This window comes from Sciurus vulgaris (genome assembly GCF_902686455.1).
Source record: "Sciurus vulgaris genome assembly, chromosome: 16".
In the NCBI taxonomy this organism is placed as follows: domain Eukaryota; kingdom Metazoa; phylum Chordata; class Mammalia; order Rodentia; family Sciuridae; genus Sciurus; species Sciurus vulgaris.
In genome coordinates, this window is record NC_136477.1 from 20,188,662 (window position 1) to 20,323,892 (window position 135,231).

A 135,231-nucleotide genomic window follows, 5' to 3' on the forward strand; every position below is an offset into this window, starting at 1 on the left:
AATGTAATCAGAAGTATCAGAGGTATTTCAGAACACCATTCAACCTAGTGCGAGAAGGCATGATCTGTGGCTATCATGACGTGCGACGTAGTCCTTGCTGGGTCAGTATATGGCCTCTTCCTGCCTATGTGTATGAGTGTCCCCTGAAAGGTTTCTCATTCTCTGGATAAAGGCCCAGGTTATTCGCCCCTAGTTACATTAAGGAGGTTCGCAGGGAGTGACCCCTAGATCCCTTTAGATGGTCTGGCCTGTTCCTTCAAAAGGGAGCAGCCCTGGCTGCCTGGGCACTGCTTGGGTGCCGAAGGTGGGCTGGGTGATGTTCCATTGTGTTTCACCAGTTGAGCTCTCCTGTGTGGCACTCACCCTGCCAGTGTGAGCGCCAACCCATATGATCCCAGGTAACCCACATCACAACCCAGCAACACGGACACGTATGTACAGCTATACACATGGAGAAGGGGAGATCCAAGGACATTACTTCAAGGTCATCCTGGGAGCACCTCTCTGACTCCCAGGCCCATGTTCTTCCCTCTCCACCAAGCTGTATTCCTGAGGAGGGGGCATTTGGGTCTAATCTTAGCAGATGTGTGTTTCCATTTCTTGGTTGAAATGAACAAAGAAGCAGTTCTAAGAACCCTGAATATTTTGATTCTCACCTGTGCACAGAGAGGGCCAAAGTCCTTCCCTCTACTGGATGGTTTCTCCCATCCATCATCAGCTCTGCTACCTTCAAGACTCCAAAACATTCCAAGCAAAACTCAGCCTGTGTTTTTCTAAGCCTGTTCCACTGTCCCCGCTACCAGTCACTTCTTGAGAGGCCCTGCGTCTTCATGTAGGGAGAGGGCAGAGCAAGTGCAGTGGCCCAGCAGTCTGGGGGCAGATCTTAAGTCTAAGGATAATTTGCACATCTGGAGCAATGAGATAGCAGATGTGTCTAGAGAGGTGAGTGGGTGTGTGGACGTGTGCCGCCTGGGTGCAGGGCCAGGTTCTAGGCTGGCTCAGGCGGGAGTGTGAGGGGGCCTGGGTGAGGGCGATCAGATTTGCCTTTGAGATCAGTGACTTTCTTGGTTGTGTGGTGCCTTACTGAAGTCTTAGAGCTGGTTTTACATCTAGGGAATGCCATTGGATCCTGAACAGGGTGTGGGGCAGCAAGGAATCATAGGAGGTGTGTTTGAGGTGGAGAGGTGAAGATCATGGGGCTCTGGGGTTGAGGGGGAGGCTGAGGAAGACCCTGGGTTTCTCCTGGAAGTGACTGGCAGTGGGGCCAGCGGAGTGGGTTTGGGAAAGTACATGCCTAGTGTCAGGAAGAGGAGGGTCTGCATGTTTCCCGGTCTGGAAGGCAGTGGAGCTGATGAATGGATGGGGTTAAATAGGTGAGTTTGCAGTAGGGAAAAATTTGGGGTAGAGGTGAGAATGTTGGTCCTTTCTATGCAGACGTGATCCTCAAAATATTGAAGGTTCTTTTAAGGACTGACTGACTGGCATGGATGTTGGCCTGAAGCTGCAGTGGGCTCTGCTGGCTGCCTCTGCTGTCAGGGGTTCTCCTATAGCTGCAGGCTCATGGGTGATTTGGAGAAGGTCATGAGGAAGGGGTCAGCAGCGGTGGAAGAGTAGGGGCCCTCAAAGTGAGTGAGTCTGGGGGGGAAGCCCCACACATGCCTGTCTCCCTGGAACCTCATGCCACACACAGCCAGGTCTGAGGAGGACCCTCTTCTATCCCTGCTATTTGTTTGTTTTTCTTTCTCCAGGGAGATTCTGGGGGCCCTCTTGCCTGTGAAGTAAACAACACGTGGATCCAGATGGGTGTCGTGAGCTGGGGCTACTTTTGCGGTGTCCTTCCTTCTGTTTACACAGATGTCATCCAGTATAAGAAGTGGATCCATGATATTTTAAATCAGGCTTCTCATATATATTCTATGGGAGTCAGTATGCTGCTTATATGTCTTATGCTGCCTGAGGCCATTCTGGTGACTGTATAATCACCTGGGCCCACTCCCCTCCTGTTTGTGAGTCTCCCACTAGACCTCACCTCCAGCCTCCCTTTCCTTCTCAATGTCCTTTCTTCTAATTCTGGTGGGACTCTTTGACCCTAGGGTGACCCACAGTGGAACATGCCTGGGCCATGCCCTCCCTGTTGTAACGGAAGGTGAACTTAGTCCAGCTTGAGTGCCTGCCATGGGCAGCATGATGACTCAGGGACTCTTTGGAGAACATCTGCCAAAGGAGAGAAGTCATCATGGTGAAACCCTGGTTTCAAGGTCTCCTTGAGACTGTGTTGCACCAGTGATGTCAGGAGGAAGAGATAAGGCTGGGGGGATAGGAAGATGGGCCCCTGGGTAACTTCCTGGGTAGTAGAGCACAAAGAGCAACTTGCAGATATTTGCTAACAAACTTACAAAAAAGCTATTTTAAAATCAGGACCTACATGACTGGGGTCCATGCCCTTCCAAAGAAGGAAAAATTCCTGATTGCTATTTTGATTGGACTAAAGGCTGCTAAATACCTCATGGACACTGAATGTCTTACCCAGGATTGGCTGGGGGATTGTCTTCCTTAAACCTATGGATCTATACAAACCCCTAGACAATAGCCACTCTTTGGTATCCCTCTCTTGGACTCCCTCCCTCTTTGGGAACTCTGCTTTTTTTTCTATTACTCTAATAAATTCTGTTACTTTGCTCTCACCCTTATGTCCATGGATTTTATTCTTCAAATTCATGAGACAAAGAACCCAACTCCATGGTCCTTGCTATACCAGCTAGAGGCGTAATTGTTAGGTGGAATGCAGGAGATGTTGCCTGGTTCCTGAAGAAGTGTGAGGCCTGGGACTTACACATCTGGTTCAGTTGCCTGTGGCTGGCAGATTCCCCTACACCCCAGTGCGGATCCATCTATGACAGGGTAGCCTGTGGAACTGATGTCTCATTGGGTACCCTAGTATGGCACCCTTTCCTCTATGCCCTGGTGGCTGCATTAGGGACACCCTGAATTGTGTTGAGACAGTTTTGAGTGTAGAGATTTTAAATGTGAACTGAATAAATGTATGGATAGTGTCCTGTGTATTGTGAAGCTCTGCTCACTTGGGTTGTTTGGTTAGATATAACCTCCTCTGTGGAGAACTGTGTCCCATGTAGCTAAGGAAGTTCTTATGGTTCTTTTTAAACCATAGAAGATGATGCGAGGCAGTACTTGCTCAGATGTGCCTCCTATGGGTGATTTTTAAAAGTAGATCCTGGTCCCTTATGCCTGGTGTCATTACCAGCATCTCTGTAGTACACTCTGGAATTGAGTCCCACAGCTTCTGCTGGGGGCAGGTGATCAGGAGAGAATGGCACTGGTAGCCAGAGTGAAGTTGGAGCATAAGAAATGTTCCTCCCTTTTCAGTTCTTCTCCTTGCTGCTCGTCCAACTTTGTTTCCAGAGAAATGATTCCCCGCATCAAGTAGGGTAAGAGATTCACAACATTATACACAGGTTGGTTCACTTCATATAAGGTCTGGTGTCTCCCATTCTCTCTGTTGGTCTGCTGACCAGTTCTGCCCTGATCTCCTGCCTTTTGCCCTTCCAGGGTTCCATGTTTCCACCCCAGATTTCAATGGGCAGTCTGTGACAGTTTCAATTGTTGCTTGAGGAAGGTTGGGACTGAGAGATCAGGCCTAAACATCAAACACTGTCTCTTAATGAATATAGCACCAACTCCTTTATGAAACCACTGGATATTCATGGATTGGCAAAATAAATCTAACTTTTTTTTTTTTTTTTTTTACTAGAACAATCCAGTTTTCTTAGTCAGTAGGCAACTTTACTTCATTGTATGGTCTCATTGTTAGTATTATGGCTCATTTTTCATCTGTGTGAATTTTAACAAACCCTGAATGCTTGTTAAAAACTGATTTCTGGTTCCAGATATTTTCAATTTTGTAGGTGAAGCCCACATCTGAGAATGTACACTTGGAACAAGTTCCTCAGGTGGCAGGTGCTACAGCTCTGGAGACCTCTCTTTGAGAATCAATGCTCCAGAATAACAAGAGTGAGAAAAGGCAACTTTCTCTTGGTTGTTGGCATGGAAGTAGTATATACCACCTTCACCCTGTGTGAACCCACTTAGATGGGTTATGGGGTCCCCTGCACCAGACAAAGGAAAGGACAGTCTTGGTGGTCATCTCCCGATCCCTGCCATACCCAGCAGATCCAGGGATCATACTTCTGCAGGAAGCCCTATTAAAGCCTAAGGCCTGGCAAAACCACCACCCCTTTCAGTGACACTGATTTTATTGTCCTGTGTGGAAGAGGAAAAATGCCTTTCTTTTCTCAGGTTTCTCCCAGGACTCCTTGCTTTTAGGTCCAGTTTAAGTATCACTTTCTCAAAGGGATGGTCCCTGATTCCCAAGTCGTACTACTTTTCTCCCGTTTTGTACTTGTAACATCTTTCCAGATGGTCACATCACTAGTGACCGCCGAGCTCTCTAGTGTAGGCAGAGGTGCCAGGGATCTGGTTGGGGCCTTCACCTGTCAGGGTCTGTGGGACTGTCACACCCCCAGCCACTTGGGGTGCTTGCATGGAGCCGGCCATCCTGGGAGCAGACAGACTCTGGGATCTGCGGTTGTCCTCCAGGAGCAGGCAAGGGTGGAGGCGTGGGAGCTGTAGTGCGCGCATGTGCTCAAGTGCCACCGCGAGTCAGAGGCGCTTCGCATGCGTAGAGTTAGAGACGCACGTGCCAGAGACGCCGTCCCGCGCCAGTCCGGTCGCGCCAACCACGCAGCCGCCCGGTGTCACCAGGACTCATGGCCGCCACACCGAGCTGCGCCGGTTACGGGCACGGAACCTGGAGGCCCTGGGTCCTGAGTTGCCACGTGCTGCTGCTACTACTGCTGCCCCCTCCAAACTCCAGTAAAGCGACACCTTCTGGGCCATCCTCCCCTCCTCCACCCCTCTTCTCTGTCCTGCCAGGGTGGCTGCCTATTCTGGCATCTGGGACTCGCTGTCCCCATACCTGCCCAGTGGTCACCTCTGCTCTGTTACCCCTCCCAGAATCTCTGCAGGGGCTCCCAGTGATCTCAAACTCTCTCCCGTCCTCTCTGGCTTCCTCTCTTTGACCGCACCTCCTCTCTAGCCTTCGGGTTACCTCCAGTGCAGAGCACCCCTGCCTTGTCTCCTCCACATCCTGCCACTTTACCCCGCCAGTCTGGACCCTGTGACTAATGTCCTGACCTCCCCTGTCCCTTTTCCCCAGCACCCTCGAAGCCCTCACACTCTCCTCCTGCTTTCCAGCCTCTGCTCTTCCCAAGTAGCTAGTCCCACTGAAGACTCCGCTGATTCTACTGGTTTGGCTCAGGTGTGATCCTGAACTGTTCAAAGGAATATTCTAAAATCCACCTTCTTCCCAGATCTTGGGTTCTAACCCAGTGTGCCTTACCAGCAGCTGCTTCATTTTCTTGGAAAGGAACTGTTAGGCTCTCTCTTTGCCTTGGGCTCCCTCCATCTGCCTCCTGTCCCCCATCCTCCTCTCCCCTTTCTTTGCTGTGTTTCTCCATCCCCACCTCCCTCCTCACTGTTAGGCTTCTCAAAAGAATCATTCTGGCTTCTTGCTTCCACCCACCCCTTCTTCCTTTCCCATCTAACCCTTAGCCCATTCCTCGCATGTCTTTGTCGGCCTGACCTTTTTAATGCTCTCTTCGTTTTTTTTTTTCTTTATTTATTTTGGCTTCCTGATTCTCCTCTACCTCAGGGCCAATGCTCTGTCTCCTAGTGTTTGCCCCAGGCCCCCTCACGCTCTGCTTTCCCCTGACATGTGTCTTCCCTAAGGCTCTCTCTGGTTCCCTGCTCCTTTCCTCTTTACTGCTCATTGGGTGAACTAACTCGCTCTGGGCACTAAGCTGACATTTTATGTGATGGTGCTTCATAAAATGATGTGCCACCTGCTGAAGTCTCCACCCAAATGACCTAGAAACATTTGGACTCTGGGGTTCAAAACAGACCCTCACCTTCCAAACTGGCTTCTCTTACTCTGTAGTCCCAAATCTCACATCCAGCTCCCATGTCCATTGCTCACAGCACCTTCTTTGTCCAGGGCTCCTCATTTCTTGGCTGGGTTCTGCAGTATCTCCAGTGGGATCCCACAGCCTGCAGTCCATTGCCTTCCTGTTTGCTCCGTTGCCTTCACATTGCAAGCCTGACACTGCCACACCTTTCTTGGCCTCCCGGAGGGTTTTAACTGCTTCTTGGCCAGGCACTCAAGGACCTCCATGGTTGGCTCCTGTGCTCCTTCCCTGGCATGGTCTGTCTCTTGCCATCACAGGTCTTGTTTTTTGTCCTCTGGCATCTCTAGCCTACACAACAATGTTTCTTCTGCAAGGAGTATCATCTCTTTTCATTCCTGCTGTGCCTTGTCATCTTTAAGACCTGGCTCAGTAACCTCTCCCCTCAGAAGTCTCTTTTGTCCACCACTCTTCAGGGCTCGCCTGACATGTGGGGCTCTGTCACACTGATCTCACATGAGTGAGTGTGTACCTAGGTCTGCCTCCTCTGCTGGGCATTGCTTCCTGGAGGGCAGGCTCTGTGTGATACACGGGTTCCCCACCCTCTACCTCCAAGCTGGGCTCATGTGGGAGATGAGGGAATATTTGGAGAATAAATGAGTGAACTAATTAATGAGAAACTGTCCTCATGTTACCAGCTTCTGCTTCATCTCTGTCCTTATTTTCTCCTTCAGGTTTCACAGATGACAGAACCAGACCAGGTGAGTTCGTGGGCCCTGCTGTAGGAAAAGCTTCAGGTCTTTAGAGGAAGTGTTCTGAATTGGTAGGAAGCAGGAATGTTTTAACAGGACTACTTTCCAAAGAACAATCTGTGGCTTAAAAATCCAGAGGAAAAATCTACTGGGGAATGCAGACCCTCTTTGAATTCAGACCAGTCTGCATCTCTCAGGGGACATGTCCAGGAAGCTGACCTTTTCACATACTTTTCTGGGTTCTAAACTGTTCAGTTGCAGCTGGAGCCTCTTGGGCCCTGGAGCCCTGGGGCATTGTCTACAGAGCCTGGCTCTTGGGTTTCCTGTCTTTTCCCCAATTTATCAGGGGCAAAGGGTTGGGTTTCTCCTGTCCTTGGATACATGCGCCTCCCTTGTCTCAGGTCCTGCCAGGTCTCTACTCTGATTCATTATTGATTGTTTGGTTGATTGATTAAATTAGTTGTTCTTGCTTCTGTTCGTGGCTCCACTCCTTTCCCTTTCTCCCCACCCTCTCCAGCTTTTTTTTTTTTTGTATGTTTGGCGTGTTCATTGTGCGTTCTTGTAACAATACATATTACTGTTATGTGTATTTTTCATTTACATGAATAGCTTGTACTCTAGATCTTTCTGTTTTCTCCTGTTTTCATTTAGTCTCAATTAAAAATGTCTTCATTTGGACATAAGCTTATAAAACATTGCAAAAATACAATTAGTACAAGGAATACATGTGATTTTGTTCAGAATCAGGTAAGGGTAACATGCATCCTGGTTCTTCATTGCTGAATACTTTGGTGTGTATATTCTGAGAATTTCTCTGACATAACCACAGTATTTTTTTAAATTTATTTTTATTGTAAACAAATGGGATACATGTTGTTTCTGTTTGTACATGGAGTAACAGCATACCATTTGCATATTCATTTACATAGAGTAATGATGTTTGATTCATTCCATTATTTTTTCCTTCCCCCCCCACCCCTCCCACCTCTCTTTTCCCTCTGTACAGTCCCTCCTTCCTCCATTCTTGTCCCCCTCCCACCCCCCATTATGTGTCATCATCCGCTTATCAGTGAGATCATTCGCCTTTTGGATTTTTGAGATTGGCTTATCTCACTTAACATGATATTCTCCAATTTCATCCATTTGCCTGCAAATGCCATAATTTTATTATTCTTTATAGCTGAGTAATATTCCATTGTATACATATACCACAGTTTCTTTATCCATTCATCAGTCGAAGGGCATCTAGGTTGGTTCCACAGTCTGGCTATTGTGAATTGAGCAGCTATGAACATTAATGTGGCTGTATCTCTGTAGTATGCTGATTTTAAGTCCTTTGGATAACCACAGTATATTTATCAACTTCAGAAGTTCACACTGGGCCAGTTGCAGTGATGCACGCTTATAATCCCAGTGACTTAGAAGGTTGAGGCAGGAGGAAGTCAAGTTTGAGGTCAGCCTCTGCAACTTAGCAAGGCCCTAAGCAACTCAGCAAGACCTTGTCTCAAAAAATAAAAAGGCCTGGGGATGTGGCTTAGTGGTTAAGTGCCCTGGTTTAAATCCCCAGTTTAAACTGATACTGTGCTTTTATCTATGATCTATATTCTAATTTGGTCAGCCCTATGAACTCCTGCCAGCAGTATATGAAGTTGTACATATTGTCCTAGACCTACCACTCTTTTTAAAAAAAATATTTTTGTAGTTATAGTTGGACAGCATGCCTTTTTAAATTTATTTTTATGTCATGCTAAAGATCGAACCCAGTGCCTCACATATACTGGGCAAGTACTCTGCCACTAACCTACAGTTCCAGCCCCCAGAACTGCTACTCTTGATCTAGCTTTTGCTTTTTTTTTTTTTTTTTTTTTTTTGGCCAATTAATTATGTAAAACGTGACTTCTTAATGTAATTTGCATTTACTGAGTTTGAGCACATCTCACTATGTTCTTGACCTCTTGAGTTTCCTCTTCTGATAAATTGCCTGTCCCTATCCTTTGCATGTTATCTATTTTTTTTCTCATTGATTTCCTAGAACTCCTTATATATTCCTATTAAAGTGTTATATTGATTTTTAGCTGGATATGGTGGCACACACCTGTAATTTCAGCAGCGGATTTTAGATATGGCAAATACTGCTATCCAATCTGTCTCTGTCTATACACTTTGTTCCTATGTTCAAATGGCTTTGTTCCTATGGCTTTATTTTGCTGTAATCAAGTTAGTTCTATGCTTTATTGTTTGTGGAGTGTGTAGGGGTGGGGTGCTCTACTACTGAGCTACATCCCCGGCCCTTTTTATTTTTATTTTGAAACAGAGTCTTGCTAAGTTGCCCAGGTTGGCCTTGAACTTGTCATTCTCCTGCCTCAGCCTCCCAGATAGCTGGGAGTACAGAGGTGCACCACCAACCCAGCTTGGTTTGTGTTTTGAGGCTTTAAGGACTCTTTTCCCACGCCATGTCACACAGTCTGTTAACTGCACAGCTTTATCTTTCACCTTTAGGTCTTCAAGCACTATTAAGGAGGAATCTTTTCTTAGTTGGTTCATAGTGAGGTAGTTTTCACACCACCCTCTCCTCAATGGTTCTTCCTTTATGCATTGATTATGGTGACCTGTTCATTTACATCAACTTCTTAAATTACATGGAACAGGGTCAACTTTCATCCTTTTCTGTTGGTCTACCTGTCTGTCCACATGTCAGCCCTACACCATTCCTGATGTTGTGACTTTCACGTGGGTCTTAATATCTGCCGCACAGAGGCCCTTCTTATTGGGATTTTTCCAAGACGGAATTCTTTCTGGACCTTTGTTTTTCTATGTCAATTTTAGAACATGTTTATCAAGTCTCTTACCAATTCTAACTTGGAAAATGAGTTATAGATTAATTCTGAGAAAATTATACCTAAAATATTTAGTCATTCTATTTCACAGCAAGGACTGTCTCTCCATTTCTGTTGATTATTTTTCTGGGTCCTTTGTTAGAGTTTTACATTTATCACTGCACAAGTCTTATGTGGTATTAATTTCTATGTACCTGTAATTTTTTTTGCTACTGAAAATGTGTTTCGAGTGTATTTTCTTAGTGGTGGTGCTGGGGGTAAAGAAATATTAGTGATTTTAAAAGTAAATGATTTCATGGAAGTATTATATGCATACAGTAAAGGGCACAAACTGTGACTGGATCCAGGAATTGTCACCATGATCACACTGGTGTCCTCACCAGCCAGGTTAAAAGTAGAACAGGATAATGCCCAGCAGCCCCCTTAGACTCTCAAAATTACTTCCTCTGCCACCTCCCACAGAGTACCCTTATCCTGGCTTCGGACAGTGTAGGTTTTTTTTTTTTTTTTTTTTTTTGTCTGCTCTTCAACATTGTATGATGTTTCCTGTAGGTTTTCTGACATATACCACTCACAGTTACACATTTCCTTTCTTTTTCTGCTTTATTTTTTAAAAAGTCTTAAGTACCTGTTGATGTTTGAAACACCCTTTTTTTCTGTCTCTTGAGAGAAGCACACCATCTCTTTCCCTCTAGATCATTATAATTGTTCACGTGAGAAAGCCCTGGAGCTCCCCCAGGGTGGGATCACCCTTGCACTCCTGGGACAGCCCCTGTGTGATCAAGGAATGTTGTCTTTCAGAATATGATGTTGGCTAATATTTTATTTAGAATTTCCGCATCTGTGTTCCTTTATGCATTCATTCAGTCACATAGCCTGGCTGACAGAGCTAGCGTGTGAGCTGCGAGTGGGGACCTCAGTGGGCTCCGGGCTGCTTGGTGTGGAGTGTGCAGCCAGCATCATTGCTCTTCAGGAGTGAGGCCCAGGGGCTGGGGAGATAGCTCAATTGGTAGGGTGCTTGCATTGCAAGCACAAGGCCCTGGGTTCAATCCCCAGCACCACTGCCTCTCACCCTCAGTCTCCCTCTGTGAAATGGGAAGAAGCCCCTGACTTTATAGCATTATGAAAATTGGCCCTGGAGGGCTTTTTGGTTTTGATCATTCTTATCTTCCTCTGTGTGGTCACTTTGTCTCTCTGATTTGCTTGTTCCTAAAGTTTGTGGTGAGCCCTGGTGGAAAGAGGATTTGGACCGGGCCCACCATTGGCCCTGGGAGGTGAGCCTCCGGATAGACAATAAACATGTGTGTGGAGGGGCCCTCATTGACGCCAAATGGGTGGTGACTGCTGCCCATTGCATCAGAAGGTGAGTGTCACCCATGTGTTCAGAGCCTGGAGACTCAGAGCTACCATAGACCCAACCCAGTTTCCTTATTTCTTCTGGAAAACAATGTGGAAGGAGGGGTTGGGGAAGACTGGGGGAAGTGGTGGCCAGCACAGGAGTTTGTCATACTCAGGATCTCAGAAGCAGCCAGGGACTGACGGGGGCAGGAATCCCAAGCAACAAAGATTGTGTTCTAAGCTGGGCAGTAGGAAAACTGGAACCCAGCCCCCAACAGGAATACATTTATGTGTACCAACACCCACAAACCTGCAGCACAACACAGAGACCAGGCCACCTTGAGTCAACTTGAACAAAGAAGGAGGAGGCAGGCAGATCCCTCATCCTGAAGCCTGCAGGGTAGATTGGTCAAAGTGGAGTGAGTACAGCAAATCAGGCAGGACTTTTGATAAGGGAGAGGGTCCTTGGAAGAAGTAGGTGCACACTATCATGGGAAACTGATATCTGCCAGGTGGGGCTCTGTATCTCCTGCAGCACCAAAAACTACACAGTGATACTTGGCACTTCCAAGCTGCAGCCAATGGGATACACAGAGGTCTTCTGGATCCCTGTGAGGGACATCATTATGCACCCCAGGTTCTGGGGCCGAACCTTCATTGTGGGTGATATCGCCCTTCTCCGTCTTCTCACTCCTGTTATCTTCAACAAGTACGTGCAGCCCATCTGCCTCCCAGAACCCACCTTTAACCTGAAGATCGGGACACAGTGCTGGGTGACTGGCTGGGGCCAAGTCAGACAGCACCTTTCAGGTGAGTGGGACAGAGCAGGGTGGGGGCATGAGGTCAAAGTGACTGTCACCTCTGGTCCTTAGTTCTTTGAATGTGTTAGGACCACATCTCACGAGGTGACCATTGACATGTTTTACACAGGTACCTCATTCAGGTTAGCAATATCAAAGCTGGGCATGATCATCTGCCTCTTACAGAAACTCAGGGTCAGGGGTTCATAAGTTTACTCTCTCCCTCATTTTCTCACTTGGCACACTTTGGGCATCTGAGGCACAGCCAGCCCCTGCCATTAGAAATGCATGCCCTGCCTGGAAGGAAGTCACAGCAGTATGTGGTGTGTGTGGCAGGTGGTGGGGGAGAGCAGGCTGACAAAAAGTTGGGGAGATCTGGGCTGAGCTCTGGGCAGAGGGACTGCTTGGGATGTCTGAAGGAGGAGTAAGTGTTAGGGGACAGAGGGAGTAGCCAGTGCAAACCAAAGTCAGTCTGGAGAGGAGCAGCACATGGTTGGGGGTCTCAACTTTAAGTGACCACACTGGGACTCGATGATGGCTGGTTTGACTCAGCAATTAAAGCTTCCCAGAGAAGGGGATCCCTAACCAAGGCCTTAGAAGGTCAGGGGTCTACACTGCAAGGGAAAGCACCGAGAGAAGGAGGGGATGGAAATGTGGCAGGGCATGGCTTGACTGAAGCTCAAGGCTAGAGGTGAAAGCACTGGCGGAGGTCCAGGCTGAGTAGCGCGAGGGATTGTTGCTCACCGCACTGAGCTCCTCCACAGCCAACTCCACGCTGACTCCGGAGCTGCAGGAGGCCCAGGTGTTTATCATGGACAACAAGAGGTGTAACCAGATTTATCGCCATCTTTCCATCCTCCCCCGAATTACCCGCCTTGTCCAGGGAGATCTGGTCTGTGCCACCAATTATGGAGAAAACTTGTGCTATGTGAGTTTGGCAGATGAAGGTTCTAGCAGCTCTACCTGCTAGTAACTCCTGGGTGGGGGTCTGTTCCCTGGGGCAGGGTTTACTTATCTTCCCTCTCTGTTACTCTCAGCATCTACTCTCATCTTCCTTCACCTGTGACTTTGACATTGACCACTATTCTGGGTTGGGGACCAAGGAGGCCCCAACTAGCAAGATCCTTGAAGAGTAACTCTTTCAAACAGAACTCAGAGGGTGGGTGTTCTGGCCCCAGGAGCCTCCATCACTCCTCTCTTTTCCAGGGAGATTCTGGGGGTCCACTGGCTTGCGATGTCCAGGGCAGATGGGTGCTGGCTGGTGTGTTGTCCTGGGAGAAGGCCTGCTCCCAAGCACGGAATCCAGGCGTGTATACCCGCATAACTAAATATAGCCAATGGATCAAGAAGCAACTGAGCCGTGGGACTCTGTCTGTTCCTTGCAGCTCCTCCTGGCTTCTATTCCTGTCTTGGCTGCTGTGGCCCCTGATGGGCCCCTGACTTCACTCCTTCCTTTGCCTGCTTTGCCTCTGCTGAATGGCAACAGATGGCGGTTGGACCAAGGTCACATGTCCATATTCAAGGGTGGGGAAAGAGTTGCCCCTGGGAAACTGGCTCCTGCTTTGGCATCCCTACAGGGAAGGTTGTGTGGATGACTAAGCCCTGGGAGAGGAGGAGTGTAATCCAGAGGGTTCTGGAATCTGGGACAAGGGTAGCAGGGGTTTAAATTTAATGTGAAGTGACCTGGTTCTTTTTCCTGTTCTCTGGAGTGTTCCTGGGAGTTGGAGGCAGGTGGTAGGTCAGGACCTCCTGGAATTAATTCTGTCAGGGGGCTTCCAAATGGGGAGGTCTATCTCCAGTGCTGGGGCATAGGAAAAGGACTTGGGCCTACAGCCTCCTTTCCTTCATCTGTACAGTGGGTATATTACGCTAGAGAAGTCAAAACATGCCTTATAGGCTGACAGTAGGAACGATCCACAGAAAGAACACTGAACACAGCTTCCTTTTTTCTTTTCTTTAAACTAATTGTAAAAGAATTATATATTCACTATAGAAAGCTAGGAAATGGTAAAGCCCAGAGAAAGGAAACCTCCCCAAGTCCCACCACACAGCGATACACACTCTTCTCATTTTGATGTATTTCCTTCTATGTTCTTTTCCTATTAAAAAATTTTCAAGCAATATATAAATACATTCTGGTTGTGACTTATTTAAAAAATTCAGAGATACATATAAAGATTTCTCATCTGTCCCCCACCAGTCCTGTTTCCTGCCCCCAGAAGTAATCATTATTAACATCCCTTAAAAAATTTTATGATTTTTTAATAATAAACAGAATTTTATATATGTATAATTAATAACATATTTAAAAAGCATATGGCTTGAAAGCCTTTCTTTGTCAGTACCTAGAGATACTCATAATTTTGCCTTACTGTATGCGTTCAGTGCGGATGTAGTGTACAGGATTTAGCAGCACCAGGTGTCAGGTAGCTTCTGACTTGCCACCTTGTTTGCTCAAGAACACACTTCTGCACGAGCCATTCTGCAGCACCTCTGCAACTGCCTGCCCAGGAGTGGGACTGAGCAGGTGGAGGAGCAAAGCAAACACAGATTTTATAATTTTGGGCAAATGCTATCAAATTCAGCCTCAGTCCCCTAAAGCTGAAATGGTTTACAGTTATGCTTACAGAACAAAAGAATGAATGTTTCTCCTTTTGCTAAAAGTGGTATTATTGATCTTTTACATTTTTTGTCTGTATGTTGGCAGGAAATGATCTCACTGCTGTTTTATATTTACACATTCCTGGAAAAATGTTTCTGTATTAAAAAGTTGTACTTTCTAGTAAATCCTCTGCTCATATACTTTACGTATTTTTTATTGGGTTGCTTATTTTTTCCTTATGTAAGGTCTTTATCTTTTTTTAAAAAAAATATGTTTTAGAGCTGTAGATAGACAGCATGCCTTTATTTTGTTTAGTTTTATGTGGTGCTAAGGATCGAACCCAGTGCTTCACACGTACTAGGCAAGTGCTCTGCCACTGAGCTACAGGCCCAACCATTTATCTTCTCTATTAAGGTTTTGCCAATTATTTTTCAATCACTTTCTCCAGTGAGTCACTTGTCTTTTAAAAGTACATTAAATGGTAAGTAATATTATCATAAAGACTTTTGTGTGGTACTGGGGATTGAACCCAGGGGTGCTCTACCACTGAGCAACATTTCCAGCCCTTTTTTATTTTGTATTTTGAGACAGGGTCTCACTAGGTAGCACAGGGAAGCCTGAAACTTGCAATCCTTTTGCCTTAGCCTCCTGAGTCACTGGGATTATAGGTGTGGGGCACCACACCTGGTACCATAAAGATAATTTATTGTGGAGTCAAACCAGTTAGCCTTTATTTTCTTAATGGATTTTGTGCCTTTCTTAGAATGACTTTTTCCATCTCCGGATTGTAAACGCTATCTTTCCATATTTATTTATTTTTTTATTCTTAAAACTTGTTCTAATTAGTTATACATGATGGTAGAATGCATTTTGACACATTGTACACAAATGGAGCACAACTTCTCATTCCTCTGGCTGTACATGTTAGAGAGTCACACTGGTCATGTAATCATGCATGTATATAAGGTAATAATGTCCATCCATATTTCTTTTAATACTTGGGTAAGTTTATTTTTTAGCTCTGCAATCCATTTGGAATTTCTTTTTACATATGGTGTGAGATAGGGATCTAACTCCATTTCCAACCAGAGAACTGATTTTGTTGACACCATTTTTTTGTGTAGTCCATCCTTTTCTTGCTGATTTGAATTTCCACACTTATAATAATGAACTCCCAATATATTTAAGCATTTGTTTTCAAACTCTATTATTTTCCCACTGATCTGTATGTCCCTGGACTAATACTGTACTGTTTTGATCAGCTTTGATGTGTTTTATTAAATGACATTATCTATTTTTTCCATATAAACTTTAGAATCAGCTTGTCAAAATCCATTAAAAATATTAATGGCTGGGAAAGTTGATTATCTATATGTAGACTAGTGAAACTAGACCCTTATCTCTCACCCTGCACACACAAAAAAATCAATTCAAAATGGATCAAAGACCTAGGAATTAGACCACAAACTATGCAACTCCTAGTAGAAAATGTAGTCAACACTCCAGCATGTAGGCATGGGCAACAACTTTCTCAATAGAACCTCTAAAACTCGGGAAATAATGCCAAGAGTTAATAAATGGGATGGCATCAAATTAAAAAGCTTCTGCACAGCAATGGTAACAATTGAGAATGTGAAGAAAGAACCTACAGAATGGGAGAAGATCTTCACTAGCTACTCTTCTGGCAGAAGATTAATATCTAGATTATATAAGAAACTCAAAAAACTACTCAAAAAATCAAATAACCCAATTAATAAATGAACAAATGAATTAAACAGATATATCTTAAAAGAAGAAATATGAGTGGTCAACAAAAATATGAAAAAGTGTTCAACATTGTTAGCAATTAGGGAAATGCAAATAAAAATTACACTGAGATCTCATTTCATCTCAAACTAGTCAGAATGGCAGTCAACAAGAATACAGATAATAAATGCCAGAGACGATGTGGAGAAAAGGGTACACTTTTACATTGTTGGTAGGATTATAAAAATTAGTACAACTGCTATGGAAATCAGTATGAAGTCTCCTCAAAAGAGTAGGCATTGAAACAGCATATGACCCAATTATACCACTCTTCAGTATTTATCCTAAAGAAATAAAGTCATCATACTACAGTGATACATGCATACCCATGTTCATAGCTGCACAATTCACAAACTGTGAGACTATGAAACTATGGAACCGGCCTGGGTGTTCATCAACAGATAAATGGATAAAGAAAATGTGTATATAAACACAATGAAGTTTATTCAGCCATAAAAATGAAATTATGTCATTTGCAGGAAAATGGATGGAACTAGAGACTATTATGTTAAGCAAAATAACTGAAATTCAGAAGGCCAAGGTTCATGTTTTCTCTCATGCATAAACTAGAGAGGAAAAAGGAAAAGAAAGTTAGGGGGGATTCATGAAAATCAAAGGGAGATCAGTAAAGGAAAGGGGCCAAGGTGTGGGAGGTGGGGAAGGAGCAGAGGAAGTTCTGGGGAATAATATTGGCCAAATTATATATATATATTTTTTTTTTCAAATTATATTGTTATAGCATGTGCGTGTATGAATATGTAACAACAAATCCTATTACTATGTACAACTATAATGTGCCAATTAAAAAAATATGGAAAAGGCTGGATATAGCTCAGTTGGTAGAGTGCTTGCCTGACATGTACACATGTACAAGGCCCTGGGTTCAATTCCCAGCACTACAAAACAAACAAAAACAAACAAACAAAAAAAAACCTCACAAAACCATGGGAAAAAGGAAATTGCAGAACACTTCTCAAAAATATAGTATTGGTATTTTTTTGGAATTAAATATACATAGTATTTTGGGGAGAACTATCATTTCTACAATATGGAGGTTTTAACCAGGGATATACTTCTCCATTAGTTCAGCTCTTCTTTATATTTTCAGTAGTTTTACAGTTTTATTCATGGATGTCTGGGTATTAAGTTTACTTCTTAGTATCTTGCAATTTTTGGTTGTCTTGTGAACGATATCTGTTCTCATGACATTTTGCCCAATTCTACATGTTAGGTATCATAAAGCCATTGATGAATTTATAGATGGATTGCAGAACTGTCTTATTTCTTTACTAATTTATCTTCTTTTTTTTTTTTTATAAATCTATAGTTTTATTAAGACAAAAACTGACAGTGTGTATGAAGTTTACATTTAAACAAAAATTTCACAGAAACCTAAGACATGCCTAAAAAGATTTTACAATGTAGCTCTAGATGCAGGTCTAGATGATATATTCAAGAACTTTTGGATTTCATGATTCAAGACAGCATTTTGGGTATCAGTTATTTCATAAGATTTTTTTCCTTAACAAAAATTTTAGTATCTTTAAAGTGAACCACTGCCCCAATATGAAAGCTAATCTCCTGAGACCAGGGCTTTTGAAACCACTCAACCTTTTGAATTGACTTAATGAAACTTTTGTGCTGTCAGTGACTGAACCCTGCCACTAAAGGTTTCAGAGTTCAAAGTTAAAAAAGCAGAGGCTCCAACAGTTTCCATTCAGAGAGCATGGGCCCTCTCCTCTTTCCACTCTTCCATCTCCAATACCACCTTTGGCCCCTCCCCTAGTACTTCAGCCAGTGGCTTAGCTGGACAAGCTGATTTTATTTATAAATTTATAATTGGAAAAGAAAGGGTCTTTTTGTCTAATTGCAAGAATTAGCACCTCTAAGACAGAATGATCTGCCTGTGTATACTCTTCAATAAAAGACTTTCCCATCTCAGTCAGTATCTATCTCCAGAATGGCAGCTTTGGTAACTTATCAACTGGCTTAGTCCTTTGCGGGGAACAACATTAACTCAGGCAGGGAACACCTTGGCTTATAGATTTCAGGCATTCACAGCTTTTAAACAGTCTCTCACAGTCCTCATGGTGCCAATGACATTTTTTTGAAAAAGGTAAAATATTCTGGACATAGAACCAAATCATTAGTTACTTGCTCTTTTCATTGTTTCACTGTTTTCCCAATCAGGCCCCAAATTTTAACGAAAATGATCCTACTCATCTCCCTTCTTCCCCACCCTATCCCTCCCACCCCAATAATACACCAGTAATAGCCAAAACTACACACATGCTACGCTGTAAAAATGCAGAATTAACACTATTGGGAAGAAGGCTGTGGGTTGTGGAGATGCTCTTTGAAGATCAACAGTATTTTTTTGCCTTCCCACACCCGATTCTGCAAATGTCGTCCTTCATAGAAGGCTCCTTGCTTTTCTCAATGAAGTGCAGAATGGGTCGCCTTGAAACACTTACCCTTTTCCCCTCTACTGGGATGGGTGTGCAAACTAGACAGCTTGGAACGGCTTTAAAGCACTTGGGCTGCTGCAGGGCACAGAAACTAGACTGGCTCTTCAAAGGACATCTTCTCAAGCCACCTTTATGGTGTCAAGACAAGTAGAACTCCTTCCCTCCCCACTTAAACCCATAATCAGAGGTGACAGGGGCTGGTACTCAGGAGAGTTAATTCTTGTCATCTTTTTTGTCATCATCCTCCGAGGGGTAGGAATGCCACGTCAGCCTCTCCTCATAGAAGGATATGACAACCTGTGGGCACTTGACATTGGCTTCCTTGGCAGGTACCAGGTCAGCCTCATCAGAGTTTTTCCATTTCATGAGGAACATGAGCTCTCCACTGGAGTCTGTAGCTCCAATAATCCGCTCCGGCTCCAAACCCCGGGCAAAGCCCCGTGGCTTTTCAGACTCCTCTTTTTTCTTCTTTGGTTTGCTCTCTTCTCCCTTATCTTCAGAATCAGAATCAGCTTTACGCTTGCCTCCCTCTGATTTATCTGTCTCGTGTGCTGTTTTCTGTGACTGTAGAAACTCAGCAATGAGGTCAGGACAATCCAGGTTCTCTTCTGGCTCCCACGTGTTGTCCTCATCTGAGAAACCCTTCCACTTTAGGAGGTACTCCACTTTGCCCTTTACGACCCGACGATCGAGAACTTTTTCCACCACATATTCCTCTTCTTCTTCTTCTAGTACCTCCTCTACTTTCTTCTTGTTCTGTTTTTTCCCCATGGTGCCTGCCAGCTTTCTGGTGTAAAGGGTGACGCTGCTCAGAGCAGCGCCCAAGAGTCCAGGAGGAATCGGTGTCGCGCCACTAGCGCGTCGCATTGGGCCAGCCGGGGTAGTGGCGCCCAGGAAAGCAACAAGCCGGGTGGCCAGTCGAAGCCCTAGCTGAAGCGGCGTCTAATTTATCTTCTTTGTTGTGCCGGTTAATGGTCTCACACATGCTTGCTCTGCATCTGCTCTACCACTGAGCTATGTCCCCAATCCCTGAAACTATCTTTTAATTCAGGAGTTTTTTTAAGTTGGTTCTCTTCACTTATTTCTGGGTAACAAAATCACCTCAGATGGTAACAACTTTGATTTGTCCTTTCTGAAAGTCAGACCATTTATTTCTTTTTATTATTATTATTTTTTATTTTTACAGACTGCATTTTGATTCATTGTACACAAATGGGGTACAACTTTTTGTTTCTGTGGTTGTGCATGATGTAGATTCACACCATTCATGTAATCATACAGGTACATAGGCTAATGATGTCTGTCTCATTCCACCTTCTTTCCCTTGCCCCTTCCTCCCTCTCATTTCCCTCTATGTAATCTAAAGTTCCTCCATTCTTCTCTCACCACCCCCCACTTATTTCTTTTTGTTCTGTTATTGCCTGAAACTCCAGCACAACACTAAACCGTAGTGATGATGGTGGGAGTATCTATGCTGGCCTTTACTTCACTTGTTCATCCATCCCATGGATATTCATTCAATAGAATCTTCTCTATGCCAGAGACTTTATTTGGGGTTCTGCCAATGCGACTGTGGACTACTAACATGATTTCACGGTTCTTATTTATTCACATACTGCATTACACAACTAGGCCAATAGGAACCCTCAGTAAATTCTGTAAGACACTGTGTGTTCAATTTGTTGACTTTTTGCTTTGCTTCACTACAGAAGCTGTCCTATAGATTTCCTTTTTGTTCTATCCTTTGTTCAAGTTTGGTACTGTTGCTATGCTAGCCTCTTAAAACATATTGAGAAACTTTCTGGCATTTCCCTACTCCCTAGAGCGGTTTATGTAACACCAGCTTTATGTGTTCCTTAAGCTTGGTGCATTGTGCCCATAAAACTTCCTGGGCCTGATAGCTTTTATAGGTGACAAATCTTTGACTATTTCAAAATTTTCTTTTATTTATTTATTTACTTTTTGTGTGTGTGGTGCTGGGGATCGAACCCAGGGCCTTAGTGCTTGCAAAGCAAGCACTCTACCAACTGAGCTATCTCCCCAGCCCTCTTTTATTTTTTATTGATCTAGTCTGGTTTTCCACTCCTCTTTAGATTACATCCAGTAAATCATGATTTTGTAGTACATTAAAAAAAAGAGCTATTTTTTCCAACGTTATAGTAGAATGTAAAGAAAGTTTTAAAAAATCCTAGGAAACCCACCATTGCCAGTAACTACAGGTCCTATCTTTTGACATATGTCCCTTGTAACATTCTTCTTATCTATGCACCCATTTTTGCACAAAAAGTGCATTTCAAAGAGTTCACTCTGTGAGCAGGATTGTAGGAAAGAAGGTCAGTGAGGACAGTTTGGAGGTCCACCAGGGGCTGAAGGGGAAGCTACTGGGAGTAATGGTCAGAGAGTTAGCAGGGTCATGCTAAAGGACAATGGAGAGGCCAGCAGGGTCTTCAGCTTGGGCCCCATTGCAGAGCACTTTCCCAGGTATCATCAAGGTCGAGGCCAGGCAGCAGGGTCATGCTGAGAGTTGTGGCAGGGGCGCTGTCCAGGCTCAGTGTTGGGCACCAGCAGCACCGTTCTAGGAAGGTTCCTGAAGGACATGAGCGACATCACCTCATGGCACAGATAGGGCCTTGCCATGACCATTCAGTCTCCTTCTCAGAGTCCTGCTGCTACCATAGCTGGATAAGCCCCAACCTTGGGGCAGAGACCCATGCTCTGCTGTCCTGAATAAACCATGAATTCTAGAACCCTCACACAATGGAGATGCCCCGCCTATCTTGCCCCCACTTCCCCTTAAAAGAAATAGGGCCAAGCATCTGCCTGCCATGGCATGTGGGCCGGGGAATCTTCGGGGCCATGTCAGACCTGCACTTTCCTCTGCCAGACTTGAGAATCTGCCCTATATGGAAGGTAGGGCTTCAGGGTGTAGACGGAGGCAGGAGGGGTCTCCCTGCCTGGGCACTTACATCAGCTGTCCTCATACCTGAAGGGGCTCGCTAGGTCCATCCTCAGCGCACTAAGGGGATAGGTGTGGGCTGTGACCTCAAGGGGACCTGCACCAGCCATGTGATTCGATGTTGGGCCAGTTCCTATTTTCAGGGTGACGATGAGCACATGAGGGAAAAAAATGGGGGAGGACACTAACATCCATGGAACAGATGAGCTTGTTTGGAAGGATCAGGACCTGTTATGATGGCAGTGTGCCAAGTAAGTGCCCACTCACTCTACATGGGCACTGGTGAGATGGCTCATCTTGCAGCACCCATGTCCTGGGGACACCATTCCACAGAAGGGAACAGAGACCTTTACAGCTCAAGAGTCGTGGAGCCAGGATTCAATACCAGGTTTCAGGTGACACCAGGATTGAACAGACTCTTTGGGAGTGAAACATTTGACCACAAGTGACAGAGGACCTCTGGGCTCTTATCCTCAGAGACTACCACTTTAGTCTGCTTGCTGACTTTATGGAGATGGAGGTCACAAGGTCAATACATGTCTTCTGTTGACCAGTGTGAGTGTGAAAAACCACATAGAGTCCTGTTTAAAAGTGTCTGTGCTCTGACTCTGGACCTCCAAGATGGGATGGAAGACAAGGTTTGTAATGGGATCTGTTTGAGCAATTGTCTGCTGGGTATGGACTGGCAGTGTTGTGCCTGGGACAAGCTTGATTTATGACATCTTACACCCCCAAGTAATCCATCATGGCTACCCCCAGATTTGTCTCCTGTAGCTGGTGTTGGTATCCATCTCGAGGACAAATCCTGTAAATTCTGCGTGAGGATTTGGGGACAGAGGTTGAGGTCATCTTAGTCCTGGACAGGAGTTCTAAGGAGTGCTGTTCTTTGAGACCTAAGAGCCTGCTGAGCGCAGGGAGCACTGAGGCAAAGGCCAGCCCTGCCACCTAGAGCTGTCACTGTGTTAGTGATGAAGTTCTTCCTGCAGAACTCTGGCTCTGTGGACTCTTTATGAGAAAGGAAAGGGCAAGTTTCTGGAAGATCTCTCCTTCCTCCCGATGTGAAACAGTCTTGATTGGGGCAGGCTGTAATTGGAGACAAAAAGCTATAGTTGTAAACCACCACAGTGTAGGATAAGGACCAGAAACGTGGCTCCTCCTATAGGAGACAGAAAATAGGACAGTCAGTGGAAAAGGGACATGGACAAAAATGGAGCAGCGAGCAGGTAAGATAAGACAGTACTCTGTGGAGTGGTCTTGGGGGCTCACGGAGTGCCTGTAGATCCCTATGGAAGGTTAAGGGTAAAAGCATTCAGTCATGGAAGTCAGTGGCAAGGGAACTGTCCATTTACCTTGGTAGCAGGAGCCTGGTGTACACAGTATGAAGGACCAAACATCAATGGTCTATGTATTAGTTGGCTTTGAGTTACTATAAGGAAATACCTGAGACAACCTACTTAAGTGAAGAGGTTTATTTAGCTTGCAGTTTAAGAAGTCACACTTCCAGATTGTAGTCCAGGTCAAGGTGAGCTGGAGTTTTCAATACAACATTACCGTCTGCTTCTTTTTGGCTACAACTGACAGGCAACCCTGCCCACTGGCGCCCCATCATGTGCCCGCTGGCTGACAGCAGACCTCTCTGATGAGTCTTTTTCCCCTTCACTTCCCGAGTCATTTGTTCACATGAGCTATGTGCAAGTGTGAGTCCTGGGGTGATGACTCAAAAGAAGCCCTGGAAGGGTTGTCTAGTCCCCATTGTTTGGGGGTTTTCTTTATAATGTGGAACACCTGCTGCCTTTTGGCCTTTGGTTGCCAGTTTTGAGGTGATGGGAAAGGCCCCTCCCCACACGTGCATATGGCAGTGGCTGCTTTTTTCACAGCCTTCTGCATCCAGGGGTGTGAGGGCTGCCCTTTGCTGCCCCCTCTCCACCTCTTTCCTTAGGGCTCTGGTTCCAGACCTGCGGTCAAACCAACATTTCCTGCAGGGTGGAGAAAGGAAAGCTGGTGGAGGTGGGCAAGTGGCCATGGCAAGTGAGCATCCTGTTCCTGGGAGTGTACATCTGCAGTGGCTCCCTCATCCACCAACAGTGGATCCTCACAGCTGCACACTGCCTGCAGAGGTCAGTTGTGGGCGCCACCCGGGTCCAGGATTTGGCCTTCTGTTCTGGGGAACCCTGGTGAATTTGGGGATCTGGGATTAGGGGGTCTGGCTGAGTGGCCTCAGGCTTAGCTTCTGTCTCTCCAACTATGCATGGTCTTGCTGTAGCCATCTGCCTCCTAACCTGGCCCTACAGATCTGAGGACCCCACACAGTACTCTGTGAAGGTAGGAGTCCAGCACCGCCCAGACAACACCACCCGGTTACTGATCTCTCGCATCGTGATCCATGAAAATTACAGCAATCTCTTGTCCCAGGACATCGCCCTCCTGAAGCTCAAAGATGCTATCTTCTGGTCCCCCCTCGTCCAGCCCATCTGCCTACCTACTGTCCATTCTAAGCTGATCCTCGGCTCCCTGTGCTGGACCATTGGGTGGGGACGCCTACGGAATACAGGTGAGTGCAGGTGAGAGAGGTCCCTAGACACACAAACCCCATCATGGGCTCATCTGTTCATTTCTTTATTTACTCAGTCACTGTCTGCTAACATTTCCTGAGCACCTACTATGTCATGTACTATCCTGACTCCTTGATACAAAGACATACACAGTATTCTAGTAAAAAAAAAAGACAAGTGGCCTGCATGAACCTCGGTCCAAATCCAATGTCATTTCCTTACCCAGCAGCATTGCAGGAAGTTAATTCTTGGCTGCAAATGGGGTTCTGTGTCTGCAGGTCTCTGGATCCTTGATCTCAAGAGGTCCTGAGTTCTTGAGGAGGCCTTTTTAGTTATAGGTGCCCTGGTTATCTTGAGATACCCATAATTCCCAGAGGTCTGACCCCACCTTGGTGCTATCTGAAGTTGAGCATCTGGGAGCCTTCATTGGGTCCTGCCTTTCAGGAGCATCTCACCTGAGCTTGTCAGGTGGCCATAAGACCAGAGTTCACCCTCACAGAAACTGAATTGTTGAGGAAGTCTCTCAGTGCCTGGTTGTCATTCCAAGCCCCTAGAGAATCTTTTGCTTAATTTTCTTTATGAGTTAGGACCTTTTCAATGGTCAGGTTTGGAGTTGAGGCCTTTGTAGATTGCCAACCCAGGAAATGGCCTGCTTCTTACAGTAGTGAACACTGACAGTTCTGAGCTATAAACATACCAAAAAGTTGAGGTGATGACAAGGCAAGGTCTCTCTCTCTTCTCAGTGACCCCAAAGTCCCCCTATAGTCTTCAGGAGGTGGCTGTCAGGATCATACACAATAATATCTGCAATCAACAGTACCGGTTCATCCTTTCCAAGGACCAGAAGCAGTTCGTTGGGGATGACATGCTGTGTGCCGGCTCAGAATTGGGCTCAGACACTTGCCAGGTGTGCAATGTGTGGATGGGGCAGGGAGGCGGCTTTCTGGGGTCATGCCTTCCTTACCACTTGGCCCTGGGAGACTTAATAAAAACCTCCTTCCACTGAGCTTCAGTTTCCCAGTTCATAAATTGAGGCGCCCTGCCCACAATGACAGCAACTATGGTAGTACTTCTCGGGTCATTTTAATGCTTCTCAATATCAGCCACGTGCCCAGATCTGGGCAAGTGCTTACAGAGCTTGATTTGCATAAATGGCTTCATTTTGTAATCATGCTTCTGCGACTGGCATCTTCTAGTCACTAGTGTTTCGAGATGTAGGCATCTTGTTCTATGTAGCCCTAAATCATTAATTAACAGCTTGACAATAGTCTGAACCTATTCATTTTATTTTTAAAGAGATTGGGGGAGTTTCCAGTGCTTTCATATCACAAACTCTCCCCATTTACAAGTCCAGAATTTCCCAAAAAGATGCATCTTGCTATCTTGCATGGAAGGTGAGGGATCATAGATTGAATTAACTTTCATGTTAATTCCGATTACCAAATTATTTTCCAAAGTGATTCTTTGGAAAGAATAGGACATATAGTCTTTCAGCAGTGTTTGAGTTCCCTTGCTCCATATCTTTGCCAGCTTTGAGTATCATCAGACTCTAAAGTGTTTTCCTTTATGATGGATGAGAAATGGTACCCGTTGTGAATGTCCACAATTCCCAGTGCAATTGTGCACCTTTTCTGCGTATTCACTCTTCAGGATTCCTCTTCTAATAATTGCTTACCCATATACTTTGTACACGTTTCTTCTTGTCTTTTTAGCTTTTATATTGTGGATGCAATTCTATATCCATGATGTATACAGCAAATACCTTCGGCCAGCTTTCTATTTATCTTTTCACTTTTAATGCTGTCCTTTGCTGAAAAGTCATTTAGATTCTGTTTTAGTAAAATACATCATATTTTCCTTTCTGGTTTATGCTTTTTGTGTCTTATTTAAGAAATCTTCCTTTTCCTGAGGTTCACTCTATATTTTGTTCCTAAAAGTTTGGAAATTTTGGTTTCCACATTTTGAATGCATGTGGCATTCATTTATGTGAATGGTGGAAGGTAGGGATCTATTTTCATTTATTTCCTCATGTGGACTATCAATTATCCAAGAGGTAATCATTGAAAAAAAAAACAAAACTTTTTCCTGCACTGACTGTAACCTCTCTCATATATCAATCTTTTACAGATCAGGGGCTAACTTTGTGAGTTTATCTACATAATTTACTTTTGGTCTTTTTGTCTTTCTTTCTAATACTAGTGTCTTAGGTTATAAATTTACCTCTAAGTATTGCTTTAGCTTTGTGCTATGAATCTTGATATCTAGCCCTTTTTTGATTTCCATAATTTCCCAGTAGTCATAAAATTAGTTCTACCATAGTGTCAGTTTTGTGGAACACACTGAAACTTCTTGGCTTATATTTTTTATGTTTATTTCATTATTTTCCATTTCTATTAACTTTTCTGCTTCCTTTGGGTGTTATTTAGTTTTCTTTGTATATCTTCTTGAACAGAATGGTTCTTTTGCTCTGGTTTTGTATTTGATGTAACTATGATCACAAAATTGCCCTTAATTTGAACTTTGAGTTCATCTCTTAATTTTTGTACTGTGGTGATTCCATCATCTCTACTTTATTTTAAAATATATTTTATGATTTGGAAAGAAAGGCATACATTTTGTTTTTTAAAAAAAGAAATACTGGGCTGGGGTTGTGGCTCAATGGTAAAGCACGTGCCTAGCATGTGTCAGGCACTGAGTTTGATTCTCAGCAACACATATAAATAAAGGTTCATCAACAACTAAAAAAATATATATATATATAAAGTTTTAAAAAAAGAAATACCTAACTGTAAATTAGATTTTCCTGTAATCAAACTACCTTGAAAATTCCACTTAAAATTGCTAATTTTGTATCCCTAACACTACTCTCTGTACATAAATATCCTAAATAAGTCTTTTTTCTGGTTTTGACTTTTAACAAAACGTAAGTGTGTAGTTTTATTCCCCTACTTTTAAATTTTCACTTAAAATATATCTTGGATTTCTTTCCATGTCAATGTGTTTAAATATATTCCAGTCTCCTTAATTACTGAACAATAATTCTTATTATTGGCTACATCATAATCTACTTAACCATTCTCCTGTTGATAGACATTTGAGCTCATTTCAATTTTTTTCTTAACTGTAGAGTAAATATCTTCATTCAGGTATCTTTTCACATTTGTTAGCAGAAATTTTTAGATTTATTAGTAGATCTTGACAAATAAGCTTCCCCAAAGATTTAATTCATTTGTATTAACACCAGCAGCAGATGAACGATAGTTCCCCACATCATCACTAGCACTCAGCATTGTCTTTAGCTTTTTTCTGTTCAAGATCAAATCCAGCACCTCATTTATGCTGTTTTAGTCAACTTCTGTGTCCTTGTGGCCGAAATACCTGACAAGAACAACTTAGAGGAGGGAGATTTTATTTGGGGCTCATGGTTTCAGAGGTCTCAATCCATAGCTAGCCCACCTGATTGCTTTGGGACCACGATGAGGCAGCACGTCATGGGGGAAGGGCCTGTGGAGGAAAGTTGCTCAGCCTGTGGTGGAGTCAGGAAGGAGAGGGAGAGAGAGGGAGAGGAAGGAAAGGACTACAGGAAGAGTAATCCTCTTGGGGCATGGCCCCCAGTGACCTACCTCCTCCAATCATGCCCCACCTGTTTATAGTTGTCCCTTAGTTCATTCAAACAAGGACGCACTGAGGCTGGGGATGTGACTCAGTGGTAGAGTACTTGCCCAGCAGGCTGTGGGTTCAATCCCTAGTACCACAAAAAAATCAAACAAGCTAGGATGAACTAAGGAGGTTATAGTTTTTATAATCCAATCATTTTGCCTCTGGATAGTTCTGCATTAACAGAAGCTTTTGGGGGACACCTTATATCCAAACCATAACACATGCTAAGCAAGAGCTACACCTCAGTCCTATTTCATCTTCTGTTCTTTGGGTGGAGTAAAATTTTTATTTCATTTTGGCATTAATTTTACGAAATTGAATCTGCTCTAGGCATGCATAGGAGCATGCGTGGACATGAAGGGTTGGATTCGGCTTTCGACAGGTCTTTCTCTGCTTACTCTCCTGTGGCTTTAACCTTGGTAGTTTCAGAAGACAAGGTTAGCAGGACTGGATTGGAGGAGGGGAGCTGAAGTGGGGAAAGGAGAGCATGGTGCTTTCTTCTCCCTCCCTAAGCTTCTTTCGGGCCAGAGCCCCAGATGGCAGTGGGCAAAAGTTTTACTTTACATCAAACCCAACATTGTGATTATTACATGGAAGTGGAGGTTCTGATTTCTGAATTGAGATATCACAGCTCTTATGATCACATTAATCCTAATGAGCAAACATTTCTGGTTCTGCCCACCCAGGATCAAGGAAAGAACTCTCCTTCTAAATAAAATTTAAAGGGATAAAGGGAGTTCAAATAAAATAATCACTTTGTCCAATATACCATTTCACATTTCCTTGCCCTTTTCCCCTATTCTCATATTGAACTCCTTTTGTTTCTACTGGGTTATAAAAACTCTGGATATTGGGGCTGGGGAGATAGCTCAGTCAGTAGAGTGCTTGCCTTGCAAGCACAAGGCCCTGGGTTCAATCCCCAGCACTGCAAGAAAAAAAAAAAAAAAAAAAAAACTCTGGATATTATATTTTATGATAATTAATGGCAAAGGAGCAATGTTTTTCAACTTAATTTCAAGTGCTTCATAAACATTTATATTTTTGTGAATATGTATATGTACATACGGATAGAGACTATAAAACAAATATGGTGAAATATTGGCAATTAGTGAACCAGGGTAGAAATAGTATATTTGTGACTTTTCTGTAAATCTCAAATTATTTCAAATTTAAAAGTTACCAAAAAACTTTGGGTTATGGAAATTTCAACCTTTGTAAAATGCTCTACAATATTTTACCCTTTCTGTTCTATGTGAGTTTTTCCCCATGCAATTATGTAAATTTTTATTTTATATTTATCATTTCCTTTGATGAGTTTATTTTGTTCTGTGTTTAGAAATATCTTTTGTACCCGAGTATAAAATTATTTTCTCATTATGTTTTAATTCATTTCTTTAAATACTTTAATTTTTATTTATCTGGAAGGTTGAGAGAAAGAATCCAGCTTTATTTTTCTTCAAATGGGTAGCCAGTTATTAAAACATCTTTCATTGAATATTAGTGTTTTTTAGGCAATGATTTAGAAATGTTCCCTTTATTATATTCTGAATTCACATCTCATTTTGGTTTATTTTTTTCCCTTATAGCCTCATCCCTACGCCACCACCAATTTTAAAAAATATTGTAGTAACTTTATAATTATTTTTGTTTGTGGTATGGCAGAGACTCCTTAATTATTCTTCATTTAAAGAATTTGTCTGGGTCTGGACACCCTGATGCATGCCTGTAATCCCAGCGGCTTGGGAGGCTGAGACAGGAGGATCTCGAGTTCAAAGGCAGCCTCAGCAACTTAGGCTGTAAACAAGTCAGTGAGACCTTGTCTCTAAATAGAATACAAAAAAAGGGTTGAGGATGTGGCTTAGTGGTTGAGCATCCATCCCCGTTTCCAATCCCTGGTACTAAAAAAAGAAAAAAAAAAAAAGGAATTTTTTCCTGTTTGTTCTAATTAAACAATCTTAGAATAACATCAAAAAGAAAATTACCTGGGAACTTTTTGTGGAATTTAATAGATTAATTGGGGGCAAACTGACTATTTATTTTCCCCATGTGTCCCTAGAGCAAGAGTGTGTAGCTTTTTTCATATTCTTACTGCATGCTGCTTATTTCTAGTTATTATATAGTATGCCCTTATTATGAGCAGTGTGTTTTCTTTCATTGCATTTTGTTTACATTAATTTTTTTGTGTGTATTTACTTAGTAATAAACAACCTTCCTGGATCTAGTTGATTTTCCTTAATTTTGTAGGCCCAGAGACATATCTGCAAATGATGCTGAATTTGCCTCCTTTTTTTCAATGTGTATGCCTCTTCATTCTTTTTCTTGCCTAATCGCAATATCCAGAACTCTATTCCAGAACCATTGTCTTCCAGGAGTCATTGTGTCATTTAATTTTAGGTAGGTCTCTTGCAAACCTACCTAAAGCATAAAGGTGGATGCTATTTTTTCAAAACACCTGAGGACTGTCCTTGTTTTATGGTTTTGTCCTCACCTTGAATTTGGAGTTGATTTTTTTCCCTCTTCAATCCACTTCTCTCCTTTAGTGGTTTAGAAGTTACACACGTATATTTCATTCTGCCACTGGTCACCTGCTGCGGTTTGGATATATAGTCTGTGTTCCCCAAAAGTTCGTCATGTTGGTAACTTGGTTCTCAGGGTGAAACTACTGGGAGACAGTGAAAACTTTGGGAGGTGGGACCTGATGGCAGGATCTTAGGTCACTGAACACATTCTCTTGGAAGGTGGTTCTCATGCAACCACTTGAGTTCTTTAAGAGGTTGTTAGAAGAGGAGCAAACCCGCCCTGGTTTGAGAGGTGATCACTTGCCTGACATAAACTTCCACCATTGCCATCTGCCGTGGACCCTGGGACCCTCACCAGAACTAAGTCAATGTAGGCACCATGCTTTTGAACCTCTAGAACTGTAAGTTAAAAAAAAAAAAAAAAAAAAAAAAGCACATTTTCTTCACACTTAATCTGTGTCAACTATTTCATTGTAGTAACAAAAAGCTGACTAATACATCATTCTATATTTTTACACATACATATTTAAAATTGAATTAACATCAATGCCCATAGCCTGTTCTTAGTGGGGCCAGAAACTTCCTGACTGAACTCTTATCACATTTGAGTTTTCAGTGGACACTCTAGAGCTTTCCTGGCCTGCAATTCAGTAGTGATTCATGTTTCTGTGGTTTTTACTTTCTTATTTTCTTTTTTCTTTCTTTGAGTACCTCTCCCCCAAACCTCCTGCAACCACGGTCTTGCTCTTGATTGTCACTGACCTTCACAGAAGTGTTCTCACACCTTACCAAAAAGCATTTTGATAAATTGTCCTCTGTTGAGGACAGGACTGTTCCTTTCTGCTGCACTATGGCGCTTTACTTCAGGAGTAAATCTTCTACTCTGTCAATGCGTTTTCTGCAGCCTTCAAGATGGCAGCATGCTCTAACCCCAGGGACTGGGCGTGTTCCTCATGCCCGTTCAACTTGTGTTCCAGGATCACCCCTTCTTGGTCATGATGTGCTTTTGTTTTCATTCATCTGTCGAATTTAGATTTGTAATGTCATTTTTAGAACATGTTTGAAGAATTATACTTTTTGGCTTTGAAGTCCTTATTAATCTGAATATAAAAGACAGAAGTCATCTAGGATATAATACTGTTCTTTACGTAGAAATATATTTTTTTAACAAGTGAAAAAAGATGTCTCTTGGAATAAAGCTTTTTTTTTTTTTTTTTGGTACTGGGTATTTAAATCAGGGGTGCTAAACCACTGAGCTATATACCCAGCACTTTTTATTTTGAGACAAGTTCTCACTAAGTTGTTTAGGACCTCTATAAGTTGTTGAGTTTGGCCTCAAAGTTGCAATCCTCCTGCCTCAACCTCCTGAGTTGCTGGAATTACAGTCTTGTGCTACCACACCTGGCTGGAATAAAGGTTTATATGCTAAGATATGCTATAAAAATAGGGTTTTAATAGTTGACAAAATGTCTGCATAAAGAAACAAATACATAAACACATTCTTGTTATATGAAGGCAATATTAAAGGTATTCTCAGAAGTCTCAGTGAAACAACAGTATAGGTTTCTAGCTTTAACTTAGCTAGTATTGCACTTGATAAGACCATCTTAGGTTTCCTGACACACTAGAAAGCCTAATAGCTGGGTTTAATTTACTATATCCAATAGACACTGTGTGCTGGACCCTGGGATAATGTCAGGTCTAGGAAAAGTACTGGCCTCAGCAAACACGCAGCCCTGGGTAGCACAATCCACCAATCCATGCCAAATGATCTACATAACCTTTTTTTTCTTCCTCCAGTGAGACTAGCTCCACTTTGAGGTGGGTAAAGGAAATAATTATTCCCTTTTTTGAGTTAAAGAATCAGGGCTACATGTGCTTCACTTAAAAATTTTTGCCCATTTCTGAAACAATTGAAATAAAATAAATTATCTCCTTGGACAGTGGATAGAAGTTGCTTGTGAAACTTCATAGACCCAGCACCTTGGGAGGCTGAGGCAGGAGGGTCTCAAGTTCAATGCCAACCTGGACAACTTAGCAACACTGTGTAATGAAAAGGAATAGAGGTAGAGCTCAGTAGTACAGCATTTGCCTCGCATGTACAAAGCCCTGGGTGCGGCAACAATTGAAAAGAAAACAGACACACAGATATGTTTTCCTTTGAGGAGTAGTTCTTGGGCGATATTTTAAGTTGTTTTGCATGTAGTTATTGAGTTAGTCAGATTATTGCTTTAAATTAGCTTATATGAAATTATTCATTTCATCCTGAATTTAAATTCACAAAGAGGAAGTTGTGAACTAGAGATTCTGAGCAAGTGTATTTCCCCTAGCTGTGTTTCTAGTCTATTCTACTCAAACCACAAAGCATTCTCATTTCCTTCTCATTGTTCTCTTTCCTTGTTTTGTTAAGATGTACATGGCACATGTTGTTTTAAGAATAAACCATTGACTTCATTTCCCAAGTCAATGATTTTTCTAGACTTTTTGTGGTCTCTAATCCACTTAATTGCTTCCTTTTCAAATATCTTGAGCTGAATGTGCAGTGATAAATACTTGTTGATAATAACAGTTTTTTAATTATCTCTTATCTGACATTAAAAAATATTTTAGGGGAGCCAGGAGCCATTGGTGCACGCCTGTAATCCCAGTGGTTTGGGAGTCGGAGGCAGGAGGATTGAGAGTTCAAAGCCAGCCTCAGCAAAAGTGGGGCACTAATCAATTCAGTGAGACTCTGTCTCCAAATAAAATACAAAATAGGACTGGGGATGTGGCTCAGTGGAGGGCCTCTGAGTTCAATCCTCATTACCCACCAAAAAAATTTTTATGAGAGAGAGGAAGAGAGAGGAAAGAGGAAGGGAATGAGGACTGAAATAAAATTCCAGCCAAAAGAAACCCAAATACTATGCATAAATACAATATGCTAATTAAAAAATATATATTTTAGACAAGAACTAAACTTTGTCCACTTGAGGTCCATATCCCATGGGCTTTGCAATATGCAGTGTTCTTACATATCAACATTCTAATTATAGATTTTAATTCTGTTTGTAATTTAACATTTTGAAACTTATTTTCCTCTGATGGAGATGTTCATATTTTGTAACTGAGTTCCGGTTTTATTTCGCTGTGGTAAGAGGTTGTCCAAATATGATGCCTGCCTGTCAGTCTGTCTCTCTTCTATTCTCTCTGTGCTTTACTTTTTTTGGGGGGCCCCTAGGATCCCGGGGATCATATCATCAGACCAAGGGCCCCCATACTGTAGTTGTTGGGCTTGATGATTACAGGCTTGATTTTCTCCTTCAACTTCTCTCAGAAGTCCTCTCTCTACCCAGATCTATTTAACACGTGTCCTTATAGGCATCTGCAGCTTTGAACAATATTGTTGCTAAATACCATTGCATAAATGATATCGTGCTACATATCACCTCTATAATTTATTGAGGAATCTTAAGTTGTTAGGATATTTACATTTAAATAGTTTCTTTTTTTTTTTTTTTGCAGGGCTGGGAATTGAACCCAGGGCCTCATGCTTTCGAGGCAAGCACTCTACAAACTGAGCTATAATCCCAGCCCTTAAATGGTTTTATTCTTTGAAATCATCACCCTGCCCCCCACCACATGCCTGATGTCAGTCAAATCTTCCTTCCTCACCCAAACATCATTTTGAGCAGAGTTCATAATTTTTAGTCACTCTCAGCTACTAAAAACCTGTCCTATTAAAAGTCCTAATTGATTAAAGAATTGATTTTTTGAAACCTCACTTATGCACCCCCATCTGCTTCCTCTGATGTGGACCCTGCTTCACCCAGAGGCCAGGGAGATGTATTTCCTGGCCTCTCTCTCCTGTGACTCTCTTTTCTGCTTGACATTTTCACCAGTTCCTCAGTATGCTAAAAACTGACCTCTTATTGGTGGAGAGTAAACACCCCATCTATCTTCTATGGTATTTGGTGTCCTTCACCAAAGATAGCTTTTTTTTTTTTTCTTTATATCTTTATTTTGCTTACTTATTTTAAAATTACGTGGTGCTGAGGATCAAACCCAGGGCCTCACACATGCTGGGCAAGCTCTCTAACCACTGAGCCACAACTTCAGCCCAAAAGCTTTCATTCTGACATAATTGAGCAGAACAATTTCCCCCTCTTTAGGTTTGTGGGTTTTAAAACTTATTTTTTAACAAAAAATATGTATCTATCTACATTTATGTACATATACATATTTGTGCCTTTCTTGCACCCAATATATGTAATGTGATTCACCTCAATACAAGGCCCATATGGTTTTTCTTTGTTGTTGGATACTGGGATTGAAGCCAGGAGCACTTTACCACTGAGCCACATCACCAGCCCTTTTATTTTTTATCTTGGGACAGGCTAGGCTGCTGAGGGCCTGTATAGTTACCAAGGCCAGCCTCAAATTTTCGATCTTCCTGCCGCAGTCCTCCTGAATCCTCTGGGAGGATAGGCTGCACCACTGTGCCTGGTTTCATGTTTAGTCAGGTGTATCTATTTTATTTTTCACATTAGAGTTTTGATTCCTCTGGGGTATGTTTTGTAGGATCCAGCTTTTGTTTTTCTGCTCCATCCGGTGAGCCATTTCTCCACCATCTACTGCAGAGTCCTCCTTTCCCAGTAGACCTGATACCTTCTGTAACCGCCGTGTCCGGTCCCCCTCATTGCATCCACAATCGGGGCATGGGCTCTCCGTTGTCCCATAGGTCTATTTTTATGTTTACATGTTTCTATAATTATAAACTTTGAACTATAGCTGTCTGGTTGATGAAAGCTTCCCCCAACCTGACTCCCCAATTTTCTCCTCTTTCTCAAAACTGTCATATAATTTATGGACTATTATACTTCAATATCATTTCAGAATCAGATTGTCAAGTTCCTGAAAAATTCCTGCTCTTATTTCAATTGAAATTGCTTAATTTTTAGAGATGAAATAAGAATCGACACATCATTTTTAATTGGTGTTACTCTATATTGAATATAAACAAAATAATATTTCTAAAATATATGTGAAGAATAAAGAATAAAACAACCAGCATCCATTCATCTACCAAGCCTAAGATATGCAGTATTTGAAGGAGCCAGGATGTTCTTTAGGTTGTTACTTGAGAGATGGCTTGAAGAGTAGGTTCCTTGAGACAGAATCTCGACAGAATCTGCCAGGTACCTGGGGGAATGACCAACCTAGAACTACTTTTGGTGACATCCACTCTCAGCTAGGTTTTTTGAATCATCCAGATAGTGTGAACTCTGGTGCTACGTTCACCCAAGGGGCGCATTTCCAGTTCATCCTTCCTCTGAGGCTATGGTCCTTTGTGGAGCATGGTTTTTTGCAAGCCCTCTTCTCCCATGTACCCCTCCTGGGGCAGGCTCTCTTTTATGCCTTTCCTGCACCCAAGGACAAGGCTATAAAACTGCAGCCTCACTGAGTTTGGGGGCAAAAGCCGGCCTCTGGGCTCTACTGACCCCTCTGGGCTCCAGCCCTCACTTAGGTTTTGGGCTCTGAAGAGTCTTCACTTTCTTGTCACTTCATTTTTGTATTACAAATGATAATTTAAAAAAATCTCACTGTTTTAGTTTACAATCCAGCAAGAAAGTTCATTAAGTATCTTGCCCTCCATACTACAGAGAGCCAGATTCTGAGTGGACAATTTTTTACATCATTTGTCTCATCTGTGAAGAGTGGCATATCGTGCACTAATGCACGTCTTCTTTTGTGGTCTTAGGCATATCTGTACTATATTTTCCTTAAGTGTCTCATGTAGTCTTTTTAGACTATGTCCAGTAAATCTTGGTTTGCATTACATTTAAAAATGAGCTGTTTTTCCCCCACATTATAGTAGAATGCAAAGAAAGTTTTAAAAAATCCTAGGAAACCCACCATTACCAGTAATTACAGGTCTTACCTTTTGACATATGTACTTGTAACATTCTTCTTACCTATGCACCCATTTTTGCACAAAAAGTGGGGAGCTGGTTTGCATTTCAAAGAGCTCACTCTGTGAGCAGGATTGTTGGGAAGAAGGTCAATGAGGACACTTTGGAGATCCACCAGGGTTAAAGGGGAAGCTACTGGGACTAATAGAGAGTTAGCAGGGTCATGCTAAAGGACAATGGAGAGGCCAGTGTAGAACTCCTGTGTCCTAGAGCAGGTTCATAGCCAAGTTTCATCTTGGGGGGGACAGCACAAGCCTACTCCAATTCATGCTGCTCAGGGGGCCTCCTGCTGCCATCTCAGGCCTCTTTTCCTTTGCTCTGCAGGAGAACTCTGGCGGCTCCCTTGCCTGCCAAGTAAACAACACCTGGATCCAGATGGGGGTGGTGAGCTGGAGCTATCGATGTGGTGGGCGCCAACGCTACCCGGGCATCGACACAGCAACCCTCCCACTTCACCCGCTGGATCAAGAAGCAGATCGCTGACATGAGGGTCAGCAACAGGGGTGGCACGACCCCCCTGAGCTGGCCCTTCCTCACTGGCTGCATTCTGCTGGTCTCCTTGGGCTCCCTGTGGCTCCTGTGAGTTGTGTTTCCAGGACAATGACTCCTGAAGCTGCTCTCCCTCCTCTCTACTCTGCCCTCCGGAAGAGGTGGAGACCAAAAGTTGCACAAGACATCATAGTTGAGTGACTTTGGGGGAGAGACGTAGACCCACTATTTCTTTAAAGCTTTTCAATGAAGATGTTCTTGAAGTTCGAGTCACTGAGTCAGCCTCTTCTTGCCTTTGACTAGAGTCCTCCAGAAACTGCCTCACCTGTAGCAGGCCTGGTTTTCCTCCATCAAGCTGTGCCTTTCCCGATAGCCGCACCCCATGTCTGTCTTGGGCTGGCTGCGTGACTTTGGCAGGTTGTTCCCTTCTTTGGGCTGCAGCTTCCTCCTCTGTCAAATAGGGGCCGCAGCCCCTGCTTAGTCTCCCCGGCACTCCAGCACCCCCATCCTCAGGCCCTCCTCTGGGTCAATGAGAAGCATTTTCCCTTGGGCCTTCCTGTGAGGGCTGGCTTCTTCCCCAGAAACAGTGGCCAGATCACAGACCTGTGCTTGTGGACCCTGCTCATGGACACGGGGCCCCTCCCAACCCCATATATACCCCTACAGGTCGGCAGGACCTGACCAGGGCCTCCCTCCCTGGCAGGGTGGGTAATGTGGGGACAGAAGAGTGCCTGGTAGGATGAATGTGTAAGGTGACGGTATGGGCTCCTGACCTGCTTCAGCAACCTCCATCAGACTCTAGAGAGCAGAAACTGGCTCAAACTAGCCAGCAGAAGAGGAAAGAGCCCTGTGCCCTGTGAGGTAGCAAGGGGCCCTCAAACCTTGCCAGCTTCACATGCAGAACAGCCAGCCACCAGCCACCTTTCTCCTCAGGGAACCAGAGGGCATTTGCTGTCTTTTCAGAATGAAATGTCACCAGATGGAGTCCAAGGAGGACTCCAGAAGGGAAGAGGGGACCTCAACTCAGCCCTGACAGGTTCTTGACTTACACCATAGAAAGGAATTTCAGGACATGTTAATAGAGGTGCAACCAAAGATGTATTTAGTAAAGCAAGCCAGATAGAGCAGGATACGCACTCAGAGGTTGAGTGTGGGTGCTCAAGAGGGAGATGTGCCTTTGGGTTCTTTTACAGGAAACGGCAAATAGCATGAGAGGCACATGGGGTGGGATGTACCTAGTAAGCTTGATTCTGGGTCATGGTTATCTGGTTCTCAGAATCTTAAGATTCATGTTGTCTAGTTAATAGTGCTTGGACTGTACCCATATCTTGGACCTTTAACATTTTCTCTCTCTAGGCTTGTTTTAATTGGTCTAAAAACACATTTCTGTAAACTAACAGGACTTACAGCACTCTAAGATTTATTGAACTTTTTAAGAATTCAAGCCCGGAGGAAAACTGGCCTGGGAAGTGAGGGTGGGTGTAGCTTTTAGATTTAAAGCTACAGTCTCTCTTTCCTTCCCTTTCTACCTATCCTCAGGTCTTTTGCCCTACTCAGGAGCACTGCATGGCCTGCTCAAGTGCCTCCCATGTCTGCAGGCCCTGACAAACCTTCGAAAGTCCTGGCTTGATTCAGCTTTCACCTTGTCTTCTGTTAGCCTGGAATTTCCCAATGGCTTTGAATCAAAGCTTCTCTAGGACCCCCCAGAACTATGTAAATGTATTACCCATCCAACACTGAACCACCAAACCTTGACCAGATTCTAACAAAGTGACGGCTGCCACAGTGGTCTGATGATCAACTTGGCTCTTTTTCTGTGGAAGGACACATCACTTGGGACACTTTCCTCCACAGGTGAATCTGTGAAGTAGGAACCCTCCAGAAGAGGTAAGAGTTGCTAAAAATGATGCACTTTAAAAATTACTATTTAAAACATGTTGATCTGCTCAATCATGGTGCCCTAGGGCAAAGACCCCCTGCAGTTACCAGGTTGGAGGGAAGGTGGGCGTTTGGCTCCTGGATGTCACCCCGAGGATGTGCGTTCCATCTCAATTGGCACTAAGGTCAGGTGGAGCGACTCTGTAGGCCACCGACTGGCCTCGCGCTGCGAGGGAGGCAGGCGAGGGTCCCAGGAGCGCGGAGGTGAAGCCTGGGAGCCAGGCCGGGGATCCCTGGGGGGCGCCGCGGGCCGGGCTGGTGTCTGCCGAGCCGACTGGGGGCGCCGTCGCCGGAGGAGCCGGTGGAGCGTCGCTGCCGTCCGGGATGCAGCCCTGGTGTTGGACGCCAGCCGGCTGGCAGGAACCCCGGGACCTCCGCGCGCTGCTCCTGCTCCTGCTGCTTGCAGCTGCTGTCGCCGCAGCGGGCGGGTGAGGGAGCCGCGACCTTCCCTGGCTCGCCGGCCGCCCCACCGCCCCGCCACCCCGCCACCTCTCATCCGTTCTTTCCCCGCAGGCTGCTCACTTGCAGACGAGCCACCAGGGGCGCCACTCCCCACTGCCTCGGCCCACCAAGGCCCCACCAATGCCCCCAGCACCCCCAAGCCCACGGACGGGACTCACCTTTCATCGCAGGGCCCGACCACCCGGTCGGCGACCGCTTCCAGCACCACACCCCAGGTGCTGCCGCCAAGTGAGTAGTGTGCGCTCCCGCTGGGCAAGGAGGGTGTCTGAGAAACCTTAGCACCTTTGACCCACAGAAGGGCAGAAGGGCAGAAGGGACAGGGGAGGAAGAGACCGGGAGGAGGGGGGCAGAAGAGACCTCCTGCAAGGGTTTGTTGAGCAAGTACTGTGGCCACGCCTTTGGTCCTGTCCTCACAGGTCCCCCACGCTGGTGCTGTGGGACAAGACAGGCAGTCCAGGCTTCATGCCCCAGTTGGCTGTGGGCAGGTGCCTACCCTTGCTCTAAGCCCTGTCTCAGCCTGCCTTTGACTTGATCTCCCAGCTTGGACCTCAGAGGCCTCCAGCGCAGCTTGGGGTGGGGGACTGTGAGCCTTCCTGTGCAGTCCCAGGACACATGTGTCAATGTTGCTCTTAGCCGTGGCCTTTAGCTGAGAACAATGTGTGAAATACTTACACTGGGACTCAGGGCATTCCCTTCAATCACTTAGAAAGTCTCCCCAAAGGACACAGTACTCTACACAGTGCATGCCCACAGTCACTTTCCTCTGTTTTCCTTTGGGAATGTTGCTCAGGAATGTAGCTCAGCAGAGCAGCCTTGACTAGCATGGGCAAAGCCCTGGGTTCCATCCCCAGCCCTGAAAATAAATTGTAAATAAATAAAAATGCTGCTCATGGCATTGATTTCACAATTCACTGATCTATTTGGAAAACGCCTAGGAGCGGGGCTCCTGAGATGTTGGGTATGTTCGTTTCAATCTAAAACAAAACGACTTTTCCAAAGTGCCTGCAGCAGTTGGCTCTCCCACCAGCAGTGGGGGAGCATTCTGGGGAAATCACCCTCAGGGACACTTAGCATCACAAGACGTCTATTTTTTCACCAGGCGCATGTGCAGAGCAGAGCCTCGTTGTGCCTTAAGTCTGCATTTCCCTGGGCTCAAGAGGCCACCCGTGTGGCTTCTGCGATCATTTACCGCTGGGCTGTCCTCCTCAGGGTGTGCCTGTTCATGCACACTGCCCATTTTTCTCTTGGGTCACCCACCTTTTTTTCATTGAACCACAGCAGGAGGTCCTCAGAGAAGGGAGGGAACTCACCTTGTCCAAAGTGAGGGACAAAGTAGAGGGACAGTGACGGCGGAGTCAGATAGAGACACAGACAAGTTTGTGAAGGGTTTGCCTGGGGCTGAGGGGGACAACAGGCTGTTTGGCTGGGGTACTCCAAGGCCCTGGCTACGGGACTAGGAAGAGGGGTAACTGGGCAGTGCTGAGGCTGGAGACCCAGTCCCTCATGGCCAGCATTATTCTGTGGTGAAAAGTGAAAAGGGGAACAGCCAGTCGGTGCCTGGGGAGATAGCCGGGAGGGCCGGTGCACGGGCTGTGGCTGGGAAGGCCATTCCTCATCAAGCTCTCTCCTTCTCCTCAGTCTGTGGCTTCTCCTATGAACAGGACCCCACTCTCAGGGACCCAGAAACCATGACTCAGCGGTGGCCATGGATGGTCAGTGTGCGGGCCGATGGCATACATGTCTGTGCGGGCACCCTCATTGCCTCCCGATGGGTCCTGGCTGTGGCCCACTGCTTAACTCAGTGAGTTGGGGCCCAGGCGGGTGGGTGGAGAGGCACTGAGTGCTGGGGACCTGGTCACCTGCCTAGCTGGTTTCTTAGTGGGAGCAGTGTTCTCTGTGGAACCCACAGTTCCAGCCTCAGCCTCACTCACCCTGGCTCCAATCAAGTGAGATCTGAGTCCTGTAGATTCTTTTCTGGGGGCCAGTCTTTGGAGTGCCCCCTCACCTGGGCCCTTATTCCTGTGCACTCATTCCACAGGAAATGGAGGCTCAGGAGCCATTTTTCTGGCTTCCCACTCCCCTCCACAGGAAGAAGATCCTAGGTTTTCACTCCCCCTCACTCTTAATTCCCACTTGTTCATTCCTCCCTTCCTTCAATCAGTGGTTTTGGACCCTCCTTTGAGCCAGGTCTGGCCTGGGCACTGGAGGCAGAGAGGGGATGACTCATTCCCCCTGGTTAGTGGGGAGATGGGCAAGAAGATAGATGCTCCCAGGGGAGTATGGTTGGAATGGAGACAAAAGAGTGGGTATGCCAGGGTCCTGGGGCCAGGGCAGCAGCCTGGGGGGAACATCTGTGCTGACTGTGAGGACTGACCAATACACGTGCTCCAGGCCTCAGGGCCACCATAGGGACTCCAAGGGGTGTGCCAGAGAAGGCAACCTGGAGCAGGCCATGTCAATTACACAGGGTCTCTGTCGCCTGCCAGAGTACAGTGTAGGGTATTGTAAAGAATCCAGAGTTTGGAAACAGAGAAAACTGAGTTCACATGCCAGCTCTACCACTTCCAGACTGGGCAGCCGTGATCAGGTCACTGGGCTTCTCTGAGCCTGTTTTCCCTTCCATGAAATGTTCCCAGGGCCCTGCTCACATCAGTTGTGAGGAGTGGTCTCAGGGGGCTCAAAGCAAGGGTGCAGCCTGCCTGGACTTGCTCAGAAGGCAAGCGTGGGAGAGAAGGTGGGGCTGGAGGCTGGGACTGGCACCTGGAGCTGATGGCAGGCTCCGTCATGGCTCTTGTAGGCATGTTAACTATACCGTGATGGTGGGGAGTCCATGGATTGACCGGGTGACACCCAGTAGCTCCAACATCCTGGTGCTCCAGGTCATCCTGAACAGAAGGTTCCGGCCCCAGCGGTACTGGTCCTGGACTGGCCGGGCCAACAACATAGGCCTCCTCAAGCTCCAGAAGAGGCTCAAGTACAACAAGTATGTCAGGCCCATCTGCCTGCCTGGCCTGGACTACGTGCTGGAGGACAATTCCATCTGCACTGTGACGGGTTGGGGCTATCCCAAGGTTAACGGTGAGTCAGCTCCCAGGACCATGGTGGGGTGTGAGAGAGGACTTAGGTGTAGACCATAGATGAATATTTCTGGCGTACCTTCTCTGAGGAGCCCACTGCCCCAGGGACTTTCCTTTGGGTTCTCATTTCTGATGTCCCCTTCCCCTTTGAGAGTCCAGGCAGTGAATGTGTCACCACCACTTGGGCCTCTGTGGACCCTGATTGCCTTTGAGCCCCCAGGTTCAGTCCTTTTCTAAGAAAGTAAACAGAACTTTCTTGGTGGACTTGGTGGGCTGGACTCTGCTGGAAGCAAGGCCAGATTATGGGGGCAGCCTGCTCCAGGGTCTCTGTCTAGTTACTTGTGGGAAGTGCTAGTTAGAGGGGCAGCTGGGCTGTGCCCAGAGAAATCTCAGTGTCTGCTGTGTGGCACACAGGAGAGACTGGGGGCAGGGAAGGGAAGAGGCAAAGAGGATGGAGACAGAGCCGGTTGTAGTGGGCAGCTGCAAAGCAACCCAGCCTGAAAGGGGCCCGTCCCGCAGGTGTGTGGCCCCAGTTCCAGACAATTCAGGAGAAGGAAGTTGTCATCCTGAACAGCAAGAAGTGTGATGACTTCTACCACAGGTTCTCCGGAATCACCTCTCTGGTTCAAATCATCAACTCCCAGATGATCTGTGTCAAGGATGGTGGCAGAGAGCAGTTCTGCTATGTGAGCACCTCTGTACCCTCCCCAGGGGCACTGGCAGGAGGCTTGGGGTGGGGGTGGGACCTGAGAGGAGAGGGGAGGGGAAGGGTGAGCAGGGGCAAGGGAAGGAGCATGGGAAGATGGTAGGGGGAGGGGGATGGAGGACAAGGTGGGGGATGGGGATGGAGGACCTGTTTGAGTGGGGGTGGAGATGAGAGAAGGGTGGGGTAGTGGGGAGGAGGGGAGCAGGTGTTTAAGAGGTGAGGGTTGAAGCCCTTTGAGGAGGGTCTCCTGAGTCTGGAGCATCTCTCAACTGTTTTGGCCCTGGGGGGCTGAGGGAAGGACCTGGGGTGAGGGACCCTGAGCTGGGTCATATCTCCCTGACTCTTTTTTGCTTCCCCCTTCCACACCTCCCTGCAGGAGGAAACTGGTGAACCCTTGGTCTGCTCTTTGGAGGGCACGTGGTACCTGGTGGGAATGATGAGCTGGGGGGCAGGCTGCAAGAAGAGCGAGGCCCCACCCATCTTCCTGAAAGTCTCCGCCTACCAGACCTGGATTTGGGACAACCTCATTGGGAAGTCCCTGGCCCTGCCTGCCCCATCCAGAGCCCTGCTGCTGGCTCTGCCGCTGCCCCTCAGCCTCCTTGCCACTCTGTGACACTGTGTGCCTCCCCTGGGTGCACCCCCTGCCCAGGCCCTTTTCTCCCCCGCAAGTCCAGAATGTTCTGCTGTGGGTGCCGCTCTCAGTCCCCAAGGCAGAGCAGAGACAGGTGCTCTATTAAACTCTTTTCCACGTCTCCATCTTTCCTGGCCTCCAAGGCCCTTACCTTGCGTCTGTTCTAGTGGAAGACAGGTGTACCTGATGGGCGTGGGGTTGAAGACTCTGCGCAATTTATACTGACAAGTGCAGAGCCCCCAGGGAGATCGGCCTTCAAAGGTTTGGGGTGGTCCCTGAAGAAAGTGGACAGGAGCAGTAATATTGGGGTTAAACAAAGGAAGGCCTACAAATGCATTGCCCAGGCTGAAACCAGGCTTCAGGAACCCCCTCAGGAGTGAGGGTGCATCTCTGTCTGGGCTGGAGGTGAAGGTGTTTGTTCCATGAGATGGCAGTGGGAGTCAGCCTCTCCTGGGCTTTGGCTGTTTTCTGGTCAGTGGCTAGAACACACCCTTATATTGCTCTAAAGAGCCATAGGGCACTGACCCTCCAGTCCTGTCCCTTGCTTGGAGACTGGGACTAGTGTCCATGGATCAGCATGGTATGCCTGTTTATAAAGAGTTAGCAGAAGGCCCAGGTCAGAGGTAGGGCTAATGCATGACCCCCAGGCTTTACCAGCTGCTGCTCTATGTGACTTTGATGCCTGACCTCTGGATTTCCATTGCCTTGCCACACAGGGTGGCATATGAGGAGAATGACCCTTGCCAGCCCTACGTATGAGAAGCCCATAGGCTGAATGAACCCTGAAGGCAGAGGCCCAGCTAAATGCAGCCATCTGGTGGCAGAGTGCTCAGCTTCCCTGGGAGCCTTCTGCCATCTCTGTGCTCCCTTACTGCTCCTGAGACTCCATGCACCTTACTTGTGTTGGCCTAGATTGCTCTCCTCCTTGTAAGATGATGACCTGGGTCCAGGCCAGTAGCTAGGTAAGGCTCTGTGTTTCCAGCACCAAGCTCAGACCATCAGAGGCCTATGAAAGCCCTGGAGATACAGTGGGGTAGCTCTGAGGCATCCTTGTCAACCCAGCACCCGAGGAAGCAAACATCTCCCGTCCCCAGTCCCGAGGGGGTGGGGGTGGGTAGCTGCAGCTGCCCCTCAGCCTCTGGGCCACCTTTGTCTCACCTTAATTCAGTCTGGGAGAAGAGTCAGGGAGGGAACATGGGCCTGACCTGAGCTATCTACTATTTCCGATCGCTGCACCCGCCCCTGCATACACGGAGGGGGCATCCTGAGGGGGCGTCACAGGAGGCAGTTTGGGGTGCCTGCATCTGAGAAGGTGCTCAGCTTTATTTACAGATCTCTGCTGTCTGCTTTTTCAGCAGGCTTCCCCAGCTCAGAAACTTCCTCTGGTGTCTCCTTGGTCTCCAGGCTCAGCTCTGAGAGTCTCAGTCTGATGTTTGCTGCCATCTGTGTGCCCCCTTCCCAAGGAATCAGTCCCCAAGTGGTGTTTGGGTCCTTGTCTTCTGGTCAGAGATGCTCCCTCTAGTGGTGAAATGTGGTCCAAGAGGAGGCTGGATGCTGCTCTATTCAGCAGGTGGAAGGCTGGTTGTGTCCCTATTGTGATTGCCTGGGGCCCTGAAACCTCCTACCACTGATGGGCAAAGAAGGGGTCCCACAACAGCTTAGCATCCTCCTTGACTTCTCACATGTTCCCTGATTTCCTAGGCCAAAGTCCTGACTTTCTCCTCTGCTCTCTGGTCCACCCCCTGAACCTCTGTCCCACCCTGCAGTCCCCAGCCTGGAGCCTTGAACCCCTCCCTGGGCTTCATGTAGCCTCTCAGCAGCCTCAGCTCCATCACGTGGGAAACAGTGGATTCCATTGTCCTGAGCTTGGTATCTGCTGGGCTGGGCTTCTTCTGCTTCTGGCCACCTAAGTGCCCAAGGATAGAACACTTCCAGGCTTAGGGCAGTTTGCTTGCCATGGGGGTGGGGGGTGCTGCCTGGTTCTGCACCTCCCCATGAAGCCCTCTCTCTCTGCCTTCAGCCAAGCAAACCCCAACCCATTCAGTTCAGCTATCCCCTCCCAGAAGAAAACCTCATGTCCCTTTACTTCATCATAGCCACCACTGCCCCTGGCAGAAAGGGTGGGACAGAGGCCAGTCTGGGTGGAGAGAGCAGAGTGAGGCCACTCTGCATCTGCAGGACAGTGGCCCACTGAAAGTGCCTGCAGGGATGGGGGGAAGAAGTGGACTCCAGGATGGGAGTCCCAACACCTGTGCAGTCTTGTCCCTGCCCCTGTTAGGCCATGAAAATGTGGCTCTGACCTCAGCTTCCCCATCTGATCACAGACTCTGTGGTCCATGCCTGAGCTCCAAGTTTAAGATGCCTGGGTCCTGACCTGGGCATGAGCTCCAGGGCCTGCCAGCCCTGGTGGCCTCCTCCAGGACACCCTCCTCATTTCTCTCCTTTCTTCTTCTTGGCCTCTTTCTTCTCATCCTCTTCTACCTTGATGGCCACTGTGTCCACACTGTCCTTCTTCTTCTTCTTCTTCTCCTCTGTGGATAGGAAGAGTCAGGCAGCAATGGGAGGCCAGGCCCTGGGTGCTTGGAGAAGGGCCCCAGAGCCTCCTACCCCCACTCTCTCCTTTCTTCTTCCTTTGGAACCTCTTCTGCTATGGAATGGTCTCCTTGTTTTATTTGTCTCAATTTGAACAATTTCTGTGCCCTGGGAGAGTGTGGGCTCCTCCCACCTGAACCTACTGTGGGTGGAGGGACGTTAGGGTGACTCCAGGCAGTAGGACTCAGAAGAGGGGGTAGCAGCTGGGCCTGGGCTGGGGCCTACTCACCTCCGGGGATTTCTGTGAGCTCATTGAGGGGCGGCACGGTCTCCAGCTTGTCTGTGTACATCTTGGCTGCCTTTCGCTGCAGGTACCGGGCTTCAATCTCCTTCCGGGTCCGTGGTACACGGCAATTGAAGACACAGCACAGGGTGATAACTGAGGGGAGAGAACAGGCCTGGTGGGGGCCAGGCTTCAGACTTCCCAGGAGTGGCACCCAAACTTCTGGCCTGCCTCCACCCACCTCTGCGTGTCTCACCCAGGAGCCTCCAGCAAGAGGCTCAGCATCCTGACAAAGGCTCAGTGGAGCTTGGGGTTCCCAGGTGGCCTCCTGAGCAGAGCCACGCAGTTACACAGGGCCCCACGCTTAGAAATGCCCATGCTTGGCTTACTGCTCTATTGGCAAATTCTTAACTTTTGAACAAGGAGCCTTGGATACTGGTCCCATAAATTACATACCTGGTCTGTTCTGAGGGTCTTTCTGGCTAGATGGGGTACTGAAGAGTAGGCAGGGCTACATTGAGACTCAAGCCATGGCTCATCCTGCCTCTGCATCCCAGGTGTCTGGGCTGCCTCCAGTGCTTCCTAGGTTTTCCTCCCTAGGCCTCTGAGAACAGAGCCAGAGCTCTCTCAGACACTGAGGGCATGGCTGCGTCCTCTTCAGCCTCCCTGAGGGCAAGCTGGGCCCTTGCTGGCTGGGAAGGGAACTGGTAAGAGGGCCCAGACCCTGCCCAGGGCGTTCACCTTAGACCAAGTTATTCCAGGAGTGGTTTTCCGGCTGAGGGCAGCTGCACCCACGCCAGTTGGGTCAGGGCATGAAGCTGGCCCGTCTAGTGATGGGCAGGGCAGGCGAGAGCTGCCAGGACCTAGCTGGACTGAGTTTATTTTTGTAAGGTCCCCACAGTCTGACCACCTTGGCCCCAGCCCCAGGGGAGGGGATGGAGCTGGTTCCTATTATAAATCAGATGACCAGACAGAACTTCCTGGCAGACTCCTGGGGGGGGGGGGGGGGAGGGCAGAAGGGCCCAGGCAGCCCAAGCCAGGCCCATTTTGGGGAAATGGATCAGACCTAGGTAACCTGGGCTGGAGCACCCTCTGGGTATTCTTGTGCAACCAAGGGCAGTGTCCCTTCAGCTAAATATTGTGGTCCCACTGGTCTCACCCAGACTCACAGAATGAGAGAAAAGACAATGAATGAACAAATGGGATAGTCCCAAAGTCTGGACAGGACTGGGCTCCTGAATGGATGGATTGGGGGCTCAGTAATATCCGGGCACACACTGGAGGTAAGGGACTGCTGCACCAGGCCTCTGCAGTGCATCTGGTGGTACACAGCTGAGCAGAGAGCAGAACTTTTTTACCCAAAGAACCATGCTCTGATCTTCTCCAGGCCCCTTTGGGCATACCCTGTTGGTTCCCCACCTCAACCCCTGGCTTGGGCCACCTTTGCCAGCCTCCCCACTAGGAATCCCTCGGGACCAACCCACTCCAGCTCCATGCAGGCTGGTCTGAGGCTCTGGGAGCTGGGGCTTCAGACGGAGCTTGGCAGGCTGCTGCCGGCAGTGGCAGACAAGTGGGTCTCATACCCTGCTCTTCTCTGCAGGCCTGCCCCACCCAGCCTGGTCTGCTGCTTCTCTTCAAAGAAGAGGAGAACAGAGTAGTTTGGGTTGAGTTCCAGGGCTACAGCAGGGATTTGGGATACAAGTTCAGGGGCTGAGGACATTCCCCCGCCTCTGGGGCTCTAGAGGTCGTGTTCCATTAACAGTCGCCTAGACCCAAGGAGACTGGAAAGCAGGGAGAGGTCTCCTCCCCACTTCTAAGAGCCATGCAATGGAGGGTAACGTGTTTATCTGCTGCTCAGGGGCCTTTGGGACTCCCCCCCCTTCTAGGACATGGGCTTAGGGGAAGGGGATATCTGTGGTTGAGGGCCTAGTGCCTCTTTGGGTGTGATGCTGTGCAACTTTCTGATGTGGCCCCAGGCGCCTCCATGAGGCTCCACGGTTCCCTCATCCTGCCTTCTGGGGCATCCCAAAGCTGCTCCTTCTGCCTGCACCTGCTGCTCCTGGGCCACCTCAAGGCAGATGCCTCTTGGTGCCAAGCTTGGTCTCCCTCTCTGGATACCTGGGCTCAGCTGCAAGCACACCTATTGATCTTTAGGGTCTCTACTAAGCTGCCTGACTGATCCTCAGCCCAGCTGGGAGCAACATGCAGCCGCTTACTCAGATCAGGGAGGAGGGAATATTTGCTCTCTGAAGGGTACTTTTGGTGCCAGGAGAAGCACCAAATGCAAATCAGATGTCACATCTTCTGTGGAGTCCCTCACATCTGGATGGGCCCTCCATAGGCTACCCTGCCCTCCCAAGATCTCCTCTGGGGAGAACTCTGGCTAGAACTTGAATGCAGCTTTAGCCTCCCCACCCAGGGTGCAGTCAGTAGATGTCTCTTGGGGATTAGCTGAACCCTGGCATGGGGCTGGGCTTCCTCCAAGCCTCTGCTCATACCATCTCCTCTGTATGGAATGTCTTTTCAGTTGTTCCACCTGGCAAACGCCCACAAGGCCTCCCTCCGGTCCACAGCTCAGAGGACCCTCCCGTATGAGTCTTTACAGGGGGAATGGGTTTCCTCTCCCTTTACTACTTTGCAGATACCCGCTATCCCATGCATTTGCCCTGTGGGAAACTTTCTCAGATTCAGCTTTGTGCCCTGGCACACCTGGCCTGCATGTCATGCAATTTGCTGCCCACCCTCCCAAGTTCCAGGCCCTCATTCCAGGAGGAGGGCTGAGGGGAGCATGCCAAGTCTGCCTGGCTGTGACTTTGCATCAAGAAGTGCCCAGACCCCAGGAGAGGAAAGGGCCTCCTGCTTTGACTAGAGACAGGCGGGTGTGAGTCATTCTGGGAAACGGTATTTGACCAAGCAGGGTTTGAAGCTTGGGATCCACATCTGCTAGGCGTCTGGAGAACTCTGGTAGAGATTGGCCTTGCTGGGGCCCCTGGGTGTGGGCCCTTTAAGCTGGCCAAACTGCAGGAAAAGCATCAGGAGGCCAGCCATAGGGGAAAATGACACGTCCTTGATTCACTGGAGCTCCCTGTAATTATCATAATTGCTGTGTGGCTGCCTCCCTGGGTCCAGCAGAAATCTTTGGGTCACCACTGGCCCGTCAGCCCTCCATGGGGACTTTGTGTGGATCAGGAGGTGCCAGAAACCACAGTGGGCCTCCTGTGGGTGCCTGGCTTGCTTGCACTGCCTGGAATTGCTGCTCTAAGCCTGTGGGGTGGTACTGGAGGGGCTAGGGGTGCTGGGGCGGGGGAAGCTGTGCTCCTACTTTGGTGTGATGGAGAGGGCAGGGAGCAACTACTCACTGATGCACAGTACGAAGAGTGAAAAGATGCCCACTACGTGCCACAGGCGCATGTCCCAGAACACCACCGTCTCCTTGGTCAGTGGAGGTGGCTTGGGCTTGGGTGGGGCTGTGCTGGGCTGCAGGTCGGGAGAGAGAGGAGTGAGCCAGGCAGAGGTCAGTAGGCTGGATGGGGCCAAGAGAGGCCCAGGTCTCAGCCCAAGCACATCAGAACCCCCTAAAATCAAGGGTCTTAGATATTCACAACCAATATCTTAGACCTTGGGAAGTTTCAGACTTAGAACAACAGAACTGAGCAGAGTCCCAGGCTAGGGCACCAGGGTCTTGGAGTGGGAGGGTGTTTGTTGCTTGGGGAAACCAAGACCTGAAGGAACAAATGCAGACAGCCTATCCTTGCCAGGTTCAAAGCGTCTTTGGGCACCTCCTACCATCCAGTTGGAGGCCTCACACAGGCAGCTGGGGTCTCAGGACCAAGGCCAGAGCCTAGGCCAGGCCTTTTATTTCACTTTGAATTGGCTTCGTTCTCCTGTCTCCTGTGGAGTTGAGTTAGGGCTCTACTGCTCTGCCATCTCACAAGGATCCCCACTAGGTGGCCCCATACAGTTGCCTATGCTACTGGGAGTCACTAACCAGAAGGCTCATCAGACAGGACTAGACGTATGAATTGTCTGTAATGCAGTAGCGACACCTGGAGGCCAAAATATGTAAACGCAGCTGTAGCAGAGTACAGTCAGCCACCTCCCATCTCAGCATGATACCACCCTGCCCTGAGAATTTGGGGACATGACTACTCTAGGGTCTAGGGGACACTCTCTGCTCTGGGTTTCTAGAGGACACAGTCCTATCCCAGAGTACAGGTGGACATGATCCTATCCAGGTGTCTAAGGAACATGGCCCTGACCTGGGTGTCTTGAAGGGACATGATCTTGTCCTAGGTATCTAGGGGACATGGCCCTGCCCTAGGTGACTTGAGGGGACATGGCCCTGCCCTAGGTGACTTGAGGGGACATGACCTTGCCTGTGTGTCTAGGGGATATGACCCTGCCATGGCTGTCTTAAGAGTACATGACCTTGTCCTGGGTCTAAGGGATATGCTCTGTCCTGGGTGTCTTGAGGGGACATAACCTTGTCTTGTATGTCTAGATGACCACCCTGCCCTGGGCATCTTGAAGGGACAGGACTCTGTCCTGGGTGACTAGGGGACATGACCCTGTCCTGTGCAATCTAAGCAAAACCTGTCCTGACTAGAAAGGGATATATTCACCCTATCTCTGACATCAGTTTGGTTGAGGGGCAAGAGTGAGGATCATTGCTCAGAGAGAGAGAGAACTCTGGGACTTCTATGTGATATATTGTCCCCTGATTAACCCAATAAAGACAGACTTGAGGAGTTCCTTTTGGTTCTTTGGGAAAGAAAGACAATCTATCACTCAATCACTCACCAACTCTTCCCCCCACCCCAACCATAAATGTGGATTGGGCACCTACCATGAGCCAGGTACTCCCTCAACTAATGAATACCAGCCTTTGGCATGGCTGGGAGACACTTGCAGAGGATCAGCAGCCTGTGCCAGGTAACCCAGAGGTGCAGTGGGCCTGGGATTGTACCTGATTCCTGGGGGTTTTTCTCCCCTTGCCAGGTTGAATGGGGGTGGGAGTTGTCTTTCCTCTGGTCCTCAGTTTCTCTGCCTGTAATTGGTGTGGGGTAGTTCTAGGAGTCTCTGGGAGAGCTCTCTTTACCTAACCTGATGGTAAAGTTGACAAGAAGATGACACTCTTCCACATCATCCCCTGGATGTATGTATGGGATCAGACACACACTTGGATTGGGGACCACATATGGGTACAGGGCATATTTGTGCCTGGAGCACGTGTGGGTATGGTCGGGCTCATTCTGAGGCATCAGGGTCAGGGTTTGGCAGTGGCCGTGTTCCCTATTTTTAAGGTCTGGTGTGTTGACCTGGCTGGGCTGTATGCCTGAGGACCCAGAAGGCCAGAGTGAAGTTCTCAGGTTCTCAGTCAGGCAGCTAAGAGCTCAGCTCCCACACATCCTTGCCCCAGCCTTGATGTGGGTGGAGCTGGTTCTACACTCTCTCCACTGGGGTCTTGGGCAGAGGGTAGGCCGCCTCTGCCAGGCATTTCCTCATGGTGGGCCCTACTGAGGGTCTGAATTCTGAAGTTTGAAGGCCCTGCCTCCCGCAGAACCTCCCAGCCTGACGAAGGGTGATGCCTGCAGGTGGTGACATGGACCCCAGCCCTGCCCATCTCTCAGGTGCTTCCCTGGAGGGAAGGGCTGGGCTTTGCCTGGGTTGTAGGCAGAGACACCAAATGCAATTTCCTTTGATGAGCAGGGAGAAGAGTTTTGGAGGTGAGGGAGAAGACTCCTTGCTTCAGAACTGACTTGACGCTTGCCCCAGCCTTCTGCCTGCACCCTGGCCAGCTCAATTTCGGTACTGGGACTTCAGGGCAGATGGTGAGGGGCCCAAGTGTGCTCCATGGGGCTCGGGCCAGCCTGGCTCCTCTTACAGCAACACTGAAGCTGACACTTGACTCCGATAGGCCTCTTGGTCGTACCTCCTATTCAGCAGCAGCAGCAGGGACAGGCTGCACTGGGTGCACAGCTCATATCCCCACCTCAGACCATCCAGTTCAGATTGGGTCCTCTCAGATCCCTGTCCTGTCCTTCCTATCCCATCCTGTCCCCTAGTACCCGCCTCAGGACCTTCCCTGGAGGCCTCTCTCAGCCTCTGGTGTTTGGGTCTTCCTGTTCCCTCCAGGCTGCCCTGCCTGCACAGGCTCCATCCCCAGCTCCTCCCTGGCTGTTAATTACCTAATACCTCTTCCTAATCTTGGACTTTCTCTCTCTGGCCTCATGTTCCAGAATTCTAGGTCTGCTTTGCCATCTCCCTCTCTGGCTTCCTTTCCAAGCTCTGCAGGAATGGGGTACAGAGGGGACCAGAGAGGCTGCAGACTCCAGCCGGATTCATGAACCAACCACCCCCGTCACCGTCTTTCCTTCTCCTGGGCTGTCTCAGCAGATCCTCCCAGCTCTCCCATGATGTGCTCCCTTCTAATTTATTCCCAAACCAGAACTCATCATGACCTCCTCCTCCTCAGAAACCTTCCGTAGCTCCCCATTATCACCAGGAGCCTGTCTGATCCCCCAGTTCCTTGGTCCTGCACTGCCCGCCCCACCCCTCCTGGGCTTAGTGTTCTACCTGGCTGCTCATAAGGGGTCTCCTCATCCTGCTGTCAACACCTCCAGTTTGGAATGCCTTCATCTCCTTCCCAAATCTTTGCCGCCTCCAAGAGAGTCCCCTGGAGAATCTCTAAAGCAGAGGCTATTTCCTTCAGAATACCCTAAATTCAGGGTCTGAATCTCCCCATCGGACTAGAGATCAAGGAAACCAAGGGCTGGGTGCATGCACACACTCCCTCAGGAGTTCACAGATGGAAAGACAGGGCTATGTTCCCCATGACACTGGGCAGGGCTGTGTCCCCAGTTGGATCAGGAATGCCTCGGATTAGGATGAGACTCCCCCATCAGACTGATGTTCAGGAAATCAGAGGCTGTGACCTCCCATCAGAACAAGGACCCTGGAGGGGGGTTGAGCCTTCCCCTCAAGGTCTGGCAGCGACTGGGGTAGGGCTGTCAACCCACTAGGCCAGGACTCCTAGGGCAAGAGGATAAAACCAACACCCCGCACCCCAACCCTGGAGGGTGGCAGCCACCCGTGCCCTCCGCGATGCTGTGCCTCACCTCCACCAGCTGCCCGGCGACCCCCGCGAGGCAAAAGCCCAGTGCGGCACCGCCCAGCGCCCACAGGGGCCCCGCGTCCCGCCGCCGCCCCGCCATCTCCTCCCGCCGCGCGCGCTCCGCTGCAGATCCGGGAGCGAGTGGCAGCGCGGAGGTGCCCGGTGACCGCCCCCCGGCCAGTCGGCGCTTGGGGACCGTGGCAGTGAGCTCTGGCCACTGGCGGACATCATTTATTCATCGTCGGCGTCAGGTTCCTGGGAGGCAGCCCGCACCGTCATTGTGGAGGGGAGGGGAGAGGAAAGCAGAGAGGAGGGAGGGGAGAACCCGCTCCCCCGACCTTGCCGCCTCCTGGGAGACGGGACTCCAGACCCCACAACCCGACCCTGAGGTGGTGGTGGTGGGGTTGGGGAGAGGGAGGAGGGCAGTCTGGGGACGGGTCCTTAATCAACAGGTGTCCCCTCCCTTTTCCATTTGGCCTCAGTTTCTCCATCTGGGACAAAGGGAGGGACAGGAATCTGCTGATCTATTAGGCCCTTCCCATCCTGACGTTCTTGATTTGAAAAAAAAAACATACTGGACTTGGGTTGGGGGGGGGGGCATAGTGGGCATGTTGCCATGGTGACAGGCGCTCAGGGATGTCCTGGGCTTTCTGGGCTGGCTTCCTGCCCAGAGGCAGCTCTGGTCACCCTGGACACCAGAGCTGGAGAGGGGGGATGGCATGCTTAGAGCCACCAGCTGCTGGTGCTATGGAAGGTTCCTGAAGGAACCAGTATCTTATACCCCACAAGGTAGGGTGGGCTGTCCCTGGAAGGGCTGGAGGGTCATTGTCTAACCCTGGCTGACTTACTTCTGCCCCAGCCAGATCCTTGACTCTGACTTTAAACCTTGACCCTGACCTCCCACTGAAGTTGGCCCACACTGCGTTCTGGTCCTGATCCCACACTGAGCTCCGACAACTCAGCAGTAGAGGGAGGTTCTGAGGAGCTGTGGAGTCCTGGGGGAGAGAAGTAGGGAGGTCTGGAGTGGGGAGACTCCTCCTCACCCTTCCTCCTCCTTTCCATTACTATTTATCTCCTGCCTGCTTAGTGCTAGGAGAAGCAGCCAGGTCTCTTATCACCAAGGACACCAGTGTAGACCTGTCCAGGCCAGGGTGGGGGAGGGGGCTAGTTCCCCTCAGCAAGGCCTTGCCATCACAGCTGGGGACTCTGGACCCAGAGCCTCTTGGGGGTCCAGTGTGGGGGTGCCATCGATGGACAAGGATCAAGACAGGTTGCAGAGGGTCAGTAGCAGACACCTGCATATCAGGAGTTGTAGATGACAGGGCAGGCAGGAAAGTGGACCAGGGACCCACTGAGGAGACCCTTAACAGTTGGTGAAAATTCTGGGGACAGGGTGGGCTGGGCTACTTCACCCAAATCAGGCAAACCCTGGCCAAAACAAATAGGAATTCTTTGAAACCCAAATTACTGGTGATAGCTCTTTGGCCCCCACTTCTTCAGGCCATCAGCTCCAGGCCAGGCTAGGGGAAGTCGGCCATGGCGATCACCCTTGAGGCATGGGTTCGGAGAGGCTGAATTAGGCTGGGACCAAGGGAACCTGCCTGTGGCACTGGGCAAACCATTCCTCTTCTCTGCCTCTGTTTCCTGATCTCTGAAATGCAGAGGGCAAGACCCATCACAGGGCTAATGTGAGGAGGACATGAACTCCTGAATATACTCTCCGTGATGGGGCACATAGCCCTCTGCAGTTTACAGGGCTCCTATTTGCATTTGTAGCTCAGCGAGGGGTGTTACAGTTTTCTGTAAAATTCTGTCTTTCTGTCCATCAAGAAGTAGGGCAAGCCAGTGAAGAAATCCGGACAGGAATACAATCATGTGTGATCCTGTTGTACCCAGAGATGGCACTGTTCCTTGTAGGTTCCACTTCTCTGAAGGGCCTGGAACAGAGATGAGATCTCACAGTGTATTATCTCATAAGCCTTTGTACCCAGAACTTTTTTTTTTTTTTTGGGGGGGGGGGGTCAGGGAGTGTACTGGGAATTGAACCCAGGAACACTCAATCACTGAGCTACATCCTCAGCTCTTGTTATTTTTTTTTTAAATTTTGAGACAGGGCCTCAAAAAGTTGCTTGAGGCTGGCTTTGAACTTGCGATCCTCCTGCCTCAACTTCCTATGTCACTGGGATTAAAGGCATGCCCTACTGTGTCTGGCTATATTTGAAGCTTTTTACCCAACACAAGCACCCTAGATCCTTTGTTCCACCAATACACACAGAGAATCAAATATAATATTATCGCATAGGCTTCAAAGTCACTGACTCTGACTTCTGAAAGTCTTACTACAGTTTTAAGCTTTAATAACCTCAGAAGTATAAAGCTATGAATTTAAAAGAAACACCATTCAAAAGTATAATTAAATTTCCTTTTTTTGCCCTGAGATGGCAAAAGTTGACTGAAAAGGTAAGAGCTATTCAGATTTCACAAAATCTAATTAACATAATGAAAATGTAAACAATTAAAACTTCATATGTTTCTTGCAAATTTTTGTAGCTTTATATGTCACAATTTCTGAAGGTATTAACTTTAAAACTGCACCAAGACTTCTGGAACATGATCACATAGCTGTGAGCTCTCAATGAAGCTTACCCAGAACGAGGCCTCTGCTCTTAGCCTTCTGAGTTTGGACCCTTATCTATCACATAGGTATAACTACAGCATCTTGGCATCTGCACATCACCAGCTCTTTGGAGAAAGCTAGTGTTATGATTATTGCTATCACTTTTATGGTGTACCATATAAATACCAAACAACTCCTGGTTCAACCAATGCTTGGATGTTTTGGTTATTTCCAATTCTCTAATATTAAATACCATGTTGAACAAAATTCCTGAAAGCGAAAGTCTTTGAGGGATTTTTAGCATTTGGTGTGACTATTAGTCTCCTGTTTTTTATGAAGAATTAAGCCCAGAGAGGAGTTGGGCCCTGTCTGAGGTCTCCAGGAGCTGCGGCCTCCAACTCAGTCTGCTGCCTCTAACCCAAGGCCCTGCCTACTTCCCTGGGCTGTTCTGTTTTATATGAGACTCCCACATGCCCCTGCACCCAATCCCTAATTGAGGGGTTCATCAAGTCTAGGGTGGGGAAGCTCTGGATCCCAGATTCCCCAGCCTAGTTCCCAGAAGTGTCCCCTCCATACATGGTGATATGAAATGGTGGCCTGCAGAATATGTTTGTCCTTCCTGTACTATTTTTAGCTCCTGTGGGTTTCCTGCAGTGACCCATTCCAGCCTCCAGGGCCTCTGATTTGGAAGCTACGGGCAAGGCAGTGGGTAGTGACCAGGGGACCCTGTGAATAGTTCTCTCCTGGAGCCTGAAATCCCTGGGATCGAGGTTTTTCTCTATGGAAGATGTGGGTAGGCACAGAGCCAGGCTGGGATCCAGGGCATTATGGACTCAGCCTGGCATGGGGGTTGGAGTTGGATGGCCTGGGCCTGTGACACAGAAGCTGGGGCCTGCTGGGAGCTGGCTGCCTCTGTACTTGTTGGCCCCAGGCCTGGCCCAGAATAGCTCTGGGGCTGAGCTAGGCCAGGCCTACATCAGACTTGTGTGTTCACGAGCTTATGCTTGTGTGTCGAGGCACTAATGTACAGGGGAGTGCCTGCGTGTTGCACACGGCTCTGCCTGGTTTTGGGTGTGAGTCTCTGTGACTCCAGAATCACAGGCACCACTGATATGTGCATGTGTGACCCCTAGAGCAGGCAGTGTCAGTCTGTGTCCCTGTAGATGAACACATGATTTGTGCATGTGGGTCTGCCACTGTAGAAATGGGGGCACAGCAGCTCTGCCAGTGGGTTTAGCCGTGGATGGGTCCACATGGCACCACCATATTCCCTCACGGTGGAATTGTGTGTGTGTGCACATCTGTGAGGGGAGAGGCAGAGGCCCTGTGCTGCACAGGCAGGTGGACCCAATGGAGGCTGTCTTGGGGTCTGCCTGGCCCCAAGTCAAGGATGAGCTAGGAGAGACTGGTTAAGTTTTGCCCCTCTTCACAGATGATAAAAGTGGGTTTGCACTGCCTGTGAGGTTGCCCAGTTGAGTGGAGGAAGACTGGTCCTCAGTCCAGGGCTCAGCCTTCCAACCTCCCTAGATGTGGCTGAACAGGAAGTCTGCATTCAGGGAAGGAACTGAGAGAGCGCTTCCCCTTCTACTGGAGACCAGGCAGCAATGCCCTACCTCAATAAATGTTCAGGGCAGGAAACTGAGGCCCAGAGAGGGGAGGGGCTGACCCAGAGACATCTGGCTTATGCCCAGATAGGTCCTGCTCACAGCCCGGCCCCTTCTGCCCCTTTGTTACAAATTGTCAGGTCACTCACTTCTAATGAGGTCATGGCTACTCTCCAGCCCTTCCCCTCTCCTACAAGCCCCAGAGACCCTTGCTGGCCTGCATCCATGTCCTAAGGGATCCATAGGTCCACTAAAACCTTACTCTTCTAGAACACACCATGCCCCTGAAAGAGTCCCACATAACCCTGTGACAGAGGGTTATGCACTGAGAGAACTGGCACATGGTCACACAGCAAGAGGAAAGCAAAGCAGGGTTCCCACAGCAAGCCTCTTTCTAGAAAACGGCTGTCTCCCACATGGGGGCACCACAGGCAAGGCCATGGAGGCCTGTTTAGAACTGGAAGCCTCAGTTCCATTCTACCTGCTGGGCCATGGCTCCACCTGAGCATGCTACAGACTCAGGGAGACCCTGGGACAGGCCCCTGCCAAATCCCAGCAACACCCTGAGGCAGGGCACACCTGACTAATTCCCTGAGACAGATGAGCAACTGCGGCAGGGCCTTGGTGTACCAGGAGGGATGGGAAGAGAGAGGGCTCTTGAGGATGAGGACACAGGACAGCAATATGGGAGGAGAGGGTAGGGTCCCTGAGAGCTTGTGGGTCATCCAAGGCAGGGATCCAAGGCTAAAACCTCTCCAAGCCTGAGGGCATAGGGCAGCTTGGCAGAACTTGAGCTCTCATCTGGGAACAACCCAAGGGAGTCAGGGTAGCTGGCGTTGGCAGGCTCCAGGCCCCAAATTGCCTCCAGTGGGTTCTCTCTTCAGCCTGGCGGGATAGGAGATCCTGTCACTGCCTCCGGACTTGAGTAGGGGGCTGGCGGGTCAACCTTTCTGCCCTCCCACAGCCCGCCCGTGGACCCCGGGCCTCTTCACTGTGTTCGTGGCCCTCGAAAGGGCAGAGGTAGCTTAATGAGGCTGGCCAACCTGTGGAGCTCCATCACCACCGAAGCCAGAGGGGGACCAGGCAGCAGATAGAATTCTCTTTGCAGGTTTGAACCATCGTCCTCCTCCAGGGAGATGGGTCTGGGACTAGTCTTCCCTCACACTTTCCAAGGTCACAGGCCTTGGCTCAGGAAACGGCGGGCCAGCTTCCAGCTGTACCGGAGTCGGGGCAGGGGACCTTCCCCACGGTCTCAGACCGGGAGTAGCCCAGGGTGCCGCGGGACCATCTCGGTTGACCCTTCCCTTGGCGCAGAGTTTCACGAATCCACCCAGTGTTCCTCTTGGGGCGGCCCTGGGGACTCAGAGCGGGTCAACAAGGTCACTGGGCTGTAAACCGGACGCAGAGAACCAGAATCGGGGGGCTAGGAATCCGTTGCCACCTCCGGAACTCTGCCGGCCGCCCTCGGAGCTTCTCGGGGAGGCGAGGCGAGGCGGGAGAGGCGGGCCAGGGTGTGGACGTGGGGTGCGAGCGGGGCGGGCGCGAGGGCCAGAGCGGAGCGCCACCTCGGTCGGCGCCGCATCGGGGCAGCCTTCCGAGCCCGGCGGTCGCCAGAGCGAGAGCAGGGAGAGACCCCGGGCGCCGGTCGTTGGGACGCCGGCCCCGCCTCCCCGCGAGCCCCACCCCCAGCCACTCCCCGGGCGGGGCGGGGCGGCGGGCGGCGTGCGGGCGGCGAGGAGCTGCGCGGGTTCTCCCGGGGCGCCCGCCCCGCCAGGTAAGGGCGCGGGTCTGCGGGTCGGGGTGGGGGGCCCTCGTCCCCCCTGGCCTCAGCGTCGCGGCCCCTGCACGACTCTGGCTCCATCCAAGTTTGTCGGAAGAGCCTCCCAAACTCACCCCGACCTCGGCCCTCGCGGGGTCCTGGAGATGTCCTACCTGCCCCATGGCCACCCACCTTGGTTTAAGGACTGCGCGGGGACAGCCCCAGGGGGGCGAGCACAGCACGAGCACAGTGTCCAGGGCCCTGGCCAGGACCGTGTTGCAGGAGGCTGCCAGGAGGAGGTGATACTTGGCTGTCCCGGGCCAAAGGGCCTGACGGAGAAGCCGAGATGGTGGCGTTGCCCGCCTGGGAACGGTGTATTCAAATGCATAACGACTGGAACAGAATCGAGAAACTCCGGTGACTTGAGTGTGCTGGGGCAGGCAGAATAAGGAGAGTTGGACTGCAGAGCTGGGGAGGCGTCTAGAGCAAAAGCATGGAGCAGAGGGCAGAGGACAGGTGCTGCTGGGAGAGGAGTGGGTGGAGACTGTGAGTGTCAGGTGTGACAGCTCCTCGTACTTTCCTTGGACAGACGCCTTCCTTACTGGGCTTGCTGGTTGATTAAGGGGCCTCCAGGCCAACCCAGGAAAAGGCCTGCCTGTGCAAAACAGCCTGCCTGTCCAGACCAGGAAATACCAAAGTGAGTGCCGTGACAGGGTGCGGCTGAGGGGCCTGAGGAGGCCAACCTGGGAGAGGACAGGGGAGCCCCAAGGACCCTGCTTGGAAGCAGGCTGGTGAGCATAGAGGCCAGGTATGCAGGGAGAGAGCCACAGGGGCAGCAGCTGACTCACCTGTGCACGCCAGAACTGGCCAGTTTTGTCCTCACTCCACCCCTTCAAGTCTCCTGGGGAAGAGCCACCAGGCTGGGCCTGCCAGGAACTCACTGTGTGCCTTGGATGAGTCACCCAGCCTCTCTGAGCCACCTAGCTTGGGTGAGCCTGGTGGGGTGGGGATCAGAGACCTGGGTCTGAGCCTTGTAAGTGCTCTACAGAGTATCTCTGGACCCTCCCATCCTTCCCGGGCCTCAGTTTCCTTATCTATATATTCTGCATAGCCTACAGCTTAGGAACCTTTGAACTGGAGGGAGTGAGAACGTGAGGAGGCCATGCTCTTGAGCATAAAGGTGTGGAATGGGTGGTAGGGCTATGGCTGGGGAGGGGAACACTCCTGTTGGACCCCCCCTCACGTTAAGTTTTAGCACCTCCTCCCCTGCAGATGCACACACTCATGCACATTCATGCCTGGCCTCACCCCTACTCTCACACCCTCCTTATCACTTCCAGGATAAACCTCAAAACTCCCTACCCTGGGAGTAGGGCCTCTTCCCTAGGAGTCACCACACCAGAATTTCAGCCTCAAATGCAGCTTTCCTCCACCCACCACCTCACCAACCTCCTTCCCTCTGTGTGCTCTGACTCGATTTCCCAGAGGTAGAGATCCATTTGTGGCTACAGGCCTAGAAGGGCCTCCAGAATTAGTGGCTGTCAATTTGAGGCTATAGTGCTTCCTGGTTACTTCAGGGAGTGGGGAGCTGAGGACAGGATCCCCACTCAGTGAAACTCCTCTCCACAGTTTGTAATTTGGAGGGGTGACTAGTTTGGAAAGCTCTGATGTAGACAGATCCCCATTTCATGAAGGGGTTACTGAGTTCTAAAGAGAAGCAGGACTGGGGATAAAATGAGGCATGACTGGGCTGAGAAGCCTCTCCTGGGGGAGCAGCTGAGGCCCAAGTCTTGCCCCAGTGTAGTTTAAGGCTATGGGAATAGACTGTCCATTCCATTCCATCATTTTCTGGAAACATGGGTGATGGTCAGGTTGGTCCAGGACACACTTGTCACATTCTAAAATCCCTGGTTGGGCTCTCCTGGTCTGCCTGAGCTGACCTGGAGCTGCCTGTATCCCTGGGACTGGGCCTGCCACAGAGACCGGCAGAAGTGGTTGCAGCTGGCTGGCTAGTCGCTTCCCCTTCCTGCCTCTCCCTCCTGAAGCCTCACCCTCCCAAAGCAGCAGCAGCAGCAGCAGCAGCAGCAGCAGCAGGAAAGGTGGGGCAGGAATGTCTGGGCCAGGCCCTGGGCCAGAGTTCCGAAGCACCCGCCCAACTCTGCTCCAGAGCCAACTCCCTGGGAGTCCTAGGCTTTGCCAAGGACTGTGACACCCATGGCATCCTTGGAGTTGGTTGGGGAAGGTATGACCTTTCCCATTTGCCCTTTTGGGTCTGCCCATCATTGACTGCCCTGGTGATGTCTTCTGCCCCAGGTCTGCCAAGTCCAAAGCCGTAAGAGGGTCAGGACCAGGGAGAGAGGCAGTCTGAGGATCTTGGGCCAAAAGACCCTCTCCCTTTCCACCCTGGTTATTGAACCAGGTCAGTTGGGCAGATGAACTTTGCTGAGTGAGGGCATCAATGTTTGGTGGGGGAGGGCTTTGTCGTGTGGAGGCCACAGTGTGGCTGTGGGGATTGGTTAAGGCCAGGACCCCCCACTGCCTCTTCCTCCAGTTAGATCACTGCATTCCCCGGTGACCTTCCCTCCATGCAGGAAACCTTCAGACTGAAGCCTATCTACTGGTCTACTCCAGCAACCCCCACCTCTTGCGTGGGACCTACCCAGGAAGCCCAACCTGGTTAGGGGCTTGGAGGGTCTGGGCTCTTCTCCATGCTGACCTTGCTCATTGCTGGGCACCATCTCTGCAACTATCACCAAGTTCATCTCCCCAAGTCTGACTTTGGTTGCACCACTACCTTGTTCTGAGTTCTCCGTGGCTATTCACAGTCAACAGAGGCAAAGTCAAGTTCCTCTGTTGGCCAGTTAGGGTGCTGCTTGGTGGGCCACCCTCAGAGGCTGGACGGTACACCCATGAACCTTTACTCTCATGTTCTCCAGCCTACGTGTTGTGTCTCTCTTCTTCATTTCTTTCCCATCCTTCATGACTCCACAGGAAGCCTCCAGACTCCCCTTGTTCCATCAGATCTCTCCTGGCTTACACAACCTTGTTGGGGGACAGGGAGCCCTGAGCCATGGCCTCAAGGATAAGATTGCATTCCTTTGACAGCCTATCCCTGTTTCTAGAGATGACAGAGTCCCTGCACAGGCTCAATGGAAAGGTGGCTAGGTCAGAGCACCCTGGGCATTTGGGATCCATGGCTGGTGTCTGAGCAGGGGAATGAGCTTGAAGGATAGAAAGGGGTGCTTCCCTTGGCAGTTCCGAGCCCTCTCTCTTACTCCTTCCATCTCCCTCAGCTTGCCCAGCAGAGAATACCAGGGGTCAGTCCAGGAAGCCCTTGAGATGACCTGAGCTTGTGCCAGTCCTGCTCGTTCTATCTGGCTCTGATCTGTGCCTTACCTAGGAGGCCCTGAAACCGGCACCCTGGCCATGTGCAGCCCTGAGGAGGCAGCCCTGCTGCGGCTAGAGGAGGTCCACTCAGCCACCCTTGCCCGAATCAACAGCCTTATCCTCCAGCCTCTGCTCTCAGCCGGTGAGTCTAGGCTCTCCACAGGAAGGGCAAGGGACGTAGGATGGCTCCCAGGGACAAGAGGTCTACCTCGTTGCACCCTCTGAACCACAGCTTTCTCATATGAAGTGGAGTAGTGACTCTTGGTATCTTTTGGTAAAACTGGAGTCATTGCTCCTAGTTCCCACAGGGGCCCTGAGAGGCCAGACCTTAGGTTGAAGCCTGCTTCTGTCTGTGCATAGAGATCAAATTCCTTCTCTCCCAGGGCACAGGCCTGGAGGTGACCCTCTGCCTCTGTTCTCATCTTGTTCCCACCCAAGGTGCCTGCCCTGACGAAAGGCAGATGTCTGGGTTTTACTTCCATCTGAGTCTTACTAGCTAAGGGACCTTGGCAGGTACCTTCCTCTTGGAGCCTCTCTTTTGAAATGGCCCAGGACTGACTCCCGATTCTACAGACTTCACATTATGGATCTGAGGAGTTCAGGGCGAAGAAGCCAGAGACACAGGGAGAATTAGCATATTCAGTTCCCCAAGACTCTCAGGGTTATTGTCAGGATTTTCTTGAATAGTGAAGAGGTAGACACACCCTCCTCACTTCTTGAGGGTGCTCTCTGCTGCTCCAGCCCACCCTTCCCCCATGAGCTCTAGAGAGCACTAATTGGACCGGGCTTGGTCCCCTGCTCACAGCGCGACTGTGCTCCCTTCCCAGATCCAGAGCCTTCAGAGCCCCAGGCCAGAGAATGCCTGCGGCTCCTTCAAGAGCTGCACAGGAGCTCCCAGGAACTGTGGGAGGCGACCGAGGAGAGTCTGCGCTCCCTGTGGGAGAGGCAGCACCACCCGCACTCCATTGGCCTGGAGTCCCTGCTGCTGCTGCGCAGTCCTGACCGTGTCCTGCAGGTCCACATGGAGTAAGACCACCAGGCAGAGCACCCCTGGCACTAAGGCTCACCTGGGGTGGGGCGTTTGCCTGGTGGTGACAGGCTTAGACACTCCAGACATGAACCCTGGGGCTTCACTGAGAGCAAAGACTGTGAGTCAGCTGTCTTGTTGGGTGAGGACTGGAGGTCACCTGTACCTAGAGCCTGGCCCTCAAGACATATCTGCTCTGAGGGTGGAATCTGGGGACTCCAGAAGGGTGAGGATTTGGGGCTGGGGCTGGGGGCTGAGCTTACAGGGTGTGCCCTGTGCCGTCTGCAGGTACATTGAATCCTACACGAGCTGTTTGGTGGTGCAGGCCTTTCAGAAGGTGGCAAAGAGGAAGAGGTGAGCACAAGGCTGCTGCTGCAGGGGAGTGGGTGGGGTGTCCCCATTGCCACAGCAGCAGGTGTCACAGCCCACCTGCCACTAACAAGCCACCCAGTCCACGCTGGAAGAGAGAGGGCTGGTGAGACCAGAAGCAGAATCCAGATGTCCACTTTTGAAAGTGGCCCAGGGGCAGGGAAGGAGGGCATTCCTACTCAGGGTGGATGATTGTCATGGGTAATTCCTTCCTGATCAGAGCTGCTGCTACTGCTACTACTAAACCCAGGAGGGGCACCTCAGGCCCTGAGTTGGTCTGATAGGGTAGAGGTTTGGGGTCTGGGGCTGGCCCTGGTGTCTGGGGGAGTAGTTCTGGCAGGGATGGAGGGAGGGCGAAGGCGGTGTGTGACTCTCCCTATGCACAGTGAGTACTGGCGTGGACAGAGGAAAGCGCTGCGGCAGCTCCTGACGGGCATGAGCTCTGAGTGCTCAGTGGGCACTACGCTGGCCCAAGCCCTCCGTCAGCCCCTTACCCAGCACGTGCAGCAGTACGTGCTCCTCCTGCTGAGCCTCAGGGACACCATCGGAGAGGTGGGCGTCAGGGGGCAGCCTGGGGGGAAGCTGAGGGAGGGGAGAAGCAGAGCCCAGGCTCAGGGGACCCGGATTGCACTCAGGAGCCTGAGTTTAAGAAAAAGACCCAGCTAAGTCTAGGGGGACTGAGGGTCACAACATCGCTCTGGGTCTTTGAGGGAACTTAGCCCTGCTCTGGGGAGGGAATTTGAGGACATGGTTCTGTCCTAGGGAATCTTAGTGGGTCACAGGCCTGCCCTGGGTGTCTGAGGCACATGACCCGGCCCTGGGGGAACCAGAGAGAAGTGCGGATTGGTGTGAGGACACATGACCCCCAGGCCACTCTGGTCCTGACTCCTCTGGAAGTGCCTCTGGAAGTACCCAGTAGAAAAGGAATTGCCAGAGAGGAAAGAGGAATCCTTGCCCTGAGTTCAGGGCTCCTGACCAGCTGGGGTCAGGACAGGACCAGCATGGCCATCACAGGTGGGGAAGGTTCCAACAAGCTTCCTGTACCCTCACTATTTCGCAGCGTCACCCTGCCAAGCAGCTGGTGATGCATGCAGTCACCCTCTTCGGGAACCTACAGTCCTTCATGGGTCAGGCGCTGGACCAGGCTGTGGCCACACAGGCTCTCTGGCACACCCTGAGCAGCCGGCAGAGGGTGAGTTTGAGGCCTGAGGGTTGGTCAGTGAAGGGAGTTCCACGCTGGACCCAAGGACAGGGCTGCTGGGTGGCTTGAGCTGCCCACTGCATGCTTCTTGCCTGTTTCCCAATCTGGAAGGGGGGTTGGTGGTGGAACGGGTGCTGTCAGCCATCCTCATCCATTTGCTGAGCAGCTCCTGGGCTGGCCCTGACTGGCTCTGGAGAGGGGTAGTCAGTGGAATGGAGTCTCCCCAGTGTGTCACCAGTCACACCTCCGTCATAGGCTGCCCCTGCTAGAAGAAGAGACCTTGTGCCCTGAGGGAGTGGCAGATGGGGGCCCAGTGTAGAGCATTAGGACAGGTAGAGGGAACAAGAATAGCTTCAGGGAGGCAGAGATGGAGGGTAGGGTGACAGGGCCTGGCTGTGGGAGAGGACACAGCGAAGCTTCAGGAGAGAGGCCCTGCTGCCCTGCTGGGAGAGCCCAGGAATGACCCCAATCTCAGAGTTCTAGCACCAGCCACTGAGCCCAGGGTCACTCCAGGTCCACAGAAGGAGGCCTCTGGGAGGGGTCTGGGGAGCAGCAGGGAGGTGGCAGGTGGCCAGCAGCATCAGGGCAGGGGTGCCTCAACCTTGCTCCTCCCTCCTCGCCCCACCAGGATGTGCTCTGCACCCCTGCTCACCGACTCCTGCAAGACAGCCAGGATGTCCCTGTGACGGTGACCCCACTGCGGGCTGAGCGTGTGCTGCTCTTTGATGATGCCCTCGTCCTGTTGCAGGTTGGGGTGGGGCTGACCCAAGGTGTCACGGTGGCGTGCTGGGGTCTGGTTGAAAAAGGAATGGGAAAGGGAGGAGCAGCTGAGACTGAGGACACGGACTTGGGAAGGTGGGGAGGGACAGAAAGCCGAGTGCTGAGGAGGGGGCAGTCAGCCAGAGCCAAGGCTCCAGGAGGGGGTTACGGAAAGGCTGCCAAGGTGCATCCAGCGTCATCCCTTCCCCCTCGGGCCCTGGGTTGAGTGCATTCACCTTGGCTTCCCCGTCGGAAAAGTGGTTGTTGTTGAGAATAAGTTTGTCCTATCAGTTCCCTTCATACTCAAATAAGAGAAGATCCCCAGTGGAAGGGCTGAGCTTGCGGTGAGCAGGGGGACTGGGCGAGGAGGCTCCCGGGGAAGAGCCCCACAGAAGGAGCATCCAGGCTCTCGACATTGCAAAAGTCAGAAGGAGCCAGACCTGGGTCCTGGTAATTGTTCCATGGCAGTAACCTTGACCAAACTCAGATTGCCCTTGTGATATCCGTGGCACTGCCCTCAGAAGGTCAGCGTGGACCTCCTCGTGCAGGCAGGGAAGCTGCGGCCTGGGAGAGAGGCTGCTTGCCCAGCGTTGGCCCTGTCTCCTGGAGCCTGCTTTAGGGGTGGCTTCTGACTTAGTTTGCATATTCTTTGGCCCTGACTTCACCTTCTGTGTACCAGAGATGCTGCCCCTAACTGAGCCAGCCCTTTCCTACCCCTGGGCCTTTGCATATGTCATTGTTTCTGTTGGACCTTCTCTTTCCCTGGCCTGGGTCTGCAAACTCCTCTCAGCCCTCATCCCTGGACTCCTGCCCCTTCTTTTTCTGGCCATGGAGCAGTGAGTGGCCTTCCTGGGCCAAGTGGGAGGTCACAGGACAGACTCTTCCCAGAGGAAGGGACTTTCTGTCTAACTCAGTGCTAGAAGGCCTTCCAGGTGGAAGGAAGAGCATGAGCAAAGTTCAACAGTGAGGAGAGTTTAGGGCCAGCTAAGGGCCATGTAATGGTGGCATGGCCCTGATGCTAGGTGTGGAGAGGGTGGTGGCTAGGGCCACAAGAACCTGGAGGGGTCTCTGGGGACTCCCATTAGGCTCAGCAGTGGGTCTCCCACTCCCAGGTTGGAGAACTCAGAGACGTTTCCAGCAGGGGGCTGACGAGGTCCAGGCTGTATTTCCAGACCACTCTAATAGCCACAGGGTGAGGGAGGCTGCTCCTGGGTGTGTGGCCAGGCCCTGAGGTGGGAGAATAAATGGAGGAACTGTCCTGAGAAGGGGAGCAGATTGCGCAGAGAGACTCAGGGCGGGCCTTCTGCACCAAGCACCTGGAGCCACCCAGAGATTCATCTGTAGGGTAGCCTGTGCGGAGGGCAGGTAAGCACCTGTGTATCTTCTTCCAGGGCCACAATGTCCATACCTTTGATCTGAAGCTGCTATGGGTGGATCCTGGGCAGGACAGGTGAGCAGTCCCCTCTGCTGACACCCTGGCCTCCCCCCGCAACTCCCTGACACGTGTCCACACTCCAGGACTTAGGAGCTCCCCCACGTCCTCCTGGACAGAACTGGGGCCTGCTCATCACCTCTGTCTGTCTAGGTGCATGTTCCACCTCCTCACACCAGAAGAAGAGCTCTCCTTTTGTGCCAGGGACCCCCAGAGCCAGGTGAGTTGGGTGAGCTGTGACCTGGGGGAGCTGGGAAGGGGAGGGCCTTTAGATGATCCCCGCCCTGGTCTGGTCCAGTCTCCTGGGTACCTCCAGGGTGGTAGATGGGAGCTTGTTCTGGGTGGAGGGCCACAGGGGATGGGGGTGCAGCCTGGAGCTGCTCCAGAAGCTGTCTCTAAGGGATCACTTGCTTCCCTGTCCCCACCAGGTGGTCTGGCAGTGGAAGGTGACCCAGGCCGTGTGCCAGGCCCTGCGTGGCAAGAAGGACTTCCCGGTGCTGGGGGCGGGCCTGGAGCCAGCAGAGCCTCCTGCCTGCCGCTGCGGATCGTACACCTTCCGTGCTGAGGGCCGGCTCTGCCAGGCCACCTACGAGGGCGAGTGGTTCCGGGGCAGGCCCCATGGCAAGTGAGTGGCTGGCTGTGCTCTGGGCTGGGCCCTGCAGGCTCCTCCGGGGGGCCTGAGGGGCAGCGGGACCTATGTGGACTCAGGGCGGGCCTTCTGCACCAAGCATCTGGAGCCACCCAGAGATTCATCTGTAGGGCAGCCTGTGCTGGGCTCTCTGTCAATGAGTCTGTTCTATTTGTCTCTCCGAGTCTCTCTTAAGTCCTCTTGGGTGGTTCCTGGCCTGCAGTAGGTCTGTGCCAAATAAAGTCTCAATGGTGACATTGGATAGCAAGGGTCAGCTGCCAGGGGCCTGACCCTCAGGGCCTGCAGTTGCCACTGCTTCTTAGGATGATGGGAGAATAATTCTCCTGTCTACACAGTTCTGTCTGGGGGTGACAAAGGGGCCTGACCACCTTCTCACCTCATGAGGACCCTCTGGGGAAGAGTCTTCACCCATTTTATAGGTGCAGAAACTGATGCCCAGGGGTTGCCTTGACTTACCCAAGGTCCCAGGGCAGGTTGAGCCAGGGCCATGTTGAGCCTGACCTTCATCACAGATCTATGTGACCCCACAAGCAGGCAGGCCTTATGGCCCCAACCTGTGTCACCACTGGGGAAGCTTTCCATGTGGGATTGAAGAAGGGACCCAGAGAGAAGAAGGACTTGTAAAACCATACTCTTAAGCATACCCATGGTTTCTAATCCACTACGTACTTCTGAGAGAGCTGAGGGGGCTTATGAACAAAAAGACCCCTCCCACCAAAAGAAAAAAACACCCCACCAAAACCCCATCAGCAGAAAGGAGGAGGATGGTCCACGTCCCACTGACTAGCATTTAGCTTGAACTTGAAGTTCAGCTCAGAGCTTCCTGTTGGTCAGGGGAGAAAGGGAACTAGCTGTTTTCTGGGCTATCCCAGAGTGCAGTGAGGTGAGTTGAGCTGGCGCGGCTGAGCAGGAGTGGAGAGAGCTGCTGGGGTGTTCTGTGCTGCATCTTAGCGCAGAGCCCAGAGGGCCTGGAGGAGGTGGAGTCCAGGCCAAGGGTGATCCAGCGGCTGAGGGGAGGGAAGGCCTCTTCCAGAGCCTGTGACTGAGGCTGTTGAGGAGGGAGCTGGTGGGCCTGATGTCTTGGACCTCCACTGTGTTCCAGGGGAACCCTGAAGTGGCCCAACGGGCGGAATCATGTGGGGAATTTCTGCGAGGGCCTGGAGCAGGGGTAAGGCTGGCTGGGACTGATGCTGGTGTGCATATGGCTGGTGGGGAGTGGCTTCAATCTGAGTGCCCAAACCTTGGAAGAAGAGGGGCGCCGTTCTCCCCATTATCTGAGGAAGCTCCTTGGGGGCAGGGACACCCTGAGTGGCATGGCCTGGCAGTGCCGGGAGGTGGCCTTGGTGCTGACTCCCCCACCCCCAACCACACCCTCAGCTTTGGCATCCACCTGGTGCCCCAGGCCGCCGAGGACAAGTTTGACTGTTACAAGTGCCACTGGCAGGAGGGCAGCATGTGTGGCTACGGCATCTGTGAGTAAGTGGCCCCGGCTGGCGGGGGCGGGTGGGCTGGGGGATGGCCAGGACCCTGGGCCCAGCTCTGCCAGGCAGGTCCAGCTGTGGGTGCTGCTCTCCAGGTACAGCAGCGACGAGGTGTACAAGGGCTACTTCCAGGACGGCCTGCGCCATGGATTTGGGGTGCTTGACTGTGCACCACAGGGGCCCCAGCCCTTCAGGTACACAGGCCACTGGGAGAAGGGCCAGAGGAGCGGCTTCGGCATCCAGGAGGACAGTGACAGGCGAGTGCTCGCAGCGGCCACCCGGTGGGCGGGGCAGAGAAGATCCTTACAGGCTGCCCGCTGGCTCCCATGCTCCTTCCAAGTCCTCCACCTCTGCCCGTTCCCTCAGCTGCGGCTGGGCTCAGACGGAGGGAGCCTGGCCTCCCTGACCACAGGACTCGCCCGCTCGGGCGCCCTCCCCGTGAGAGAGGAACCTCTAGTCTGGTCCCCCTGAAGAATCGAAAGCCCTCCAGGCTCTTTGGGTGGGACAGAGCCCCAGGTCCTTGGCCTGGCATTGAGACCACGCCTACCTGTCTGACCTGACCACTGCCGTGCCTCCCGTGCACCCGCCGCCTTTCTAAACCATGGACTGTCCCCACAGATCTGTTGCACGCTCCTCCCTCTCCAGTTTTGCCTGCGCATAGGCTGCACCCCCACCCCATCTTCCTTCCTGCCACTTCCACCAGCAAGTCTCCCAGGATGCCCTCCCCCAGGCAGGCTTCCTCCCTGCTTCACCCTCTGTTCCTCTTGGGGATCCTGACCTCACCTGCCCCCCAAGTTGAAGTTGAGCGGATTCAGATATGTCACTGCTCCCAAACTGTCCCCCGCCCCTGCCCTCTGCTGGCACAGCACACAGAAGGTGCTCGAAAAGATTCTGGTCCAACTGCCTCCATGCCCCCTCTTCCCCTAGGGGTGAGCGCTACATCGGCATGTGGCGGGCGGACCAGCGCCATGGCCCAGGGGTTGTGGTCACTCAGGCGGGTGTCTGCTACCAGGGCACCTTCCAAGTGGACAAGATGGTGGTGAGTGACCTGCCTGTGTCCCGAGCTCCCGGTAGCCTCAGTAACCCACATTCACAGACCCCTCACTGGACTCCTAGCTCTGGGCTACCTGCCCCCTCTCCATTGTGTGGGATCCTCCAGGGAACCCTGCACGGTGATGTCATTTTCCTAGCATGCGAATGGCAAGTGAGGCTACAGCAGTCAGAGAACCTGCCTCTGTCAGCCCACCGAGCAGCAGGGCTGAGGCTCGAACCCAGGTCCCTGGAGCCTGGGCCCTCGGCTCTCCCCTCCGCCTTGCTGGACCTCATAGGTGCTTGGCGTGGGGTGGGTGCGGCCTGTGGCTGTCCTTGTTATCATGACTTATTTATGTTCCACTGTGTTCTGGAAAGCACTGAAGGAGGCCTATAGAAAAAGGGAGAACAGGCAGGAATAGCGCAAAACGGGGGGTCGAACACCACTGTCCTGTTGTTCCTGACAGCCGCTGTGGTGGGGGCCTGCTCAGCCCTGCAGGCTGGGTCAGCAGGGACCTGGGACAGCACAGCACTTCCTGAGACCCTAGGGGCTTCCTGCAGAGGCTGCTGGGGGTGAGCAGCCAGGTCTGAGAGGCTGTTCAGGGAAACCCAGGATGAGGTCTGTGGGGCTGGGGCACAATAGTCCAAGGGTCAGGGTCCCACTGAGGCACAGTCCTGGGAGAGGGCCACAGAGTTTAGAGCCACTCTCCCGGTGTCAGTGTCTACCTCCCGTCTTTACTGTCCCCTCCCTACTCCCAGTGTCCTGGCCCATCCTTACCCACCCTCCCTGTCCTCCTGCCTTCCTTCCAAGGGCCCGGGCGTCCTCCTCTCTGAAGACGACTCCCTGTACGAGGGCGCCTTCACCAGGGACCTGACGCTCGTGGGCAAGGTGAGGGCCCCCGGGACCTCGCTCCACTCCCTGCCACAGCCCTGGGTGGTGTCCCCTGCCTCTGTCCTAGAGCCCAGAGCTGAGGGTGCAGGCAGAGGGTGGAGCAGGCATGGAGGGCCCTTCCATGGCCTCGACGGGGTGGGCGCAGTGACCCTGCAGTGGAGTTGCCGTTTGATTCTGGGGCAAGCTGAGAGGGGACTGGAGAACTTGCTTCAAGTCCAGAGCATGCTGTGGTCTTCTGGCTGTGTCCCCTCCATGACCCCGAGCTGAGAACTCCTGGCTTCCACCATCACCAGTGCTCTGGGCAGTGTCCCTGGAGACACTGTCCTTTGTATGTTCCTGCCCAGGCTGCCTCAGCCAAAAGGGCCTGTGGGAATGCGGGGGCCCTTTAGGACGAAGACAGGAGGGCACGCCTGGTACATGATGGGTGGAGATGGGTGCTGTGGGGGAGAGCCCCACGCAGCCAGGGTTGGCCCTCCCCAGCCCTACAGTGCGGGTTCTCCCTACTCTTCCCTGTGAGTCCCTTCTCCACCTCTCACCCCTTCCTGTCCTGGGGGAGGGACACAGCTCTTGGTGGGGGCTTCTGCAGAGGTAGAGCATTCAAGCCCCTCAGGAAGGGACAGGTTGAATAGGTGCTGGGAAGGGCCCCTCAGTCTGTAGCCTGTCTGACCCAGATGGACAGGCACGAGTCCTGTCATCACTGGGTGAAAGCTGCGCATACAGACATCCCTGCCTCCCTCTCCTGGCTCTCAGGGCAAGGTGACCTTCCCCAATGGCTTCACCCTGGAGGGCTCATTTAGCAGTGGGACAGGGAAAGGACTCTATACACAGGGCGTGCTGGACACAGCTGCCCTCCCACCGGACCCAAGCAGTACCTGCAAGAGGTAAGAGCCTGCCGGTCTGGCCCACCTGGCCCGGGCCCTCTAGGTTCTGTCTGTACGTGTCTGTTTTCACCCCAAAGGCTCAGCGCTCGGTAGAGGGGCTTAGCCCTTCAGAGAGTTCAGAGAGCTGAAGGCAAACAACCCTCTAGGAGCAAACTCTTGGGATCAAGGGCTGCATGGAGATAACTCCATACACCATAAAACTGGAGAAGAATGTTAATTGTAGGCTTTGCTTTGATCCTCATCTTTTTTCTAGAAAGGGTACAAGACAGTTTACAAACCAAACACACAAGAAAAAAAAATTGAAAGAAATAAAATGGTGAGTTGCTCTTGAAAGAAAGGGATAGATAGATACTACAACAGTAATATTCGAACATTAGCTTGGCTCAGAGTTCCCTGGCAGCCAAGGTGAAGAAGAAAACTTGCTACAAGCCATATTTGTTGGGGGTTGGGGAGACTTTTTTTTTTCCCCCTATAAGGACAGAGTTCTTCCTTGGAAAGCTATAATCCACATAGTGACTTGCTGAGTCTGTTGAGAAAGACTTGGGCATATAAGAAAATTGGTGTGGGTGGAGGTTCTAATGGGCAGAGGTCCGAAGCAGAGGTAGAGGGGGTACAACTGACTAGTTGCCCACCACCCCTGCATGCTGCTTCTCTCTGACAGCAGGAGCAGGGGGTGGACAGCAACCCCTGGCATGCCCCAGCTGGCTGGGTACAGGCACTGGATACTCTGTGTGACACAGGAGGACAGGACTCTGTTAGTCACAGTCCATTAGATGCACACACAGCCAGGCCTCAGCCTGATGGCCAAGGCAGGATCAAGGCAGGATCAAAGCAGGAAGGAACTGGCTGTGGAGGGAGATCGAGCAGGGGAGTCCTGGACTTTGAGCAGTGGTCTATCTTGGGCCAATAACCGCTCTCTGGGCTTGACCTTCAGTGATCCTGATCGCCATCCTTCCAGGATTCTGTGTCCCATCACTTCTCCATGGCAGAGTGCATGCTCTTGTCCCTCTCTTTGTCTCTCTTTCTCTTGGAGCCCGGAGGTCAGCTCCATCTGCATGCTTGGGTCCATCTCCCCTTCCTGGGTCTGTGCCTGGGTCAGGCTGTACCACCCGCCTCCCCAGGGCCTAGACAGGGTTCTGCCCACTTCAGCTCCATCTCTCCCCTGCCTCTCACTGTCTCCCCACATCACAGGCAGCTGGGTCTGGGTGCCTTCCCGGTGGAGAGCCGCTGGCAGGGAGTCTACAGCCCCTTCCGGGACTTTGTGCGCGCTGGCTGCCCTGGGGACCTGCAGGAGGCCCTGCTGGGCTTCCACGTGCAGAGCTCGAGGGAGCTGCGCAAGTCCCAGGAGTACCTGTGCTGCGAGAGGTGAGGGCCCGAGTGCCCGCGTGTGTGCCCACAGGGCAGAGGGCAGGGGAGGCTCCCTGGGGCAGGGCGTGGGTGAGGGACGCTGTGCACGGTGCTGCCCAGGAGCCACCCGGAGGACAGTGCGGGCAGTGTGGAAGACATCCTGGAGGAGCTGCTGCAGCACCGGGAGCCCGAGACCCTGCAGCAGTACCTCAGGAAGGTGAGGGCCCTGGGCTGGGCGGCCCACGGGGAGGCCCGGCTCCCGCTGGGCCCTGCTGGGGAAGGTTCCATTTCTCATGGCAGGGTGCTGACTGGAGGGGACATGGGGGCAGCTGGGCGTGTGGCGCTGCAGCTCTGGGTGCTGAGCGTCCCTTGTCTTTGCACTGGCCCAGGCTCTGAGCAATGTGCGGCACCCCCTGGGAAAGCTCCTCCAGACACTGATGCTGACCTTCCAGGCCTCGTATGCGGGCGTGGGGGCCAACAAGCACCTGCAGGGTCTGGCCCAGGAGGAGGTGAAGCAGCATGCCCAGGAACTCTGGGCCGCCTACAGGTGGGTGAGCTCCAGGGCACGTGGGCCCAGCCACTGGCCTGTGGCCCCAGGGCCTGCTCATCCCTGCAGTGGCTCTTCGGGTGCCCTGATAGCAATGGTGCCTTTACTTCAGGTCTAATCCAGCAAAGAGCCAAGGGGTTAGAGATGACAAGGGCCCTGCTGTGCCCCTCAGCTAGAGTTCAGGCCCACGTGGCCCTGGGCAGCCCTGACCCCAGGGGAGCTCTACTGCCCCTGCTGGCTGAGCCTGAGCCGGGACTCAGGCGCCTTCTCCAGTCCCAGGGTAAGCGGTGAGCCCACCATACGGTGTACCAGGAAGCCCTGGACGCTGCAGTTCCTCTACTGCTGGGGTGCAGGACTCTGGCTGACATTCTCTAGCCACAGCCTAGTGACTGCTGGGGTTTGAGAGGGTGACTCTGCAGGCTCAGTGTCCCTGGTTCTGGAAGATAGCGCCCCTTGCTTTCACCTTGGTGACCGAGAGGGTGGAGCCTCGGTTCTGTGGGTGTGGCAGCCATGCCACGCCCCTCTCGTTGGTTTGCAGGGGTCTGCTGCAGGTTGCCTTACAGCGCAAGGGCCAAGCCCTAGAGGAGGAAGACAAAGAGACAAGGTGACCAGTCCAGGCCACTGCTCCTGGGGCCTCCTTCAGGGGTTGGGGCACTCCTGGGGGGGAAGTGTTGATATTCATGCTATTGATCAAGCAAGCACTTTTTTTTTTTTTTTTTTTTTTTTTTTATTCTTTGTGAATCACGGTGACCTACAACCTTGGTCCTGTGAGCAGCCGGGGATGGGGGATCGCCACACACACCAAACGTGTCTTTGTTTTAAATGTGCCATCCTGGCCCTGTGTCTCTGGCATTTGTGCAGAGGGAGAGCAGCTCCCTCTCCTCCTACACACAGATGGGGATATGGGCCAGGTAGGGCTTAAGCTTAAGGTCATACAGGGCAGGAGTTAGATGGGTCATTAAATCTGTGTCCCCAGGCCCTGGGCAAGCCTTCCAGGACCTTCAGATTCCAGGCCTGGGGATGTTCTTGTTCAGAGAGGCCTATCACTGCATTGCCGGAAGCGTGGGAGGTGGGGTTAGACCTTAGGGAGAACTCCCCGCTCCACCCCTGGAGCCCTGGGAAGCACAGCACACAGAGGCAGCGTGGGCCTTACCTGGAATGGCTGCTGGGAGCTTTACTGCAAGTCTCTTGTCCCCCGAGACCCTGGTTTTGCTTTCAAACACGTAGGGATCAAAATCCTTCCCCACCTTCCCTGTCAGTTCTCAAAATAAAATGAGGGAAGGAGGATCCCACAGATTTGAAAGGGACAAGTGACAGCGACTGAGAAAGGCTTGGAGAGGTTTTCCAGGGGATGTTGAGGCTGGAGGCAGGGACACCAGGGTGGGGTGAAGGGCTGGAACATGGATCTGGCCACTTCCCAGGCCCTACCCCGCTGTCCCCAACCTGTTCCGGTTTCTCCCAGGGACCTCCAGGTGCATGGACTGATGCTGCCCCTCGTGCTGCCCAGCTTCTACTCGGAGCTCTTCACTCTCTACTTGCTTCTCCACGAGAGGGAGGACAGTCTCTACAGCCAGGGCATCGCCAACCTGAGCCTGTTTCCCGACACCAAGCTGCTGGAGTTCCTCGATGTGCAGAAGTGAGCCTCCCTGTGCCACCTTAGCAGACCACGCCTCCTCGACTCTCACTGTCTTCAACAGAAAGTGGGGGTGGGTCAATGGGCTCACCTACTATAAAGTTCTAAGGTTATGCATTCAGGTGTGGCTGGATCTAGGTGCCCAACCACACCATAAAGAGAAGCCCCCTTTCTTTCTCTGGTTTTTCTCTGACTCTCCCTTGTGGTGACAAACACGGCAGTAGCCTCTTGAGGTTCATACCTCGCCCAGCTCAATCCTCCCCATTGTCCAGCAGCTGCAGTCGAACCCTGAGGATCCCTCACTGTCTTGGCTTGGGTCTTGAGCCCTCCACTGAGTGCTGGCTATCAGCGACCAGGCCCGCCTCAGTAGCCACCATGAAGGCTGGGCAAGGTTAACTGCTCTGGGCACTTGGAGAGTGGGGGAGGGGAGCCCCCAAGGGGAAAGTGAGGACTACTCTGGGAGCAGGTCAGCCAGGTGTCTGCCATACCTCAGGGCCTCTCTTCTACCCCACCCCTTGTCCCCTCTAAACAGTCCTTTCTCCTTAGCACCCCTCTGAAACATTGACACCATGAGCAACTAACCCCCAGTCCCCATCGTGGCTTGGCCACATCCCTCCTCCCACTCCTGGTCTCCTGCCTCCAGGAACCGCACTGGCCTCCCCTGGCTTCGAACTCCACACTCATGCCTAGGTGCTCTTGTGGGACCGGTTCCCTTCCTTGGCCTGTACTCAGCCTTCCTGGGGACACTGTGACAGCAGTCGTGCCCTCTGAGCTCAGACCCTGCCCCCATCCTGGCAAAGCCCCCTGTCACTCTTTTTTTCAATTCCAGGCACCTGTGGCCACTCAAGGACCTCAAGCTGACGACCAATCAGGTGAGAGGGCGGGCCCACCACCTGCCTCAGGATGGCTGTGGGCGGCAGAGGAGGATGAGGGAGGAGATAGATGCCAGGCTTCCTGCCTTGTTCCATCTCCCGGGATGACCAGGCTCCAACACGGGCTCTGTCCCTTTCCTGCTGCGTGACCCCCAGCAAGATGCTTGAGCCCTGAGTCTCAATTTCCTCCCATGTAAAGGGAGCCACTTCCGGACCCACCTCGCAGGGTGGGTGTGAGGGTGACAGGCAGGTGAGACAGTTGTTCTCAAAGTGTGTTGCTGACCAGCAGCAGCAGGACCATCTGGAACCTGCTAGAAAAGCAGATTCTTAGACCACCCACACTTGTTGAGTCAGAAACTTCAAAGTCAACCCATGAACCTGTGTTGGAATAAGCCCTTGGACTTGGGAGCCACTGATGTGGACACTTGGGATTGGGGGGGCATCTAGTGACCACTGGCTGCTGTGGTTAGATCTCTACCCCGCTTGATCCTCCCGACCCCCTGGAGCTGTAACCCCATTTGATAGTTGCATAAAGTGAGGTCCACATGGGTCTGAGCTGAAGCAAATGATGGGGAAGGGACTTGGGGCCCCCTGAGCCCCGGGCATGAGGGCGTGTCAGAGCCGGACCCCAACCTCATTTGGTGTCCACTCCCCACACAGAGGTACTCTCTGGTCAGGGACAAGTGCTTCCTGTCTGCCACCGAGTGCCTGCAGAAGATCATGTGAGTCCCTGCCCTGGGGAGGTGGGCAGGGGGCCTGGGAGTGTTGGGGGTCCCCAGCTGGGGCTGAACCCAGGGACCTGGAACTGGAGCCAGCACCCTACTGCAGGACCACGGTGGACCCTCGGGAGAAGCTGGAGGTGCTGGAGAAGACGTATGGGGAAATCGAGACCACCGTGACGCGGGTGCTGGGCCGGGAGCACAAGCTGCCCATGGATGACCTACTGCCCTTGCTCATCTACGTAGTGTCCCGGGCCCGGTGAGTCCCAGCCAACCGGGCGTGTGGTCAGGGGGCGGGACGGATGCAGCAGGCCTCCCACCCTGCCCAAACGGTCTGAAGTCTGAACCCCAGGGTTACTGATGCGCGCTTCTCAGCAGAGATGGGGAAGCTGAGGCCCAGAAAGGGGAGGGTCTTGTGGGTACCAGAGACAGAGTGGGGACCACCTCTGAGGTGTCCAGGCCTCTAGGCCAAGGCTCCTTCCCTTGCTCGGCTGTGCAGTGCCTCGCCATGATGCTGCCTTCTTCTCTCCCTCACTGTCTTGGGGTGGGTGTTCTCCAGAATTCAGCACCTGGGAGCCGAGATCCACCTGATCCGGGACATGATGGACCCTGTCCACATAGGAGGCCTGTATGACTTCCTGCTCACAGCCTTGGAGGTGAGGGACATGGCTGTAGGCTGAGGCAGAAATGCCCTGGCCACTGGGACAGACCGCTTCCTGCCCCAGACACCATCAAGGGGATGAGCTCAGATTTGAAGCTCGTGTGTGTCTCTGTGGAAGGGTCCTCGCAGGTTCCTGCCTTCGTGAGAAAGGGAACAGGACCTCCAGGCCACATCCCCAAGCCCAGTGGGAGAGGAAAGGTCCCACTTCCTTGCAGAGTGTGGCTGAGGGCTGAGTAGGAGACACCTAGTCTGGACCTGGGAGGTGGGTGCACTGGGCTTGGGCCCCAGAGCCCGTGTGTGTGGCTGGGAGCAGGCAGGCCAGTGACCCCAGCCCCGCCTCTCTCTCACCAGTCCTGTTACGAGCACATCCAGAAGGAAGACATGCGGCTGCGCCACCTGCCTGGCCACTGGGACTCCAGGGAGCTCTGGTAGCTCGGCCTTTCCTGGACAAACACCAGCACTGAGAAGGCCACGTGGACTGCCCGCAGGAGCAGGCACTGCTCACCGGCTCCTGAGCACCCAGGGCCAAGAGCAGGATGGGCCCCTGGAGGAGCTCTTGGAGGAGATGGGTGCTTTGTTTTTCCAGGAGAGATGCTGCTGCTTCCTGACTTGAGTGAGGTCAGGGGTGACAGGTGTGGCCCCAGAACTTTTGGTTTTCCTTTGGCCACTAGGCCAGCCTCCAATGACCCCTTAACTTGCAGCAGCTCACAGTCTGGTGTGAGGAGTCACTGGCCTCTCTGACTGAGCCTTGCTCCCAAGTTACTGAGCCTCTCTGGGCCTCGTGTTGCCATCTGTCAAATGGGGGGGTGGACGGTCCATAAAGGCCCTTCCAGCCAACTTGCTGAATTCTGGAGTCCTTTCTGAAGCCAGCCTTTAGTGCACCGAGGTTTTCTCACACCACTGTTGGTCTCGTCCTGCTTCTTCACTCCCCGTTGAAGGACTCCAGGCTGCCAAGGGCTGTTCATCCAGTCTTCACCCCTTAAGTATTCTTCTGGCAACCTGCCTCCTTCCCAGCTCTTCCCAGGGCCAAGCCTCTCAGGGTGTGTGGCAGAAAGGCTCCTGCCCCTTGCCAACTGCTGGGTGGCCTCTGGCAGGTGCTTGCCCTGCTGAGCGTGCAGTCGAGAGGGTGGACTTGGAGTCCCTGAACTGCAGTTGCTCGCCTGTGACGTACATGGCTGTGGAGGGTGGGCAGTAAACCCTCCTGGCTCACCTTACACACTAGCAGACCCCAAGTGGCCTGTGAATTACATGCCCGAGGCCTCTGTTGGTATGTCTGGAAGGAACAGGAGGGTACACGAGACCAGTCTGTGCCCTGACCGATAAGCACCTGGGGCTCGGGCTTCTCGGGAGTTGGGCAGCGTGGACTTTACCTTGTTTCTCATGTGAGACCACCCCACGCAGGAGCTGGACTTGGGGCAGCCTCATCCCTCCCTGCTCTCAGTTTCTCCTCCCCACATCCAGGGGCTTGGATCAGGTGACCTGCAGGGTTTCCCGCTGCCCTAAATGGAGTTAAGTGACAGTGGGCAGTGTGACTGAGCTCTGAAGTGGCCGGAAGGGGTGAAGCATGGGCAGAGGGTGTGCACTTGCAAGGGTTCAGGCTGGGAAGATGAGCGGGCCTAGGGCCTGTGCTGGGCCCTAGGTCATAAACAGCTGGTTCTTGTTCATGACTCCAGGTGTGCATCCCACCAACAAAGCACTGGCCTCAGCCTGTGAAGGAGGGGCTGGAAGCCACCAAGAAAGCCACTTACCCCTGAGGGCAAGGCTCAGCCCCATCAGGGCCTTGGAGATAGGGCAGGATAGGGCAGAGAGAACCAGCTGGCACTGCCACCTCCAGAGGAGCAGGAGAGTCTGGTTCCACTGAATATACCAGCCTAAACAAAGGGCCTGGGGCTCTGGTTCTGCTCGGACCCTGTGGTGTCCCCAAGAAAGTTCCCAGGAAGATGCCTACCCAGGATGGTCGAAACTCACCAGTACTTCAGTCTTCTTCAGCTATTACTATCTAGTTCTTTCCCTTTGACAAGTGAGAACTTCCTGATCCCATGCCTCAAAGGCAGCCCTGAATTCCTGCAGAGACCTTACAACCCTTCTGGCCTCCTCTGGGATCCTTGAGCCCTTGCTGCAGCACACAGGTGATAAGGCCCTGCTGCACATTCTCCAGCTGGGCCTCACCCAGAACCCGCTGAATCAAAGCCTCTTGACAGGGCCTTGCGGGCCATAATAACAGGGTCCTGGGAGGTTCCAAAGGCCACCAAGGGTGTAGCAGACCCTCACAACAAAACCCACAGAGCAGGCAGGAGCCTTTGCATTAGTGCGTAGGGAGATGGAGAGCAAGGTGGATGCTTCATTGCAGAAGTCAGGTGGTGCCTCCGGGAGCTGCTGCAGATGGGTCACCTGCAGGCCATCACACCTCAGTGACAGCCTCTCCCAGCTGGATTCTTCTGCAGGGGATGACTGTGTACCATCCTGGAATGTCTCCCACTCTTTGATGACTGGGCCATGTCAACAGAACTGGCTTAGGAGTTGTCACATACATATGATCAATGTCCATAACCGCCCAGATTCAGCAGGTGTAGAGGTAAAAGTAGCAGCGGGTGAGCTCTCCCAGCAGGTTCCAGCAGCCTGGTTCCCCAGAGGAAGGTGGGGAGGGGAGGGAGAGAGAACTTACGGCATGGTCTCTGAGAGCTGTGGCCTGTTCTCTTTCTGCCTCCCTGCTTCAAAATCAAGCATTTTATTCCAGGGGGAATAAAATTTCTGGGGAATGACCACAATTAGAGTCCACTTATTTCTTTAGATTTAAAAAAGTCCACTTCATCTTTTAATGGTACCTGCTACCTCTGGGTGAAAGGGGATGTGAAATGTCCCACAGAGACCCAGGTAGCTGCCACTGCTGATACTCTGGCTGGGCGCGTGGTACCACTGCCAGCCTGCTGTGTCCAGGGAGTTCAAGTACCCAGCACCTCAGGATCGCAGCGTCCACAGCTGCTCTGCAAACAGGACTTGTGAGATGCCTACAAATGCATTATACTGTGGTCCTGGCCCAGTGCCACTTCTGGGAGGCTGGGAGAGGTTTGCAAAATCTTGCCAGGACTGGGAAGGCCTGATGTGTCGAACTATGCACCCTGGAGTCCCTTGGTCACTTGACTGTGGAGCCTGCTCTCAGGCATGTTTGCCAGGTTTCCTGGGCCTTGTGTTGGAATCACAGGGCCTTGGTTTGGGCCCAGTCCTGAACTATAGATGGTTCGCCACGCCTGTTTGATGGCATATCCAGGTAGCTGAGGTCCTTACCTGGGCTTTGCAGAATTGGTCAGCTTATGGTTCCACAGATGTGCATTCCCAAAGGGTCCTTTTCCGTGGGCATCCATATATGTTGTGGCAGAAGGCATGTGTAACTTGCTACCATAATGTTTGTCCTGATGGAGGGTTGGAGCTGGAAAATCCAGTTGTTCTTTCATTAGGTGGACACTAGATACCAGTAGGTGAAAATGTAATGTGGCACATCACCGTCTGCCCTCTGCTCACGGAGCAGAGATTTTTCTTCATACAGTTTTAAACATTTTTTTTTTTTTCTGTGACTGCCCAGCCTGGGGTGGGGGTGGGGGGGGGTCTTTCACTTAGCTGATCCATGGGATCCCAGGGCAGAAAGCTGGAAAACAGATCCCGGAGTCTCTGGAAGTGCTGCTCCCTCCCCGCCCCCAGTACATAGAGAGCAAGGAATTTCCATTGGAAATTCCCCTGTGAGGTGCTTTGGAGTCCTTATCTTTCTCTGTTCCTGCCCTCCCTCATGTGATCTTATGTCACTGTTTCAACTGGGAGTGAGGTCCTTGAGAGGAAGGGGTGTCCCTGCCGGCCTCAGGCGGCTCATCAGTAATGCCTTAACTGCTTCAGTCCCATCCTGAAATCCAACTGCAACCCTCCCTCTATCCCCAGGCAAGCACCACCCTGTGGAGTCCCTGCCTGGAAGCCCTTGCTGTTTGATTGATTACCTTTGATTGGCAGCTGGATGAGGAGAGAGGCAGGTGGATAACCTGCCAGGAGGAGTGGGAGGCTCAGGCCTCTCCCTGTCCTCCTGGAGCTCCCAGTCCAGTGAGAAGCAGGAAATTGAGTTAGGAAGTGGTGTCAATAAGGACAACACACATACAATGACAGGATGCAGGACCAGGCAGGTGCAGCAGGTGGCGGCCGGGGAAGCCTCTTGTGGGAGCAATGAGGAGGCTGGAAAGTGCTCTGGGCAGAGTAGGGGCCAGGCAGAGGACACGGTGCAGAGGCCATGAGGTCGAGAGGCTGCAGGGGCTCCAGGTCATTGAAACAGGTGGCAAGTGTGACCAGAGCACAGGGGACAGAGGCAGGGGTCATGCCGAGCAGACAAAGAGGTTCTGGGTGATCCCAAGGTGAAGGGGTGGGACTTGATTCCAGGTGCACTGGGAGGCCACCGGAGGGCAGGGAGCAGTTGCTGGCTTCCCACGGCTCCCTCTAGCGGCCTTGCAGAGAACTGACTGGGGTGGGGGCAGGAAGACCAGAAGGAGGCTGGGACTGGTATCCAGCTGAGAGTGACCATAGCCCAGAGAGGGGTGCTTGTGGACATGGAGAGGAGTGATGTTCTTGAGACCCATGTTGGACTTAGGACTGGCATGTGTGCCAGAACAGAAGTGGGGACAGGCAGGGAGGAAGTGAGCTCTCTCAGGATTGCTGGGTGCACCCCGAGGCCTGATCAGGGACAAAGGGAACCTGGGCTCTGTGGAAATGGGAGGGATGTCATATCTCTTCAGAAACAGGGGTGGAGAATGGACTAAGCCCGGGGACCTCGCACATCTCCACACAGGCCACATAGGAAGACGTTCAAACTGCTGCCTGACCTGCTTGGCCCGCCGGGTGGTGGGTGGCCACCCTGAGGCCCTCTCATCTGTCTCTCCTTCACACACATGCTTACTGTCTGGCCATCTGGGGCAGCCCCTCCGCGGCTGGGTGACCCGCTGCTCATGCTGCCATTTGGTCCCTCTGGTTCACTGTTGCCTGGCGGGACCCAGCCCTCCAGGGCTGACTTCATGCTCTTCTTGTCTTTGTAAATAATAAACTGCAATCACAGAGGCGGCCGTGCAGAGCCCTCTGTCCCTCTGTCCTTGATGCTGCCCACTTCCCCTCTGTTCTGCCCTCAGTGGCTTTCATTCCCCCTGCCCCAGAGCCCAGGAGAGCTCTGGAGATCAGGAGGGCACCACTTGGGTGGCTGGCTTCAGGTCTCTTGCTGCACAGCCTGGAAACATTCCCGGCTCCACCTGTGGGTGAGAGCGAGCCCATGGGACCCTGGGGCTGGCTCCTGTGGGCCTCTTCTGTCTTTCCTCCAAAAGGTATTGTGACTTCACCGGTCTCACGTTGGGTGCCAGTTTTCAACTGGTGACAGTGCCCAAGTGACAGCATGGGGCTAACATTTCTGTAGCTGCTCATGGACTTGGCACACTTTCACGGACCTGGCCAGTAAAGGAACCATGAGCCCCTGTGGAATTAGAGCTTATTGGAAAGGTGAAATGACAGAAGCCCTTTGTGGAGTGCAATATCAAGCAGATGAATGATTTCTGATCAATAAAAGTAACCCTAGCAATGAATATTTGTCATTTCTGGTCAGAGGCAGGCATGCAGTACATTTATTTATTTATGCTGTGCTGGAGACCAGACCCAGGGTCTCTCTCACACATATAGCTCTGTTGCACCATAAGGGATTGAACGCAGGGGCATTCTGCCACCAAGATATATCCCATCCCTATTTTTAATTAATTTATTTTTTTGTTTTGAGACAGGGTCTCACTAAGTTTCTAGGTTGGCCTCAAATTTGCAATCCTGCCCCAGCCGCCCCACTAGCTGGGATTATGGTATGCACCAGAGGCTGTGACCACCTGGAAGCCAGAGATTGACAGAGCCTAGTTATAGACAGGACTATAAAAGGGTGCAGGACAGATCTAAAAGCTCAAACTGAGACTCTCCAACTTGCCCCTTCCATGAGTTCATTTTTCTCCTTGCTGAGCCCCCAGATCGCTCCTCAGCTCCTTTGGGAATTGTCCTGGGACTCGCTGAGGCTGTTAAGCTTATCTCCTTCAATGCATCCTCTGAACATCCCTCCCATGGAACCTTTTGCTCCATAGTGAAAAGATGCCCTTTACTCACTTCACTTGCTCCATGAAATCTCATCCCCATTCCAGTGCCATGGGCTAGCAGGGAAGCTGGAATCATGTCTTCTGAGAGTCAAATCCTGGCGGTGCCACTTAACAGGCATTTGATGTAAGATGCACTGTTTATACGAATGATGATAAATTATACCTAATTAATTTTTGTGGGCAAAAGGCAACTCACTGGCATCTTTCATATTCTTGGCATATCAATTTTTGATTTGACTTTTTAAAAATAGGTTTGATTTTTTAGGTTCATAGCAAAATTGAATAGAAAGTACAGAGTTCCCATATCACCCTGCTCCCTACACATACACAATCTTCCCCACTGTTGGCATCCGGCACCAGGGTGGTACATTTGTTAAAACTGATGAACCTATGTTAATGTGCCATTATTATCGCAAGTCCATAGTTTACCTTAGGGTTCACTCTTGGAATTGAACATTCTGGAGTTTTGACAAATGTATAATGACATATAAACATCATTAATAGCATCATACCAAAATAGTTTCATTGCCCTAAAAATCCTCTTGCTTAAGATGATGTGGTATAGCCGGGAATGGTGGTGCACAGCTGTAATCCCAGCAACTCAGAAGCAGGAGAATTTTAAGTTCAAAGCCTCAGCAACAGCATGAGACCCTATCTCAAAATACGAAATAAAAAAGGGCTGGGGATATAGCCCTGGGTTCAATCCCTAATACAAAAAAAAAAAAAAAAAAAAAAAAGATGGTGTGGTGTGGCTGAAGATGGATATATAGACAAATGGAACAGAATAGAAAGCTCATAAATAAACCCTGACAAAATACTAAATTATTTTTTGGTAAGGATGGGGAAAGTACAGTCTCTTCAACAAACAGTGTCAGGAAACCTGGATCTCCACATGCAAAAGAATGCAGTTGAAGCCTTACTTGATATCATATGTGATTAACTCAAAATGGATTAAAGATCTAAAGGCAAGACCTGAGAGTATAAAACTCTTAGAAGAAAATAGGTTCGGGACTTTGACCTTAGCAAAGACTTCTAAAAGTCTGACACCAAAAGCCCAGGCAGCAAGAGCAAAAACAGACAAATGCATCTACTGTAATGAAACTTAAAAACTTGTGTGCATTGAATGAAATAATCAACAAGTCAAATGAAAAACAAATAAACTTATCTGCCAGGAATTCTATATCTGCTCAAACTGCCCTTCCAAAAGGACAAAGGAGAAATCAAGACATTTCTAAGGAAACAAAAACTGAAAGAATCTGTCCCTAGTAGACCTGCCCTACAAGAAATGCTTCCAAAGATGGAAGAATCTGGTTCCTGCTGAGTTACACTGATGCTCCTTAGAGAGAGCTTGAGAAAATGAGTGCTCTTAACTAGAAATTAAAGGATATCATAGTTAGGGGGCATGTTTAGGAGCTCACAGAGAGGCCTTATCTCTGCAGGGAAACACCAGATGAACTGAGCAGCATACCAAGACTCTGATAGAATCATAGAAGTCCAGAAGTGTTTGATTGCTCAGCCAAAGCCAGATAGCTAAGGAAAAAAAAAAAAAGAGAGAGAGAGAGAGAGAAAGATAAGACATGTTTTATTACTATCAGGAATGGAGGAAAGAACATCATTATATATCTCATGGACATTAAGTTCCTGTACCTACAAATTTGGTAGCACAGAGGAAATGGGCCAACTCCTTGAAAGACACAATCTACCAAAACCCACACAAGAATTGTGGATTTTGAATGTGCCTGATCAAGAGGGTTGAGATATAGACTGAATGAGAAAGAATCAATTGACTTGGAGGCACTCTCTTGAAACATGAGATTTAACACCCTGGAAAAGATCCCAAGGGATCTAATGTGCTTTTAGAAGCCTGCCTCAGCAATCACTGATTTTCAGCTCCAGACCCCATTAACTAAAAAAGGTGGGTGAGTCCCTAGGAGGAAGGATCTTGTGTAATACCACAAGTCTATACTGTAATGACTGTCCCGGTTCTTCTCAAAGTGATGTATGGCCATTTTATTTGGAGGCCATAAACTGGGGAAAGGGCTATTTGACACAAGATATCAGTTGATATTAATACCTCACATCCAAAACATTGTTATGGTCTTCCTGTTAGAGTGGGGACTTGTGAGATCCAGGTAATAAATGAAGTTCTAGCTTTAGTTAATGAAGTCCAGTTTTCAATGGGTCTGTTGGGTCTAAAGACCCAGCCAGTGGTCATTTCTACAGAGTGTATCATTGCAATGGGTTAACCTCACTGTTGGAGTAATCGTTACACCAGGTTCTTGGTCTGTGGGGTAAGAGCCCATAGTGGGAAAGGCTGAGTGGAAACCTCCAAAACTGTCCCCACCAAGCCAAGATAGTAAATTAAATATATATATACATATATATATATATATAATATGTATTATATATTACATCATGTAATATATAAATATATAAATTATATGTTATATATGGTGAATAACTATATATCCTATAATATATAATTATATATATATATGTTATTGCATCTGGAGGGTACTGATGATTAGTGCCACCATTAAAGACCTGAAGGTTTGCTGGATGGTGTCATATCTCCATTTAACTCACCAGTCTGGATCCTGTAGAAACTGAGTGGATCCTGAAAACTTAGACTACTATAAACTCAGTCAAATGGTAACCAGATCACAGCTGCATGCCAGATGTGATATCATTAATAAGGCCTCATACACACTGGCATGTGGTCATTAATTGGGTGAATGTGTTCTTTTTCATTCCAGTTAGGAGAAAGGGTCCAACAGTTTGCATGCCCGTAGACTAGCCAATGATATTCACTTATGGTTTTGTCTCACAGCTATGCTAACTATCTGCATTCTGTCATGATATGGTGTAAAAAATCTAGACTGGGCATCTGGCTGAACATTACATTAAATTACTTACATGGATGACATCATCCATGAAGCCAGGGATGCTTCACTGCTGAGCTACATCCTAGCCCTTTTTATTTTTATTTAGAGATAGGGTCTTGCTAAATTGCTGAGGCTGGCCTCACACTTGTGATTGTCCTGACTCACCCTCCCAAGTCACTAGGATTACAGGTGTGTGCCAGCATGCCCAGCCTCCAAGTTTGTTTTCTGTGTTCAGATTGAAAATAAAAGCAATGTTTATCACTGCTGGGCTAGGTTTAATGAAAGGTCTTTAAATCTTATCATGTCAAAGCATTCTAAGTTGCTTTATAAAATTGGTAAAATTGATTTTTAGATTGTGGAATGGCTGAAATATGGGCAAGAGTTTGGTGATGGGTATGTCAAAGAGTAAGCCAAGGCCAAAGAACCACATTCAATGGGAAAGTCATGAATTAAAAATACTGAGAGGGCTTGGGGTGTAGCTCAGTGGACTAGCACTTGCCTAGCATGCACCAGGCCCTACGTTCAACCTCCAGTATCACAGAATAAAATAAAATGAAATAAAAACAAACAAACAAATTGATAATTTCATGATTCAACAAGAAAGGCTAGAAAACCATGGACAAAGACAGCTCTGCTGTCATGTGAAATGTCCCTAATGGTATTGAGAGATGCATATTCTGGTTATTTTATTGTGACAAAGATGACATCCAGGAGAATAACAACATCAAAAACAGAAGACAAGTGCTTCCGCACAAGCTCGCCGAGTGTCAGAAACCGAACTCGGCCGTCCATGGAAACTGTCTCACTGAATTGAATCCTCATCACACCCTAACATGAGGCCCTACTATCATCCTCGTGTGGACATGAGTTACTTGGAAGGACTAAGCTTCCTTAACCTGTGGTCAAGGAGCTGAGTTCAAATTCATGTTCCCTTTCTCCAGGATGATTCTCACAGCCATTTGGCAACTCAGCTCATTCTCTTGTGAAAGTAGAAAACTAGTTTATTGAATAAAACAGCTTTGCTTATGTAAAACTGAAACGACCTCTATTTTTCCCCAGCTCTTTTAAGGACCTTCTGTGTAGCAATCCTTTCCTTGCCTTGGGGTAAATATTGGATAAGTGACAGATTTTTATTCATGTTTATGGGATAAAAATTCCTCTGCTTATTTTCGGATACCATAAAAAGCCAGTTCTGCTTAGTCCCCTAGAAGGTTCAAAGCTAAATTTAAGACTTCTGCACTAGAGGCTCTCCATCAGAACAGGGAATGAAACGGGCTAATCTATTTTCATTCGGGTTGTATGATACTGATTTTTTTTCATTTTGGTACTGGGGATTTGAACCCAGGGACACTCAACCACTGAGCCCCATTCCCAGCCTCTTTTTTTGTATTTTATTTAGAAACAGGGTCTCTCTGAGTTACTCAGAGCCTCACTAAGTTGCTGAGGCTGACTTTGAACTTGTACTCCTCCTGCCTCAGCCTCCAAAGCAGTTGGGATTAAAGGAGTGTGCCACCATGCCTGACTTGCAATACAGATTTAATCTGTATGACATAATAAAAATCTGATAGAGAAAGAAATATTACTATTGCAGATACTAAGCAAAAATGAGAAAAATGGTTAGGATTAATGATAGCATTCAATTAACTGTTTATTAATAAATAACTGCCTAATAATGCTGGTATACTAGCCATGTATCTGAATTGTCTTAATTTTAAACTTATCAAAATATGCAGGAAATATGGTGACAGAAATTTCTATATATTTTTTTTTTGATAAACACAAAAGAAGTCCCAAAACTTGAAGATACAATCCACTCTATTGCATGCAAAGACTCCAGGAGGTCACTGTGTTTGGTGAACCTAAAACCAACCATAACATAAAAGGACTTTCGAATCAGATTTTTGCTAGGAACTTTTTTTTTTTTTTTTTAACACGGAACTAAAATAAATCAAAAGCAAACATAAGAGAACAGATGTGCTAAACTAGCTGGGTAAATGTGCACCATTGAGGGACTTATCTGGACAAATGCATGAATTATAATAATTAATAAGAGAATAAAATGGCATTTACTGGTGTTAAAATGAGAGATATATTATGGAAATGAGATAAAACGTCTAGTAAAAAATTGAATAGGATAAAACATCATGTGTGGTTGTGTGTGGGATTTCAAGGCAATAAGGACATGTTTCAGTCAAGAGTTGACACCAGCCAGGCGCACACCTATAATCCCAGAGTCACAAGAGGCTGAGGCAGGAGGGTTGCAAGTTTAAGGTCAGCCTGGGCAGCTTAGTGAGACAGTTTCAAGACAAAAAAGGAAAAGGACTGGGGATATAGCTCAGTGGTAGAATGTTCCTGGGTTCAATCCCAGTAACCCCCACACCCCCCAAAACAAAACAAAGCAACAAAAAAGAGACGGTAGTATGATATCTAGCCCTGGTTTTAGTGGAAGTGGTCAGCAACACTACTTTAACTCTGGAAGACATTTGGTGCAGCCTCTGCTTGCTGGCCAGCATGGTCACTGATGACAGGACCTCATTGGACTTCCTGCTTATAGGCCAAGGTGGAGCCTGTGCAATCTGCCAAGACTGGATTAATGCCTCTGACCAAAAGGAAAAGTCAGTGTGGACGCTTAAGCCAGATGGCTTTCTGAAGCTGATGCTGATGGTGGATGAGGTTCGTTGGCTAGCTGGAGCAGGGACCCTGATGGTGGACCCCAGGAAACTTAGCTATAGGCAGGTTGGCGTGATCCTGCTACTTGAGGTCCTGTTCATAGTTGACTCACCAGTCAAACTAAATGAATGTGATCCTGGCCTCTGTCAGTCAGATAGATCTGAATGGCCTCAGGGGAAATTCACCAGAATCCAAGACAGGGCAGAAACAAGGGGTGGATACTGTTGGGAGACACATTTTTATGGGTCTCCAGCATTTCTGAGCCCCCGTGACCAGAGGCACCGACTGCCTTTGTTCAGGACTGTCTTTCCAAGGATGTTGGCATGAGAACATCCTTGAAAGATATAGAATCTCGTTCCTGGGAAGGGCAGGTTTACTTAGAGATTTAGAAGACAGTGTCCCACCTCCCCTTTCTTCTACACCTGACTGGCCCCTGACAGAAACAACCATGATCAAGAGTGAATCCTTCTAGGCTAGGGATGTAGCTCAGGTGTAGAGTGCTCGCCTAGCATGCATGAGGCCCTGGGATCAATCCCCAGCACCATGAAAAATTGATAAAGTGAAAGAATGGAAATTGCTGGGGATGTAGTGTAGTGGTAGAGCATTTGCCTAACATGTGTGAGGCCCTGGGTTCAACCCCCAGCAACACACACACACACACACACACACACACACACACACACACACACACACACACACACACACACACACACACACACACAAAAGAGTGGATTCTTCTAACCCTGGTACAGGTCTTTCCAGAAAACTATCTCTGCCTCCTCTCTGTGGGTCACCTCTCCTCAGTTTCTTCTCTGCCTTCTTTGGAGCTGTCTGTTTTCCTGTCTGAGTTCCCTGTGGCCTCAGGAGCTGTCCTCAAGATAGCCTTTGAGTCCAGGGAAGGTTTGAATGGAATCATCTCTTTAAGATGGGGCATGGACCCCCGTCATCCCAGCCAGCTCAGGGTGTAAGTTATATTTGTCAGCGAGAGACTACAAGCAGAGATTTGGCAGCCCACGTGCGGAGCAGGGCACAGTTGGACGGGGCACTCCTGGTAAGTTTCGAGAAGCACCAGGCCCTGTAATGCCCTTCACTCCCGAGACCAAATGGAAGCATTCAGGCAATTATGAAATAGTGGGAGTTTCCTCTCAGGAAGTGGCCTGTACAAGGGCCTCTAAAGCTCAGTAACTAACACCACTGTTTGGTGTTGACTACCTCAGAAAGCTAAGCTGGCTCTGCTGAGGGAGAGGAAAGATGCCTGGAGCGGCTTTGCTCAGTCTCCTCGGCCTGCTTTGAATGGGCTTCCTGGGAGCTGTCAGGAAGCCATGGGCTTGTGCTGTAGGCAAGCCCTCTATTCATCTGCCCAACAGATAAACGTTTTGTGTCCTGTCACATGAGCGTTGTTCCAATGCCTAGGGCTGGATCAGATGCCGAAGCGGCCAATGTTTCTGCTCCCACATTCATCCTCTGAGCCCTGCGGTGGACCGTGGTCCTCCTGGCCCTCCCAGCTCTGCCCTAACTTGCCTGCCCTTTCCCTCAGCCTCACCATGCGGCCAGAGTCCTTCTTTGATGGCCAGTGCAGTGCACAAGGTCTCCCAAAGCTGACTGCCACACCAGTAGGTGCTTTATCTAATGACTCTTGCATAGATGCTACAAAAGGAAGCAATGACAGTTCCCCTCCAGGGTGGGCAACAACTGGGACAACTCAGGTACCAGAGAGGACACCAAGTCAAGGAGACAGGATGAACTGAGAGCTAGGCTTCTAGGCCTCATTCATCCTCTGAGGCTCTTTTTGACCTTGAACAAGCCAATGCCATGTTATGTACCTGCCAAGTTCCAGAGAAACATGTTTTTCCTAGGAAAGAATATAATTGGAGCTTTAAAGTGATGTGGTGCATGCATAGAGGTGGATGTGAACATTTAACTTTAGGTATTACTTCCAAAGTGTAATTTCACGGTTCCAGTATTGATGTACCATACAAAAACAACTAAAATGGCTGAGCATGGTAATGCATGCTTGTAATCCCAGGTACTCAGGAAGCCAAGGCAGGAGGATCACAAGTTCAAGGCCAGTCTCAGCAACTTAGTGAGATTCTGTCTCAAAACAAAAATACCAAAGGGCTGGCAATACGGCTCAGTGGTAGAATACACCTAGATTCAATCTGCCATGCCACAAAATAAATAAATAAATAAAATAGAAACACCTAAAACATTGTTACAAAATATACTAACCCATAAAAGTATTTTTTCAATGCAGATTCTGCCTGGGAGCAGAATAGAGCCTGCTTGGATATTTCAAAAAATAGATGCCTTTTACACTCATAAATGGTCCCACCTGTCAGCACACCTAAGAAAACCTTTATTATGGCTATTTGAATCCAAAGCCTCTCCTTCTCACTCACCACACCCTTGGCCATGAGTTCATCTTTCTCTCTGAGGCTGACCCCATCGAATCATGAAAACAACTCTGGAAACAAGCATGGATCTGCCAAGTGTTTCTCCCTGACTTAGAAGACCAGACAGGTCCGGAAACCTCCATTTCCATAATATCTAAACCGTGTCCTGAGGAGGTATTGTTCTAGAATGTCCATGCAATGACCTGGGAATAGAATAACTTCTCCACACTGCTCTCCATTTAAAAAGCACCACTTCCACGAGGTCTCCTGAACGATCTCCCCTAGTCCCCAGTCCTTCCGCCTATTCTGAGTAAGCTACATAACTCATGGGGGCGGAGGGTGCCCAGAGGAAGGGACCTTCCAGAAGACAGGAGACACTGAGTTTTTCTTATAAACAGTATTTATACCAAAGATGATTCATTTAATCATGTTAAATGACTGTCACCCTTGAAACCAGAGTGAAGAGGTTTAGATTCTAAACCTTATAATGTTTCATTTTTGGCCAAAAAACCCAGTTCTTTTTAAAATTTTTTATTTCATACATGTAGAGAAAGTAATGAAATCTCTCATTCTACCGTCCTTCCCATCCCCTCCGCCCCACCCCTCCCCTCACTCCCCTCTGCCTAATCCAAAGTTCCTTCATTCTTCCCTACCCATCCCCCACTATGGGTCAGCATCCACTTATCAGAGAAAACACTTGGCCTTTGTAATCCTTATAATTTTGAGACGGTGTAATTGACATTTTGAAACTGGCAGCGGGATTTGGGAGTGCCTTCGTTGAGAAGTTCAGGAGAGAGAAAGAGAGAAGAGTTTGGATGACTAAATTTTAGCCTGAGTAACTTGACAAATGTACTTTTAATTGAGATAATGAGATTGGGGTTGGAAGAAGTCGGGGCTCACTGTAGAGACTTTTTGAAAAGTGTTTTTAAGAGGAAAAAAACAACACTCTGCTCTTGATAAAGTGCAGGATCAGCTTTCGAGGTGTACTCACTTGTAGTTCATCTGTTGAATTCCAAAAATTGTCATTCTTAGAAGCTCGGCAATCTGTTCAGTTATGTCCAATCCCAGTTACACCAGCTAGGTCCACCACCATCTACAATTAGTTCAATATTAATGAGAAATAGGAAATGAGAGGTGGACACACAAAGGGGGATGGATAGGAAGCCAGGATTCTTTGATTTGAAAAAGGACTTATACTTGCTAACATCTTAACTGTGCCCCATTCTTTGTTCACTTGAGACCTACTTAATGACATCTCCTATTGCGCTAACATAGACCTTCAGATTGAGCGACTGCTGATAATGCAACTCTTTAGCTCAAAATTTATAGAAGTTAATGTGTTCTCAGTGTGTAAACATGCAACTCGAATGTAGATTTTTGGGGGAGTACTGAATATTGAGCCCAGGGGCACTTAACCACTGAGTCACATCCCCAGCCCTTTGTTATATTTTATTTAGAGACAGGGTCCTGCTGAGTTATTTTGAGCCTTACTCACTAAGTTACTGAGGCTGGCTTTGAACTCACCACCCTCCTGCCTCAACCTCCTGAGTTGCTGGGATTACAGGCATGTGCCATCGCACCAGGCACATGTAGAATTTTATATTTAATGAACAAGCACTACTTCTGAGCATAAATCTTTTGAAACAAGAATTTATGGGCATTAGTTAACTGGTATCACGTTTTGGATGGGAACTAGCTTTGTGGTTAGAACTGACTTTGAATCCTGGCTTTTTCACTAATTCATTCTGTGGTTATATTATATAGCTTTTTTAAGCCTCGGTTTTCTCACCTATTAAAAAATGTGTAATGGATGACAACACCTGCATAGGTGCTCTTGGTGAGGATTAAGTGGAATTTCTATGTAAAGACCAGAGGAGTTCCTGGTGCCACTGGTCACGTTGCCCCTGTGTTCATAAGAACCGAGGGTCCACGTACAACTGGCAATACCCAGAACTATCCTCCATGCATCTCTCTGCTCTCTTCCCTTGGGTAGAGATTGTTCCCCAGACCCAGCTGCCGTGGGCACTCTCTGAAGGAGCAACCTCTGATATCTCTGAAGCTGAGAGATGGCTAGGCAGTGACAGTGACATTTCAAAGTCCAGAATCTGTGTGGTAAGCCCTCTGTAGGGATGGCTGGTTTGGCCGAGCCCATAGAGAGCTCACTACTGCACACACCTGGGTTTAATGAAAACCATGGAATGAAAAGCATACACCAGGGACACCAAGACACTGAATTTTATTAAAAAGATCCTGATAGTGTTGATAGACATTCTTTTGGGAAAACAAAATTCATACAAAGATCAATGTATTTTCAAACCTCATTTTATGACGACTGAATTTATCTTCACATCTGCAGAGAGGTGCGATTTCTCTTCGCATCCGAAGAGAACAAGAGAGGATTACTGGGAACTGTTTCCTAGGTGAGACGGTGGACTGGTATGACCGTGAAGGTGGGGAACCCCTTTGCGGGTGCTGAGAAGTTGGAATAGGGGGGTCTTAAAATTAGAAGATAATGATGCGAAAGTTAATGCTGCCTGGAGCTTCGATCATAAATAGGCTCATCTTTAGGGCCACGTGGAATAATAGCTTTCCCCCGACACGGAGAAGACAGACTCAGCAAATGAGGTGCATGAGCATTGGGAAAGGATTTGCAGGTACGCCCCTCACAGGGATCTAGCCGGCACAGCAGAGGGACTTCGGGGTTCGGATTGACTTCCAGCAGCGTGACCTCAGTGCTCTTGTGTCCTCTTGTGGTCAGTGGAGCAGGAATTTTTCAGCCAACATTCGCCCGCTTTTCGGTCTCATCTGGATTGTTCCGCAGCCTCAGCTTTGTTTCCAGCCTCTGCCTCCATTCTTCTCTCAGCCTGAAAATAGAAACAAAACACACAGCCTGACATTCATCTCCATGGCTATTGGTTCAGGGATGCTGCCTTCCCTTTGCCCCTTCCAACGGGGTGTGTGCATTTGGGTTTTCAAAGGGCACGCAGAAGACCTGCTGATAGATTTATTTTTATTTATTTATTTATCTTGGCACTGGGGTTTGAACCTAGGGGCACTTTACCACTGAGCTACCTCCCCAGTCCTTTTTATCTTTTTATTTTGAGACAGGGTCTTGCTAAATTGCTCAGGGTCTTACTAAGTTGCTGAAACTGGTCTCAAACTTGCCATCCTCCTGCCTCAGCCTCCCGAGTTGCTGGCATGACAGTCATGCGCCACCGCAAAGAATTCAGACCTGAAGATTTAAATGTGTGCTTGGATAGGTCTATTCCACAAGTGAAAGTGGAATAGACCTATCCAAGAAAGTGGACTTTCTGTTCCCAGGATTTGAATCTTAATCCTCTGAAATTTTCCTTTGAAAGTGCAATGTCTTTAAAGTACAGAAGCAAGAAACTCTGTCCATCTAGAATTCTTGACATAGCAAAGCTATCCTTCATAAACAGACCAAGAGCCCAGTGTGGTAAGCTTGCTGTAATCCCAGTGACTCAGGGGAGGCTGAGGAAGGAGGATCACAAGTTTGAGGCCAGCCTGGGCAACTGAGTGAGCCCCTGTTTCAGTGAACCCCTGTAGCATGCATCTAGCATGTGTGAAGCCCTGAATATGGTATCCAGGACCAGACAGAGAGAGAGAGAGAGAGAGAGAGAGAGAGAGAGAGAGAGAGAGAGAGAGAGAGAGAGAGAGAGAGAGAGAAGAAAAAGACAAAACAGATGAAAAATGTTTCCAGACATACCACTGGAAGACGACATCAGCAGCAGACTGTCTACATGCCCCGTTAGTCATACAGTGAAGTCCTTTGGGCAGAAGGAAAGGAAGGTCTTTCAAGCAGAAAGAAAATGACACCAAACAGAAATCTGGGCTACACAGTGGAATGACCAGCAACCTGGACAGCATCTCCATGGGTAGCCAATGACCCTTTCCTTACTTGTTTAAATCTCTGGAAAAGCTCATCGACTATTGAAAACAAAACTGTTGGTGATGTATTGTGAGGTTTATAATATTTGTGAAGGTCAAACTGTACCTTGTATAATAGCACAAAGACCAGGAGGGGAGAAATGGGGATATGCCATAGGAAGGTTCTTCATACTCCATGGGACCTGATGACGCATCTCCGGAAGGTAGATTATGGTGAGTTAAAGATAGATACTATAAATACTAAAGCAACCACTAAAGTAACGAATAGCTATAGCTAAAAAGCTAACAGGTTAGCTGGGTGTGGTGGCATGCCTCTGTTGTTCCAGTCCTTGGGAGGCTGAGGTGGGAGGACTACTTGAGCCCAAGTATTTGAGGCCAGCCTGAGTAGAATAGTGAGTTTCCATCTGGGGCAGGGGCGGGAAGGGGTAGCACTAAAATAAAATCACAAAAAGTATCCAGTGAATCCAAAAGAAGGCAGAAAAAAAGAGAGAAATGAAAATTGGAGAATATCATGCTAAGTGAGATAAGCCAATCTCAAAAAACCAAAGGACGAATGATCTTGCTGATAAGCGGATGATGACACATAATGGGGGGTGGGAGCGGGGCAAGAATGGAGGAACGAGGGACTGTATAGAGGGAAAAGAGGGGTGGGAGGGGTGGGGGGAAGGAGAAAATAACAAAATGAATAAAACACCATTACCCTATGTAAATGTATGATTACACAAATGGTATGCCTCTACTTTATGTACAAACAGAGAAACAAGTTGTACCCCATTTGTTTACAATTAAAAAAATAAATAAAAAAGAGAGAAATGAGATAAAGATGACAATAGAAGGCAAATAACAAGATAGTAGATTTAAGCCAAATCATTCCAATTAATGTTAATGGTGTAAGCAAGCCAATTAAAATGTAAAGATTGCCAAATTTGATATAAAAAAAGTCATACCCAAATATATGTTGCCTACAAGAAACTCACTTTAAAGACAAGTAGGTTTTAAGATAAAGGATGGAAAAAATATCATGTTAAACCTAATGCAAGAAACCTATAGTGGTTATAGTAATATTAGATAAAGTAGATTTCAAGCAAAGAATAATATCAGAGAGAAGTTTGTTTTCTAATAAAGGGATCCATTTGTCAAGAGAACATAAATGTCCTCAACATTTTCTCTTCAAATGGACATGGAATATTTATGAAGATAAAATATTCTGGGCCATATAAAAAGTCTCAACAAATCTGATTCAACTCATATGATGTATGTGCTTTGACCACAATAATTGTTAGAATCAGAAATAAAAAGATATCTGAAAATCTGAATATTTTGAAACTAAATAACAAAATTCTAAATAGCCTACAAATCACAAAAAGATCAAAAATTGAAATTTTAATAAATCAAATAATGACAAAAAATGAAATAGGGATAAATTTGACAAAATATATATAAGTTCTTCAAACTGAAACTATAAACCATTGTGGAGAGAAATTACAGTAGACCTAAAAAAAGGGAGAAAAATATCATGTTCATCTCTCAGAGGCTAGATATTATTAGGACATTGATTTTTCCCAAATTGAGCTATAGGTTCAATTCTGTCCAAATCAAACCTAGCAGACCTAGATATTGCTTCTAAAATTTATATCAAAGTGCAAAGAACCTAGAATAGCAAAAACAACTTTAAAAAAAAGAAAAAGTTGTAAGAGACTTATGCTATCTATTATTGTAAAGTTAAATAATCAAGACAATGCACATGGGTACCAATACACAAATAGATCAATGGAATGGAATAGAGTCCACAAATAGACCCATATACACGTGAGTAATTTATTTCAACAAAAGTGCAAGGAAAATGCAGTGGAGAAAGGATAATTTCTTCAACAAATGGTGTTGGAACCACTGGATATCCAGATGCAAAAAGCGAACTTCAATCCACACCTCATGTCATATTAAAAAGTCAAGGGACTGGGGGTATAGCTCAGGGGTGGAATGCTTGCCTGGCGTTTGCAAGGCCTGGGTTTGATCGCCAGCAATGAAGAAAAAAATCAAAATGAATGATTAACTTCAATGTAAGACTGACAACCTTAAATATTCTAGAAATACAACAAAGAAGTTAATCTTTGTGGCCTTAAGATAGGCAAAGACTTCTTAGATAACAACACTCAAAGCAAAATCCATCAAAGAAAAAGATTGAATAAACCAGACCTGATCAATATTGGGAGCTTCTCTGTAAAAGAATAACCCCAAAGAAAGTAGAAAAGAGAAAATAATAAACAGAAGAGAAGAAATTCTGAAATAGTCCTCATCTTATTAAGGAGATATGGAGAGTGATGGACAAAATAAGAAAAAGTAAGAAAAGAATAAAAAAGAATAGAGAAAGAAGGGAATTAAATGAAACACTCTAAGATGGTAGAAACACACCCATTATAATAAATATAAAAGGACTAAATCTGACAATTAATGTCTAAAAATGTCAGATTGGAAGAACATCCAATCCAATCCATGTTGTTTAAAAAAGATACAGGCGGTGGCGCATGCCTGTAATCCCAGCAACTCAGGAGGTTGAGTCATGAGGACTGAAAGTTTGAAGCAAGCATCAGCAACTTAGGGAGGCCCTAAGCAACTTAGTAAAACCCTGTCTCAAAAAAGGGAAGGAAGGAAGGAAAGAAGAAAGGAAGGAAGGAAGGAAGAGCGCTGGGGATGTAGTTCAGTGATGAAGTGCCCCTGGGTTCAAGTTCTGGTATTGAAAAAAATCAAGATACACCTAAGTTGCAAGAATAGAGATAAGTTGGAAAAAGAAGATTTTAAAAAAAGATATGTAAGGAAAATATTAATAAAAAGAAAGTAAATGTGATTACATTAATAGTTTAAAAAAAGGCTTTTGAACAAAAGAACATCATCAGGGATAAAGAGACTCATTGCCTAATGACGAAAAGGTTTGCTTCACCCAAAGATATTCCCATTCTAGACTGTATGTATCTCCTAAAATAGCCTTAAATATATAAAGAAAAAAAATTGATGGAACTTGGATTATGAAGAGGTAGTGAGGAGGAAGGGAAATGGTTCTCTTTTTCCCCAAGATAACATTTAAAAAATAACCTTTATTATCCAAGATTTCAAGCACATAGAGGCTCGCAATGGTGAATTCCCTTGTACCCACCTTGGTTCCACCCCAGCTTCAACAGCTCATGGATGAGCTTATTTCCCACATCTTTCTTATCCTGTATTTTAAACAAACATCCCAGGCATCATTTAATTTCCTCCGTAAATAACTCAGCATGAAATGCACGTCTGCACATGCACACACACGCTGCACATAACTGTGTGTATTAACTACACTCAGTAGTTTGTCCTTAAGAGAACTCTTTAAAAAGGAAACTACCTTGCCATCATTGCACTTGCAAAATTCATTAGAAGTACTTGAGTGGGCTGGGTTTGTGGCTCAGTGGTAGAGTGCTTGCCTGGCATGTGTGAAGCACTGGGTTCGATTCTCAGTCACCACATATAAATAAAATAAAAGGTCTATCAACAACTAAAAAATATATATATTTAAAATAAAAAAGAAGTACTTGATATCATAAAGTATCAAGTCAGTTAAAGCCCTCCTGATTAGCCAGGTGCAGTGGTGTGTGCCTGTAATCCCAGTGCCTCGGGAGGCTGAGGCAGGAGGATGTAGAGTTCAAAGCCAGCCTCAGCAACAGTGAGGCGCTAAGCAACTCAGTGAGACCCTGTCTCTAAATAAAATACAAAATAGGGCTGGGGATGTGGCTCAGTGGTTGAGTACCCTGAGTTCAATCCCTGGTACCCCCGCTACCAACAAAAATCCTTGATTATCTTATAATATTTAACAGTTTGTTTGGTTTGGTCAAGATCCAAATAAAGAATATATATTCCTGGTTGTTGCTCTATCTTTTAAGTTTCTTTTAGTATGTCAGTTCTCCCTCATCCTTTCCCTTCCCTGGCAATTGTTCTGAAACCAAACTGCCCCGCAGAGCTGGCAGAGTCTGGATCTTGTTGCCTGGAACCCACTCATCTCCTGCATATCCTGTTGCTGGGTGGCAGAGCTAGAGGCTCAGTTGGATTCAGGTTCTTTCCCTTCTCCTTCTTTTTCTTTTTGACAAGACTAGTTCACAGGTGATATGATGGACTACCATCTTATTTTATGTCTTTTTTTGATGTTTCAGACTTTTATCGTTGCTTATGTGCACTTCACTTTCACTAGATGTTGCCAAATGCTAACTGTGAACTTCTCCGTCCTTTTTCATTTATGCTCTGGAGCCTGGAGCCATGGAGGTAGGGCCCTCCAGCAGGAGCTGTGGTACAGAAGGGATGAAGTCACTGCCAGGAAATAGGCAGGAAGGATGTTGGGAGGAAATAGGTGGAATTTCCCTCCAGTCCTCTTACCTCCTGTTGACGGAACCTAGCCAGAAGACAAAGGACGAAGTGATCAAGGCTCAGCATGGGAGGAGGGGTCAGCTGAGGGAGAACTCATGGAGGTGAAACCCAGTCTCCAACCCTACAGCGAAGATCAAGGATGGGGTAAAGACTCCTGGGCTCAGAGTAAGCAGACAGCAAAAATCCATAAGAGAGATGATTTTGTAGTTCTTTTGAATCCAGTCAATCACGTATTTCTTGAGCACCGACTATATGTTTAGCATTGCAGCAGGGACTTTAGGGAATACAGAAGAAATTCATAAAAATGACTGTTTCTCTGTTCCATCTATGCAGCAAACTCTCACTGACTCAGACCATTTGCATATGCCATGTCTTCAGCTGAGGATATCTTCTCCATTCCTCTCTCTTTGCCTGAAAGATGTCAGGTGGTGGGTACAGTGCTAGATATCTATAGAGCCAGACTTCAGAGTATGGGCCCACAATTCCAGCGAGCCTGCACATCTGCCTGCCAGCTCAACAAGCAGCTGCACCCCAAGGATGGAAGAACCAGTTCCTTTCTGGAACTGCGTGTGAATAGCTGAGATGCTTCATCTGCTAATGGAAGAAGCTCCAAGGCACACTCCTGTACTCCACAGTAATGAAAGGAAGGAAGTCCCCACCGTCCCTCCTCTCCTAATGTCTGTTTCTCTGTGAAAAATAGCCAGGAAACAGAGACACGGGGGATCTGGTGGAGACCTGGGGGGTGACCCCAGGCAGCCCGCTGTTCTGCTCCTGATCTGGTCCTCACCCACTCTTTCCACTTTCATCATGATTTTCTCCTCCAGGGAGAAATTGGTGCTGCTGTATTTGATCCTCCGTTAAGTGGGGGTGCAGCAGAGAGAGCAGAACTAAGACCCCTGGGTCCTGGCCTTGGCCAGGCCCCATGCTCTGTCCCTGATGAACGATTAGTGATCTGGGACCATCTTGCCATTTTGAGAAGGGACAACATAGAGCCGAGGTGGAGCTGGGATTCCCTGGGGCCAAGCTATGGGATTCAAATTGGAAGAGTGGAGAAGGATAAATAGGTTGCTTTTCCACCATGGTACAATTACCTTATGGTCATTTCTTACACACATAGAGAGATGCTGCCTCATCATCATCATCATCATCATTATTATTATTATTATTTGGTGGTGCTGGGGATTGAACCCAGGGCCTTGCGCATGCGAGGCAAGCACTCTACCCAACTGAGCTATATCCCTGGGCCCTGCTGCATTATTTTTAATGCTTTAACAAACTGTACAATTTGTTTGAAAAAAAAACTACCAATTTTCTTCGCCCCAAATTTGTGGTTGGCTCGGAGCCAAACGATGGTTTCTGCATCGTCCTGTGACCAATGTCACTTCATCTGAAGGCACACTCGAGGTCCAGGACTCGTTGGGGCCTCACTGAGTGACCCGGCCTGGGGGAAAAATGATGGGCTACAGGAATGATTGTCACCAACCCCGCCTCTCCAGGAGTCTCGGGGTGAGGTGCCCTGCCCTCCACTAGAGCAGATAGGAGGGTGTCGGGCCATAAGGCTGCGCAGGCGTCTGTGAGGAGAAGGCGGACTCCCCTGGGGGCTGGGCTGGAGGCAACGTGAACACTGCGCATGTCCCCAGCCTGGCAACTCTGCAGTCGGGCCCTGCTACGGGGCCAGCACACCGTCCCACCACCCCACAGGGTCTGCAAGCAGAGGCCTCGCAGACACAGTCGGTGGAGCCGTTCCTTTTGAGGGGAACCTGGTCCCCTCTGCAGCCTGCGGGGCTTCGCACAGCGTGCTTGAGGTCAGTGAGCGTGCAGTTTCACAGTGACCTGGCCCGGTCTGCACGTCACAAGGGACCCCCGGCCCCCGCCAGCCATCTTCGAGGCACTGCCCCCTCAGGTGTCGTCACCCAGATGACCTCTGGGAATCAGGCTCCTTTTCCTTTGCGGGACAGTTTCTCACCGACACGCCTGTCACCTCAGCTCCCTAGTGTAGTGGTGACAAAGGAGAGAGGTTCTTCAATTTTCAGTATTCAAGGTTTACATGTAAGGAGAATTTAAATAATTACCTTCTCTGGAATGCCATCTGGCATTCTGGAGAAATCTGTTTTGCTTTTACAAACTAACAAGGTGATAATGAGGAATCAATGAAGGGTTGAGGATTGTCCCTAGGTGGTCCATTAATAGTGTTTGTTGGGGAGGTGGGGGCGCAGTGGGAGCAGGGAGGTAGGTACGTGGAAACTCTTTGTATATTATTTTGCTTAATTTGGCTGAAAATGTAGAATTGATCTGAAACACTTTTTTTAGGGGGGTGGTATTGGGGTTTGAACTCAGGGGCACTCAACCACTGAGCCACATCCCCAGCCCTTTTTTGTATTTTATTTAGAGACAGGGTCTCACTGAGTGCTTAGCTCCTCACTGTTGCTGAGGCTGGTTTTGAACTCTCCATCCTCCTGCCTCAGCCTCCCGAGGCGCTGAAATTGCAGGTATGCGCCACCACGCCTGGCAATAAAGCATATTTTAAGAAAGACAAATTCATTTTTTATTAAAAATAGACAAGCAGCTGGGAGTGATGGTGCACGCCTATAATCCCAGCGCCCAGGGAAGCTGAGGCAGGAGGATCAAGAGCTAAAAAAAAAAAAAAAAAAGACAAACAGGCTGCATACTTTCTCAGTGCGCTTCTTCCCAGACGATATTCCTCGGATTCTCTATAGTATGTCTGTTTGCCAATCTCCCTTTCCCAGAAGCGCTTGAGCTCGTGGCAGGTGTTCCGGCAGAAGACCTCCCGGCGGGTGTACTGATTGTTCATCCCCTGGAAAAGAAAAAAGCAGCCCAACCTTGTAAAACAGGAGCCCTTGGGCTCCCCTGGGTACAGACGTCCATGATAATTCAGTCCCTCTATTTCCCCGAGGGAGACCCTGGCCAGCCACAGGACCTCTGTGAGTGGGATGACAAGGGCCAGCTCCCTATTCCTGTGCTCGCCTTGTCAGGATAGAGCGAGATGTGGAGGCAAGTGGAAGGTGGCATGTACCTGAACAGGTGGACCATGAACAAGCAGCTGGCAAACACCTCTGTTGTTCCTTCCGCCTTCAAGAAGGAGCATCCCTCAGCTGATTATCAGCAGGTGTGTGTGCCACTATCTTGTGCCTCTTGGACCACCAGCTATGGCAGCATCCTAGTGAGATGGGCAGGGCCTTCCTCACTTGTGAGACATTTGAGGAATTATAGAAACTGCTTGTGGTGTCGCAATGAGAACCGGCAAGGGCAGGGTTTATACTTCTGAAAGTTTTCGAGTCCTTTGCTGAAGGGGCCGAAATGTCTAACACACCCGGAGCAAGCTGCTTTGAGCTGCAACGCGTGCACACACGTGTGCCCGCTTGCATGTGGAATTATGCATGTCCAATGATCAAAATGCTCCCTATTCTACATGAAGACACTTTGCCCAACTACCAGGGCTCAGTGAGTCCAGCAGGCAGACCAAAGCCAGGGACCAAAGCCAAGTGTGGTGGTGCATGCCTGAAATCCCCATGACTCAAGAAGCTGAGGCAGGAAGATGCTAAAATTGAGATCAGCCTTGGCAAATTAGCAAGACCCTGTCTCAAACAAACAAACAAACAAACAACCCTAGGAATGTAGCCCCATGGTCAAGCAAACCCTGGATTTAATCCCCAGGAAAACACACACACACACACACACACACACACACACACACACACACATACACACACACTCAATCTGACAATGGTCCTGTCTTCTGGTGGGGACCCTGCCAAAGAGCTGGGGAGATGTGAACCTGGAGAAATTGGCATGGCTCACCCAGAGGAGGCTTGACTTTTATCCCAAGGCCCATGGACAGAAGGTCTTCCCTGTGTGGGGAGGGAGTGGGGAGGTCGGATCTGCATCACCCAATGTGTTCTAGGATTAGACTGCAAGCGCAAGCGTGGATGCAGGAAGAAAAGTTGCCAGGATGTTGGAGGAGCCCAGGGATCAAATATGGTCAGATGCCAAGAGGATGGACTTCTAAGGGCCCCGGGGGGTTGGTCAGCTCAAGGTGGTGAATGAAGGGAAGGAAGGAGCGTCAGTGGAGACTCTGGTGGCTGTGCCTATAGTGGATGGGGAAAACCATGGAGCGGGCGTGGGCAGCAACCTCCAGCAGAGCCACCTGGAGGAGGAGTTGGAGCTGCCTGGGGGCCAAGCTCTGAGGGGAAGCACTGAAGGGGCACGTGGACATGTGGCTCTGAAATAGCATAAAGATCTGGGCCATGGTTTTCCGGGAGAGAGTGACCAGGGCAGTGGAACAGGGGAGAAGGTGAGGGGTTTGAAGCCAGATGTCCAGGCCAGGCCCGTGTTCCCACTGGCTTGATTGATAGACCTCTACTCATTACAAAAATTCTTTGGGCGCCACATTACTCATCTTTAAAATTTCTTTCAAGTTCCTATTTGATCATAAATGTGAAAGGTTTTGCAATTTATAAAATTCTGAATCAATAGATGGGTGGGATATCCCTCATCCAAAATGTTTGGAATCAGAAGTGTTTTGGATTTGGGATTTTGGGGGGGATTTGGGAATATTTACATTATAGAATGTTTTGGAGGCTAAGACCTGAGTCTAAACATGAAGTTCACTTATGTTTCATATATACCATATACACATAGCCTGAAGGTAATTTCATAAATATTTCTAATAAATTTGTGCATGAAACAAAGTTTCAAGGAATGGAATCGTCCGCTGTGGCATTAACTCAGTGCTCAAAACGCTTTGGATTTTGCAGCATTTTGGAATTGAGATCAGGGATGCTCAATCTATAATTGAAGAGCTCCGTCCTAGCCCTTTGGTTATTTCAGGTCATTGTCTGGCTTGGGGACATCAACAACCAAAGTTAATTGAATATGATTGACACCTCAAATTAGCATGAATTTTCTCTGTTCATACATAATATTGAGTGGCTTCTTGGGTATGTCATTTATCTCTGTCCCTGGTCTGTTAGTCACTAGCAAGTAACACCTAGATGACAAGGCAGAAATCTGGGTTTAACAATCCCTGCCACAGGACCGTGCCCTGAAAGAGCATTTGGCAAGAGCTTTTGTCCCTATGTCCCATATTTTCTGAGGTGTGCCCACCATACCTGGGCATTGGAATGAGTTCCACCTGTGGAGGGAAGATCCGTGTTTTTCCAAGGAACAGCAGAGATCCCCCTGAGCTGAAGACTGACCTCCCTCTCTACCTCCATCTCTACTAGATCATGGTGCCACCTAATCAGTTGTTTTGCTGTAAAATACTAGTGACAGAATGTGAAAATAAGTGAGATCTTCTCTAAGAAAACACACATTTCATTTGTAGACGAACTAACCTTTTTTTTTTTTTTTTTTTTTTTTGTCATTGTCCTCACTATGAGCAGAACCAAAGCAAGTGCTGTCACCAATTTTTTAGCTGCCAGATACAACTTTAGAAATTCACTTTTGGGAAAACATAAAAAGAAGGCAGGAAGAAAAAACTGAAGCTATCTAGAGTCTCTCTCCTCCATGGCCTCAAGGGGAGGCTCTGGGATTAGACAGGGTCTCCCCTCAGGTGACTTCAGGTGTAATGGAGAATGAAGTGGATACGGACTTGTCACAGGCACTGGAACTTCATGTGATAGCTGCTGGGGTTACGGAGCAAGTGAGAGGCTTGGGGACTTATGAGGAAGGGACAAGTGGACTGAGGGAGTACAGTGACCAGGTGGGGTATGGCCTGGACGAGGCCTGGGGTGGGATCCTGCAGGGCCAGACACAGAAGCAGGCAGGGGGCTTACTTGGGGCTGGGATGAAGGAAGGGACTGACCGCAAAGCAACCTGGGTGCTTCTTAGGGTGATGGAAATGTGCTGGATCTTGTTTATAATGATGATGATATAAACATATACATTCTCTAAAATTTATCAAACTGTGCACCTAAAAAGGGGAAATTTTATTACACTTAAGTTATGCGTCCATAAAGGTAGAGAACGAATTTCTTCTGTCTTTGGACTAGAGATTCATCCAAGGTCCCTGGCTCTGTTTAACGTCCTGGGAGATGCTGTCCACATCTCCTCGTGAGACTTCAGCCCACCCAGGCCTCCAGAGGGAATGTATGTTTCTGTGAGAATGGTCTGGAGGCTGGGGACCACTGCTCCACCTGGCACAAGTGATGAGGAGACTGTTAGTCGCTGGACAGCCCTTTGGAAACAGGGGATCATCCTAGATAAATAGTTCCATCCCCCCTGGACCTCCTTAGCCAAGAACCCCGTCCACCAGACTGCAGCTCTATCAGGAGAATCAGCATTAACCTCAATGACAATTATGAACTGCACGTCCCAAGAGGAATTAACGCCTGAACAGTCACATCAATTCAGTTCAATAAAACTTGTTGAACTTTGACCATCTGTGAGGCATCCATGACGCATGAGGGTCTGACTCATGTTCAGTGAGTTAAAACAAGACAGAGGGACATTTGTCCCTCTTGAGCCCTAAGGCTGTGCTAGCAATTGAATTTCCCGAATTTCAGGTTTCACAGAGCATTAAAGTCAAATTAAGGAATGGGATATATGTTTTTTTAAGAGTTTTGGCTGGCACTGATCATTCTTAGACTCTTGGCTAAGAGTGGCTCCTTTGAGATCAGCAGAAGGTGTATAGCTGCCAACATATTTCTTGCATAGATAGCACCTCATGAAAGCAACTGTTTTGTGATTATTTTCCCCACCTTTTTTTTTTTTTTTTTTTTTTTTTTTTTGGTATCTGGGAGTGGGATTGAATCCAGGGGCACTTAAACATTGAGTTACATCCTCAGCCCTTTTGTAATTTTCATTTGAAGACAGGGTCTCACTAAGTTGCTTAGGGCTTCACTAAGTTGCAGAGGCTGGCCTTGAACTTGCAATCCTCCTGCCTCAGCCTCCCAGGCCACTGGGATTACAGGTGTGAGCCACTGGGCCCGGCTGTTTTTCATATTTTTAAAATCATGTTTAATCACTTTCTGAATTTTTCTTTATGATCTTAGCTTAAGTTGGAGGGAAGAGTTCCATTTCTGGGTTAGATGGAAGGAACGTATACCACAGCTCCCAGGTCTGCACAGGTAACCCTGTGAGGGTGCTAACACGGACAGCAGCAGGTGGACTGGGGACGAGGACCAGAGGCTCAATCACTATTGAGTGACGCTGAACTTTCCATTTTTTCTCTGTTATCCCAGTTAAGATCCCTGGTAGCCCAATCAATAAATAGGTTAATGAACTAAGCAGACAATTCTCAAAATGGCCAACAAGCACGTGAAAAAACTGTCAACACCTTCAGCACTCAGGGACATGCAAATCAAAAGTACACTGGGATTTCATCTCACTCCAGCGGATGATGGCTTCAGGAACATAAATAGTAAGTGCTGAGGAGAATACGGGGAAAGGAACACTTATGCATTGTTGGTGGGATTTTAAATTAGACCACTATAGAAATCGATATGGAGGGTCCTCAAAAGATTAGGAATGGAACCACCTTTTGACCCAGCTATTCCACTCCTTGGTTTTTAGAGCCATACATGGATACCCAAGTTTATAGCAGCACAGTTCTCAATAGCCAAACTACAGAACCAACCTAAGTGTCTGTCAACATAGACAAAGAAAATATGGTATATATACACAATGGAGTTTTGTTCAGCCATAAAGAAGAATGAAATTATGTTATTTGCAGGAAAATGGATGGATCTTAAGAAAATTATGTTAAGCAAAATAAGCCAAATTTAGAAGGTCAAGGGTCATGTGTTTTCTCATGTGGAAGTTATCAAGAAAAAAAAAAGAAATAAATGACGGGGGGGGGGTCAGTCACATGAAAATAGAAGGAAGAGCAGTAGAGTAGAGGAAGGGGAATGGGGAGGGAGGGAGGAAAGGAAAGAAGAGATATTAGTGAATTAAAATAACCAAATTACATTATGTGCATGTATGAATATGTAACAATTGAGCTATTATGTTTAGCTATAATGCACCAATCAAAATTTTAAAAATAAGATATTTTTTAGAAAGACTCAAGGCAACCTGAAAGCCAGAAATGGAATATGGGCAAAGAGAGCTCCAAGCCGCTGTCTGATTCTGGGGAGAGTAGACTCCTAATGCTCAGAGAATGGGGGACATCATTTGTTGCAGCAGCTAAAAGAACTGAATGGGAGCCAGGACCGCAGACCAAACCCCAAGAGGGATAAACGCTTGATCTCCACTAGGGGGCGCTGCGGTCCTAAGAGCGGAGCGAACCCTCCCGGCTTTCCGCACCTTAGGTGCTTGGTCCCAAGTGAGTGCAGCGGTCGTAGAGACTGCGCGCTGGAACTGGGTCACCGAAGTCCCAGACTTCTGCCAAAGGACTGAAAAAGGGGAGTGCAGAGAATTGGAAAGGAGAAGGAATGAGGGGTGTAGGAAATTATGTTTAAAGGAATAATGGCCCAAACTTCCCAAATTTGGCAAAAGATATAAATCGAGTCAACAAGTTGAGCTAACTTCAAATAGGATCAATCGAAAGAAAATCCATAACCAATCCATATCCAGACATATCACAATCAAATTCCTGAAAATCGGGAAAACACAAACAACAATAAGTGAGTGTTGAAAACAGCCCAATCTTCAAAGTACATGAACAAAAATGAATGGAACTGGAAGGAGGAGAAACCAAGACCTCTTTTCTCCTCTCTTGATAATCAAAAGAACAAGTAGAGAGAACATAGTCGAGAGAAAATCACGGATATAAAAAATTCTGAACAGCCAGGTGTGGTGGTGCACGCCTGCAATCCTAGCTGCTCAGGAGGCTGAGACAGGAGAATGGCGAGTTCAAAGCCAGCCTCAGCAATTTAGTAAGGCCCTAAGCAACTCAGGGAGACCCTGTCTCTCAATAAAAAATTCAAAAAGGGCTGGGAATGTGGCTCAGTGGTAAAGTGCCCGTGGGTTCAATTCTTGGTACAAAACAAACAAACAAACCCCAAACCAAAAACTGAATACCACCATTAACTAGCTAGATCCAAGTGTGATTTACAGAATCACACCCAATGAAATGCAGAATATGGATTCAAGTGCATACTGAACAAACCATATAAAACTTTCCTGGAGCTAGTAAGCTGATTTAATAAGGATGCAGGATGTAAAATCAATACACAAAAATTAATATGTACTAGCAATGAGCACTCAGAAACTGATCTTTAAACACAGTGATGTGGCTCAGTGGTAGAATGCTTGCATGCAGCCTGGTGGGGTGGTGGTGATGAGATTAATCATTCTGTATTCTGATTAAGCTAAGCTAAGCTCACAAGCTGAATGTGTGTTAAAATTCATTCCATAGAAATGAGCACACACAAACCATTTTTTAAAAACTACATGTTAATATAAAAACAAAAATTTTAGAAATAGAACAGAAAATGCTTTTAGTACAATGTATTTATTTTGACTTTTTACTGATTTGGTGCGATTCTGTCACTGTCTCAAAGATGATTTCCTGTCACTGAAAACTACCAAGCCTTGTTACCCACTGTCCCCAAAACCACCAGCATCAGGATCACCCAAGAGTAGATACAAGTGTAGAATTGATCAAGCTCAAAGTCTGAATAAAAATCTGCATTGAATTGGTATGTGGCTAGAGGGCTTGCCTGGCATGCTCAAGGAACCCCCCCCCACACACACACAAGTGCATTTTAGCCTGATCCCCAGATGTATCGTGTGTGTGTTACAATTTAGGAAGCTGAGCTTCAGAATTTTTAAGACCAAATCTGAAGTGCACCCTCCCATGTGCTGGCCTTGGGAGAAGACAGTGATTCTTCGGGAGTGTTTGGGAAGGAGTCCCTTCTCTGCATCTTTGGCATCTCTCAGTCAATATGTACTGGCTTTCTTTACTGCATCTCATCTGAGCCTCATCTGAATGCTGGAACTGACTGACTGCTGACTTTCTCCAACAGTTTAGGTTATTTTGAATGTATCATTTAATTATGTAAATTAGATATGGAAAAGCCTTAATAAGATTTCTAAGTCATTCCCAAGAAGATGCAAGGAAGGAGTTTCAGAGGGAAAGATGAATCCGAGCAGCTGAAAAAAGCCAGGTTTATGAGTAGATCCATTCCTCCTCCCCGTAGAAGTGTAAAATGAACCTCCCTCCCGGGCCCACTCGAGTTTGATAGGCTTTACCTTTGAGATGACTCTGTTGTCTCCTCAGCTCAGGCTCACAGAGGTCACAGCCTGGTCCTGAGACTTCAGGGTCTCCACCTTTTATAGGAGGCCTGGGAAGTTACAGGAAAGCCGGAGCCTGTCAAGGTGACAGGCACCGAATTAGTAGCAGAATCACAGGGATCTCCTTCCAAGGGTAAAATTGTCCCCATCCCTGCTCCTAAGACCCACCCCAGGGCAGGCAAGCCTCAGTCTGGCAGGCCCTGTAGGGACCATGACTTGGCCAGAGGCAGAGCCGAGGTTTAGAGCATGCTCTGGATTATGTGTGAGCAGGAATCCTTAAAGAGCAGGCAAAGCTGCCCTCCAGCTTTGGAGGGTAAGGAGCCCTGGATGATGTGATAAGTCACACTTCGAGGTCACCTTGCAGGATGACTTAGAGAAGTGTGTTGTTCTTTGGAGCTGTTAATCCACGGATAGAGCCGGGCGATGATATTTCATGATCTGCTTAAGTCCTCCCACCCTGGGAGCAGAAACTGGCCACCAGAGACTGATTCCCAGCAAAAGGCACCACACCAAGAAGGGCTTCTCAGCTGAAAGTGCCCTTCACATGCCCTTTCAGGCAGCATGCTGTATTCTTTTTCTTTTATAATTTTTTAAAAAATTCAAAAAAATTTTTTGAGTTATAGGTCGACACAATACCTTTATTTTATTTATTGATTTTTATGTGGTGCTGAGGATTGAACCCAGTGCCTCACGTGTGCCAGGCCTGTGCTCTACCGCTGAGCCATAATCCCAGCCCCGCTGCTGTGTTCTTGAATGGACCACGTGGGGTGGTCCTGCTCCTGAGAGTGGACGCAGATCAGGTTGTAATCAAACTCTGCGTCATGCTGACCGGCATGCTTGTGACAGGTTCCAAGAGTCACAGGTTTGATGCCCAGGGTGACACTGATATCACTGAAGATACAGAGTATCCCCTTGGGATGGGGTGTTGCTCGGTGGTGACGTGCTCAGCACGTATAAGGCTCCTGGTTCCATCCCCACTGTCCCCCCAAAATCCATTTTGATTTCATGTTTTTCTGCTGATGCATGTTATATACAGAAAAAATAAGATAAAATGGTAGTAAAATATTTCCGCTATAAGATTGTGAGGTTTTTTTTTTTTTTGTTCGTTTTTGTTTTTTATTTGTTTTTGAGGCAGGATTCTACCATGCTAGTCTCCAACTTGCCTCAGCCTCCTGAGTGAGTGGGAATACACTCGCGCACCACGGTGCCCAGCTAAGATTTTAAAAATCCACAGCAGAAGATTGGAGGAACTTTAGATTATGTTGAAGGAAATAAGAGGGAGGGGTTATGAAAAATGGTGGACTGAGACAGACATCATGACCCTCTGTACACGTATGATTACACGAATGGTATGCATCTACATGGTGTACAACCACAGAACCCAAATGATGTACCCCATTTGTGTACGATGAATCAAAATGCAGTCTGTAAAAAATTTAAAAGTAAATAATTTTTTTTTAAATCCACAGCATATTGAGGATTTAACAGGCAGAAGATTATCTTGAAGGATTGGTGTTGGTATTATTGTTGGACTGACACACTAAATTCTGAGGCTTTTTGATTACGGTAGTTTTAATGACACCCACATTCAACTTCATTGAAGCCATGAGTGAGTCCTCCAAGAAAAAGCGTATAGAATTGGGTGTAATTGTCGCTCCCTGTCTAGGGCTTGCAAGTGATCGGGAAACCCCACTTGACCCACTAACACGGCATTTCATAGCCTCTCTCACTTGTTTACTTCGAAGAAGGAGCACTTCTGATTTTCTCTGTTCCACTGAATTTTGAACAATCCACCTTCTGAATTTCCAAAATTTCATTCTTCATCATTATTCAAGGGATTTGACTCTTGTGAGGATCTTTTCAATGGAAATGAAGTTGAGCATCTTATTTAGAATGAGGATGTTCCCTGAACCCATGTTATCTACAGACTTTCTCTAAGAAGTTTAAGACTCCAGACAATCTGAAGGGGTGTGTGTGTGTGTGTGTGTCTTAGCTCTGGTTAAAATTTCATTTTCTTAAAAAAAATGAAAATGTTCAGGGCATAGTGATGGACACCTGTAATCCCAGCTGCTCTGGAAGCTGAGGCAGGAAGATTGCAAGTTCAAAAAAAAAAAAAAAAAAAAAAAAAGGAGAAGAAAGAAAGAAAGAAAAAACTGAGACACAAGAGTAAGTACCTTACCTGAGATCAAATAGTAAGTGACAGTGGGTGTGGTAACACACACCTGTAATACCAGCTACTTGGGATGCTGAGGCAGGAGGATCACAAGTTCAAGGCTAGCCTGGGCAATTTGGTGAGCTATTTGGCTCAAAATAAAGAATAAAAGGGTTGGGGGCATGGATCAGTAGTAGAGCACTCCTGGAGTTTCAATTCTCAGTCTTGCAAAATAAATTGATGAATAAATAGTAGTAAGTGACAGGTTGTTTTTTGAATCCACTAGCCTAACCTCAAACCCTTAATCCACTGTGAGCTCCAGCCCCTTTCAGAGGCCAGACCCAGACTTTCCCTGTCTCTGCTGCTCCCTACTGATGAGATACATGAAGAAGGAAGTCGAGACCAACATGAAGACTTTCGAGGGTTAACAGATAAAATAAGAAGAGGCAATCGCACACAGGACAGAGTCCCACAGTACAGTCACAGCAGGGGAGGGCACAGGGACTCTGTGTTGGGCTTGATTTTCTGTTTTGCTTTGTTTGAACTTTGCATTTTGGAATGTTTAAAGAGTCACAGGAAGTTGAAAAGAAATGTGCAGGCAGACCCCGAGCATTCTTCACCCAGCCTCCCCTGCGTTAGCACTTTTCTCTAAGGAGAAAGGCACTAATGAGCCACGTCTTGGAGCTGGGTGTGCCTGTGGAGTGGGGATGTGCATTGTGGCTTCCAATTCCTGGGTCTTCTGCTTTGTGCAGTGAGTCATGGGGACAGTGCAGAGCCTGGTTGGTTTCCAGTCACGTTTACTCCTGAGTCAACTTAATATGGTGGACATGGATTATTTTCTGGGCTGAGAGTTGACTATGCTCTTGAATTCTACCTAGCAAAGCTGGGTTGTACAAGAGCTGTGTGGCTAAAGTGGTTTTGGAAAGCCGGACAGAAGCAGGGGCCGCAGCTCTTGAAGTCTCATGAAATGCCCACTAGGCAGGGCATTTGGAAATAAATTTGCTTTGCCCCTCAGCGTGGTTCCTGTCCCAGAAGAAAGCCTGGTAAATGGAGAGGTTGCCTCTGTTATTATAGTAAACTTTCCCTCCTTCTCCCTTCTTAGAAATAGGGGATTTCTGCTGCTTCAGTTTTCGACCATGGGTTGTCCCAAAATAATGAAGGAAAATTCTAGGGGTTGCCAAGGCCCAGCTGGATTTGGGAACATTTGCGTTTGGTACACCATGTACTCCTGGCTCTTGAAGCTGGGCTTTTAGATGTGGTGGTGAGAAAGGCAGGGAGAAAGTGAAATCAACAGCTTGAGAAGACTCATCTATGGAAGATAACACCTAGGTTTAAAAAACCAGGAATCCTAACCACTGAGAGTTGATTAGGCTCCAGCAAAATGGGAACCAACCCACCAGCAGCTTTACAGATGAGACATTGTGAGGCAGTCTGTTTATAAGGAAGGGGGCTACTTTGCTGAGTTGGGGGCTGAATGGAAACTGAAGAAGTTCTGAGCCCTGTCAGAGAGGGCTGGCAGGAAACCCTCTTGAAATCTAGTGTGTGGACATGGCAGAGGCCCTGGGAAGGGTCATCTCTGGCCTTTGTGAAGGAGCTCTGAGAAGCCCCTTGTGCTATTTAGCTTTTTGTCACTGTGACCAAAATATCTGGCAAGAACAACTTAGAAGAGAAAAAGTTTATTTCTGGCTGCCTGTTTTAGAGGTCTCGGTCCACCGTCAGCCGACTCTATTGCTCTAGGGCCTGAGGTGGGGCAGAACATCATGGTGGAAGGTCTTGGCGGAGAAAAGCCACCCAGCTCATGGTGGCCAGGAAGCAGAGAGAGAAAAGATATACAATCCCCAAGGGCATGTTTCCTGATCTACCTCCTCTAGCCATGCCCCACTTGCCTACAGTCACCACCCAGTAATCCATTCAAATTATGAATCCTTCTAATCCATCCTAACCTCCAGTTAGGTTTACAGCTCTCATAATCTAATCATTTCTCTTCTGACTGTTGCTATATTGCCTAACATGAGCTATTTGGGGGGACATCTCTTATCTAAAACATATAACACCCCTCACCTAAGGAAGATGCTTTCCTTCACTACTGAGATGCAAAGATTGCCCTCAGCTGTGCTTAGAACTTTTATAAGGCAAGTTCAATGTCAATAATGCAGAAATTGCCGGGTAGGGGAAGCCAACACATTTCTTCGGCTGATCCCAACCTTTAGTCATGTAGACTTTGTGATACCTGAAGTATTTATATGGGCCACATGACATTTGCAGACTTCACTTGGCTGCTTTTCTGGGATGGGCTCACCAGACCAGGAAAGGCCTTCCCACGGCTGGTAGACAGACCTTCCTGTTTACTAACAACAGTTTTCCCTCCCGATACTCCGCAGGGCAGGCTCCATTCCTGCCAAGACCCAAGGACATGTTAGTTATGCCCATACCTCATGGTCAGAAGGAAGGTGAAAATACTAAAAAAAAAAAAAAAAAAAAAAATGGAGTGTTTCAATTTAAGCCAAGGAGGCTAATTTTCTATTAGAGGGACGAAGGAGAAGCTGAAACTAGTATTTGTGTATGTTATATTTTGAAGCATTTTATATTGTTTTGTGGGTCTCCACTGAAAGTCCTTGCATAAAATTATCTTCCCTGAAAAACCGAGGCTGAGAAAGACTGAGTAGCATGCCCACAATCCCACAGCTGCCAGTGGCAGGGCTGGGACTCACATCTGCTTAATCTCAAAGCATGAAAGTGTTCTTAAAGCTGCATCGTGTCTGGTTGAAATTGGCCCATATGCTGGGCATATTAAATATAAGTGGTAAACATCCACATAAAACATGCTTAACGTGGCACAATTTGAGCCACACTTGTCTAAAGTGTGTCCATGTGTGAGTCACCGTTTAACAGGGAGGAGGTAGGAAAGTCAAAGTTACATCCTTGATACTTAAATAGAAAACAACTACTAGCCAACGTAGTCAGTTAAAGAACAGATGACCACATAATGTCCAGTTGGGGTAAAGTTGTAAGGGTTTGCTCAATAGAGAGTGAGGCTTGGAGTCAAGACTGTAGGTTCTGGAAACCTGTTGACCCCATGGGACTCCTGACAGCTCCATTAGCTGTGAATCTCAGGGCAAGTACTCAGCCTCTGTCCTGAAGTGACTACAGTCTGCCTGGAAAATAGGAAACCCTCATGAATGTACAGGGCCAAGGTGACAAAGGTGTGAGAACCCAACAGCAAATATTCCAACCTACTTTCCCTGAGAGATGCTAGTCCTTGAAGATCATGACGTCTTTTAGTTTAGTTTTGTTTTAAATTGCCACCATAAATAAAGAGGTCTCTGAATGGCTGGGCCAAATCTCAGGGAAGTCTCAGGGAAGTTGTAACCTCTTGAGAGACTGTATCCCTTATTCCACTGACCCTGGTGACTATAACTGTGGGCAAACCTGGGCTCCTTCACTGGGACCAAGGGGACTGTTAAAAAGGAAGCAGCATCTTCTATCGCCTTGCATATTCTTTCAGCAAGTCCCATCCCAGGCCTGAATGTTGACTCCCAGCTCCTCTTCATCGATGGCAAGATCAAGTCATGATTATGATCTTGCTACGATAAACACTGAATACAGCTGGGTGCAGTGGCACCACCTGTAATCCCAGCGACTCTGGAGGCTGAGGCAGGAGGATTATGAATTCAAAGCCAGCCTCAGCAACTTAGTGAGGCCCTACGCAACTCAGTGAGACCCTGTCTCTAAATAAAATACAAGAAAGGGCTGGGGATGTGGCTCAGTGGTTAAACCCCAGTACCCAAAACAAACAAAAGAACTTGAATACAGATCTTTGTTTTTCTGTGTTTTTTAAAAGTGTATATTTAGAATTAAACAACTGGACTCTGTCTAGATGATCCCAGTTTTGTTGGCAACATGCAAAGCATCATAACCAGAAACCAGTCGAACATGTGCCTTTCTCTCTATCAGGCCTGATCAGGGTGTTAACCTTGGCTACATCAATGTCATAGAGCTTCTTTCCAGCTTGTTTGATCTGGTGTTTGTTGGCCTTGACATCCACAATGAACTCAAGTGTGTTGTTGTCTTCAATCTTCTTCATGGCTGACTCAGGGGTCAGGGGAACTTGATGATGGCCTAGTGGTCAAGCTGGTTTCTCCTGGGGGTGCCCTTCTGAGGATTTTTGGGCTGCCCCGAACGTAGGTGATGTGCGGATCTTCTTTTTATGGCTGTGGACGCCCTTCAACACTCTTTCTTGGCCTTCAAAGCTTTTGCTTTGGCTTCAGCTTGGGGAGGGGCAGGAGCTTCTTCCTTAGCGTTCGGCGCCATCTTGGTGAAAACCCCAATACAGATCTTATAGGACAATTTTTAGTGGACAGAGTACTTTCCAGTTACATTATAAAATTTAATGAGTTATCAATGAGGATAAGGAAAAATGTTAAGAAGTACAACAAATAAAATCAAAGACATAAGACAAGCATGGGTAGCCCCCTAAATGACAATGCCTGCCATAAACCCCACTGGCACAGCCCCAGAACCTGGAGCTTCTGTAAGGAGCAGCCCCTGCCCTCTGACAGATGCCTCCCTCTGAGGCTGCTGGGGGCCCTTAGTCTAGAAGACTGAAGCACTCTGGGCGTGGGAATCTATAGGGAGTTGGAGGTCCAAACTGCTGGTGCTTTATCTTCAAGAACCTTATTTAAAAAATCAGCCATAGCCAAGGACAAGAGATGCCCACTTGACAGGGCCTGAGCTTTATAAATCTGATCCATATTCCATTGCCTTCAGATCAGCAGTCCCTGTGGGGCTGTCGAGGGGGACACCTTAGCAAGCCGTCCTGGGTTACACTAGCATTTTCACCAGAGTCTCCCGTGTCATCCTCTGAAGAAAAAGATCCTCTGGCAGTACTTCTGGGAAGATTATTTTGGGTGAGGGACTCTTTTGGGATCTTTCCAGACACTCCACACGAAGCTGTTGAGTCCAGTCGCATCTGCCCAGGCACGCCCATGGGTTCCAAGGGACAGGGCTCTGGAGGGCAGTGCTGCCACAGAGCAGCTCTCTGGCCAGCCCTGAGGCTGGCTCATGGAGACAGGTTGGCTGAAGGGAAGTGGGATGGGGCCCTCTCCTTGCTGTCACCCAGGGTGGTAAGCAAACGCGCTCCAATGTGGCTGGCACCCGTGGAAACCACACACCTGGCCAGGGCTGCTGCTGGATCAGGGACCTGAGGTCCTCCAGAGGCCCAGGCCCTCTCCCGTTAGTCAAGGCCTCTGATGGAGGCTGGGGAGGTAGCTCAGCTCTTGGAGTGCTTGCCTCGCAAGCACAAGGCCCTGAGTTCGATCCCCAGTACTGCAAAAAAAAAAAAAAAAAAAAAAAAAAAAAAAAGGCTTCTGATGGTGTTAAGTGCCAATCAAGGTGTTGCCAGGGCACACCCTGGGGGACTGGAAGAGTCCAGAGGCCCAGCTGAGACTAGTAAGACTGGGCTGTGTCAGAGTTTGGCCTTGGAAATCCACTTATCCTCCTGAAGTCTCCCTTGATACATCTGTGAAATGAGGGATTGTAAGGCCATCTCCACGCTTCAGTATGCAGTGGCTTCAGAGTAGGCTCATAAACTTAAGACCACGAGTAGGTCTCAAGCGATCCATGGACCCCTCTGAGCATCATGCGTGCCTTTGATTGTTTAGTTATTTGCGCATTTCTTCATGAAAAGAGAGTTCATAGCTTCCTTAAGTCCTCAAAGGGCTCAGCAACAACAGTACTTACAGAGCATTAGAGAAGAATCTTTTTTTTTTTTTTGCAGTGCTGGGGATTGAACCCAGGGGCTCATGAATGTGAAGCAAGTGCTCTGCCACTGAGCTGCACCTCAAGCTCTTTTTGTTTTATTTTTTATTTTGAGCAAGATATCACTCAGTTGCCTCGGCTGGCCTCCAGCTTGCATCCTCTTGCCTCAGCCTCTCAAGTATTTGGAATTACAAGCATGCACCACTGCGCTGGATGGGGAAGCATCATTCTTAGTCTTTAAATGCATTAACTTATATCTAATCCTCACATCAGCCTTCAGAGGTACAGAGAGGGTAAGTAATTTGCCCAAGGCCACACAGTGAATATTTGGATGCTTTGGCCCAAGATCTTGACCACTACAGTACATGTAAGAAAGGAATGGCATTTCCTAAGAGTATCTGAAAACAAAACAAAACAAACAAACAAAAAAAAAAAAACCCAAATCTCATCTCTACTTGAGGCAGTGCTATCAAGGTTAATAAGGTGTTTTAAGGTTGAATTTCTCTTCTAATTTAATCATCAATGACTAATCATTAGGACCAGTTTTTCTCATTAAGAATCAACTATGTTGGTACACACCTCTAATCCCAGCAGCTCGGGCGGCTGAAGCAGGAGATCACGAGTTCAAAGCCAGCCTCAGCAACATTGAGACACTAAGCAACTCAGTGAGACCCTGTCTTTAAATAAGATACAAAATAGGGCTGGGGATGTGGCTCAGTGGTTAAGTGCCTCTGAGTTCAATCTCTGGTACCCCCCCCCCAAAAAAAAGAATAAACTATGTAATGAATCAATTGTGACAAATCAATAATGATTTAAATCATTAATAATAAGACCTTCTTAATATCTGTGCATTCATAAGTTTTATAGTAGGTGACTGATCTCAGCTAATCACTATTTTTGCAGGTCTCTGTAATTGTCCCATAATGCCCTCTGTAAAATCCATCTTGTTATTCTTCACAAAGATGGTTAAAGATATACCCAGGTCTTGCAAGGACAAATTAGTTTTTTTCCTGTAATAGTACAGGTCTGCTGTTACCCAAACATGCATTTATTTAAAACAAAAACAAAAAAACAAAAAACAAAAAAAACAACAAAAAAACAAAAACAAAAAACTAGTCGTAAAGATAAGGGAGACATAAAAGGTGACATTACTTATAAAAATTGTTCAACCAACATGGAGAAATCATTTCATTATAGTGAGGCTTGATGGCCTCTCTCAACTTCATGTTTAATGCATTTATTCTGGAAACTGCAAGGTCTTTAAAGTTTGTGACAGATGACTGCCTAGTTCTTTGTATGCATGCGACATATATAGTGTTTTAGTCAGCTTTTTCACTTCTATGACCAAAAGACCCAACAAGAACAATTTTAGGAGTAAAAGATTGTTTGGGGGCTCACAGTTTCCAAGGTCTCAGTCCACAGACAGCCGGCTCTCTTCCGTGGGGCTCAAGGTGAGGCAGAACATCATGGCAGAAGAGTGTGGTGGAGGGAAGCAGCTGAGGACATGGCCAGGAAGCAGAGAGAAACTCCACTAATCTGATACAAAATATACACCCCAAAGGGATGCCCCCAATGACCCACCTCCTCTAGCTACACCCTACCTGCCTTCAATTACCACTCAGTTAATTCCTTTCAGGGGATTAATTCACTGATTGGGTTAAGGCTTTTGTAACCCAATCATTTCACCGCTAAGCCTTCTTGCGTTGTCTTATACATGAGCTTTTGGAGGGCACCTAATATCTAAACCATAACACATGACTTGGAAAGGTTCTGTGCATTCTATGTCACACAACATTTTTGCCCGTGTGTGTGCATTAAAAACTGGGATTGGGCTGGGATGTGGCTCAGCGGTAGAGCACTTGCCTGGCTGGTGTGCTCAAGACCCTGGGTTCAATCCCCAGTACCTCTAAAACAAACAAAACCAAACGGGTGTGCTGCACCCAACTGTAATTCCAGCTACCCAGGAGGCAACAATTTAGTGAGATCAAGTCAAGTCTCAAAATAAAAAGGGCTAGAGATGCAGCCCTGATCCCACCCCCAGTAGTGATGAAAAAAGAACTGATTATCTTGACAGAGGGTCCAATGGCTGTTCATGGCCAAGGATAAATTAGGATAATTTAATTGCTTTTCATCACCCCCAATTCCTCCTCCTTCTCCCTCTCTCTTCCTTTTGTGGTTCCTTTTGTCCATGAGGCTTGCAAGGAGCAGCTCTAGGGTCCCGGGCAGTGGGACATGCAAGTGCCAAGGATCCTTACAGAACAGTGGGGGTGGGGGTGGGGGGAACAGATGTGGAAACAGATCAGTGTAATAGAGTGTTATGGAACCTGAGAGACTAAATCTGTGTGAGGGGGTTCAGTGGGAACCCAGCTCTGCCCTCCCCATGTAGCAGGTGGGGCAGAGTGGGGGGCCCAGGCTATTTCTCTCTCACACATGTAAGATGCTTGTTTCCTGCAGGCCAGCCCTACCTGCACCAAGGCAGGAAGTACATTTCTAAAGTTCATGACCATTTAAGGCCCTATTGACAGCTAAGCTAACTTTGAAATATGGGCAAGGCCTGGGGTGGCCAGTGTGTGGCCAGCGGAACCCAGGATGCTTTCCCATTGAATATCATGAGCTGGTTGATTAAGATAGGATTCAAAGCAGATTCCTCCTGACCTCTGAGATATACTTACTATTGGAAGCACCCTTCTGGAAGCTTCTTCTACCTTCGAGACTGCTCTGTAGTTGTTCCTTCTTCACTTGGTGAAGGAGTATCCTCAGATGCTTGACAGAGCTGGCCTTGTCCCTGTTCTCTCCTCAGCAGTTTATGGTACTCCCTGCCAGATCTCTGAGCTGCTTTGCCTGGCCTTTAGCTCTGTGCTGCCCTGACAAGCCACCTAAGACACCAAGGCTCCATCTCTGTCCCTGTCCCTCCTGTCCTCTCTTTAATGGGCATTAAGTCTTTTATTTATTTGTTTATTATACAATTAAGGAGTGTAAGCTGGGCATGATGGCACACTGCTGTAATCCTAGCAATCCAGGAGGCTGAGACAAGAGAATCACTAGTTCAAGGCCAGCCTGAGCAACTTGCTGAGATTCTGTCTCAAAATTTTCTAATGCTGGGTGCAGTGGCACATGCCTATAATTCCAGTGGCTCGGGAAGCTGAGACAGGAGGATTGTAAGTTCAAAGCCAGCCACAGCCATTTAGCGAGGCCCTAAGCAACTTAGGGAGACTCTGTATCAAAATTAAAAAATAAAAAGGACTGGGGATGTGGCTCAGTGATTAAGTACCCCTGGGTTCAATCTCTGGTACCAAAAAAAAAAAAAAAAAAAAATTTAAAACAGGACGTGGAGATGTAGTTCAAGGGTAAAGCACCTCTGGGTTCAATCCCCAGTACCACGAAGAAATTAAAAAATACAAAAAGTAAATTAAGGAGTGCATATACAACATATAAAAATCAATGCAGTTGAATACTCTTCCAGTGTTAATACAGGCAATGTAGAGGTGAATGATTTTATTGGCTTTGGAAAACTTTTAAAGTGAGGCTTTTGCAAAAAGGTAGTTCCAAACCAAAACAATGAGCTGACCGCAGTCTTCCTGCTTGCTCATCCGACACCTGGAAAGCCATCAGCAGCCCCCACTGCCTGGTAGTCTGAGTGGCCTGAGCCACCTGTTTCTGTTGCTCCATTTTCAGAGGGGAGCAGCCAGATGAGGACTGTCCACTCACACACTTTGGGGCACTTTGGGTAGGAGGTGTTCTGGCAGGGGTGCATGGGTCCAAAAGAAGAATAGTGACAAATAGGAGTAGTTCATGGTTCTTTGAACACTGTGAACTGTGTGCTGAGCTGATCTGTGACAGGACACATCCTATTTCACTTAAAAAATATGTAATCTAGAAGGATCAGTAATAATGCACCAGGGGAGTTGTAAGGATGCCAATCAATTATTATTGAAGAAGCACGAGCTGGGCAGTGCACATGGAAGGCAGTGGGTCTGGGGCACTGGGACAGCTCTAGGTACTCCATGCCCAACTTGATGGTCGATGGGCAAATACTGCAGCCACAGCCTGAGAAGAGCATGATGATCAGGGGCTGAGACCCTGAAGGGATGAGGGTCTGGTCAACCTTCCAGTTAAGCCATATATAGCAGCAGAGTGAGGGAATGTCAAATGGGAAGGAGGGATGCAGAGAAGAGATGTACCCTGAGGTTAGGCGCAGACCAAGGGACCTTAGCCTAGGCTATGAATCTTATGTTTGCCAGGGAAAATCGAGCAATCAGAATCCTAAAGGAAGTGGAATCAATAGCAAAGAGGGGGCTGTGATGGATCCTGGGTTTCCCCTCTGGGGACAGAGGCACTTGTTCCTGAGGTTGGGGCTGTTGGCTGCCTTGATTGTAAGGGAACCTCTCACCAAGGACATGCCCAGGCGCGGGTGCGGTGACTGGTCCAAATGGCAGTGCAAAGGTCTGGTCCTTTGCCTGAACTGGAGACAATTCTGAAGGGTCACCCTAGCTCCCTGTCACATCAGCAGAGGTGACTGTTGCTTCCTGGCACTGTAATTTGTGCCTTGCCTGTGGCTGCTGCTGTTCTCCAGAGCACTCAGGAAACCGCCTCGAAGGCTCCAGGCAGCTCCGAGGATTGAAGGCTCCAGGCAGCTCCGAGGACCCGCCTCTGCGACACATTCCACAGCATTCATTTATCCCGGTGTGGTTGTTCCCTCTGGCTTTTCTTGTATTTATTGATGTCATCAAAGTATAACTTGTCGGAATTTTCAGCGAAGTAGAAACATCTGCATCTAGCCACCCATCTTACTTTCTTTCCCTCTTTTTCCTTGTAATTTCATAGTTGGTCAGGCTAATTCCTCCTTTTCCCATGAAAGCTTCCATAAATTTCACAAGGATTGTCATCATAATTCTTACCTTAATTTGTAAAAATCTTAGTTTCCAGCTGAGTGCGGTGGTGCATGCCTGTAATCTCAGCAGCGCGGGAGGCTGAGGCAGGAGAATTGCCAAGTTCAAAGCCAGCCTTAGCAACTCAGCAAGACCCTGTCTCTAAATAAAATATATTTTTTAAAAGAGGGCTGGGGATGTGACACAGTGGTTAAGTGTCTCTGGGTTCAATTCCTGGTACCCCCCCCCCAAAAAATCTTAATTTCCCAACTATAAGGTTAATTACATGTGATTACAGACAGCTTAGAAAATTAAATTCCTCTTTCTAGAAAGGAACACTTAGCAGTCAGCAAGTGTTTTGAATGAAACAGGGCAAGTTCCAGAGATGTTTCAGATTTTGAATTTTTTATGAATGTATAACTAGTTATCTTGGGGATGGGAGTCAAGAGTAAACATGGAATGTTTCATATACACATTCCTGAAAGTGACTGGATGTGGTATTTTCCACTTGTGCCATTTTTTTTAATACTTAATTCCATATCTTTATTTTGATCTCTCTTACTAGGATTATTCTATTCTACACCTTTTCACTGCCAGTCTGGTGTTTTCTTTTAAAAATATATGTACATTTTTGGTTTAGTAATGACACGTAGTTTTCCACTACCTTTTTTTTTTTGTGCCATGTTCACACTCAAAAATTTCAGAGTTTAGATCTCAGGTTTTTGGATTAAGAATGTATTGCCACCGATGTGATCCTACAATATGTGTAATCAGAAAAATGAGAGACTAAACTCCATTTAGGTATGATCTATCAAAATGTATAAATGCATTCTACTGTCATGTACAACTAATTAGAACAAATTTAAAAAAAGTTTAAAAAAAAAAAAAAAAAAAGAATGTATTGCCATATGACCCAGGATTAAAAGCAGGAACCAGAAATCGGAACAGTTATTTGCCCACCAATGCCTATAGCAGTATGATCCACACTAGCCACAAGGTGGAGGTGCCTGGATGTCCATCAAAGAATGAATGGATAAATGAAATGTGGTATAGCCATATGATAGAACCTATTCAGTCACACAAAGGAATGAATTCTGGCAGATGCTACAACATGAACCTTGAAGATATGCTAAGTGAAATAAGCCAAACACGAAGGAACAAATGTGTGTGACTCCACTCATTTGTAGTTTCTGAAATAGTCAAATTCAGGCCTAAGTAGAAGTTATTGGTGGCTGGGAGAAGGTGACTGGGAAGTTTAAGGGGTGCAGAATAATAGTTTGGGGTGATGAAAAAGTTTTGGAGATGATGGTGGTGACTGTACTTAATGTCATTGAACTGTATACTTAAAAATGAGCAAAATGGTAAGTATACTTTACCATAAAAAAAAATGAGTTGATGTCAAAAAAAAAAAAAAGGAGGTACAATGATGTGGCCCCAAATCATCAAGTTGGCATGTGAATGTTCAAGTTTGGAAAACATTGTCCATCCTCACCTTCCATGCAGCTGTTATTCCCATGCAAATGACAAAAATAAAACTTTTTCTTTCCTTTTTTTTTTTTTTTTCTGGCACTGGGAATTGAGATACCAGGGAAGCTCTAACTACTGATCTATATCCCCAAACGCTTTATTTTGACATAGGTTCTGCCTAAGTTGTCCAGGCTGCCTTGAACTTCCTATCCTCCTGCCTCAGTGTGTGCCACCTCACCAGGCTTACTTAAAAAAAAAAAAAAAAAAAAAATTTCATTTATGGGCAAGTAAAAATATTTTCGGATAGAAAATACGTGTTGAGGTCCTATTTTGTGCGGTTGCTACATTTGTTTTACTTCACTTAATTCTCATACTGTGACATACTCATTAACACAAATCCACAGAGCGGAACATGAGGTCACTGTCACCAGCCTCCACACCACTCTCCCTCCATGCTCTGCGCTCTTTCTGCTGCACCTCACTGCAGAGCGAAGTGCTCATCCTATTTCACTTATTTCCCACTGGGCACTGAAAAAATTCTGCCTGTTGCAATTTTGCAACTGCAGAGCATTCATTTGGAAAAACAGAATTTGTGGATCAAGCAGTACCTAAACCATGAAATCCCGTCCCCCAGAGTACAGCACGCTCACCATAGTGGAAAACAAAATGGGCATCTGCTTGGGGCTTGGGCTCTTGTGGCTTCCTCAGTTTCAAGCCAACACATTCCATATGAAAACAGATACAATGCATCCTCACATTGGAAAATACAGAAGCGCACCAGGGAAAAAAAATCCACCCCACAAAGCACCATTCATCTCGCCACCTAGAAATAACTGTGGTTCTCATTTTGGTCCACAGTGTTCCTATTTTTTATTGTGCATATTCATAAACAGAATGTATTATAAAAATGGGTTTTACAATAGTTTTGTCGCTTGCTTTATGTCTGAACACATTGTGAACATTTTCTTTTACAACTGTTAAAATAATTGCCTAGTTTGGAGAAAACAAAGTTAAGTAATCTTTTTTTTTTATTGCTTTCTTTTTTTTAATTTAAATTTTTATTTTTACAGACTGCATTTTGATTCATTGGACACAAATGGGGTGTAACTTTTCATTTCCATGGTTGTGCACAATGTAGATTCTCACCGATCATGTAATCATACATACATAGGGTAATACTGTCTGTCTCAGTCCACTATCTTTCCTTCCCCCACTCCCTCCTGCCCCATTTTCCTCTACACTATCCAAAGTTCCTCTATTCTTCTCTTGCCTCCACCCTGCCACCCCCGCCGTTATGTACCTTCATCCACTTATCAGAGAAAACATTTGGCCTTTGGTTTTTGGGGGCTTGGCCTATTTCACTTAGGATGATATTCTCCAAAAGTTAAACAATCTTGTTGGGAAAATTTAGACACAATTTTTACCCTCCAAGGAGACTTCATTCTCTTTATAATGCCTTGAGATAAAAAGGAGCCCTTGTCTTATGTAGCTTTCTATAGATGATGGGAACCGGCCCTGCAATTGAGCTTTTTAACTTGCTTCTCTACATCCACTTAAACATCAATCAAATAATCCATTTTCACCCCGGTCTACTGCTCCCATTTGCTTGCTCTTTTCTCGCTGGCACACATACAACTTTTATCACTCTAGTGCTCGCCTCTCAACCTCCATTGCCTCCCCTTAAATTTTCACTTAAAATTACTGTCTTGCTGGGCACAGGGGTGTAGGCCTTTAAACCCAGTGGCTCTAGAGCTGAGGCAGGAGAGTGGAGAGTTCAAAGCCAACCTCAGCAACTTAGTGAGGCCCTAGGCAACTTGGCAAGGCCCTGTCTCAAAATAAGAAAACGAAAATGGGAGGGCTGGGGAGGTAGCTCAGCTGGTAGTGTGCAAGCACAAGGCCCTGAGTTTGATCCGAAGTACTGCAAAAAAAAAAAAAAAAAAAAAAAAAAAAAAAGAAAGAAAGAAAGAAAATGGGGACGTAGCTCAACGGTTAAGCGTCCCTGGGTTCAATCCCTGGCACCCTCCCCCTCAAATAAATTAAAATAACATTACTGTCTTAACTTACTTTGGTTTACTCAACATTTTACCCTCACTTTCACATTAGAATTGCCTTTAATAATCTGTAGAATCCAACTATTTAAAATAAAGTATATATTAATAAGACTTTATAGAATAACATGAATTGAGAAACACAGAATTTGGACACAAGGTCAACAGGGATGGCCTTTTTTTTTAAAGTAGCTTTTGCAGAGACAGCAGAGCAAAGGTAAAAAGTACTTGGTGCTTTAAGGATGTGTTAGGGATCAGTATGGAAACATGCACTATTTTCAGGCAAATAACAAATGATCATCTTAGTTAGGACTTTGGAGCACTACAGCCTTTACTAATCATGAAATTCGCATGATAATTAAACTTGTGTTTCCAAAAAAAGGCAAGTGTCAATTAACTGTAACATTGAATAAAAAGGCAGAGGCCAGCCAGCATGAGAGCAGTACATGCAGACGAGGCTAATCCTGGAGTCCTGGAAACTGCGAGGTGCTCTTCCATTGCGTGGTTCTCTGAAAGGTAGAGACACTTGGTCATTTAAGGAAATCTGTCGGGCAGTTTATCCTACTGCCCATATATAAGCTATACCTGCACAAGCCACAGATTAATCAGCAACATTCACCAGCATGGACTACATGAAATTCACAGTACCTGAAAGACTTTAAGTTACCCCAGGTCTACTGCTAATTTGCTAATCTTCCCTGGATACTCTTACCCTGTTCACCTACTGCAGGTGAGATGCCTTCATCTGCAGGGATAGGACAGAATTTGGTTAAACTCTGATAAGGGGGCACATCTTGGGCATTTTACTCAGTGGAATATTGCTTTCTGGACTTGAAAATATAACATTCCTGACATCTATGGGTCAGAACTAGGTGCTGGGGGTGTAGCTTCACAGGTAGAACACTTGTCTCGCCACGGGCTAGGCCATGTTCCATTCCTAACACCATTAAAAAAAAAAAAAATTTACAGGTTAGAATTAGGAGAGTTCTCTGAACTTGGGTGGCCCTAAAATCCCAGTTCAGGCAGAGGTGGGGAAATGACCTACTACTCTTCCTGTCTTTCTCTAGGTCCTGTCTTTCTATCCATTGTCTTCTTCAAATCAGTAAGGTGAAGGCTCCTGAGAGCAATCACCAGGGGCCTTTAAGGACCTAGGGAAAGGTTCCTAATGGACAAGAACAGGGTCAAAGTGCTGTTAAGAATTCACTGTCAGGGTATGTTCTAACTGCTGGGCCTTCCCAGAGATTGTTGGGTTCCTTTCCCAAGGGACAGGACCCCAGAGAGCACTTCCTGGTGTTTAAGGCAGAGCTTTGTCCTATTCACTGATTGCCTTTATAGAAGTTCACAGACTTTCAATGTCAGGCTTGAAGGAACTCTGCTCCTGAAAGGCAGCAGGACCACCCTCCCAGGGAGCACCTACCAAGGATGCTTGGGCAACTCTCATCTGGAGCCCTGGATGCTTGTAACTGCATTTGATGCTTTTTTGAGCAGAACTTTGGCTGTCAGGCTCTAGCAGGCCAGGATGCAGGAAAGGCCACCAAGTAAACTAAGCACCCCATGGGCAACTGAGCAACCTGGAAAGGTCAAAGAGGGAACACCCTTACCACAACCAGAGATAAACGCCTGAGGAAAACAGCGGAGCTGGCCGTGCCAGCATTTGCACAGGGAGCACTTCTTGGGCAGCCAAGCGCCATGCAGCAAAGACCCACAGTTCCTGGGAGGAAACAGATGATGCCTACTTTAAATTCCCACTTCTCCTTCTCTCCCCTCTACACCCGCTTCCTGCCCCTTTAACAGCTTACTCTCTGCGCACATCGTGTTCACAGTTCCGTCCATAGAAGGAAGCGGGGCAGGCACAGAAGGATCCCAGGATGCAGGTGCCCCCATTCAGACAGCAGGTTTTGTTTAGCTCCTTACCTGAAAAGTAAAAGGAGGAACTGAAAAGCCTGAGGACATGTCCTGCAAACCCAGCACTTCATCTTCCCCAAACGTCTGCCAATGTCTGAAAACCATCAGCCTCACAGATAGGACTCTGCTTGCCACTCTTCCTTTTGCTCTTCCTTTGAGCTGGGAAACCACTTTCAGGCACATGACTGTGTTGGTTCTCAGGGACCCCAGTGTGAAGCTGAATGGGGGGAGGGAAACTGCATACCAGGGGGGTGAAATACATAAAGCCAGTCTCACCAATCCAACCCAATGGCACACCCAAGCATCACGTGCCCACTCTCTTAGGTGAAAGTGTTAAAGATACTCAGGAAACACAAGATGGACCAGGTCAGAGATGATGGAAAGGCAGGCAGGTAGGTCTTACTGTCCTGTACTCCAATGGATGGCACAAACTGGAAAGGTCGGGAACGAACTGCAGGTTCCTCCTGGGACGGAATACTTCCATCCCTGAAGCCCAGGTCTCCCAGAGATGTACGTGCAAGTTCGTGGTGGCTCAGCCCTTAACGACAAAAATCAACCCTGGAGTCTATTTCAGGCCACATAAAAATTGTTGGTGATCAAAGGAACAAAACAGGGAAGGCTGGGGGTGTGCTCCGCGGCAGAGCCCTTGCCTAGCATGTGCAAGAACTAGGGTTCCATCCCCAGGACTGTGAAGAAGGGGAAACCCGGGTGGTGACTAAAAGAACATAAGCTGTCTCACCGGCAGCTAATCCCAGTTCAAACATGTTGGAAATGGCCATGAAGAAAATCACACTAGGAAGAGGAAATCAGGACATCCGTTAGCAAATCAAAGCAAATAAAACCCGTGGAGTTAACACTTGGGTCCTCTGATCACAAAGCCAAGACCTCAGACCACTAAAGAGGAATGGCAGAGTCCCACCTTTTGTTTTGTTTTGTTTTTTTCTTTTCTTGTTTTATTTGTTTATTTATTGTGGCTCACTCAGGTAACGAAGAAAATGATAAATGTGTCACCAATATCCAACTCTTTCCATTATTTCTTAGGGCCTAGCCTCACAAGCACATGATTTAAAGCAGATATAAATCTTATCTTCTATTTCACAAAACATACATTTTTTTTTTTTCCTCCTGCGGAGTTTTCATATAAGAATTTTAAAATGGCCTCGTATGGTGGCACACACATGTAATCTCAGTGACTCGGGGGGGATCACAAGTTCAAGGCCGGTCTCAGCAACATAGTAAGACCCTCAGCAACTTAATGAGACCCTGTCTCAAAACACAGTTAAAAGGACTGAGATTGTGGCTCAGTGGCAAAGCACACTGGGTTCAATCCTCAGTACACACACACACACACACACACACACAAATTTAAAAATGACTGTATGACATTCTGTGTTACCAAATTACTATTTTACAAACTATTTCAGTTAAACCAGTCATTGGAAAGTTTTTCAGGTTAAAACATTTTTTTTTTTTTTTTACTGTTATTCTTAATGGTTTTGCAAGTATCGAATCAGTCCATAAACCTTTAACCTTTTCAGAAGTATATTTTTAATTTGGCTATAATGTTGATATTGCTTATACAAGAGTAGGAAAACATTTCATCAGCAGCTTGATTAGAAATGTTAAAAACTTGTAGAATGTAACTCTAAGTGTGACCTTCCAGGTTTTTCAGAATAAATAGCGGGCCTATTGGAAAGTCTTTTAAGGTTTGAGGAAGATAAAATCAGAGAGGTATAGAAAATGATTTCCTAAGCAATCAAAAGTTCACGTTCAAGATTAGCTCATACCTGGAAGAGAAGTGCTCCATCTTCCTGCAGTCCATAGCTCTTAAAAATTTAAGGGGGGGAAAAAAGATAGTAGTGGCTTTAATTCATAGAGTCATTGTCAAAATACCTAAAGGAAAAATCTTAATTTTCAGAAGTGAAAATGACAATTTTAAAAGTATCCCGGATGAGAAATAAGCTTGTCCCAAGTCTTCGGAGAAGCAGGAGCCAAGATGTCTAAAGAAGCTGGGGTATTCTCCAATCTAATGAATGTTTTGACCTTGAGCAAGGGACTTCCGGGGATCCTCCTTCCTCAACAAGAAAGCCTCGGGGTGGCAGAAGGACCCTCAGGTGGGCGGGGAGGCGGGAGGCTCACGCCCCCTTACAATGTCCAAACGCTGCCGGGCTGGGAGGTGAACCGCAAGACGCCAGAAAGAAAGGAAGGGAAAATGACCATCCCTGATGTCGGTTCTCCCCAGTTACCGGTGAAAAACACCAGATTTACTCTTTTGGGAAAAAAAAAAAAAATGTGGGGGGGCGGTGGGCAACTCAATTATTCTATCAAGTTGTCGATTCCAACAAGAAGTGATGGAGAGTAATTCTTTTATTAAGGAAAACCTAAACACTAAGTATGGGTGTCTCAAAACATTTGGCATTTTTTTTCTCGAGCCTTATTTCTACAAAATAGATTTCATTTGTTTTTCCAAAAAAAGGTGTGTTGAGACTCGCGCGCAGCCCCGGGGAAGCTCAGGTGGTCAGCAAAGGTGTGCCCCCTGCCTCCAGGAGTTGGGTGGGAGAAAGGCAAGACCAAGGTCAGCAGGGGATCTGCAGGTGCTGGGCCTTGGTGGGCGAGCTGCCTTCCAGGAGGCCCGACTGCGGGTGGAGGCCGGCACGCGTGGGCGGGCGAGCAGCTGGCAGGTGCCAGGGCTCCAGTGCCCGGCGCTGGGCCAGCTCCAAGAAAAAGCTTGAAAAACACTTCGGGTTTTTCCCCTTGGGTCTTCCTGCATTTTTATCTTAAGTCTCCCTGTGTCCCGCGCCCAGCTCCTACCCGCGGCTGCACCTGAGGCTATGTCAGCATCAGAGTCTACATGGGTGAATGCCAGATGCTGAGAAGAGCCCTTATTAGTAAATAAGAAACACCTGACCTTGGAAGAATTAAACCTGAAATTACGTTTATTGGGGAAGTGGCCAATAAACTAAGTTCCCCAGGCTGACTTCTGACTTGGGATTTTCCCCTCCCAGCAATGGCGGGTCACAGTTATATTTCCAACTCAACTACAGCTAGCAATTCAATTCCTGTTGCCGCTTCAACTCCTCCTCCAGCGTGGCCTTTTCGTCTTCAATGCTTCGGGTCACATGCTGCGATCGGGGAACTTGGCCCTGAGCTCTAGGCGGTCGGAGGTGGGGCCGAACTCAGCATAAAAGAAGGCAACCGGTCAGCCTTGGACCTGCTGGGAGGCTCAACGGCCTCACTTCCTGCAGCATCTTTTGCAGGGCATCTGTGCATCACGGTCCTCGGCAGTCCAGTGTGCTAAGTAGGTAAGCCGCATGGACGTTATTGATCTCAGTTTAGGATGAGACAATTAATTCCATTTGGGAGCTTACATGTCTTTTTCTCCCCCAGAGGCTGGTCGGTTTGTAGCAAAACTGGTAACAGAACACAGCCCGTGGTGCTTCCCTATCTGAAGATGCTATAATGGAACTTTTAGAGCTGAATTAAACCGGGCAATCACCTCCCCATTTCATAGAAAGAAACTGAGGCCACAAGTCTGGCCCAAGGACAGTGAGTGCTGTGTTTAAAATCAAATCAGCATTTGACCTAAAACCAACCAAAAGCATCATAACCAAAGGACAGACTTTCATCTCAAATTCCAGGAAGATGCCAGGGAATGAAATTGGCCCCATTTTGTTATGTGTAGGTTGGTAGGAATATGTTACAATGAATCCCACAATTATGTATAATTACTATGCACCAATAAAAATGAATTATAAACAATAAAATAACATTCAAGGGAAAAAACAAATCTGGAGTATGGGATAGATTTTAGTTTTAAAAAGTCAGCTTGACCTAGTTTCAGTGGTTGAACACACATAGAATTAAATCCCAACTATAGAGTTCATCAAAAGAGCACCATTTCTGCCACATAGTGGCAGGACGTGAAGGGGAAAGTCTACTTTTATCATAGGGTTCCCCGGCACCTTCTGACATTGTCCCCAGAACATTCCGGCAGGCTAGTTGACGGAAGAGAAGAACGCAAGGCCCGGGGGGGGAATTCTGGGGCCTCTCTAATCCCATCAAGCCCTGGTCCCACAGCTTCTGATAGCACCTGAGTAGCAAGGTTGCTGCTATCCGCCCAGCAGGCCCTGGGCGGCTCATTAACAAGTTAATACTTTCTGTTTTCACTGGAGAATTTAACAAATAACAACTGGGAACCTATTCAGCATTTGCCACAGGTTTCTGTGCGGCTTTAAAAGAATAGATTCCTGCATACAGAAATCTGCAAACTCAAACAATAAATGGTGAAGAGGAATGGGGAAGGACTTAGAAAAGGACACACTTTTTGTGTGTGTGTGTGTGTGTGGTATTGGGGCTTGAACCCAGGGATGTTTTACCACTGAGCTACATTCCAGCTCTATTTATTTATTTATTTAGAAACAGGGTCTCTTGTTAAGTTGTTTCGGGCCTTGCTAAGTTGCTGAGGGTTGCCTTGAATTTGTGATCCTCCTGCTTAGCCTCCCAAACAGCTGGAATTAACAGTGAGTTCCAATGCACAGTCCTGGCTGGTAATTCTTATAGGGTACTTGTGTCACTGGACAGAGGCCCAAGAAAGTTCCTCTGAGGAACAAGTGGGATCTTATCAAGGCCAGGAGTATTCTTGATTTATACTGTTACTGAAAAGAATTTCAGGACAGAACAAAAGCAAGGCGCAAGCACAGATTTATTTTTATTTATTTATTTTTATGTGGTGCTGAGGATTGAACCCAGTGCCTCACACAAGCGCTAGGCCATAACCCCGGGCCCTTTGCAAAGATTTATTAAAGGACAGCAAAGCAAAGGTATACCCACCCCAAAGGCAGGGTGTAGACACCCTTTACCTCTCAGAGATGAGCAACGGAAACCCAGGGTCGAACTCTCTAGCTATATTTTTTTCCTTGAGGTAAAAAGTGCAGGTTCCTAGGCAAGCTTTTGTGAAAATCAAATCCTACGGCAATCATTTGATATTTTGATTCAAAATGTTTTTTCTTTGTTAAGCAGTGTAGCCATAAATCTGTTGGGGCACATGGCATAGGTCTTTGAATCTGGTAACATTTAAGTTGATGATGTGTTTGTTCTTAGTTGATCTCCTACAAGCATACACTGGAGGTTTTGGTCATCTAACTAGAGAGAGAAGCAGTGCGGGTCATGCTTATAGATCCAGGTCTCTATCTAGTGAGGGGCTCTTTTTCTCTCTCTCTAGGGCTCACCTATTTCACTTGAACTGACTTCTTTGAGACTCAGACTATATGTCATTGCCCTGGGAAGCACTTGTTGACACTGTCCTCCCAACGCTGGCTTCCAGATGTGACTGAACTGGAAGCCTGTTCTGGCACCCGCTGCCCAGCCCTGGAATTTACCTTATCTCTCAACATTGTGTTGTAAAAGGCTTGTTTTCTTGTCTTTCACCCCCTCCCCCATCTCTTAACACTCACCCCCCCCCCCACCAGGAGGTCCAGAAACATAGACTTTCAGAAATCTCAGCTTCCCAACCTCTGCAGCATCTGCCTGTGCTGATAAACTTTTGGCTAAATCTTAATCCATCTGCCACATCTGTGAACTGGAAGTCTCAAGCTTATTTTCTGAAATGGGGATGAGGGTGAGGTCTTTAGTAAATGCCACAGGAAAACAACTTGTTTCCCCAAACTGGGGATACAATGAATGCTGCCTTCTCCAACAAGGAAGAAAAGGCTTCAACTCATCACTCCTATGTAGAATTCTGGGTGATTTATTTACCATATAGAAGTTTTTTTTTTTTTTTTAAACACCAGGGATTGAATCCAGGGGCACTTGATCACTGAGCTACATTCCCAGCCCTTTTTATTTTTTATTTTAAGACAGGGGCTTAGTTGTACAGGCTGGTGTCAAACTTGCAATCCTCCTGCCTCAGCCTTCCAAGTTGCTGGGATTACAAGAGTGTACCACTGTGCTCAGCTGGACAAGATAATTTTGGTGCACTTACTGGGAACCATGGTTGAGGAGGGAAAGTCTGAGTTAGACTTTAGGAATGAATATGATTTAGAATTTAGAATACGATTTAAAATCTTTCTCTTTCCCATCAAATTCAACAACTAAAATGGGCACAGTGGCACATTCCTGTTATTCCAGCTACTGAATGG

The 135,231-nt window shown here is 48.1% G+C and overlaps 8 protein-coding genes and 1 pseudogene across 15 annotated transcripts; 4 read left to right on the plus strand and 5 right to left on the minus strand.

Annotated features, from left to right (window-relative positions):
• Positions 1–4,654: 4,654 nt before the first annotated feature.
• Positions 4,655–13,145, plus strand: LOC306647134 (putative serine protease 45; the record flags this gene model as incomplete). The annotated part of the gene is made up of 6 exons (XM_079116152.1): positions 4,655–4,853; positions 6,713–6,739; positions 10,783–10,930; positions 11,441–11,715; positions 12,470–12,633; positions 12,912–13,145. The coding sequence occupies 6 exons, from the start codon at positions 4,655–4,657 to the stop codon at positions 13,143–13,145; spliced, it is 1,047 nt and encodes a 348-aa protein (XP_078972278.1).
• A 4,282-nt stretch (positions 13,146–17,427) lies between these two features.
• Positions 17,428–19,514, minus strand: LOC306645942 (chromobox protein homolog 1-like). Its single transcript, XM_079114111.1, has one exon. The coding sequence runs from the start codon at positions 19,446–19,448 to the stop codon at positions 18,795–18,797; it is 654 nt and encodes a 217-aa protein (XP_078970237.1). The 5' UTR covers positions 19,449–19,514; the 3' UTR covers positions 17,428–18,794.
• A 3,230-nt stretch (positions 19,515–22,744) lies between these two features.
• Positions 22,745–36,699, plus strand: LOC306647135 (serine protease 46-like; the record flags this gene model as incomplete). The annotated part of the gene is made up of 5 exons (XM_079116153.1): positions 22,745–22,760; positions 23,477–23,661; positions 23,836–24,088; positions 24,833–24,996; positions 36,541–36,699. The coding sequence occupies 5 exons, from the start codon at positions 22,745–22,747 to the stop codon at positions 36,697–36,699; spliced, it is 777 nt and encodes a 258-aa protein (XP_078972279.1).
• A 1-nt stretch (position 36,700) lies between these two features.
• On the plus strand, positions 36,701–43,546 carry PRSS50 (serine protease 50; the record flags this gene model as incomplete). The annotated part of the gene is made up of 6 exons (XM_079116154.1): positions 36,701–36,795; positions 38,774–39,333; positions 40,744–40,906; positions 41,903–42,183; positions 42,702–42,868; positions 43,265–43,546. The coding sequence occupies 6 exons, from the start codon at positions 36,701–36,703 to the stop codon at positions 43,499–43,501; spliced, it is 1,503 nt and encodes a 500-aa protein (XP_078972280.1). The 3' UTR covers positions 43,502–43,546.
• Positions 43,547–45,682: 2,136 nt separating this feature from the next.
• On the minus strand, positions 45,683–58,853 carry TMIE (transmembrane inner ear). Its single transcript, XM_079115417.1, has 5 exons — positions 58,713–58,853; positions 53,453–55,385; positions 49,694–49,811; positions 46,341–46,490; positions 45,683–46,050 (listed from the first exon to the last, which is right to left on the minus strand). The coding sequence occupies exons 2-5, from the start codon at positions 53,546–53,548 to the stop codon at positions 45,950–45,952; spliced, it is 465 nt and encodes a 154-aa protein (XP_078971543.1). The 5' UTR covers positions 53,549–55,385; positions 58,713–58,853; the 3' UTR covers positions 45,683–45,949.
• A 113-nt stretch (positions 58,854–58,966) lies between these two features.
• Positions 58,967–80,088, plus strand: ALS2CL (ALS2 C-terminal like). 7 transcript variants are annotated; one of them, XM_079115395.1, is made up of 27 exons: positions 58,967–59,443; positions 61,742–61,847; positions 62,829–62,957; positions 63,643–63,841; positions 64,131–64,196; positions 64,598–64,763; positions 65,272–65,403; positions 66,041–66,160; positions 67,563–67,621; positions 67,757–67,823; positions 68,032–68,228; positions 69,355–69,420; positions 69,630–69,728; positions 69,829–69,990; positions 70,661–70,772; positions 71,574–71,651; positions 72,405–72,535; positions 73,727–73,900; positions 74,003–74,099; positions 74,272–74,429; positions 74,968–75,033; positions 75,892–76,065; positions 76,892–76,934; positions 77,595–77,656; positions 77,763–77,912; positions 78,213–78,309; positions 78,666–80,088. In XM_079115395.1, exons 3-27 carry the CDS (start codon positions 62,855–62,857, stop codon positions 78,744–78,746), a joined length of 2,859 nt encoding a protein of 952 aa, XP_078971521.1. In that variant the 5' UTR covers positions 58,967–59,443; positions 61,742–61,847; positions 62,829–62,854; the 3' UTR covers positions 78,747–80,088. The 7 variants fall into 7 exon arrangements, with proteins under 7 accessions (XP_078971521.1, XP_078971520.1, XP_078971522.1 ...); XM_079115398.1 differs by lacking the exon at positions 58,967–59,443 and adding an exon at positions 60,108–60,125; XM_079115394.1 differs by lacking the exon at positions 61,742–61,847 and having other exon boundaries at positions 58,969–59,443.
• A 14,584-nt stretch (positions 80,089–94,672) lies between these two features.
• Positions 94,673–103,518, minus strand: FAM240A (family with sequence similarity 240 member A). The gene is made up of 2 exons (XM_079114255.1): positions 103,370–103,518; positions 94,673–95,269 (listed from the first exon to the last, which is right to left on the minus strand). The coding sequence occupies exons 1-2, from the start codon at positions 103,510–103,512 to the stop codon at positions 95,179–95,181; spliced, it is 234 nt and encodes a 77-aa protein (XP_078970381.1). The 5' UTR covers positions 103,513–103,518; the 3' UTR covers positions 94,673–95,178.
• A 13,404-nt stretch (positions 103,519–116,922) lies between these two features.
• LOC306646661 (large ribosomal subunit protein uL23-like) lies at positions 116,923–117,360 on the minus strand (annotated as a pseudogene). The gene has a single exon. The product of its transcript is annotated as a large ribosomal subunit protein uL23-like (transcript).
• A 9,732-nt stretch (positions 117,361–127,092) lies between these two features.
• On the minus strand, positions 127,093–131,152 carry CRIPTO (cripto, EGF-CFC family member). Its single transcript, XM_079116657.1, has 6 exons — positions 130,882–131,152; positions 129,834–129,886; positions 129,498–129,632; positions 128,989–129,103; positions 128,791–128,900; positions 127,093–127,698 (listed from the first exon to the last, which is right to left on the minus strand). The coding sequence occupies exons 1-6, from the start codon at positions 130,914–130,916 to the stop codon at positions 127,583–127,585; spliced, it is 564 nt and encodes a 187-aa protein (XP_078972783.1). The 5' UTR covers positions 130,917–131,152; the 3' UTR covers positions 127,093–127,582.
• Positions 131,153–135,231: the final 4,079 nt, after the last annotated feature.

Coding starts and splice junctions, on each gene's coding strand:
- LOC306645942 (XM_079114111.1), bottom strand. CDS start 19,448: ATGCGACGCGCTAGTGGCGCGACACCGATTCCTCCTGGACTCTTGGGC.
- CRIPTO (XM_079116657.1), bottom strand. CDS start 130,916: ATGGACTGCAGGAAGATGGAGCACTTCTCTTCCAG. Junction 129,887..130,881: donor ATGGAGCACTTCTCTTCCAG/GTATGAGCTAAT, acceptor TCCTCTTCCTAG/TGTGATTTTCTTCATGGCCA. Junction 127,699..128,790: donor GGCGTTTATCTCTGGTTGTG/GTAAGGGTGTTC, acceptor TCTACCTTTCAG/AGAACCACGCAATGGAAGAG.
- TMIE (XM_079115417.1), bottom strand. CDS start 53,548: ATGGCGGGGCGGCGGCGGGACGCGGGGCCCCTGTGGGCGCTGGGCGGT. Junction 49,812..53,452: donor TCGCCGGGCAGCTGGTGGAG/GTGAGGCACAGC, acceptor CCCGACCTGCAG/CCCAGCACAGCCCCACCCAA. Junction 46,491..49,693: donor ACTCTTCGTACTGTGCATCA/GTGAGTAGTTGC, acceptor CTCTCCCCTCAG/TTATCACCCTGTGCTGTGTC.
- FAM240A (XM_079114255.1), bottom strand. CDS start 103,512: ATGAACAATCAGTACACCCGCCGGGAGGTCTTCTGCCGGAACACCTGC. Junction 95,270..103,369: donor GGAAGAAGCGCACTGAGAAA/GTATGCAGCCTG, acceptor TTCTATTTTCAG/GCTGAGAGAAGAATGGAGGC.
- ALS2CL (XM_079115395.1), top strand. CDS start 62,855: ATGTGCAGCCCTGAGGAGGCAGCCCTGCTGCGGCTAGAGGAGGTCCAC. Junction 63,842..64,130: donor GTCCTGCAGGTCCACATGGA/GTAAGACCACCA, acceptor TGCCGTCTGCAG/GTACATTGAATCCTACACGA. Junction 68,229..69,354: donor CGGGGCAGGCCCCATGGCAA/GTGAGTGGCTGG, acceptor ACTGTGTTCCAG/GGGAACCCTGAAGTGGCCCA.